This window comes from Taudactylus pleione, unplaced genomic scaffold (assembly GCF_031769625.1).
Source record: "Taudactylus pleione unplaced genomic scaffold, aTauple2 ptg000100l, whole genome shotgun sequence".
NCBI classification, from domain to species: Eukaryota; Metazoa; Chordata; class Amphibia; order Anura; family Myobatrachidae; genus Taudactylus; species Taudactylus pleione.
The window spans coordinates 6,802,963-6,947,141 of record NW_028284502.1 but is presented as its reverse complement, the minus strand read 5'-3'; the positions used below and the strand labels follow the sequence as shown (position 1 = coordinate 6,947,141).

At 44.5% G+C, this 144,179-nt stretch overlaps 1 protein-coding gene across 5 annotated transcripts; it reads left to right on the top strand.

The window, feature by feature from the left end:
* Positions 1-45,084: 45,084 nt before the first annotated feature.
* CCDC34 (coiled-coil domain containing 34) lies at positions 45,085-94,214 on the top strand. Of its 5 annotated transcripts, none has more exons than XM_088470468.1 (7): positions 45,085-45,154; positions 52,195-52,454; positions 58,389-58,521; positions 61,242-61,349; positions 86,248-86,406; positions 88,106-88,247; positions 93,360-94,214. In XM_088470468.1, the coding sequence occupies exons 1-7, from the start codon at positions 45,137-45,139 to the stop codon at positions 93,575-93,577; spliced, it is 1,038 nt and encodes a 345-aa protein (XP_088326594.1). In that variant the 5' UTR covers positions 45,085-45,136; the 3' UTR covers positions 93,578-94,214. The 5 variants fall into 5 exon arrangements, with proteins under 5 accessions (XP_088326594.1, XP_088326596.1, XP_088326595.1 ...); XM_088470470.1 differs by lacking the exon at positions 45,085-45,154 and adding an exon at positions 45,482-45,566 and having other exon boundaries at positions 93,360-94,213; XM_088470469.1 differs by lacking the exon at positions 45,085-45,154 and adding an exon at positions 46,325-46,566 and having other exon boundaries at positions 93,360-94,213.
* The last annotated feature ends 49,965 nt before the right edge of the window (positions 94,215-144,179 follow it).

The window sequence follows — 144,179 nt, the reverse complement described above, 5'->3', positions numbered from 1 at the left end:
TTGCCAACGATCCGAGTGATAAATCAGCAATATCGTTCCATGTGTATGCACGATATTGTGCACTCCCGTAGGATGTTCAAAAGATCCAACGAATAGACTGATGATCCCATGCAGCGCTATGGGACGTATTCAAATAGAGTGTACAAAGATTTTTTAAGGGAATTCCTCACAGAAGTTGATACATATATAAGTGTGTAATCTCAAAGACCAACATATAAACCATTCCGTCCACTTATTGTGGTCTAACTAACTCAAGTTGGTGGTGATCCCTAGAGTCAAAAATAAACATGAATAAAAGAAAGATTCTTTTTCTGGGGCACTCTTATCATGTATTATTATGAGTATTTCAAATATATAGTATTATATATTATAGTATATATAATATATAGTATAGTCAAACTCCTTTGTATGGGTATTTGCAAATTACTGCATTTGAATACCTCCATAACATCCCAGAAGCATATTATGATACTAAAAAGGCGAAAATATTCTTTGGGGAAGTGTTATAAAACCTATTAGTGTGATGCAATAGATACACAGTGGTTATAATCACAATACAGTAGGCATACTAAAGATGAATCAATCCTGGTCATATAATAATATCCATATAAATAAGGAACAACAGCAAACGAGCTGTCCATATTAGGGAGGGTACTACCTATACAACTTGTATTATATCCGACTTACTAGAAATTAATGAGTCTTGGACTAAGGCCCTCATTCAGAGCCGTACGCTCTGAGCAGAGCGCACGCTCTGAATGAGGGCCGGGCTCCATGAAAATGGAGCGTCCTCCTGGACGCTCGTATAGCTGTGGGTCACCACCCACAGGCTATACGAGCGTGCATTGTGATGGCAGCGATGGTCGTGACCATCGCGACCATCGAAATTGCGAGCCGGAGCCTGCGGTTGAGGTTTTCAACCGCAAGCTCCGGAGTGATTTTGGCTCTATCAGAGCCAAAATCACTCCCACTGACATCACTAGTGATGTCAGTGGGCCGGCTTTTGACGGGAGGCGTTCCCGTGGGAACGCCCCCGTCAGGGAGGCACGCCCCCGGCACACCCACCAAAGGGGGCGTGCTGTCAATCAACATTGACAGCACGCCCCCTTTGATCGGACACAACGAGCGAAGGACTTTCCTTCGCTCGTCGCGTCTGGCGCATGCGCACGACGGAGCTCCCTCCGTCGTGCGCATGCTCAGTCCATAACATCGACCCACTTGTGGGTCTGAATCAGGCCCTAAGTTCGATTTGGTATTTGATTTTATGAATCGATAAAATTGACTGAAATTGAATTTAAATCGAACTGCAAAATCCCTTAACAAATCCCTAATTTACTAATATTGGATTTTGCATTCGATTTTGGTCGCTTTTAAGAAAGGATTTGTGTTCAGTTTATGAAATCCCTTCCAAAATTTAACCTCAAATCCCCATTAAAATCGAATGCAAAATCGAAAGCAAAATCAAACTCAACTTCCTCATTTCTTCCTATTGGGCCAAATGTATCACATGCACACTAAGGGGCCTATTCATAATTACATAATTATCACTTATCATCAGGCCTCGTTGAGAAAAGTATCACCTCCGAAATGCTGCTATTTTTCCGAAGTCAGCTTTTGGTAAGAATGATCCTTTTCCTCTGCAGCTGAGGTGTCTATAAGGATTAGGCTGACCACACACTTGCAGTACAATGAATTGTGTATTTAAAATACATATATTATATAAGAACATATATATGTACACTTTAAATACACATTTCATTACACAGCTAGTGTCCCGTTATGAGGCTATGCTAAGCGACACGAGTGGGCGGCACAAACACGTGGCCCATCTAGGAGTGACACTGCAGTGGCAGACAGGATGGCAGTTTGAAAAACTAGGCCCCAGGGAACAGTACATACTGCAAAGAAAAAAAAGAGGTGCAAGATGGAATTGTCCTTGGGCCCTCCCACCCACCCTTATGTTGTATAAATAGGACATGCACACTTTAACAAACCAATCATTTCAGCGCCAGGGTCTGCCACATGACTGTGGCTGAAATGATTGGTTCGTTTGGGCCCCCACAAAACAAGCTGGCAATTAATGTGTCCCTGCACAAACTGGCTCTACGGAGGCAAGATGTCGTCCTCATCCTCCTCATCCACCGATTCCTTGGATAAAACAGGAAAAAGGGATTTAGGTGTCCCTGGACTGCTTACAGTCTTACCCAAAGTTTCTGAGCTTGACAGTAACTTTTTATGAATGCGCTGCAGGTGACGTATAAGGGAGGATGTTCCTAGGTGGTTAACATCCCTACCCCTACTTATTTCACCTTTACATATGGTACATATGGCAAGACATTTGTTGTTCGGATTTGGATAGAAATATTGCCAGACCAAAGAGGTGGAATGTTTGGTCTTCTGCCCAGGCATGACCGTGATGGGCTTTTTCATCCAACGGACAACAACTGTCTCCCCCGAAGCCTGATTTAAACAAACCACATCACCATCAGAATCCTCCTCGCCAACTTCCTCCTCTTCACGTCCAGTGCTGGGAAGGTCAGGCATCGCAACCGCCACCACACTTGGACTCTCCTTGGGGATTTGTGATATCTTCTTAGAACACACAGTTCTTCGCTGTGCTTTTGCCAGCTTAACTCGTTTGATTTTTTTAGCGGGAGGAGGGCTTCCATCGTCATGTGAAGCTGAACCACTAGTCATGAACATAGGGAAAGAGCTTAGCCGTTCCTTCCCACTCCGTGTCGTAAATGGCATATTGGCAAGTTTACATTTCTCTTCAGATGATTTAAATGTTTTAAGGTCATTTTCCTGAACTTTGTCATTTGGGATTGTATGTGCCCTCTACTATGACATTGGGCATCAGCCTTGGCAGACGACGTTGATGGCATGTTATCGTCTATGTCATGACTAGTGGCAGCAGCTTCAGCACTAGGAGGAAGTGGTTCTTGATCTTCCCCTATTTTATTTTTATCGGAGAAAGTTTGGTCCTCCATTTATGTTATATTGATATATACGTGCGGCTAAGGCGCGCACAAACACATAAAATAATTTTTTATTTTTGTTGGAGACTAGTGCACTTTGTGAGTTACACCACCCTTTAAGAAATGAGCCAGCCGGCTCTTTACTTATGGGACACAGGCGCACGCTTGGCGCTGCTCCTTTGTTGATGCACGTGCAGCCACAGTGCACACAATTCACAAACACAGAAAATATTTTTTTATTTTGTTTGGAGTGCACTTTGGGGGTTACAGTACCCTTTAACGGTTAAGCCAGCCGGCCCTTTACTTATGACACAGGCGCACGCTTGGCACTACTTTGTTGATGCATGTGCGGCTACTGCACACACAATTCACAAACACAGGAAAAATATTATTTTTTTTGCACTTGGGGGGAGCACCCCTGATGGACAGAGCACCCCCTGGACAACACTACAGCACCCCTTTAGGACTGGGACACTGCACAGGACTTTGGAGTGGACACAGCCCTTATGGACAACTGACTGCACAACACAGTCCAGCCAGCCCCTATGGACTTTGGAAGAGTGGACACAGCCCCTATGGACAACAGCAGCACAGCACAACACAGACAGCCCCTATGGACTTTGGAGGAGTGGACACAGCCCCTATGGACAACAGTAGCACAGCGCAGCACAACACTACACTGCACTACACTACACTACACTACACTACACTACACAGCCCAGCCAGCACTAACTCCCACCCTCCCTCTTCACTGTCCACAGCCGAGTGAGAAAATGGCGCCGACGCGGGTACCTTATATAGGATCAAAAACCCGCGAGACCCGTAAGGCGGGATGATGACGTTTTGCCTCGATTTCAGATCCGAGTCAGGCGGAAAAAGTCGAGCCTGACTCGGATCGGCCTCGGATCGGGGGGGGCGCGGGGGGGTTCGGATTTCAGAAATCCGAACCCGCTCACCCCTATTATGAATATTTAAATATAACTTTATAACTTTTATTGTGTAATTTTAAAATATATCTCTTTGACAAAGAAAAATCTTTATAAAACAAGTATAGTCAAACTCCTTTGTATGGGTACTATAAGTGTATTTGCAAATGACTGCATTAGAATTTCTCCATAACATCCCAGGAGCTTATTATGATACTAAAACGGCAAAAATATTCTTTGGGGCAGTGTTATAAAACCTATTAGTGTGATGCAATAGATACACAGTGGTTATAAACAATCCTCGTCGTATAGTAATATCCATATAAATAAGGAACAACTGCAAATGAGCTGTCCATATAAGGGTACTACCTATACAACATGTATCATATCCAACTTACTAGAAATGGGGTAAATTTACTAAAGTTCGATTTAGTATTCGATTTTATGAATCGATGAAATCGACTGAAATCAAATTTAAATCGAACTGCAAACTCCCTTAACAAATCCCTTATTTACTAATTTTCGATTTTCCATTTGATTTTCAAATCGAATTCGACTTTGGTCGCTTTTAAGAAAGGATTTTGTGTTCAGTTAATGAAATCCCTTCCAAAATCGAACCTCAAATCCCCATTAAAATCGAATGCAAAATAGAATGCAAAATCAAACTCAATTTCCTCATTACTTCCTATTGGGCCAAATGTATCACATGCACACTAAGGGGCCTATTCATCATTACATAATTATCACTTATCATCAGGCCTCTTTGAGAAAAGTATCACTTCTGAAGTCAGATTTTGGTAAGAATGATCCTTTCCCTCTGCAGCTGAGGTGTCTATAAGGATTACCTCACACTGTGCATGCGCTGATTAGGCTGACCACACACTTGCAATACAGTGAATTGTATATTTAAAATATATACTGTATATTATATAAGAACATATATATACACTTTAAATACACATTTCCTTACACAGCAAGTGTCCCGTTATGAGGCCAGAGTGTGTGCTGTGCTGTTCAAGTGGCCATAGTATGTGTTGGGGAGCTAAGAGGGGAGGATGGACCAAGGTAACGATGGTAATCCACTGAGGAGAGGAACCGCTGCGGACGCCAGACAGAAGCAGCGGAGGTGAGCTTGTTAGTTCCCTCCTGCCAGTGTCCCCACAGTCCCATCACTGTACCCCTCTGCCAGTGTCCCCGCAGCCTAATCCTCCTAGCCTGCCAGTGTTTCATTCAACATGCAGGCTGCAGGTACCAAGGACGCACAGGAAGAAGGGACTGAGGTGGAGCTGGAGAGCTGAAGACAGCGGGGAAGGATGATAATAGCCAGCGGGGTCCGAGCTCCTATCTACGGCTGCTGCTTGGTGTGTGCCGGCTGGAGGCAATGTCCTGCAGGGTCTTCGTCCAAGTGAGATGCTGTGTGCAGTGGGGGATGAAGGCTGTGGGCAGGAGGTAGGGTGGGCACAGGTGAGCAACAGACTCTGGGCACTCAGTGCACCCTTGGACCGCTTGACTACCTGCCCAGTTGCACTTTGCTGGGCAGCAGGGAGGGGGGCGCAGCGGCGGCAGCCAGTGGAGTGTGCGCTGAGCTGGAGGCAGTGGGGACACAGTGGGGAGAGATCTGAAAAGATCTCTCTGCTGCATAAGATGAATTGTAAATGGCTATTTGTGAAGAGATTCGGGGGCTGTATGCCATCTCAGGGTGGCGTACAGCTTCACTGTCAAATTCCAAAAAAAAGCATTTTCGGAACCTGATGAATTACATAATTTCTACATCACCATGCTATAGTATGGGGACTGTGGAAATTATCGGAGCAGATTTGTAACCACGAGATATGAGTGATATCTCCTGCGTTACAGCAATGATGAATGGCCCTGACACTTAATTTATACAAAAGTAGGTGAAAATGTTAATTTTCACCAGATTTTGTTTAAATTAAGTGATGATAAATAGGCCCCTGAATCATAAAGCAAAGTTATCTGAAGATGGAAACCCCTATTTAAGCACCTTGAGAACTATTGAAGAACAGTGCTATATAAATAAAATTATAATTATTATTATTTTTACATTATTTTATACTGTGAATTTCCCAAGACAATGACATTGTTAATAATAATAATTGAACTTGCTAATTAAGGAAAAGGGGGACATAAAACTGTCGGGGAGATGTATCAAGCCTTGGAGAGAGATAAATTAATTACGTTGTCCAAAGCCACCAATCAGCTTTAACTGTCATATTGTGCTAGATAAATGACAGAAGCTGATTGGTTGCTTTGGACGACTTCTCCACTTTATCTCTCTTCAAGGGGATTATTTGCAAACTTTACAATCTGACATTTCTGTTCCTGTTTATGCCCAATAATTAAAAGGGCACTGATCTATTAAATTTCGGGTATAAGTACGAACAGAGGTGTAGGTACAACTATACACTTATTAAATAAACCCCCAAGGCTGCTAAATATAGAATATAAATGTGTCTAGCTGTTATATAGCTGCTCAGGAGCACCAGCAGCACAGTAGAGTAACAATTATATTAGTAGTAATTTGTGAACTCTGTGAAAGTAGTATTCAGTAAAGAATAGATACTCTAACAATAAATACATAAAACATTTTTTATTATTTGTAAACTATAAAAACAATTTATTATGTGGCATGATGCAGAAGTGTGAACTAGAGAGACGCAGGGAGCTAAGCTAAGGGGGGTGAGCTGGAGAGACGCAGGGGCGTGAGCTGGAGAGACGCAGGGGTGTGAGCTGGGGAAACGCAGGGGTGTGAGCCAGAGAGATGCAGCGGTGTGAGCTGGAGAGACGCAGGGGTGTGAGCCGGAGAGACGCAGGGGTGTGAGCTGGAGAGACGCAGGGGTGTGAGCTGGAGAGACACAGAAGTGTACGCTGGAAAATCGTGCCAGCCCTAGCTAGTCTCGCAGCACCCAGAGTGGCCGCACCCTGCCTGGGACGCGCCGGCCCTAGCTAGTTTCGCAGCACCCAGAGTGGCTGCACCCTGCCTGGGATGCGCAGGCCTTGGCTACTCTCGTAGCACCCAGTGTGGCTGCACCTTGCCTGGGACGCGCCGGCCCTAGCTAGTCCTGCAGCACCCACAAGGGTCGCACCCTGCCTGGGACACCCAGGGACATGAACTAAAGAAATGCAAGGGTGTGAGCTAAAGAGATGCAGGGGGGTGAGCTGGAGAGACGCAGGGGGGTGAGCTGGAGAGACGCAGGGGTGTGAGCTGGAGAGACGCAGAAGTGTACGCTGGAAAATCGTGCCGGCCCTAGCTAGTCTCGCAGCACCCAGAGTGGCCGCACCCTGCCTGGGACGCGCCGGCCCTAGCTAGTTTTGCAGCACCCAGAGTGGCTGCACCCTGCCTGGGATGCGCTGGCCTTGGCTACTCTCGTAGCACCCAGTGTGGCTGCACCTTGCCTGGGACGCGCCGGCCCTATCTTGTCCTGCAGCACCCAGAAGGGTCGCACCCTGCCTGGGACACCCAGGGACATGAACTAAAGAAATGCACGGGTGTGAGCTAAAGAGATGCAGGGGGGTGAGCTGGAGAGACGCAGGGGGGTGAGCTGGAGAGCGGAAAGACGCAGGGGTGTGAGCTGGTGAGATGCAGGGATGTGAGCCAGAGAGACGCAGAGGTGTGAGCCGGAAAGACGCAGGGGTGTGAGCCGGGAGATGCAGGGATGTGAGCTGGGGAGACAGGAGAATGATGGTGATCATAATGGCAATAACAGCCACATACTTGGGCAACCTCTAGACTCACGAAGAGTCATCCTTCAGCACTCAGGAGAGGAAAAACCCCCTGTGGGGGAAACCTCTGGGGAACCATGGCTTCAGGATCGCCCTTCCCTCTGGGCAATAAGAGGTGTATTAATAGATAAAGGGATAGGTTCAATACTTTCCAATACTTACCATAGATCAGCAGTTGGGGAAAAAAGAGAGGAGAAGACATTGTTAGTATAAGAACAAGCAGAGTGACAAACTGTAAACGTTGATGTGGTTCTGGAGATGAAAAATCTCTCTAAAGATATCAAGAGCGAACAGTGATAAACAGTGATAATTTTATATAGATTGTTAATAGCGAGTGCTAACAGGGTTATGTATGATAAATGGAGCCTTCAAAATTTGCATTGTCAAAGATACAATCACTTGTTAGAGCTCTATTTCACAATATTAGTCTATACTATTTTGTCCCATTTCATCCTTTGGATACTTTGTACGATTATATAAAGGTCAGGCCTTTCACTATCTCCAGATCAATGGCTTAGGGGGAGTGAACAGAGAAAAATAGTCTCCCCAGGTCCAGGTGCTTCTCATGTAAGGCCCATCAGATACCCCACATGCTCCTGATCTGTATGTCCTGCTGTATGCACCCATAGTGTGCCCCCCCCCGATCTGTGTATCCTGTATTGTGCTTCCCTGTTTAATTCCCCCACATCTGTATGTGCTGGCCCCCATCTACATGTTTTATATTATCCACTCTCCCCCACCGAGTCTCTATGTTTTGTACTGTTCTCTCATCACACCCCCACACCCCACCGCTACAAATACATTTATCTGCCCATCTCTCACCCCATCACCCTGTCCCTCCTCACAGCCCATTGTATTACTAATGATCCCTCTGCCAGCCCTCCTCACTCTGCACCGTCCTCTGTTACAGTCACACGTGGATAGTTCTGCTGTGTTTTCCTCGTCCATGATATAAGTCCCTGTTCTTCCAGCTACTTTATGTGTCCTCTTGATTTCTCTAATACTACATTATGAATTTTTGTTCCTAAATGTGTTATTCCTTCCTGTACTTCTCCTAATTATGTGTCCTTGTACATATATTCCCTGTTCTATATTGTCCTGTCTATCACCCTAATACACTGCACCCTGCTTTCCTTACCCACCTCCATCATACCCTGCTATGTAGGACTTACCTTCCTTCTTTTTGGCCAGTAACTGTAAGTGTAGCAACTGTAGATAGAATGTTACAGGATGAGGCATTGTGATGTCACAGGATAGGTGTATGATGTCACAGAAGCCATAGCAATGCTGCTGAGTTACAGCTGTCATACATATACATCAATTATATCTGGATTTACATGAACTTTCAATAAAAAAGAGAATAATGTAGGAAAAGAACTATAAGGCAATGTTGTACAGAGTGCCGCAATATATAAGTGAAGGGAAAATCTAAGTTATAGTAAAATCTAGACTATATCACCATTTATATTTTAGAAGCAAACAAGATTTATGGTACCTACCAGTTAAATCTCTTTATCTGACTTCATCTGGGAGACACTTCATTACACCTGGGGTTAGTGTGGGATAGATATGTCAGCACTTAGGGGACTATTCGTGATGTTAATTATCAGGGTCCGAATGGACCCCAATAATTAACAATCTAACTCACCATGGATTCCGGAGCAAATCATTATTGCTCTGGTGTGGTGACAGCTGATGTGAAATCATCTGCTCCCGCGAGAAACTTCACTGCTCCTTTTGTCATTGCTCCTACAGGTCACGCTTGCACACAAGAGCCCGACGTCTGATGGAAGTTGTCGGACAGGGGAGGAGGAGTCCGAAAGGATCCCTCTTCATAACCTGGGATTCCTTCCCATAGAGAAGGAGCGGGTATCGGGAGCAATTGCCATCTGACGATGGTGAATGCTACTGCAGTCAAGCTCTGAAAATATTGTATTTTCAGAGCTTGATGAATTCTGTCCCCATACTAGTGTATGGGGACAGCGGGCCATTCCGCCAGAGGAATGTGATGTCTCCTGCTTTATCTTCTTAATGAATAACTTCATTTTTACAATTGCAGGTGAAAATGTTCATCATCACCTGCTTTTGTAAAATGAAGTGATGATGAATAGGCCCCTAAATAATGGGGGGAAAAAATTGGAAACAATTGTGCACATATATATATACACTTTGGTAAATGTGTTCTCCCACCGGGGATGAAGAGCACTGCACGGCACTGCCGGTCTTTGAAAAAAGAAGTTTTAATGTCACAACGTTTCGAGGTCCGTAACCTCGTCTTCAGGTGAATATACAAACAATAAAAGACAAAATATTCCTACCTTATATCCCCTTCCACCATAAGTGATTACTCCAATTCACCGACCAGGTTCCGGACTCCAGCATGCTTCCTATAGGCGGCATCTGCTGATGACGCCACCCATCCTCCAACCTAGTGTTGCCAAGCAACCACAGTGCTCGATACCGGAACCCAGCGGCTGTGGGATAAAAATACAAAACAAGTTTAAAAACAATAGATTCCCCATAGTGAAGCCCTGACTGAGTGTCCAATAATCAACACTAACATAATCTCATATAAAGTCACATTTAAATAATTAGCCAGATCAATGTAGGTTCTAAATGGGCTAAACAGGGAATGCCTGAAAAATATCTTGTGTTTTATTGTTTGTATATTCACCTGAAGACGAGGTTACGGACCTCGAAACGTTGTGGCATTAAAACTTCTTTTTTCAAAGACCGGTAGTGCCGTGCAGTACTCTTCATCCCCGGTGGGAGAACACGTTTACCAAAGTATTCAATTTTCAGCAAAAGGCACACAGACAACATGATACGGACATTGGAGTGCCGGTCCAGCTTTTCCCTATATATATATATATATATATATATATTAACGATACTGCCTTTGAACCTTATGAATACCCCTGCCTATACCTTCTAATATCCTTCCTATAAGCCTCTAAGGTTGACGCTATTTTGCGTACGCAGTCATACAGTAAATAAAGACTCCAGACCTAGAACCTGTGGTTCCAAAGCACAAAGTATTATTCAAGTAAAAGTACAGCAGTTGCACGCTATGATCCTCATATAATCTTAGTGCAAAGAAATTATACAGACCCAAATACAGTTAAACATACGCAGCGCTCTCTAGTCCAGATGTAGGCATCAGCAAGAAACCCCTCGTCAATCAGCATTCAGCACGAAGACTAGGAACCCAGGGTCAGAGCTCACATATTTATACCCCCCAGAAATAAACAACACAATAGAGAAGTTTGTTGCTAATACCATTGGTCCTAATGGAGAGGGCATATGTTACAAGGCATTTAACAGGTTGGTTCAAATAGACACAATCCAGCCTCTAACAACTGGTGGTCTCTGGTTTCCTGCCTCATGCAAATTCTAACAGTTGTTCATATAATGTACATTTTGTTGCTTGAAGTCTCTGCGGTCCATAAGTTGAGAATGCATGTTGCGATCTCTCCATCGATATTACCGGAATACTGTTGAGAGAGTACGTATCAGTACAATACCAAACATGGCTTACTTATCACATATAAAACCTTAGTTACAAAATAATCTTTCTTTCCTAACAATTATAATAAATGTGCATACTTGAATCTTATACCTTAAAGCTTATGGAACCTTGTATGTGAATATGTAATGTGTGAGTATGTGGGGTTTGATGTAAAGACGCTAGTTAACTTGGGGCAGATGCGTGTGCATGAAGCTAATATTTTGCGTTTTCATACAGAATCTTATGCATTCGCTAATATGCTACTAGTTAACAGCGCTATTGTGCATATTAATGTGTGTATGAGAAATGGTGTAAGATGCAATCGCATGATGCTAATAGTAATATCGCCACATGTACTAAAGTGTGAGTTTATCTAAAATAGCGCTTAGGTGGCCATTTGCAAAATGGCATCTTGCGATCTCATTTCCAAGATGGCGTTTTGGGGCCAGTCGCAAGATGGCGTCGCTGCGATCCAATTTTAAACTGATCATGTCTCGACAATATATATATATAAAAAAATATATATACATATATATATATATATTCACATTTACATGGCTATATATACTGTATACATGTGTATATACACATAATTGTTTTTTGTTCTTCTGGCTATGTCTGCTGAACCCCACCATGGGGGAAGGGGCCTGTATGCACCTTTGCTATGGGGCCCCCAAATAGCTAGTTACACCACTGATACCGCAGGTAGGTGCACAGCATAGCATAGCCTTGAGCAGCCATTATTCATCCAGCCAGACTGCCCCACATGCTTTTGGGAACTTTTAAAGGCATCACAATCAATTTTCAGCCAATAGGATGGTGTTTAGAGGCTCAAATCCACTGTCTTTCATTCTATTCATTTGGGGATTTACATTCGATTTGCAAATCGAATGTTAGTAAATGAAGGGATCCAGAAAATGAGTTTTCTGTTTAATTTGACATTCGATTTTGGCTTTAGTAAATCTCCAATATCAAAATCGAATGGAAATCGAACCACAATCGAATGGCAAATCAAACAGAATCCAAAATCGAACATTAGTAAATACACCCCCAAGAGTGATTCATCGGAATGGGTATGAAGTCCCGGCGGCTGAACAGCCGCTGGTTCATATCTCGACGTCGACAGCCCAAAGGGAGAAAATCCCAACAGGACAGGTAAGTACTCTATCCCTACCTCTCTCCCCCCCTAAACTTTCCTTAGTGGTGCCTAACCCTAACCTCCCCCCTAGTGCCTACCCCTAACCTCCCCCCTAGTGCCTACCCCTAACCTCCCCCCGAGGCTGCCTAACCCTAACCTCCCCCCTAGTGCCTACCCCTAACCTCCCCCCGAAGCTGCCTAACCCCCCTTACCGCACCCTAACCCTAAACTATACTTGTTTTTAAAAATATTTTTTTGTCAAAGAGATATATTTAAATTTACACAACAAAAGTTAGATTTTAAATATTCATAATCAGGGGCAGGGTGCAGAATGTGCAGGGCACACGGGACCCTGGGTCCAGGAGGGCCCACACCGCACTTCCTGCACCCATAGTCTTATAATTACTGCTCTGTAGTGCTACTTTGCAGTGCCGAACCGGCGCTGCAGAGCAGCAAAGATCACTGGGAAAATGGTGGCAGCATTTGTCCCCGAGAAAACAGCACAGGCATCATTTTCCTGGAGACCCGTGCATGCGCACTAGATTCTGGGACTAAAGCTGGCCACACACTAGACCAACTTTCATCCAACCAGCCAACTAGTTGATTGGTTGGAATGAAAATCTGGTAAGGCATGAAAGCAAATGACAATCAGCAATTTGCTCACAAATGCTGGAAAATGGACAAAAACTGTTGTTTGAACAAATTGTTTAGATCAAACATTTAACAAACTTGTCTGAACGACCATTTTCATCTGTTTTCTGGCATTTAGGAGCAAATTGCTGATCATCAGCTTCTCCCATACGTTACCAGATTTTCATTCCAACCAATCAACTAGTTGGCTGGTGGGACAGATAATCTTTAGATGTGTGGCCAGCTTAAAGCTGGCCACACACTAGACCAACTTTCATCCAACCATCCAACTGTCTGGTTGTTTGTTAAATTTTTGTTAAATTTAAGTTTGTTAAATGTTTGATCTAAACAATTTGTTCAAACCACAGTTTTGGTCCATTTTCTGGCATTTGGGAGCAAATTGCTGATTGTCATTTACTTCATACCTTACCAGATTTTCATGGCTGGTTGGATGTAAGTTGGTCTAGTGTGTGGCCAGCTTTAGCCAGAATCTACATTGCACTGCGGGACTGCCGGAGAGGAGGAGACCCACACTGAGTATGCAGGTGGGCCCCCTCCTCTTTTAAAACACCCATTCATAATAATATGTGATAAGTGCCCCAGTCTTTATTTTTTTTTCTCTCTTCCAATATTCGTATTCAAATAGAGGTCAGAAAATACTGCATTATTCTCATTATCATTTTGAACAGCCCATTGGAGAGGTTCCACTTTTATTTAAAAAATATATGTATGTTCAACAACTTACAATAACATGTTTTATACCGATACAATGATAGAAAATGGAACAATTTATGTATTAGGTGGGTTTCATCAGTTATTACCACCCACCAAGGAGTAATGAGCAAAACTGTAGCCATGGCAGGGTATTCAAGTGATCTGAGGGCCTGATTCAGCAGTGATCGCAGATTCCTGATTATCTGTGAGTGTGCAGAATGGGTCCTGCTAAGACGCACGCAAGCCCCTGAATGCCTCTGCCTGATTGGCATTTAAGGGGCGGTGCGGGGGTGGCCAGCGTTTTCCAGGAGCGCCCAGCCCAGGGACAATGTGGACTTACACAGTCTGCTGGGCTCGCAAGCTGGCCAGCGTGAGTAAGCTGACCATCATCCACCGAAGGTTGCGATCGTGATCCCAGCCTGCGACCTCCATCACAGTGCTGGGATCGCAAATGCAGCAGGGGGTGTCATACACCTCCTGCTGCATTTGCATTATTGCAAGGATCGCAACTGCAAAGCTGCCTGCGTGCATACATCATATCTATAGCCTGCGTGCATACATCATATCTATAGCCTGCGTGCAGTTTTGCAATTGCGATCCTTGCTGAATAAAGCCCTAAGTCTCTCCGGTTTGATTCATACTTGCCAACTCTTCCTGTGTACAGGCGGGATTCGTCATGGCAGCATACTGACAGGCTCTTCTAGTGGCAGATTTTCTATACTACACACCGGCTCCCTGGAGGTGAGCGCTCAGGTACTTTTCATACTACACTTTCTTTAGCGCACTGAGTGGCTTTATTTAACAGAAACACGTTTGTGACCCTGCAATACCTTTAGGGCAACAGAGCTCCACTTTTCCTGTACTAGCCATAGTGCAGCTACACTCATACTCTTTCTTCCTATCACTGCATATGCGATCTGGGTTTCCCACCACTCACCAGTACCTTTGGTATATGACTGGCAGCAGCACAGATCGCAAACCTATGCTGTGTTATTTCATTATGATAACTATTGTCTCTATGAGTACTCTCATTGGGGTGCGCCTATTAGAGGTTCCTGCAATGTTTACACCAGGACCTTCTTTTTAACGCAGTCCAACAGCAGATACTCATTGTACTTATTCCCTACCCTGGGAGTACCTTTATAGTACGCTCACATGCCATTCAATGGCTATACAATGGCATGCAGCAGCTGCTATTTTGTAAACTCCACATAAAGGAGTAGCTTTACTTTTTCCTATAACCTTACTGTCTACAAGTACCTGGGTGGCATCACAGGCGACCTACGTGTGATCTGCCTCTCATTACAACCTGTGATTTACTTATATTCATTTTGATATTTGCAGGGTCAGCTATTATTTCATCTGACCCCCTTATCATTGTATTTCTCTGATTACTGTTCAGTGTTATTGTGCTGTGATATCTCACGTAACCTGTATTGAATATTGTATGGTTATTATCACATTCTTTTCTAGAAGATTTCCTTGTATGCTTCTGCCGTAATTCTGATTAGCCATTGTGCTATGACGACATTATGAGGTCATTGAACTAGTATATGTTTTATATAGGTCTCAATATTGTATGAGACAGAGAATTATAGACCTATTTGTAATATTTCACTTAGCTTCACATAATTGTGATAAGTATTGTATTATATGTTGTCTTATGTTCTATGTATGTTCGTGTTCTGCTTGTGATAATTTATAACTGTTATTCCAACAGTAATGCCAATAAGTAACAGGCTCAGACTTGTTTTTGGTATTTTAAAATATATCTAATAAAAGTTATTTTTTATATATTATTCTTATTATAACCTTTACATTCGAGTGCCCCCAACAAGAGAGTTTTCTTCTTCTCCCCCATACTACGTTTATCTATACTCTCATGGGGAGCACCTCCACACTTTACAATATTTTTGCTTGACACCTATACTAGGGTTTGATATTTATAATTGTGGATTTTCATTATTCTTTTGACTAATTATATCCAATATATTATATCCTGTGCTCAAACTATATCCCCCTATTCCCCCCTTCCCTGGTCATTTATGTTTCAACTCTTCCTGATTGTCAGGGAGTCTCCCTGAAATACAGTAGTAGCAATCTCCCTGACTCCTTGAAGAGTCTAGCAAGCTCCCTGATTGCACCTTAACCCCATTATGTAACTGTTATATATATTAAAAATTAAATAGAGCTATATACATTCAAATGGGATCAAATTATGTATAGTTTCCCTGCATTGGTAATAAGGCACAATGATCCCTATGGCTACATGCATTTTCTGAAAAGTATCAGTGTGTTTTCATCAACAAATAGATCTTACTGACTGCTTTGGGGCCTGTTTACATTTGGATGTAAATCCATTTTATGACACACCTCTCAGATGTAGCAGTAAATGTCAACATTACCGCCATGCTCATATGACAATCTCCCTGAAATGCTTTTTAACCACTTGCCTGGCACGGTCGCATCAGATATGACCATACCAGACTGAGCTTTCCCTGACATGGTCGTATCTGATACGACCAGTCAGAAAAGCTCTGTGGGCAGCTGCTGGAAGATGATCTTCTAGCAGCTGCCTATCTCAGAGCGAGGTCCCTCCGCACTCTTTAATCATCCCCGTGTGCCTCCTCACCCTCCCCCAGCCCTGCTAGAGCCTGGCGCCCGTGGCTCCCACACCCGGCGGCTGCAGAGAGGGAGGAGCAGACGCCGGGAATATACAAACCAACAGCGCACGGTCAGCACTGTTATTGTCTCTCTCCCCCTATCCTCCAAGCGGTAACTCATTGGCACTTGCATCCTATTTCCACTGACCATCCTTGAGATGTTCCTACAGCTTAATTGGAGTCCACCTGTAGTAAATTCAGTTGATTGGACATGATTTTGAAAGGCATACACCTGTCTATATTAGGGGTGTGCACCGGCCCCTTTTCGTGTTTTGTGTTTTGGTTTTGGATCTGGATCTTTCTTCGTGTTTTGGATCTGGATTGGTTTTGCCAAAACCACCCTTCCGTGTTTTGGGTTCTGGGTTTTGTGTTTTGGATCTGTATTTTTTTTTTAAAAAGCATAAAAACAGCTAAAATCACAGAATGTGTTGGTTTTTCTGCTCCTATGCTATTATTAACCTTAATTTCCACTCATTTCCAGTCTATTCTGAACACCTCACAATAGTGTTTTTATATCCAAAAGGTTGCACCGAGGTAGCTGGATGACTATGCTAAGAGATACGAGTGGGCGGCATAAACACGTGACCCATCTATGAGTGACACTGCAGTGGCAGACAGGATGGCAGTTTGAAAAACTAGGCCCCAAACTGTACATAATGCAAAGAAAAAAAAGAGGTGCAAGATGGAATTGTCCTTGGGCCCTCCCACCAACCTTATGTTGTATAAACAGGACATGCACACTTTAACAAAGCAATCATCTCAGCGCCAGGGTCTTCCACACGACTGTGGCTGAAATTATTGGTTCGTTTGGGCCCCCACAAAACAAGCTGGCAATTAATCTGTCCCTGCACAAACTGGCTCTACGGAGGCAAGATGTCGTCCTCATCCTCCTCATCCACCGATTCCTCACCCTCTTCAGTGTTGTGTACATCCTCATCCTCACAGAGTATTAACTCGTCCCCACTGGAATCCACCACCACAGGTCCCTCTGTACGTTCTGGAGGCTGGTCTCCCTGGAAGAGTTGATAATTCATTTTGATGAACATCATCTTCTCCACATTTTGTGGAAGCAACCTCCTACGCCTTTTGCTGACAAGGTTCCCGGCTGCACTAAACACTCTTTCGGAGTACACACTGGAGGGGGGGCAACTCAGGTAAAATAGAGCCAGTTTGTACAGGGGCCGCCAAATTGCCTCTTTTTCCTGCCAGTACAGGTATGGACTGTCTGACATGCCTACTTGGATGCTGTCACCGATGTAATCCTCCACAATTCTGTCAATGGTGACAGTATCATATGTAGTGACAGTAGACATGTCAGAAATTGTTGCCAGGTCCTTCAGTCCGGACCAGATGTCCAAACTTGGTCCTGCCTGCCCTGCATCACCGCCAGCAGGTTGCTTAGGATAGCTAAGTTTTTTCCTGGCAGCCCCAGTTGCGGGAGAAAATGAAGAAGGAGCTGTTGACGTGTCACGTTCCACTTCAGCTGACAGTGTGTTCACCAGCAAGTCTTTGCACCTCTGCAGGCTTGTGTCGGCCGGAAAGAGAGACACCACATATGCTTTAAACCTAGGATCGAGCACGGTGGCCAAAATGTAGTGGTCTGATTTCAACAGATTGACCACCCTGGAATCCTGGCAAAGCGAATGAAGGGCTTCATCCACAAGTCCCACATGCCGAGCAGAATCGCTCCGTCTTAGCTCCTCCTTCACTTTATCCAGCTGCTTCTGCAAAATCCTGATGAGGGGAATGACCTGACTCAAGCTGGCAGTGTCTGAACTGACTTCACAAGTGGCAAGTTCGAAGGGCTGGAGAACCTTGCACAACACGGAAATCATTCTCCACTGCGCTTGAGTCAGGTGCATACCCCCTCCTTTGCCTATGTCATAGGTGGATGTATAGGCTTGTATGGCCTTTTGCTGCTCCTCCATCCTCTGAAGCATATATAGGGTTGAGTTCCGCCGCGTCACAACCTCTTGCTTCAGGTGATGGCGGGGCAGGTTCAAGAGTGTTTGCTGGCGCTCCAGTCTTTGGCATGCAGTCGCTGAATGGCGAAAGTGGCCAGAAATTTTTCGGGCCACCCAAAGCGTCTCCTGCACGCCCCTGTCGCTTTTCAGAAAATTCTGCACCACCAAGTTTATTGTGTGAGCAAAACATGGGACGTGCTGGAATTTGCCCAGATGTAATGCCCGCACAATATTGGTGGCGTTGTCAGATATCACAAATCCCCAGGAGAGTCTAAGTAGGGTAAGCCACTGGACGATGATTTCCCTCAGTTTCTCTAAGAGGTTGTCGGCGGTGTGCCTCTTACTGAAACCGGTGATACACAGCGTAGCCTGCCTTGGAACGAGCTGCGTTTCTGAGATACTGCTACTGGTGACGGTGCTGCTGTTGCTGCGTAAGGTGATACATCTACCCAGTGGGCTATCACAGTCATATAGTTCTTAGTCTGCCCTGTTCCACTTGTCCACATATCCATGGTTAAGTGGACATTGGGTACAATGGCATTTTTCAGGACACTGAGGACACTATTTCTGACGTTTCTGTACAGTCTCGGTATCGCCTGCCTAGTGAAGTGGAATCTAGACGGGATTTGGAACCGGGGACACACTACCTCCATCAATTGTCTAAATCCCACTGCACTAATGGTGGATACCGGACGCACGTCTAACACCAACATAGCAGTCAAGGCCTCAGTTATACGTTTTGCTTCAGGATGACTGCTGTCGTACTTCATCCTCCTCGCTAAGGACTGTTGGAGGGTCAATTGTTTAGTAAAAGTAGTGGTGTTCCTACTTCCTCTCTGGGATGATGAACGACTCCCAGCAGCAGCAACAGTAGCAGTGGCAGCAGGAGGCGTAGCAATGCAGGATCCTCCGGAGGAATCCCGGATAGGAGAGTCAGTCATGCCAGTGACATGGCCTGCAGGACTACTTCCGATCCTGACTAAGGAGGAAATTGACGAGGAGGGAGTTGACGGTGTGGTTTGCAGGCGCTTGGATACAACAGGACAATGGGATTTACGTGTCCCTGGACTGCTTATGGTCTTAGCCAAAGTTTCTGAGCTTGACAGTAACTTTTTATGAACGCGCTGCAGGTGCCGTATAAGGGAGGATGTTCCTAGGTGGTTAACGTCCCTACCCCTACTTATTTCACCTTTACATATGGTACATATGGCAAGACAGTTGTTGTCCGGATTTGGGTAGAAATATTGCCAGACCAAAGAGGTGGAATGTTTGGTCTTCTGCCCAGGCATGACCGTGATGGGCTTTTTCATCCCACGGACAACAACTGTCTCCCCCGGAGCCTGATTTAAACAAACCACATCACCATCAGAATCCTCCTCGCCAACTTCCTCCTCAGCGCCAGCTACACCAGTATCCTCATTCTGTTGTACTTCAACAGTGACATCTTCAATTTGCATATCAGCAAGTGGACTGTGGGTGCTCCTTTCAGCACTTGCAGGGGGCGTGCAAATGGTGGAAAGAGCCAACTCTTCCCGTCCAGTGCTGGGAAGGTCAGGCATCGCAACCACCACCACACTTGGACTCTCCTTGGGAATTTGTGATATCTTCTTAGAACGCACAGTTCTTCACTGTGCTTTTGCCAGCTTAACTCTTTTGATTTTTTTAGTGGGAGGAGGGCTTCCATCGTCATGTGAAGCTGAACCACTAGTCATGAACATAGGGAAAGACCTTAGCCATTCCTTGCCACTCCGTGTCGTAAATGGCATATTGGCAAGTTTACGTTTCTCTTCAGATGATTTAAATGTTTTTTTCAAGGTCATTTTCCTGAACTTTGCCATTTGGGATTGTATGTGCCCTCTACTATGACATTGGGCATCGGCCTTGGCAGACGACGTTGATGGCATGTTATCATCTATGTCATGACTAGTGGCAGCAGCTTCAGCACTAGGAGGAAGTGGTTCTTGATCTTTCTCTATTTTATTTTTATCGGAGAAAGTTTGGTCCTCCATTTATGTTATATCGATTTGATATATACGTGCGGCTAAGGCGCACACAAACACAGAAAATATTTTTTTTTGTTTTTGCTGGAGAGTAGTGCACTTTGTGGGTTACACCACCCTTTAAGAAATGAGCCAGCCGGCCCTTTACTTATGACACAGGTGCACGCTTGGCACTACTTTGTTGATGCACGTGCGGCTACTGCGCACACAATTCACAAACACAGAAAATATTTTTTTATTTGGTTTGGAGTGTACTTTGGGGGTTACGGCACCCTTTAACGGTCAAGCCAGCCAGCCCTTTACTTATGACACAGGCGCACGCTTGGCACTACTTTGTTGATGCACGTGCGGCTACTGCGCACACAATTCACAAACACAGAAAATATTTTTTTATTTGGTTTGGCGTGTACTTTGGGGGTTACAGCACCCTTTAGTGGTCAAGCCAGCCGGCCTTTACTTATGACACAGGCGCACGCTTGGCACTACTTTGTTGATGCACGTGCGGCTACTGCGCACACAATTCACAAACACAGAAAATATTTTTTTATTTGGTTTGGAGTGTACTTTGGGGGTTACAGCACCCTTTAACGATCAAGCCAGCCGGCCCTTTACTTATGACACAGGCGCACGCTTGGCACTACTTTGTTGATGCACGTGCGGCTACTGCGCACACAATTCACAAACACAGAAAATATTTTTTTTGCTTAGTTTGGACTGGAGTGTACTTTGGGGGTTACAGCACTCTTTAACGGTCAAGCCAGCTGGCCCTTTACTTATGACACAGGCGCACGCTTGGCACTACTTTGTTGATGCACGTGCGGCTACTGCGCACACAATTCACAAACATAGAAAATATTTTTTTATTTGGTTTGGACTGGAGTGTACTTTGGGGGTTACAGCACCCTTTAACGGTCAAGCCAGCCGGCCCTTTACTTATGACACAGGCGCACGCTTGGCACTACTTTGTTGATGCACGTGCGGCTACTGCGCACACAATTCACAAACTCAGAAAATATTTTTTTATTTGGTTTGGAGTGTACTTTGGGAGTTACAGCACCCTTTAACGGTCAAGCCAGCCGGCCCTTTACTTATGACACAGGCGTACGCTTGGCACTACTTTGTTGATGCACGTGCGGCTACTGCGCACACAATTCACAAACTCAGAAAATATTTTTTTATTTGGTTTGGAGTGTACTTTGGGGGTTACAGCACCCTTTAACGGTCAAGCCAGCCGGCCCTTTACTTATGACACAGGCGCACGCTTGGCACTACTTTGTTGTTGCACGTGCGGCTACTGCGCACACAATTCACAAACTCAGAAAATATTTTTTTATTTGGTTTGGAGTGTACTTTGGGAGTGTACTTTTTTTTTTTTAGCACTTGGGGGGAGCACCCCTGATGGACAGAGCACCCCCTGGACAACACTACAGCACCCCTTTAGGACTGGGACTCTGCACAGGACTTTGGAGTGGACACAGACCCTATGGACAACTGACTGCACAACACAGTCCAGCTAGCCCCTATGGACTTTGAAGTTGTGGACACAGCCCCTATTAACAACAGCAGCACAGCACAACACAGCCAGCCCCTATGGACTTTGAAGTAGTGGACACAGCCCCTATTAACAACAGCAGCACAGCACAACACAGCCAGCCCCTATGGACTTTGAAATAGTGGACACAGCCCCTATGGACAACAGCAGCACAGCGCAGCACAACACTACTCTGCACTACACTACACTACACAGCCTAGCCAGCCCTAACTCCCACCCTCCCTCTTCACTGTCCACAGCCGAGTGAGAAAATGGCGCCGACGCGGGTACCTTATATAGGATCCAAAACCCGCGAGACCCGGAAGGCGGGATGATGACGTTTTGCCTCGATTTCAGATCCGAGTCAGGCGGGAAAGTCGAGCCTGACTCGGATCGGCCTCGGATCGGGGGGGCTCGGGGGGTTCGGATTTCAGAAATCCGAACCCGCTCACCCCTAGTCTATATAAGGTCCCACACTTGACAGTGCATGTCAGAGCACAAACCAAGCATGAAATCTAAGGAATTGTCTGGAGACTTCCGAGACAGGATTGTCTCGAGGCACAAATCTGGGGAAGGGTACAGAAAAATATCTGCTGCTAGGAAGGTCCTAATGAGCACAGTGGCCTCCATCATCCGTAAATGGAAGAAGTTCGGAACCACCAGGACTCTTCCTAGAGTTGGCCGGCCGTCTAAACTGAGCGACCAGGGGAGAGGTGCCTTGATCAGGGAGGTGACCAAGAACCCGATGTTCACTCTGTCAGCGCTACAGCATTCCCCTGTGGAGAGAGGAGAACCTTCCAGAAGGACAACCATCTCTGCAGCAATCCACCAATCAGGCCTGTATGGTAAAGGGGCCAGACGGAAGCCACTCCTTAGTAAAAAGCACATGACAGTCCGCCTGGAGTTTGCTAAATGCACCTGAAGGACTCTCAGACCATGATAAGACAAAGATTGAGCTCTTTGGTGTGAATGCCAGGCATTATGTTTGGAGGAAACCAGGCAACGCTCATCACCAGGCCAATACCATCCCTACAGTGAAGCATGGTGATGGCAACATCATGCTATGGGGATGTTTTTCAGCTGCAGGAACTGGGAGACTAGTCAGGATAGAGGGAAAGATGAATGCAGCAATTTACAGAGACATCCTGGATGAAAACCTGCTGCAGAGCGCTCTTGACCTCAGACTGGGGCGATGGTTCATCTTTCAGCAGGACAACGACCCTAAGCACACAGCCAAGATATCAAAGGAGTGGCTTCAGGACAACTCTGTGAATGTCCTTGAGTGGCCAAGCCAGAGCCCACACTTGAATCCAATTGAACACATCTGGAGAGATCTGAAAATGGCTGTGCACAGACGCTTCCCGTCCAACCTGATGGAGCTTGAGAGGTGCTGCAAAGAGGAATGGACGAAACTGCCCAAAGATAGATGGCCAAGCTTGTGGCATCATATTCAAAAAGACTTGAGGCTGTAATTGCTGCCAAAGGTGCATCAACAAAGTATTGAGCAAAGGTTGTGAATACTTATGTACATGTGATTTCTTAGTTTTTTTTTTATTGCATTTGGAAAAATCGCAAAAAATCTTTTTACACCTTGTCATTATGGGGTATGGTGTGTAGAAATTTGAGTACAAAAATTATTTTATTCCATTTTGGAATAAAGCTGTAACAACAAAATGTGGAAAAAGTGAAGCGTTGTGAATACTTTCCGGATGCACTGTATGTATGTATATATATAATATACACAAACATATACACACATGCACACATTTTGAGCTTCATGGCAAAAGCAGTGAATACTTATGTACATGTGATTTCTCAGTGTTTTTTTTATTATTAAATTTGCAACAATCTACAAAAAACTTTTTACACGTTGTCATTATGGGGTATTGTGTGTAGAATTTTGAGGACAGAAATGAATTTATTCCATTTTGGAATAAAGCTGTAACATAACAAAATATGGAAAAAGTGAAGCGTTGTGAATACTTTCCGGATGCACTGTATATATACACACACATGTATATACATGTATATATGCGTATATAGATGGCAGCCCCCAACCCGTTGTTATAGAAACATCGGTAGCTGTGGTCTCAAACAATCGATGGTTATATTGATAGTTGGGCCATTGATGGTACAGTCAATGGTCATCACTACTATATACCATAAAATTGGTATTTTTATGGTATACAGCATTCAAAAAAATTGTTGTTTACAAAATCGAGTTGGATAAGTTTTAAAAATATGTCCTTGACCTAATTGAATCTTAAAAAAACCCTGACAATTTCGGAGCAGTTTTTGGAAAAAAAAAAGATCCCCATGGCTACATGCATTTCCTGAAAAGTATCAGTGTGTTTTCATCAACAAATAGATCTTACTGACTGCTTTGGGGCTTGTTTACATTTGGATGTAAATCCATTGTATGACACGCCTCTCAAATGTAGCAGTAAACGCCCACATTACCGCCGTGTTCATACGACAATCTGCCTGAAATGCTTTTTAAAAAGTAGGCAAGTATGGTTTGATTGCATTTTGTTTTCAATATACTCCAGGTAAAATGAACACAGATGCAGAGTTAGGACCAAATCAAAAAATAAGCCATTTGCTTCCGGAACAAACCATGTTGCAATGCAATATTCTGGTCTTGAATGTAGCAAATAAATACTAATTGTTTTTATATTGAAATTTACAATTAAGCTACGATAATCTCCTACCAAACTTCTAAATCACTCTGCACATTTTAAATCTGTCCCACCTGCAGTGCTGCATGGATTTGACTAGGTACAAATCTCTCCAATTTTTTTGGCTCTGTTTTTTTCTTTTTGTATATGCTCATAACTGTGAATCAGGCCTACATTCCGCTAAATCACAGGTTCTCAAACTCGGTCCTCAGGACTCCACACAGTGCATGTTTTCCAGGTCTCCTCAAAAAATCACAAGTGAAATTATTAGCTCCACCTCTGGATCTTTTAAAATGTGTCAGTGAGTAATGAATACACCTGTGCACCTGTGTGGGGTCCTGAGGACCAAGTTTGAGAAACACTGAGCTAAATAGATCTTTGTAGTGTGTGGCTGCACAATACATAATGTAGATATGCTTAGCTGTAATGATTTAAACTAACAAGTGCAACCAGCTTCACATATTTAGAATTACTAGTCTTCCTAAGCAGGAGCAAAATAGCTCAAGTGTTAAGTGTCTGACTGCAGTACATGAGGTTGGGTGTTCAAATCCCCTGCTTAAGCTGATAAGATATGTGTGTTTTAAATACAGGAGGATATAATTAAAGATATTATTGACAAGATGAACACCAATTGCAGTATTACTGATAGCTCGTAAGTTAAGTGCACGAATATGGTATAGGAGGTTTGGTGTTTAAATTTCTTACTTGGATTGTAGTTAAGTATCTAATTTACTTCAAACCTCAGAAACCATAGGTGATCTTCTGTTTTATGACCAATGTTAAAAACATTGGTTCTACCAATGTCTACTTTCAATGTCCCATTCCTATTCGTGGGTGTCTGGGGATTGTGTAATTTTGACTGAGCCCGCTTCCTATACACATATACAGAAACCCACCTTGCAAATTTTGTGTTTCCCCCTTACATTGTTTTTGAATAATATTAAAAATAAACTTTATGTTTCCAAAGCCACAGATTTTGAGCGGCTTTGCCCACTGCATTTAAAATGGCAGCAATAATGATTACAAAACACTCCTGGGTAAATCTAGTGGTGTGCACCAGCCACTTTTCGTGTTTTGTGTTTTGGCTTTGGATCTAGATCTATCTTCGTGTTTTGGATCTGGATTGGTTTTGCCAAAACACCCTTCCAGGTTTTGGTTTTGGATCTGTATTTTTTTTTTGGAAAAAAAGCATAAAAACAGCTAAAATCACAGAATTTTTTTTTTTTGTTCCTACGCTATTATTAACCTCAATAACAATAATTTCCACTCATTCCAGTCTATTCTGAACACCTCACAATATTGTTTTTAGGCCAAAAGGTTGCACCGAGGTAGCTGGATGACTATGCTAAGCGACACAAGTGGGCGGCACAAACACGTGGCCCATCTAGAAGTGGCACTGCAGTGGCAGACAGGATGGCAGTTTGAAAAACTAGGCCGCAAAAAGTGCATAATGCAAAGAAAAAAAATGAGGTGCAAGATGGAATTGTTCTTGGATCCTCCCACCCACCCTTATGTTGTATAAACAGGACATGTACACTTTAACAAACCAATCATTTCAGCCGTAGAGTCTGCCACATGACTGTGGCTGAAATGATTGGTTTGTTTGGGTTCCCACAAAACAAGCTGGCAAATAATCTGTCCCTGCACAAACTGGCTCTACAGAGGCAAGATGTCGTCCTCATCCTCATCCACCGATTCCTCACCCTCTTCAGTGTTGTGTACATCCTCATCCTCATAGAGTATTAATTCGTCCCCGCTGAAATCCACCACCACAGGTCCCTCTGTACTTTCTGGAGGCTGGTCTTCCTGGAAGAATTGATAATTTATATTGATGAACATCATCTTCTCCACATTTTGTGGAAGCAACCTCCTATGTCTTTCGCTGCCATTGTTCCCGGCTGCACTATGAACTCTTTCGGAGTACACACTGGAGGTGGGGCAACTTAGGTAAAATAGAGCCAGTTTGTACAGGGCCTCCAAATTGCTTCTTTTTCCTTCCAGTACAGGTACGGACTGTCTAGCATGCCTACTTGGATGCTGTCACCGATGTAATCCTCCACAATTCTTTCAATGGTGACAGCATCATATGCAGTGACAGTAGATATGTCAGAAATTTTTGCCAGGTCCTTCAGTCCGGACCAGATGTCCAAACTTGGTCCTGCCTGCCCTGCATCACCGCCAGCGGATTGGTTAGGATATCTAAGTTGTTTCCTGGCAGCCCCACTTGTGGGAGAAAATGAAGAAAGAGCTGTTGCTGTGTCACGTTCCACTTCAGCTGACAGTGTTTTCACCAGCAAGTCTTTGCACCTCTGCAGGCTTGTGTCCACCGGAAAGAGAGACACCACATAGGCTTTAAACCTAGGATCGAGCACGGTGGCCAAAATGTAGTGGTCTGATTGCAACAGATTGACCACCCTCGAATCCTGGCAAAGCGAATGAAGGGCTTCATCCACAAGTTCCACATACCAGGTGGAATCACTCCATCTTAGCTCCTCCTTCACTTTCTCTAGCTGCTTCTGCAAAAGTCTGATGAGGGGAATGACCTGACTCAAGCTGGCAGTGTCTGAGCTGACTTCACAAGTGGCAAGTTCGAAGGGCTGGAGAACCTTGCACAACACTGAAATCATTCTCCACTTGAGTTAGGTGCATAACTCCTCCTTTGCCTATGTCATAGGTGGATGTATAGGCTTGAATTGCCTTTTGCTGCTCCTCCATCATCTGAAGCATATAGAGGTTTGAGTTCCAATGCGTTACAACCTCTTGCTTCAGGTGATGGCAGGGCAGGTTCAAGAGTGTTTCTGGCGCTCCAGTCTTTGGCATGCAGTCGCTGAATGGCAAAAGTGGGCCAAAATTTTTCGGGCCACACAAAGCATCTCCTGCATGCCCCTGTTGTTTTTCAAAAAATTCTGCACCACCAAATTTATTGTGCAAGCAAAACATGAAACGTGCTGGAATATGTAATGCCCGCACAATATTGGTAGCGTTGGCAGATATGACAAATCTCCAGGAGAGTCTAACTGGGGTAAGCCATTGGGCGATGATTTCCCTCAGTTTCTCTAAGGGGTTGTCGGCGGTGTGCCTCTTACTGAAACCAGTGATACACAGTGTAGCCTGCCTTGGAATGAGCTGGCATTTCTGAGATGCTGCTGTTGTTGCTGTGTAAGGTGATACATCTACCCAGTGGGCTGTCACAGTCATATAGTCCTTAGTCTGCCCTGTTCCACTTGTCCACATGTCCGTGGTTAAGTGGACATTGGGTACAACCACATTTTTTAGGACACTGAGGACACTTCTTCTGACGTCTCTGTACATTCTCGGTATTGCCTGCCTAGTGAAGTGGAATCTAGATGGGATTTGGTACCGAAGATACACTACCTCCATCAATTGTCTAAATCCCACTGCATTAATGGCAGATACCGGATGCATATCTAACACCAACATAGCTATCAAGGCCTCACTTATCCGCTTTGCAACAGGATGACTACTGTCATACTTCATCCTCCTCGCAAAGAACTGTTGGACGGTCAATTGCTTAGTAAAAGAAGTAGTGGTGTTCCAACTTCCTCTCTGGGATGATGAACGACTCCCAACAGCAGCAGCAACAGCAGTAGGCATAGCAATGCAGGATCCTTCGGAGGAATCCTGGATAGGAGAGGAGTCAGTCATACCAGTGACATTGCCTGCATTGAGGAGGAAATTGAAAAGGAGGGAGTTACTGGTGTGGTTTGCAGGTGTTTGGATACAATAGGACAAAGGGATTTAGGTGTCCCTGGACTGCTTATGGTCTTAGCCACAGTTTCTGAACTTGACAGTAACTTTTTATGAATGCACTGCAGGTGATGTATAAGGGAGGATGTTCCAAGTGGTTAACATCCTTACCCTACTTATTACACCTTTACATAAGATAGATATGGCAAGACAGTTGTAGTCTGGATTTGGATAGAAATATTTCCAGACCGAAGAGGTGGATTTTTTAGTATTCTGCCCAGGCATGACGATGGGCTTTTTCATCCCATGGACAACAACTGTCTCCCCCTTTGCCTGATTTAAACAAACCACATCACCATCAGATTCCTCCTTGCCAACTTCCTCCTCAGCGCCAGCTACACCAATATCCTCATCCTGTTGTACTTCAACAGTGACATCTTCAATTTGAATCAGCAAGTGGACTGTGGGTGCTCCTTCCAGCACTTGCAGAGGGCGTGCAAATGGTGGAAGGAGCCACCTCCTCCCATCCAGTGTTGGGAAGGTCAAGCATCGCAACCGCTGACACACTTGGAATCTCCTTGGGGATTTGTGATATATTCTTAGAATGCACAGTTCTTTGCTGTGCTTTTGCCAGCTTAACGCTTTACATTTTTCTAGCAGAAGAAGGAGGGCTTCCATCATCATGTGAAGCTAAACCACTAGTCATGAACATAGGCCAGGACCTTAGCCGTTCCTTGACACTCCGTGTCGTAAATGGCATATTGGCAAGTTTACGTTTCTCCTCAGATGATTTAAATTTATTTTGTTTGGGTAATCTTACTGAACTTTGGCTTTTTGGATTTTACATGCCCTCTACTATGACATTGGGCATCGGCCTTGGCAGACGACGTTGATGGCATTTCATCATCTTTATCATGACTAGTGGCAGCAGCTTCAGCACTAGGAGGAAGTGGTTCTTGATCTTTCCCTATTTTATCCTCCAAATTTTTGTCCTCCATTATTTGGATGAATGGCAGCTTACACCACACAGGGCAGCCCCTGTAAAAAAAATTTGTATGAAGGGCAGCTTACACCACACAGGGCAGCTCCTGTAAAAAATATTTGGATGAAGGGCAGCTTACACCACACAGGGCAGCCCCTGTAAAAATTATTTCGATGAAGGGCAGCATACCCCTACACCTCACAGGGCAGCCCTATAAAAATTATTTGGACTGAATATACAGCACAGGACAGCACCACTGGACTGGACTGATACAGCAGAGCAGGTCACCCCCAGACTGATACAGCAGCACAGCACCACTAGACTGATACAGCAGAGCAGGTCACCCCCAGACTGATACAGCAGCACAGCACCACTGGACTGGACTGATACAGCAAAGCAGGTCACCCCCAGCCCAGACTAATACAGCAGCACAGCATCACTGGACTGGACTGATACAGCAGCACAGCACCACTGGACTGGACTGATACAGCAGAGCAGGTTGATACAGCAGAGCCACTTTTCCATAGACACTATACTACATGTCCTCTCACTACAGTCTCCAGTACTGGAGTGAAGATGGAGGACGGGAGGCACGAAATGTGCAAAGTCCAGGACTCAAGAGAATCCGACACCAGGATGATGATGTTTTGCCTCGTTCCAGGAAAATATTTGGATGAAGGGCAGCTTACACCACACACGGCAGCCCCTGTAAAAATGATTTGGATGAAGGGCAGCTTACAACACACAGGGCAGCCCCTATAAAAATTATTTGGATGAAAGGCAGCTTACACCACACACAGAAGCCCCTGTAAAAATGATTTGGATGAAGGGCAGCTTACAACACACAGGGCAGCCCCTGTAAAAAATATTTGGACTGAATATACAGCACAGGACAGCACTAGACTGGACTGATAGAGCAGAGCAGGTCACCCCCAGACTGATACAGCAGCACAGCACCACTGGACTGATACAGCAGCACAGCACCACTGGACTGATACAGCAGCACAGCACCACTGGACTGGACTGATACAGCAGAGCAGGTTGATACAGCAGAGCCACTTTCCCACAGACACTACACTACACGTCCTCTCACTACAGTCTCCAGGACTGGAGTGAAAATGGCGGGTGGTGAGGCGCGAAATGTGTAAAGTCCGGGTCTCACAAGAATCCGACACCAGGATGATGACGTTTTGCCTCGAACCGAGTCAGGCGGGAAAACCCAAGCTGGACTCGGTTCCCAGCTCGTATGGGGAGGCTTGGGGGGGTTTGGATTTCAAAAATCCGGACCCGCTCATCCCTAGTTAAATCCCAAGGGTAAATCCACCAAAAATTGTTGGCTTTGAAGACCCGGCTCTAAGTAAAGGCAGTACACCAACTCCATTTATTGCCAGCCAATTACAGTTGTAAGTTAAAGTTCTGTTCTACAGTGGGGAACACTTGTGATTGTCTGAGTCGTTAAGGGGAGCCACGATCGTTTCTCCTGATGAAGAAGTTCATGTTACATATTGGGGACTGGGAAGAACCATAACATTTAGTATGGAGCATTTAGTCTTTAGGGCAGAGGTTCCCCATTGCGGTCGTCAAGGTACCACAACAGTTCATGTTTTTAGAGATATCCCTGGTTGAGCACAGGTGCCTAAATCTAATTGACTGAAGTACTAATTAAGTCACCTTTGGTCAAGCATGAATATCCTTAAAACCTAGACTGTTATCCTTAAAACCTGGATATTCTTAAAACCAGGGTGCCTTCAGGACCAAGTTTGGGAACCTCTGCTTTAGGGTCTTTTCTCTACCCCACCTCTACCCTACCACTGGATTTTTACTATAACAGGGAGGACCTTTGCTGCAGGTCTCCCTGTTACTAGCGGGAACTATTGTTCTCCATTTTTATGGGAACAAGCCCAGGCTGTAAATTGCTGCCCATTTTTATTTCTTTAATTATCTTACATGGAAGCATCTACCATTTAAAACAATAATGATTCTATAATGTATATAGCGCTTACACTGGAAACCTCATTATAATGAATTGATAAAACTCAATACTGCTTGCATTCTGGACACACGCAATTATGAATCTGTTCAGCCGCAGATATGCCACATGCATGCACTAACAAGTATACAGTGCATCCGGAAAGTATTCACAATGCTTCACTTTTTCCATATTTTGTTATGTTACAACCTTGTTCCAAAATGGAATAAATTCATTTTTGTCCTCAAAATTCTACACACAATACCCCATAATGAAACGTGTAAAAAGTTTTTATGAGATTTTTGCAAATTTAATTAAAAAGAACAAAAAACATTAAGAAATCACATGTACATAAGTATTTACAGCCTTTGCCATGAAGCTCAAAATTGAGCTCAGGTGCATCCTGTTTCCACTGATCATCCTTGATATGTTCCTACATCTTAATTGGAGTCCAGCTGTGGTAAATTCAGTTGATTGGACATGATTTTGAAAGGCATACACCTGTCTATATAAGGTCCCACACTTGACAGTGCATGTCAGAGCACGAACCAAGCATGAAGTCCAAGGAATTGTCTTTAGACCTCCGAGACAGGATTTTCTCGAGACACAAATCTGGGGAAGGGTACAGAAAAATATCTGCTGCTTTGAAGGTCCCAATCATCACAGTGGCCTCCATCATCCATAAATGGAAGAAGTTCGGAACCACCAGGACTCTTCCTAGAGTTAGCTGGCTGTCTAAACTGAGTGATCGGGGGAGAAGGGCCCTAGTCAGGGAGGTGACCAAGAACCCAATAGTCACTCTGTCAGAGCTACAGCATTCCTCTGTGGAGAGAGGAGAACCTTCCAGAAGGACAACCATCTCTGCAGCAATCCACCAATCAGGCCTGAGTGGCCAGATGGAAGCCACTCCTTAGTAAAAAGCACATGGCAGCTAACCTGGAGTTTGCCAAAATGCACCTGTATGACTCTCAGACCATGAGAGACAAAGATTGAACTCTTTGGCAGGGGCGTATCTACCCATTGGCCAGGATGGCACTCGAAAGGGGCGCCGGCCAAGGTGGGGGTGCCATCTGGGTAGTGCCACCAGCAGCCAATGGGTGGACTACTACACAGTATCAAACACACACAGCTGCCAGCGGCGGCTGTGTGTGTTTGTTATAGCAGCCAGCCAATGAGAGTCAGACAGACTCTCATTGGCTGCTGCGTTCACAGAGGCAGCCAGCTGGAGCTCACTCATGAGCTTCGCCTTCCGGTTCCTCCGAAGCAGTTAATGGGAGAGACATCATGACATCTCTCCCATCCCGTAGTGCAGAGCGAGAACGGGCCCGGAAGAGTGGACTGCAACAGACGTCAGCAGGAACGGGGATCAGGTAAGTTGCTATTTTTCTTGGTTTCTGTGTGTGTTTTTTTTTTCTGGCACAGCCCATGGGGTGGGCAGTATGGCTACTAGGGGGCACTGTATAGGGGATGGCCGCTACTGGGGGCACTTTATGAGGGGGAGTGGCTTCTACTGGAGGCACTGTATAGAGGGGGCTGCTACTGGGGGCACGTAATGGGGGGTGGGCGCTACTGGGGGCACTGTATAGGGGGGATGGTCGCTACTGGGGGCACTGTATAGGGAGGACTACTACTTGGGGCAATGCATAAGAGGGACTACTACTGGGGGCACTGCATATAATGGACTACTACTGGGGGCACTGCATAGAGGGGACTACTACTGGGGGCAATGCATAAGAGGGACTACTACTGGGGGCAATGCATAAGGGGGAGTACTACTGGGGGCAATGCATAAGAGGGACTACTACTGGGGGCACTGCATAGAGGGGACTACTACTGGGGGAACTGCACAGAGGACACTACCAATGGGGGCACTGCATAGAGGGGACTACTACTGGGGGCACTTCCTGAAATTATGGGAGGGCACCAGTCCATTACCTTTCCAGGGGCAGTCGCATCCCTAGGTACACCCCTGCTCTTTGGCATGAATGCCAGGCATTATGTTTGGAGGAAACTAAGCAACGCTCATCACCAGGCCAATACCATCCCTACAGTGAAGCATGGTGGTGGCAGCATGCTGTTTTTCAGCGGCAGAAACTAGGAGACTAGTCAGGATAGAGGGAAAGATGAATGCAGCAATGTACAGAGATATCCTGGATGAAAACCTGCTCCAGAGCGCTCTTGACCTCAGACTGGGGCGATGGTTCATCTTTCAGCAGGACAACGACCCTAAGCCAGGCTTGCCGACATTTAGCGCCCTCATTCCGGGAGGGAGCTGTTGGGCTTACAGGGCTGGGAGCATGACGCGGCCAAAGGGGGCGGGGCTCGGCACATGATGCTGCGTTGGGGGCGGAGCATGGGGCTCTTTACAATGCCATGATTAATGGCATTGTGCAGCCGGGAGCGGAGCCACGATGACGCGATTCAGCACGAATCGCGTCACCGGCCCTCCTGCTGCCGGGGTTTTTACTTAAAAGAGTGGGGGGGTGCAAACACATCGCCGGGGCTGGGAGGATTGCCTGCCTTCCCGGGAGGTTCGGGAGCAGCACCCGATTTTCGGGAGGCTCCTGACCAAATCGGGAGGGTAGGCAAGTATGCACACAGCGAAGATATCAAAGGAGTGGCTTCAGGAAATCTCTGTGAATGTCCTTGAGTGGCCCAGCCAGAGCCCAGACTTAAATCCAATTGAACATCTCTGGAGAGATCTGCAAATGGCTGTACACCGACGCTTACCATCCAACCTGATGGAGCTTGAGAGGTGCTGCAAAGAAGAATGGGCAAAACTGGACACAGATAGGTGTGCCAAGCTTGTGGCATCATATTCAAAAAGACTTGAGGTTGTAATTGCTGCCAAAGGTGCATCAACAAAGTATTGAGAAAAGGTTGTGAAAACTTTTTACACGTTGTTATTATGGGGTATTGTGTGTAGAATTTTGAGGACTAAAATGAATTTATTCCATTTTGGAATAAGGCTGTAACATAACAAAATGTGGAAAAAGTGAAGCGTTGTGAATACTTTCCGGATGCACTGTATGATTTGCACGAGGTTTGTATTTGGGTTTTCTGATGCAAGTCAATGTCAGTGGGTAAGAACCCTAGAGAGCAGAAAAAAACAAAATCCAACTTATTTTCAGGCCCTTTTTGATAATCAGGAAAGCCCTGAAAAATATATTCCATATCAGTGGCAAACGTAGGATTTCTAGAGGGGAGTTTCCAAATGCTTGATTTTAGAGTGAGTGTGGCCTGTCCATGAAGAGGGTATAATTAGCACTTATCCAGCTATAATATGTTACATTCAAAGTATATTGTGTTGCATAATTACAGCATATACAGGACCAGCGATCACAGTATGCCATTATATGTGGCAGTAGGTCCATCCTGTCTGAGCAGAATGTTTTTCTTCAGATGTGGGCACCATTCCTGAGTATTGGAGCAGGGGTGTATCTAGGGGTCTGAGCGCCCCTGGCAAAGTAAAGGACTGGCGCCCCCACCATATTTGAAATAGGTAAGGCGCATGTGCCGAAACCCCATATCTATATTTATAATAACTCTACCTGCCCATTAATAACAGCACAGAAAAACCCTGTCACCTCGCAGCCCCCCTCTGCACAGCCCTCATCACAGCCCCTCATACCATAGCCCCTCACTGCATAGCATTCCTCAGCACAGCCATCCTCACTACACAGCCCATACATTTATATACACACATGAGCACACTTACTCACAGCACACATACACACACGAGCACTTACTCACAGCACACATACACACTCACAGCACACATACACAAACATGAGCACACTTACTCACAGCACACCACACATACACACACATGAGCACACTTACTCACAGCACACATACACACACATGAGCACACTTACTCACAGCACACATACTCACACATGAGCACACTTACTCACAGCACACATACACACTCACAGCACACATACACACACATGAGCACACTTACTCACAGCACACATACACACACATGAGCACACTTACTCACAGCACACATACACACACATGAGCACACTTACTCACAGCACACATACACACACATGAGCACACTTACTCACAGCACACATACTCACACATGAGCACACTTACTCACAGCACACATACACACTCACAGCACACTTACACACACATGAGCACACTTACTCACACATGAGCACACTTACTCACAGCACACATACACACTCACAGCACACATACACACACATGAGCACACTTACTCACACATGAGCACACTTACTCACAGCACACATACACACTCACAGCACACATACACACACATGAGCACACTTACTCACAGCACACATACACACACATGAGCACACTTACTCACAGCACACATACACACACATGAGCACACTTACTCACACATGAGCACACTTACTCACACATGAGCACACTTACTCACAGCACACATACACACTCACAGCACACATACACACACATGAGCACACTTACTCACAGCATACAAACATACATACATACATACATATACACAAATAAACACAAACATGATTACACATAGCATATATACACACACACACGAAAGCAAGCTTACTTACAAAACCGAGGGCTGAGGAAGGAGGAGGAGGATCGCTGCCAGGGTCCAGCGGAGCTGCTGCTGCTACTCAGGAAGCGTAGCTGCTCCCGCCTTGGCCAAATCCTCTGCTGAGAGCTCTGAAAATCAGAGCTCTCTATCTGAGGGGGGGGGGGGGGGTTGCGTGTGCATATGCAGCCTCCTCACCTCTCCCCGCCAGCCACAGTAAACTTACCTGCCGTCTCCTGCACAGCGGGGGACTGGCTTCTGCAGCAGTGTGTTGGTGGCGGCAGCATCGCCATCATTGAGGACTCACTGGAGCTGATGGGCTGGCCGGTACTGTTGCCCGCCCAAACATCGCAGCCATCCTAACGGCTCCTCAGCGCAGGGCAATATGGGAATGGACTGGGAGACGTCATGACGTCTCCCAGTCCCAAGAGACCCTACAGGAGGTGGGGGAAAGACTCCATGTGACTGGGCACTAATTGAGTTCGCTACCCTCTGGCCGTGGGTGGCACTGCCGGGAGGCGCCCCCCCGTTGGCCGGCGCCCCTGGCAAGTGCCATCCTGGCCATAGGGTAGATACGCCCCTGCATTGGAGCAAGTCTGGGAGTCTGGAGGAGCAGCAGAAGAACCTAGCACTGCCCTGGACATATATGTACATATTGGTCTTATGTACTGGATAGTGTATTATTATACACTATTAATAATTAACGCTATTGATGGTCAATAGCAGTGCACCCCTAACAGTACATGTTTTCCACATGTCCTAGTTGGTGCACAGGTATATTTATTACTAGCTGACACATTTTAAAAGATCCACAGTTGGTGCTGATCATTTCATTTGTGATACTGAGAAGAACATGCAGCACTAGTAACATTGTATTATATTACTATTTCTATTGTGGTCATGGTGTGTGCTGGAGAGGGGGGTTTCCAGGCAGACGGAACCCCCCCCCCCCGCGTCTGCCTATGCATATATCACTGGTAGTTTAACAGGCAGCTGTAGCTATAGCACACTGCCTGTATATATCAGATTTCATATTGATATTAAGCTTTCTATGTGAGCACAATACCCCTACAAAGCTGCCAGTTACAGTTCACCAAGAGGTGCTAATAAAGCTGCTGTCAGCAGCCACTGTATACAGCTCAGGGCAGCAAATCACCAGCTACTACAGCTGCCACCGGTTGCTATGGAGCTGCAGACCTGGAGCGTCATGCGTTGCTAGGGACACAGCGCACGACGGTTTCTATCTCTATTGGCGACGCTACGAGTAGCTTCAGCAATGTAGGAAAGCGTCAGTGCTCATTGGCCAGCTCTCGCAGTGGCCAATGGGAATGGTTACCAGGCCCCGCCATTTTGAATGCTGGCTGCTGCTACCTGTTGTGCGGCGTAACTGTGATCTGCTGGTGATGTTCTCCAGTGAAAGCACCGAGTTGTCCATGGGATTCCTGGCACCGGGAAGAGACAGTCTGTGTAGAGGGGTGTACTGTATGAGCCTTTTTCCCTGGTAAGCTCAATGAGTTACTGTAAAGAGGAATAAGCTCATATCCTTTCCTTAATGAATTGCCTATGGCACATACAAATACTAATTCCTTAATAGTAAGTCCAGGAGACAGTGAATATAATATATCCTAGTTATACCACCTAAATGTCCCTCTTAAACCTAAAGAAAACCAATCAGCTCCTAAATGTCATGTTACAGGCTGTGTTTGAAAAATGGCAGGAGCTGATTGGTTGATATTTTCTTTTTTCAAGCTTTGCTCAATCTCCCCCAGTGACTTCCCATCGCTGTGGGCCTCTACATGAACACTTGGACACTGAAATACAAGTGCAAAAAAAATTGAACTTCGCCCCATGCTTATAAGTGAGCGATTAACCACTTAACTGACATTGTTTTTCGTCAAAACCGCACAAAAGTTCGTTTTAGTTTTAAACAATAATTACGTTTAAAATAAATCTCTTCCCAGAGCCCTCTCTCCCATACCCCCCTGCCAATGTCCCCACAGTCCCATCACTGTAGGCCCCTGCCAGTGCGGGTACCAAGGACGCAGGGAAGAAGGGACTGAAGTGGTGCTGGGGAACCGAAGACAGCGGGGAAGGATGATAATAGCCAGCAGGGTCCGGGCTCCTGTCTGCGGCTGCTGCTTGGTGTGTGCTGGCTGGAGGGAGTGTCCTGCAGGGTCTTCGTCCAGGTGAGATGCTGTGTGCAGTGGCGGATGAAGGCTGTGGGCAGGAGGTAGGGTGGGCACAGGGGAGCAGCAGACTCTGGGCACCCAGTGCATCCTTGGACTGCTTGACTACCTGCCTGGCCACACTTTGCTGGGCAGCAGGGAGGGGGGGCCACAGCGGCAGCCAGTGGAGAGTGCACTGACCCGGCGGCAGTGGGGACAAAGTGGGGAGGGATCTGAAAAGATCTCTCTGCTGCATAAGTTGCTGTGTAAACAGAAACTTGTGAAGAGATTCGGGGGCTGTACGCCATCTCAGGATGGCGTACAGCTTCACTGTCAAATTCTGAAAAAAAGCATTTTCGGAACCTGATGAATTACATAATTTCTACATCCCCATACTATAGTATGGGGACTGTGGAAATTATCGGGGCAGATTTGTAACCACGAGATATGAGTGATATCTTCTGTGTTACAGCAATGATGAAAGGCCCTGACACTTAATTTATACAAAAGTAGGTGAAAATGTTAATTTTCTCCAGATTTTGTTTAAATTTAGTGATGGTGAATATGCCCCTGAATCATAAAGCAAAGTTATCTGAAGATGGAAACCCCTATTTAAGCACCTTGAGACGTATTGAAGAACAGCGCTATATAAATAAAATGATTATTATTATTATTATTATTTTTACATTATTTTATACTGTGAATTTACCAAGACAATGACATTGTTAATAATAATAATAACTGAACTTGCTAATTAAGTGAAAGGGGGACATAAAACTGTCGGGGAGATGTATCAAGCCTTGGAGAGAGATAAAATGGTTTAATTGTCCAAAACAACCAATCAGCTTTAACTGTCATTTTAAATATTGTGCTAGATAAATGACAGAAGCTGATTGGTTGCTTTAGACGACTTCTCCACTTTATCTCTCTTCAAGGGGATTATTTGCGAAGTTTACAATCTGACACTTCTGTTCCTGTTTATGCCCGATAATTAAAAGGGCACTGATCTATTAAATATCAGGTATAAGCACGAACAGAAGTGTAGGTACAACCTCACAGTTATTAAATAAACCCCCAAGGCTGCTAAATATAGAATATAAATGTGTCTAGCTGTTATATAGCTGCTCAGGAGCACCAGCAGCACAGTAGAGTAACAATCATATCAGTAGTAATATGTGAACTCTGTGAAAGTAGCATTCAGTAAATAATAGAGACTCTGTCAATAAATACATAAAACATTTTTTATTATTTGTTAAACTATAAAAACAATTTATTATGCAGAAGTGTGAACTAGAGAGACGCAGGGAGCTAAGCTGGAGAGATGCAGGGAGTGAGTTAGAGAGATGCAGGGGCGTGAGCCGGAGAAACGCAGGGGTGTGAGCTGGAGAGACGCAGGGGTGTGAGATGGAGAGATGCAGGGGTGTGAGATGGAGAGATGCAGGCGTGTGAGCTGGAGAGATGCAGGGGTGTGAGCTGGAGAGATGCAGGGGTGTGAGCCGGAGAGACACAGGGGTGTGAGCTGGAGAGACGCAGGGGTGTGAGCTGAAGAAACACAAAAGTGTACGCTGGAAATACGCACCGGCCCTAGCTAGTCTCACAGCACCCAGAGTGGCCGCACCCTGCCTGGGACACGCCAGCCCTAGCTAGTTTCGCAGCACCCAGAGTGGCCGCACCCTGTCTGGGACGCACAGGCCTTAGCTACTCTCGTAGCACCCAGCGTGGCTGCACCTTGCCTGGGACGCGCCGGCCCTAGCTAGTCTCGCAGCACCCAGAAGGGTCGCACCCTGCCTGGGACGCCCAGGGACGTGAACTAAAGAAACACAAGGGTGTGAGCTAAAGAGACGCAGGGGTGTGAGCTGAGGAGACACAGGGGTGTGATATGGAGATATGCAGGGGTGTGAGCCGGAGAGCGGAGAGATGCAGGGGTGTGAGCCAGAGAGATGCAGGGGTGTGAGCCAGAGAGACGTGGAGGTGTGAGCTGGGGAGACGCAGGGGTGTGATATAGAGATATGCAGGGGTGTGAGCTGGGGAGACAGGAGAAGGATGGTGATTATAATGGCAATAACAGCCACATACTTGGGCAACCTCTAGACTCACGAAGAGTCATCCTTCAGCACTCAGGAGAGGAAAAACCCCCTGTGGAGGAAACCTCTGGGGAACCATGGCTTCAGGATCGCCCTTCCCTCTGGGCATTAAGAGGTGTATTAATAGATAAAGGGAGAGGTTCAATACTTTCCAATACTTACCAAAGATCAGCAGTTGGGGAAAGAGAGGAGAAGACATTGTTAGTATAAGAACAAGCAGAGTGACAGACTGTAAACGTTGATGTGGTTGTGAAGAGGAAAAATCTCTCTATGTAAATAGTCTGCGCGTGCGTCATCTAAAGATGTCAGGAAGAGTGAACAGTGATAATTTTGTTAAATAGCGAGTGCTAAAAGGGTTATGTATGATAAATGGAGCCCTTAATATTTACATTGTCAAAGATACAATCACTTGTTACAGCTCTATTTCCCAATTTAATCTATACTATTTTGCCCCATTTCATCATTTGGATACTTAGTGAAATGCCTGACCATTTTATAATTGTATAATCTCCAGATCAATGGCTTAGGGGGAGTGAACAGAGAAAAATAGTCTCCCCAGGTCCAGGTGCTTCTCATGTGGCCCTTATAAGGCCCATCAGATGCCCCACATGCTCCCGATCTGTATGTCCTGCTGTATGCACCCCTATCCTGTATGTCCAATATTGTGCCCCCCCCTGATTTGTGTATCCTGTATTGTGCTTCCCTGTTTAATTCCCCCACATCTATATGTGCTGGCCCCCATCTACATGTTTTACATTGTCCACTCTCCCCCACCGAGTCTCTATGTTTTGTACTGTGCTCTCATCACACCCCCACACCTCACCGCTACAAATACATTTATCTGCCCGTCTCTCACTCCATCACCCTGTCGCTCCTTACAGCCCATTGTATTACTAATGATCCCTCTGCCAGCCTTCCTCACTCTGCACCGTCCTCTGTTACTGTCACACGTGGATAGTTCTCCTGTGTTTTCCTTGTCCATGATATAAGTCCCTGTTCTTCCAGCTACTTTATGAGCCCTCTTGATTTCTCTAATACTACATTATGAATTGTTCCTAAATGTGTTATTCCTTCCTGTACTTCTCCTAATTATGTGTCCTTGTACATATATTCCCTGTTCTATATTGTCCTATCACCCTCATACACTGCACTCTGCTTTCCTTACCCACCTCCATCATACCCTGCTATGTAGGACTTATCTTCCTTCTTCCTGGCCAGTAACTGTAAGAGTAGCAACTGTAGACAGAATGTTACAGGATGAGGCACTGTGATGTCACAGGATAGGTGTATGATGTCACAGAAGCCATAGCAATGCTGCTAAGTTACAGCTATCATACATATACATCAATTATTTCTGCATTTACATGAACTTTCAATAAATAAAAAGAATAAAATAGAAAAAGAACTATAAGGCAATGTTGTACAGAGTGCCCCAATATATCAGTGAAGGGAAAATCTAAGTTATACTAAAATCTAGATTATATCACCATTTATATATTAGAAGCAAACAAGATTTATGGTACCTACCAGTTAAATCTCTTTATCTGACTTCATCTGGGAGCAGGGGCGTCTCAAGAGAGGAGGGGGCCCATGTGCACTCCCCGTGCGGGGCCCCCTCCTCTCTGCCCGGTGGCCTGCAGCCGACTGACGCGGCTAGCCAGATTTAGTAGACTCCGGGCACTAGAGTGTTCCCGAAGTCTACTGCTCATGCACAGAACACCGGGAAAATGGCCGCAACAGCCATTTTCCGGTATTCTCAGCAGCCCAGACACCCGCCGTGGGACCACAGACAGGTAAGTTTTAAATAATATGGGTGCAGTGTGTGCGGTGCGGTGTCCCCCTGGACCCGGGGGCCCGTGTACCCCGCACACATTACACCCATTATAGATATGCCACTGTCTGGGGGACACTTCATTACACCTGGGGTTAGTGTGGGATAGAGATGTCAGCACTTAGGGGACTATTCATGATGTTAATTATCTGGGTCCGAACAGGCCCAGATAATTAACATTATAACTTGCCGTGGATTCCGGAGCAATTCATCATTGCACCGGCGCGGTGACAACTGATGTGAAATCATCTGTCCCCGCGAGAAGCTTCACTGCAGCTTCACTCTGCACATTTTAAATCTATCCCACCTGCACTACTGCATGGATTTGACTAGGTACAAATTACTCCAATTTTTTGGGGTCCTTTTTTTTTTTCTTTTTGTATATGCTCATAACTGCGAATCAGGCCTACATTCCGCTACATTACAGGTTCTCAAACTCGGTCCTCAGGACCCCAAACAGTGCATGTTTTCCAGTTCTCCTCTCTTTTTTAGTTCTACCTGTTGATCTTTTAAAATGTGTCAGTAAGTAATGAATAATGATCTTTGAGTGTGTGGCTGCACAATACATAATGTAGATCTGTTTAGCTGCAATGATTTAAACTAACAAGTACAACCAGCTTCATATATTTAGAATTACTAGTCTTCCTAAGCAGGAGCAAAATAGCTCATGTGTTAAGTGTCTGACTGCAGTACATGAGGTTGGGTGTTCAAATTCTCTGCCTACACTGATAAGATATTTGTGTTTTAAAGACAGGAGGATATAATTAAAGATATTATTGACAAGATGAACACCAATTGCAGTATTACTGATAGCTCGTAAGTGTACGAAAAAATGGTATAGGAGGTTTGGTTTTTAAATTTCTTACTTGGATTGTAGTTAAGTATCTAGTTTACTTCAAACATCTAGAAACATCAGAAACCATAGGGGTTCTTCTATTTTATGACCAATGTTAAAAACATTGGTTCTACCAATGTCTACAATGTATCTCATGTGTTAAGTGTCTGACTGCAGTACATGAGGTTGGTTGGTGTTCAAATCCCCTGCTTACTCTGATAAGATATGTGTGTTTTAAATACTTAAAGATATTATTGACAAGATGAACACCAATTGTAGTATTACTGATAGCTCATAAGTTAAGTGCACGATTATGGTATAGGAGGTTTGGTGTTTAAATTTCTTACTTGGATTGTAGTTAGGTATCTAGTTTACTTCAAACCTCAGAAACCATAGGTGATCTTCTGTTTTATGACCAATGTTAAAAACTTTGGTACTACCAATATCTACTTTCAATGTCCCAACCGTATTCGCGGGTGTCTTGGGGTTGTGTAATTTTGACTGAGCCCCCTTCCTACACACATATGCAGAAACCCACCTTGCAAATTGAGTGCTTCCCCCTTACATTGTTTTAGATTAATATTAAAAATAAGCCTTATATTTCCAAAGCCACAGATTTTGAGTGGCTTTGCCCACTGCATTTAAAATGGCAGCAATAATGATTGCAAAACACTACTGGTTAAATCCAAAGGGTAAAGCCACCAAATATTGTTGGTCCTGAAGACCCGGCACTTATGCTGGGCATACATTATAGTGCAGAGGTTCCCAATCACGGTCCTCAAGGCTCCCCAACAGTTCAGGTTTTAAGCTGGCCACACACTAGACCAACTTTCATCCAACCACCCAACTAGTTGATTGGTTGGAATAAAGATCTGGTAAGGTATGAAAGTAAATGACAATCAGGAATTTGCTCCGAAATGCCAGAAAATGGACAAAAACTGTTGTTTGAACAAACTGTTTAAATCAAACATTTAACAAACTTGTCTGAACGACCATTTTCATCTGTTTTCTGTCATTTAGGAGCAAATTGCTGATCATCATTTACTTTTATACATTACCAGATTTTCCTTCCAACCAGCCAACTAGTTGGATGGTTGGATGAAAGTTGGTCTAGTGTCAGCTTTAGAGATATCCATGGTTGAGCACAGGTGTTTAATTAGTACCTCAGTCACTTTGATTTAACCACCTGTGCTTAACCATGGATATCTCTGAATCCTGAACTGTTGGGGAGCCTTGAGGACCGCGTTTGGGAACCTGTGCACTATACAATTATCTGTCAGATATCTGTCCAATCTTGCTGGTTGGAATGAAAACCTGGTAATGTATGGGAGCAAATGACAGTCGATCATATGGTCTTAAACACTGGAAAACACAAAAAAACAATTGTTCAAATTGATTAAATTCATGTGTTTTAACCAATTTGTCTGAACGACCATTTTTGGCTGTTTTCCAGTGTTTGTGAGCAAATGGTTGATTGTCATTTGCTCCCATACATTATTTCATTCCAATCAGCCAGATTGGACAGATATCTGACAGATAATTGTATAGTGTATGCCCAGCGTTAGTAAAGGCAGTACAGCAACTTCCTTCATTGCCAGCCAATTAGCTGGGCATCCACTATACAATTATCTGTCAGATATCTGTCCAATCGGGCTGGTTGGGATGAAAACCTGGTAATGTATGGGAGCAAATGACAATCGTCCATTTACTCACAAACACTGGAAAATAGCCAAAAATGGTCGTTCAGACAAATTAGTTAAACTTAAAACACACGAATTTAACCAATTTTTTTTTATCCTTTTTTCAGTGTTTAAAACCAAATAATCGACTGTCATTTGCTCCCATACATTACCAGGTTTTCATTCCAATCAGCCAGATTGGACAGTTATCTGACAGAAAATTGTATAGTGCACAGGTTCTCAAACTCGGTCCTCAAGACCCCACACAGTGCATGTTTTCCAGGTCTATTCACAGCAGGCTTGCCGACTTTCTGGCTGCCCCTTCCAGGAGGGAGCAGGCAGATCGGCATTACAGGGGGGCGTGGCCATCGTGAGGAGGCGGGGCTGGCCTGGTGATGCACGTTTGTGGGCGGGGCCACACAATCGCATCATTTTGGCCCCGCCCCCACTACACAATGCCGATATTACAGGCATTGTGAAGTAGGGGGCGGAGCCAAAATGACACGATTCGGCATGAATTTTGTCACAGCCCCCCTCGCTGCGGTAGTTCCTCAGGTAAGTGCAGGGGGGGGGTTAAGAGGGGTGGGCGGCAGCCGGCAGGGTTACCTGCCTTCCCGGGAGGTCGGGAGCGCCACCCGATTTTCGGGAGGCTCCCGATCAAATCGGGAGGGTAGGCAAGTATGATTCACAGAATCAAAAGTGAAATAACTATAACCACCTGTGGATCTTTTAAAATGTGTGAAATGAGTAATGATTAATGAATACACCTGTGCACCTGCTGGGTGACCTGGAAAACGTGACCTGTGTGGGGTCCTGAGGACCGAGTTTGGGAACCTCTGGTATAGTGGATGCCCAGCTTAACAGTTGTAAGTTAAAGTTCTGTTCTACAGTGGGGAACACTTGTGATTGTCTGAGTTGTTAAGGGAAGCCACGATCGTTTCAGTTGAGTCACCACATGACAGACTCTCCTGATGAAGAAGTTCATGTTACATATTGGGGACTGGGAAGAGCCATAACATTTAGTGTGGAGCATTTAGTCTTTAGGGCAGAGGTTCCCCATTGCGGTCATCAAGGCACCCCAACAGTTCAGGTTATAGAAATATCCCTGGTTGAGCACAGGTGGCTAAATCAAATTGACTGAGGTACTAATTAAGTCACCTGTGGTCAAGCATGGATATTCTTAAAACTTGGACTGTTAGGGTGCCTTCAGGACCAAGTTTGGGAACCTCTGCTTTAGGGTCTTTTCTCTACCCTACCACTGGATTTTTACTATAACAGGTAGGTCCTTTGCTGCAGGTCTCCCTGTTACTAGCAGGAACTATTGTTCTCCCTTTTTATGGGAACAAGCCCAGGCTGTAAACTGCTGCCCATTTTTATTTCTTTAATTATCTTACATGGAAACATCTACCATTTAAAACAATACTGATTCTATAATGTATAAAGCGCTTAAACTGGAAACCTCATTATAATGAATTAGTAAAACTTCATACTGCTTGCATTCTGGACACACGCAATTATGAATCTGTCTAGCCGCAGATATGCCACATGCATGCACTAACAAATATATGGTTTCCACCTGAGGTTTGTATTTGGGTTTTCTGATGCAAGTCACTGTCAGTGAGTAAGAATCCTATAGAGCAGAAGAAACCAAAATCCAACTTATTTTCAGGCCCTTTTCGGTAATGAGGAAAGCTCTGAAAAATATATTCCATATATATCACTGGTAGTTTATGAGGTAGCTGTAGCTATAGCACACTGCCTGTATATATCAGATTTCATATTGATTTTAGGCTTTCTGTGAGCACAATAACCCTACAAAGCTGCCAGTTATAGTTCACCAAGAGGTGCTAATAAAGCTGCTGTCAGCAGCCACTGTATACAGCTCAGGGCAGCAAATCATCAGCTACTACAGCTGCCACCGGTTGCTATGGAGCTGCAGACCTGGAGCGTCACGCGTTGCTAGGGACACAGTGCACGACGGTTTTTATCTCTATTGGCGACGCTACGAGTAGCTTCAGCAACGTAGGAAAGCGTCAGTGCTCATTGGCCAGATCTCGCAGTGGCCGATGGGAATGGTTGACAGGCCCCGCCATTTTGAATACTGGCTGCTGGAACCTGTTGTGCGGCGTAACTCTGATCTGTTGTTGATGTTCCTCCGGTGAAAGCACCGAGCTGTCCATGGGATTCCGGTGATGAGAGACTTCGTATGAGCTGCGTTCCTGGCACCGGGAAGAGACAGTCTGTGTAGAGGGGTGTACTGTATGAGCCTTTCCCCCTGGTAAGCTCAATGAGTTACTGTAAAGAGGAATAAGCTTATATCAATTGCTTAATGAATTGCCTATGGGCACATACAAATAGATACAGTGAATATAACAGATCTTATTTATACCTCCTAATTCACCTGTCCTTTTTGCTCCTCTCTGATGAGTACTATGGGGGAGATGTATCAAAGCTTCGAGCGAGATAACCAATCTGCTCCTGTCATGTTACAGGCTGTGTTTGAAAAATGACAGGAGCTGATTGGTTGGTACTTTTTTTTCCAAGCTTTGCGCAGTCTCCCCCTATGAGTCCCCATCTGTGTGGCCCCCTACATGAATACTTGGACACTGAAATACAAGTGCAAAAAAGATCTTGCCCATTGCTTATAACAGCGTTTAACCACTTAACTGACAATTTTTTTTCGTCAAAACTGTGCATAAATTGTCATTTTTCAATTTAATTACGATTAAAATAAATATTTTATTTTAAAAATATATACCTATGGGATGTTTTACACCCCCCCAGCTCCCCTGTCCATAGGCAACCATTGTAATTTAATGTCCCACCACTAATTAAAAATATCCCCCCCGTGTCAAAATATCCCCAGCAATAAACCCCCCTAGGGGTACCTGTGGAACAGCCCCCACCCTCACCCCCATTTTAGGGTTCCCCATGTGTCACTATATATGTGTCTAGATAACCCCACCCTGGCTTGTACTGGCCTGCATAACCCCCCCCCCCCAAGGGCCAAAAGCTGCCACTACCCCCGCCCCCATTTACAGTGCACCCCTGCTGCAGCTATCTGCATACGCAAAGATCGGGAGACTGGTTTTCACACTTTTACTGCATGTGCCCCAGAGTGCTGTTTGCACAGCATTCTGGGTCGTGTTTCTGGCATTGATGTCTGTATCACTGCAGGGGAGACACAGGAGATCCGTTCTGCACTTGTGCAAAATGGATCTCTTCTGCTAAAGCCAGGGGACAGAGCGAGCTGTGTGACAACACCAGAGGAAGCACTTCTGGCTCCAGTCGCATTGCATGCAACCACGCCAGTTAAGTGGTTAAAAAAACTATATATACACACACACGAGGGGTGTCACTGGATGCTCGATCACTGTGGCCAGCGGTGATCGGGACATAAAGAAGAGGAAGCTGAGTGTGTAGAGGGACCAGCAGGTTCCTCTGACATAGGTGGCTGCGGGAAGATTAGCTTCCCGAAGCTGCCTAGTGGGATTTTTGGACTGGTCGCATCAGAAGCCCAGTCTGGTGTGGTCGCATCTGATACGACCATGCCTGGCAGGTGGTTAAAGCCTTGTCCCCAATCTTCCCTGCAGCGTAATATGTTATGTAATTAATAAATGCTCCCATATAAATCTATAATATAATCTGGCATGGCTGTCCTGTCACTTCCATGTTCAGTTTCACCAAAGACTCCCGCTGCTATGAGTTGTTTATGTTAATTAACTGATAAGTAGCAATAAAGGCTTTTTCTTATGTATTTCATCTCGGGTAACTACAGTTGCAAATAAACTAGTGCAGTTTTAAATTCAGTGGTCAAAGTGCTTTGAAAACCCCCACTGTTCAGCAAATAAATCCCCTAAATTTACACTTACCACTTCACTTTTGTTTCCTTCCTCCATCCCACAAATTTAAGGATGGTTCAGAGGTATGCAGTCGGGATGCCGACCGTCGGCATCCCGACTGTCTAATCCCGGCAAGGGTCTAATGACAGGCGTCGAAATTCTGACGCCTGTCACTTTACCTACGCCAAGATCCCGGCATTCCCAATCGAAGGTGAGCTGGGCTCGGACAGCTGCGGAGGGGAAAGGTTGGGTTAGGGGCTCCCGGGGGGGACTTGGGGTTAGGCACCCCCGGGGGAGGTTAGGGTTAGGCCCCCCCCCCTGGGAGACTTAGGGTTAGGCTGTGGGGAAGGGGGGGGTTAGGTTTAGGCACTTGGGAGGGGGGGGGGGGGTTAGGGTTAGGCACCCCTGAGGGAGGGTTAGGGTTAGTAAGGTTAGCGGTACTTATCTTAATTTACGATCGGGATTTGCACCCTTGCTGGGCTATCGCTGTTGGGATTTGAACCTATGCAGCTGGCAGTAAATCATACTGATTTTGGTTGAGATAACCTGTGGGCCGGATTCAGATAGCCGCAAAAAGCAGAGATTTGCGAAAGTGAGATGTTTTCACCTCATTTGCGTGTTTTGAGGCGAAGTTTTTGCGTGCTTACTCAATGTGCGCACCCGCTTTTTGCTGTATTCAATTGTAAAACAGGCAAAAACGCATATGGGCGAATAGCGGAACTGGCGAAAAGGTCAGTTTTTTTGGGGGTAATCAGTCTGTACCCCCCAATAAAGCCTAACTCACCCGGGGAATCAATATAGAAGTGTATTAGCCATAATTAAAGTAATTAGGGTTCTTATTTTGAGTCAAAGAGAAATATCTTGCGAATGGGACCCCAATATACACACAGAATGCATATATGTGTTATATGCATCTTATACACATAGCCTGCAGCTCATTTTATACAATATTTTCAATAATTTTGTGGCTCAAGCAAAGTTTGTGTACATACATGAAATAAATTTATGTTTCATTTACACCCTATACACACAGCCTGAAGGTAATTTTAGAGAATATTTTTAATAATTTGTGCCTTAGACAAAGTTTGTGTACATTGAACCATCAAAAATCAAAGGTTTTATTATCTCAGTCATGCCAAAATTATTCCGTAATTCGGAATATTCCGTATTTCGGAATATTTGGATATGGGAGACTCAACCTGTATCTGCATAAGTGTGGAAAAATTATGTTAAGCAATGTGTTTTATGAAAAATAATTGCTGTAGTTAAATTGGGGGTACATGTAAATGGATCCTAGGATATTTTGGGGTTTATAAAGTGCAGAATAAAATTTTTTAAAAAATACACCTGCTGCAGCCTCCTGCAATCCTAAAAACACGTGGCCCAACCATAGAGCACCCCAACATACCTGTCCCAGTACTTTAGCCCCATTTTCCAACATTTTATTAAATTTTCGCCCCAAAAATGACATGTCTTTTTTGGGGTGAATTAAGATAATTTTTTTTGCCTAATTAATCATTAGGGGGGTGCCCAAAGCGTTCTGAACAAAGTCCCCACTTTTTTACTCAAAAATAGGAATTTTCACTTCTTTTCTCCTGCCATTTGGTGGAAAAACTTTTTTGCCTGTGGAGTTTTCGCCTAGGCGAAAACGTCCTGGAATTGAATAGGGCGATACTTCGGAAACAGGCGAAAACTTTTCACCGATCGCGGCTTTTCGCCTCTAATTGAATACTGGCTTATGTCTGAATATATTCTTGTAATGTTCAAGACAAAACTCTAAATGGGAGATGTATCAAGTCTTGGAGAGAGAGCTAAAGTACCAACAAATCAGCTTCTAACTATTTGTTTTACAGGCTCTGCTAGAAAAATGACAGAAGATGATTGGTTAGTACTCTTTAGGCCATATTCAATTAGAGGCGAAAAGTCCATTGCCGGACTTTTCACCGTCATCGGAGCTTTTGTTGGGGATAAAGTATCGGCGAAAATGGGAGCCGCTGGAAAGGTAAGTAGCGAAAAGTCCTGTCACTTTTGGGGAAATCAGCCTGTCACCCCCCGAAAGATGCAGTAACATGGGAACACTATGGGTACCCCCGAAAAGCCCTGCTAAAGGTATTTAGGGTTTTTAAACTGTCTCTACAGGTGCTTTAATGCGCCTTTTAAAAAGTGGTGAAGAATAGCATTTAGCAACATTTTTGTTTGAAAAATAACTAGTCCCGTTAAATTTGGGGCACATGAAAATGGGTGCAAGCATATTTTTAACTCCCTAAAGTGAACTTTTAAAAATCCACCTGCCGCAACCAACCACATTCTAAAAAACACATGCCACATACTTGCCACCGCCCCCTGAGTCTATTTCGCTAGTTTCTAAGTTTCTCCCCAACTTTTTTTTTTCTCCCCCATAACAAAAGTAAGTTTTTTTGGGGTATCCTGTTGAACTTTCTAATTTTTTTTTGACACAGAATACCTTTAGGGGACATTGCAAAGGGTGCAGGGTACTTTTGTTTACTTTTTAACCCAAATCCCCAATTCTGCACTTTTTATCGCCACTTATTCTATGGTGAAAAGTTATCCCCAGTTTTTGAAATTGAATATGGGGAAAAGTGAAGACGGCGAAAATGACGTCATCGCCGATAACGGCTTTTCGCAGCCTAATTGAATATGGCCCTATATCTCTCTTTAATGCTTGATACATCTAACACCCATACCTACCACCACCCCGCTACATGAGGAAATCAGGGCCTGATTCAGAGCCGGACGCTATTTGCGATCGCTCGTTCAGAAAAAGGGGCAGGCTATTTAAATTGAGCGCTCGCTCTTTGCGGTCTGTTGACGCCTCTATGTCTGAGCGAGCGAACAAAACATGCGCTCGCTATTTTGTAGAGACGCCCCCTGGCCGCTCGCATCCTACGTCATCTCCGCTATTTATTTGATTAATCGAGTACATCGAAAGGCGTCTGAACTGCTCGCAGTGCTTGTGGTTGGATTTTCCTACCGTAATCTTGCGAACAGTTCAGGCTACGAAACAACCAAGTGACGTGGCCGATGACGCTGCTTTGTTAATTATGTACACCCTTAAAACGCCCGTTTTGACCGTTTGGCACGCCTGTGTTCGGATCTCCACTCCCTGTTTTCAAGCACCTTCCCCTGTTACCACCCACAAATGCCTCATCCTGTCACTCAAATTAGCAGGCACTCGCTATTTTGTGAACGCTCGATTTCCGACCGCAATGACTGGTTGGCGCATCCGCATTACGACCCATACGCATGCGCAGTTGTGCGAACATCGCTCAGAGCGAATGAGCGGCCGCTTACGAGCGGCTCTGAATCAGGCCCTCAGTCTGTAAATCTTGCTCCATACTGCTGCTACCTACATAATTGCCAGTTTGAACCATGGGTCAGTTAATACAAATGGAAACTGCATGCATGAACCTCTGGTTCTGTGTAGCTACAGGGATGAACGACCATTGATCCCCCTGACTGCATTACTTTTGGATATGGAATGCACCGTGAGCTTTTGCGGCCAAGGTCTCGGCTGAATAAACTCTAACACATGGCTGAAATCTCTGGTTGGGGAGTTCTGACCGAAGACAAAATCCATTCATAATTCTGTAATGTTTGTTGGTGTATCTACAATGTATGGAAAAACAGATTTACATAAAAAATAAATAAAAATGTTTTTCTTTTTAATAATATCTGACCCTATGAAATATTGGTAGGTATACTGGAAAAATGGTGTTATATTAAATATATTTGTGTACAGTAAAACCATTTTATTGTAAATGTATCTGACCAATTCATATTTTATGTTTATGTGAATACCTGTTCATATATGTATTAATAATGTAAAATAAATATAAAATGTATTCCCTACTGTACAAATGCCAAGACACTTTACATAGGATTCCCAATATGGCAGTAACTCCCATTAAGCCTATAGACCCTTCCCAGGTCATCTAATATCATTTGTATTTATAGGAATGTGTAAATGATGCTCATACTTTTAGCATAAGAAGGAACACCGCTCTTTTAGTCCTTTTCTAGTCATTTTCCATATTTCTCTTAAGGTACCTGGGAATTTGGCTATGTCTTCCTCTACCACTAATGCACGATCTACCGAGGGGAGGCTTTCTCATTCCACTCCCCAAAAGGCTATCAAAGCAGAGGCAGCAATGGGGCACTCAGAGAGCTGTGATGTTAGCAGCACGAAAGGCTCCACCTATTCTTCGTTATCACCAATAGGTCATGATGGCTATAGAAGTGACTTTGAAGATCAGGTTCTCCATTCACGTGCATTGGTGGATGAAACCGAAACAAGGAAAGATTGGTAATTTTTTTTTTTTTTTCAAATTCAATTTAACACTTTAGGCAAATAATTGTCTATTCTGAATACATTTTGCAGATTCTTATTGATCAACTCATAAAACTACAGTGAATAATAATTTATTATATAGACTTATTTTGTAAACAGTTAACCCCTGTCTGTAATACACATTTGATTAGTCGCGCTCAACAAAGTATGTGTACATTGTTTGAAAATACCAGATTAGCACCCTGTGTTCATTCTAGCGCCCTGTGTTCATTCTAGCGCCCTGCACCTGTTTGTTCGATGCAACAAACTGCAAAGATACAGACCAGAGTGTCCTAGTAGCACCAGAGAAGAGAGCGACACCCCTGGCAGGAAAGAGGAAGTGCATGGGATGTGACAGGTGCAGGGTGCTAGAATTAACACTACATATTTTTACTCGCCTAAAACAAGATTTTGCTATCCATGCAATATGGGAGTGGAAATGAAGCATTTGTGAGATGCAATTTTAGGCACTTACATCTATGGACTGCGAGGGAAAACTTGCGATGCCGGCAGCGTGTGATGTGCTGTTCTGAAATGGCGCATCACGTCTATTTTGGGAATTTAATTCCCACCTAAGAGTTCAGAATAACAAGATGCCCTTAAATATGTTGTACCAGGCTTACCATACCTTGACCTAATTTGGACACAGGTTTCTGAGATTGCCTAAGTCTGCTTTGGAAACTGTGTTGAGTGTTCAGAGAGGCACTTTTTTATATTTGTAATGAAACTTTCCAGAGCGCATATCATTACATGTCAGAGTTCAGCCAACTTTCAAGCAGGTCATCAAAAGCATATTCATTCCATTAAATGGGGTGTATACATTAATAGGTAACATCCTGACACAGCTGTTCTAACACTCTAGTGTTTACTACAGTAATTTATAGGATAATTTATATGACCTATTGATATCATTAGATGCTATCTAGGATTCTATAATGTAGCATATTAAGGGCCTTATTCAGGTCTGGACACTATTATGGGAACTCGCACAGTTTTCCGAATGTGCAGGACCCGTTTCATGCAGGTTGGGTATGATATGCCGGTGCATGAGATGCCGGCGGTTGAAATACCGATGCCGGAATCCCGATCATGCAGAATCCCCACAGGGTCCGGTAAATACCCTAACCCTCTCCCGCCCCCCCCCCACCCATAACCCTCCTTTGATGGTGCCTAACCCTTACCTCCCCCTGCTGGTGCCTAACCCTAACTTCCCCCCGATAATCCCTAGCCCCCCCTTCCTGCACCCTAAACCTAACCCTCCCCTCTCCGGTAGTGCCTAACCTTAACTCACCCTTCCCGGTGCCTAACTCACCTGGGGGGTCCCTAAACCTAGTCCCCCCCTATCCCCGCGCTAAGTGTAATACTTTCCCGCATCTCGCGTTCGGGATGCCGGCGGTTGGTATGCTGGACCTCGGTATCCTGATGTTTTCGGCATGGTGGCGTTGGCATTTTTCCGGGCGTCGGGATTCTGGCGCCGATATATCGACGTTCATGATCCCGTCTGCCGGCATCTTAATCTTATCTGGTTTTGCACATGTGCATAAAGGGTTCTGCAATTTCGCTCTCTGATCATCCCCCCCCTCCCATGCAGCACCATGATTAACATTCAGTGTTAGGGGGACAGAACTGAGGTGTGCCCAGCCAACATTCCTGGAACCGAAGGCATGTTGGCCCCGTTTTCCGGTAGTGCCGAGGCCATGGTCTGCGTTGGTGTACACAGATTTCCTGGCCTCGATGGTCGTGATGATGATCTGAGGCAGCGTCTATGGACGCTGCACTCAGATCACTATTGCTGTCTGGGGTATTCTACCTATAGACGCCTCCTGCAGTATTTTAATATTTGCTGGACGGCATTCCTTGCAGCTGTGCAATATCGTCCAGACCTGAATGAGGCCCCAAGTCATTATCCTAGAAATCCGGGAGAGAAAAAAAAGGAAATGGAGCCAGTATTTTGTGCGATATTGGTTAGCTGTTTGTCTTGAACCGTTTTTGCTATATAATCACCCAGAAGGCTGACTTATCAAATCTACCTGAATGGAAACGGCAATTGACAGGAGCATGCACTTGTACAATACAGACTGTTGAATTGTATGCATATTTACTATTGTCTTTCCTATTGACAATTCTCTGTTTCATTACAAGATTATTTCTGGCAGCCTGTAGATGCTGAATTTATTTTATTAAATAGATATAGTAATTCGGTAGTCATAACATCGTTCACCTATCCTTTATACATTGCAATGAAAGTTTAATTAAAAAAATAAATAAATTAAAGAAGAATAAAAGTGAAACATCTTTAACATTACAGGCTTCTGAATATTATCCCCTATTGCCCTTTAGCTGGTTGTTTCGAATCAGGCAGATGGTGTACAAGCAACAGGCAATGCTATAAGCAGTAAAGGGCCTGAATTCAGAGTTAGGAGCAACTTGCACCTTGGTAAAACCCATGTTGCATTGTATTTGGGGCAAATTTAAAATGTGCAGGTATTTTAAATAGGGAAGGTGTGTCCTAGATTAGTTTAAATTTCAGTGTAAATGACAAAGGCCCTCATTCAGAGCCGTACGCTCTGAGCAGAGCGCACGCTCTGAATGAGGGCCGGGCTCCATTTTCATGGAGCGTCCTCCTGGACGCTCGTATAGCCTGTGGGTCACCACCCACAGGCTATACGAGCGTGCATTTTGATGGCCGCGATGGTCGTGACCATCGCGACCATCGAAACTGCGAGCCGGAGCCTGCGGTTGAGGTTTTCAACCGCAAGCTCCGGAGTGATTTTGGCTCTATCAGAGCCAAAATCACTCCCACTGACATCACTAGTGATGTCAGTGGGCCGGCTTTTGACGGGAGGCGTTCCCGTGGGAACGCCCCCGTCAGGGAGGCACGCCCCCGGCACGCCTACCAAAGGGGGCGTGCTGTCAATCAACATTGACAGCACGCCCTCCTTGATCGGACACAACGAGCGAAGGACTTTCCTTCGCTCGTCGCGTCTGGCGCATGCGCACGACGGAGCTCCCTCCGTCGTGCGCATGCTCAGTCCAGAACATCGACCCACTTGCGAGCGGACAGCCGCTCGCGAGTGGGTCTGAATCAGGCCCAAAGTCATTTAATACAAGCAAACAGCATTTGCCCTGCATGCAAAATCTAAATGCATTTGCAAATGTTGTTTTGTCCCAGGAGCAAATTGCTCCTTATTTGCTCTACTTTTTATTTGCACTTGCTCTAAACCAGGCCATTAAAGTACATATAATTTAAAGGAGGTTAATTGGCAATAAAATATAAAACCTATTAGGATTTTTACTAAAAAATAAAATGGAATAAAAGGCTACATCCCGGTAGAATGTTGTTTTTTTCCAGCTGACAAATCTCCTTTCATCAATGAGTAGTATTTGGCGATATTATTGTAGAACTCGCCCCTACTCGCACTCCAAAGCTGTTTCTCAACAACTAGACTGGGAGGTGGCCTGTATGGGAGGAAGGACAGTCACAGCTTCTGTTACACAAACCGTTTGCTTTTCATTTAAACTGTTCCTGGTTGAACTGTTGAAAAATCATTGGGGTTGAGTTCTCCCAAATTGGTGTATATGAGATATCCATTCTGCTGATTGTGGGAAGTAGAAACACCCTCTTACTCTCCATTTTTATTTGGAATTACCCTTTTAAAGAATAAACCTGTCCAATATGAACCATGAAGATAAAATACCTGGTGTTCATCTGACATTCCACTGTACGATTGTCAGTAATTGTAAAGCATCATTTCCTCATTCCATTACACAGCGCTGAAGACCCTCACATGTCCTTAGGGCAGTGTCTGTTGCAGGTCAAAATGTTCAGTAATACACAGGGCGGGATGCATCAAGGGGAAAAAAGCGGCCAAACACCGAAAATGTGGGTTTGACCGCATTTCTCAGATGCACTCCAGGACTTGGTTGCGATGGGTAACGCCATCTTCCTGATGGCGTTACCCAGAGAAGCCTATGGGCTTCTCTTCGCTGAGTGCAGTTAGAGGGATCCAATCTGATCCCTCCCAGCACCCCCCGAGGCGCGTACGCAGAAGGATGCCGGAGTAGCTTCTGGGTCATAGACCTGGAAGTCCCTCTATTGTAAAGGGCCACTCTTACCGACAGAGCGGTCCTTTGCGGTGATCGTCATGCATACAGGCGTTACTAACACCGGCATGCATGCGATGACCGGCAGAATGCATCTCATCGCGAGTGCGGTGCATCGTGCATCTCGACCACAATGTTTAATTTGTGGTAATGTCAAATTCTTGCTGCTAACCAGGGAGAAGTCGCTGTCCTAGGGTGATGTAGTCGCTCGGGATGCCGACGCTCAGAATACCAGCACCGGAATCCCGACAGTAGCCAGAATCCTTACCGCCGGCATTCCGGTGGTAAGTATTAGGGTTAGGGCGAAGGTTAGGGTTAGGCTGTGGGAGGGGAGGGTTAGGGTTAGGCTGCAGGAAAGGTGGGGTAGGGGGAGAGTTAGGCTTAGGTTACTTACCTTCAGGTGTTGGGATTCTGGCTGTCGGGATGCCGCTGTCGGTATTCTGACTGCTGCATCCCGACAATCAGGATCCGTGCCCAACCCGTTCCAGGTGCCGTATCTTTTTGTATAGCCACTTTTTTTGTTTTCTCTATATTAGTGTTCCCTGTACACTTGATAATACAGAAAGTCAAATAAAATCTGTTGTTGATCAGTGTGCTCTCTCCGGAGGGATTTCGGTTATCACAGTGTCAGTTTTTCCTTCCCACTTCTTTGTGTTGTGAAGGAAGGAATGACATGTTAGTGGCCGCGAGTTGCTAGGAAAATGGTCAAATTTCCTGGAAATTCGCAGGAATGAAATTGCCCGTACACATGTGTCCTCATACATCTAGCCTCAATATTCCACATGGTCCGTGTGAGCCGTAAGGTCCTGTGCGCCTTGCGCATATTTTTTGCGATGCAATGTAGTACGATATACCTGGAGACTGTGCTGATTATTTTGAGATGCAACACTTGTATTTCTGTGTGCGACTGAGTCTGGGGGTCATTCAGACCCGCTCGCGAGCGCAGGACGCTCGCAAGCGGGTCGATGTTGCCCCACTGCGCATGCGCACGACAGAGGGAGCTCCGTCGTGCGCATGCGGGAGATCCGGATAGCGACGGGCTCTCCGTCGCTCCGGGTCTCGCACCAAAGGGGGCGTGCTGTCGATGTTGATTGACAGCACGCCCCCTTTTGTGGCTGTGCCGGGGGCGTGGCTGCCAGACGGAGGCGTTCCCATGGGAACGCCTACCGTCTGAAGCCGGCCCCACTGATATCACTAGTGATGTCAGTGGGAGTGATTTTGGCTCTGATAGAGCCAAAATCACTCCAGGGCTTGCGGCAGGGAGACCCTACCGCAGGGTCTCCGTCGCAAGCCCGATGGTCGCGATGGTCTTGACCATCGCGACCATCATCATGGACGCATGCATAAGCTGTGGGTGGTCACCCTCAGCTATGCGAGCGTCCAGGAGGACGCTCCATTTTCATGGAGGAGGGCCCTGATTCAGAGCGAGCGCTCTGGTCAGAGCGTTCGGCTCTGAATCAGGCCCTCTGTGTACAAAGCACAACTGACCTTAGCATGGAAAAAAGCCACGGCTGCTGCATCGTAGCATTTATTAGACCTATTCAGAGTATGTCACATACAGATATACAAGTGTCACATATCAAATTCATCAGCACAGTCTCCTGGTGTGTCCTAGTACATCGCATTGCAACTAAGTCACATCTTTGGCAAAAAAAAGACACCCGGCGCTAGCAGAGTAGCAGGGGACCTGGTGCTCCAAGAGGGACTGTCTAATGGGACTGCAGCATGGGACACATCTGTATACATAGAGTGCGCCCTGTATAGACCTTGTAATATACATTGTGTGACCATCACGTTTCTTTGCAGTGGTCAGATGAAAGGACAGCACAGCATGCCGATTGAACAGTCTCTAGCAAATTTAAATCTCTCTCCCTGGGAAATGTGGCTTCTTACCAAAGAAAGACAAGGTCGCATTGAGCTGCAAAAGAAAATATCTGAGGTAAGTGTGGCTGTATTATTCATTTTTGATGAATATCATATCATTGCTGTCTTTACATCTTGTATTGCTTTGTAGTCATAAGTGTCAGACTCTGGAGGATTCTTAACCAAAGGACTCTAGTGAGATTGTTTGTTATATTTGTATAAACATTTGATGCAACTGTAGAATACACAACTCTGTTAATGTTAATTAAATGTCCACAGCCTTCTTTTATTTATTTATTTTTGAAATAACAAATATTGTTTCAAAGGTAATTCATGCAAGAACATGTCCACGATGTACGTCTGTAAACAGAATACTATAGTAAGAAAATTGTATATATTATGAATTTGTATAACTATTATTCAGTCTTGATTTGAGGACATATTAAAATTGTAATAGTGAGAGTAGGGGGGCAGGTGGAAAACTCAACACTTAAGTTATCCTTCCCAATGTTATTATTTTTTAGTGTACAGTGGGCCTGATTCAGAGCCGGACGCTATTTGCGGACGGTCGTTCCAAAAAAGGGTCCGGCTATTTAAATTGAGCGCTCACTCTTTGCGGTTTGTTGACGCCTCTGTCTGAGCGAGCAAACGAAAAATGCGCTCGCTATTTTGTAAAGACGCCCCTTTGCCGTTGGCAACACACGTCATCTCCGGTATTTATTAGATTAATCGGGTACATCGAAAGGCATCTGTACTGCTCGCAGTACTTGTGGTAGGTTTTTCTTACTGCGAGCAGTTCAGGCTAAAAGACAACCAAGTGACGTGGTCGATGACGCTCCTTTACTAATTATGCACTCCCATTAAACGCCCTTTTGACCGTTAGGCACGCCTGCGTTCGGATCTCCACTCCCCCGTTTTCAAGCACCTTCCCCTGTTACCACCCACAAACGATACATTCTGTCAATCACATTAGCAGCCCCTCACTGTTCTGCGAGCGCACGATTTCCGACCGCAATGACTGGTTTGCGCATGCCCATTATGACCCATACGCATTTGCAGTTGTGCGAACATCGCTCAGAGCGAACGAGCGGCCGCTTACGAGCGGCTCTGAATCAGGCCCAGTGTACCAAGGATGTAGTCAGGAAATGTGCTAGGTCTTAGTTATTTTCTCAGCGCTAGTTCTGACCGCGTATGAACGTTTTCCCATACTCCCAAGTTATCTTATAACTGTGGAAAAAAAGTGAGACTTTTTTAGATCATAGTGAAGAGACGGAGTACCATACATGCCGGGGCTTGCCCAGCTTCTGGACCTGCATCTTGAACTTTCTGGTACGGAGTCACTACATCCTAAACTTCTTTGTATGGTGCGGGCTGTTGCAAAAAGGATCCGGTCTAAAGATCTGCAGTAAAAAGGTAGACAATGTCTAGATAGACACCAGATGTTAGACAGGCAAAAGGTCGACACACTAACGGTTGACATGTACAAATGGGCGACAGTGTCGAATGGTCAACACAAAAATGGCCGACACATATATATATATTTTTTCTTTTAGGGCTAGACACGTACCGGAGTGTTAGGTACTTACCCCAACTGTTAAGGTTAGGCACCAGGAGGGAGGGTTAGGCACTTACCGGATGGTTAGGCACCTACCCTGATGGTTAGGGTTAGACACCACGAGGGATGGTTTGACACCAAGGGGAGGGTTAGGGGGGAGAATAGGGTTAGGAAAAAAAAAACATGTCGACCATTTTTGTGTTGACCTATAGACCTTGTCGACCATTTGCACCTGTAAACCTTTTAGTGTGTCGACATTTTGTCCCTGTCGACCTATTGATTGTCTAACATCTGGTGTCTATCTAGACATTGTCTACCTTTTTACTGTAGATCTTTCAATCCACATCCGATGCAAAAGCCCTTTGGGACCCCCCTTATAGTTATCGCTGACCTGACATCAGGGATGGACTGGGGCTGTCGATCAGCCCTGGCAGTCCCCCCTCCCCTGCATGCGCTAAAAATGAGCATGGTTAAGTTTCACGGGGGCCTGCCGCGAGTCATGGGGGCCTGGCCTCTCGGTACGTTAGTATCCCGGCCGAGGAGAACGCTGGGAGGTGGTGCTTCTCGGCAAGGTTTTAAGACTGGACCTGACCGGACCATCATTTGCGCTGTGTGTTGCACTGCCGAAACACCCCTTGCCTCCCCCTGAGCTCATACCATTAACTCCAGCTGGGGGGTTGGATGGTGGAGCCACCTCTGGAGTCGGGCAGATGATTTCCATCCTGTGCAGTGGCAGTGGTCTCAGAAATGTTTTGGCTGTTCCTTGTCGATGACTAGAAGGTGACTATTCAGATCCACGGAGAAGCACTTTCAAATGGGAGTGTGATGCGCGTGTCGCATAAGTGGTTACAACCTCAAAAGGTTAATCTCTTACATTGAAGGCCATACGCTGATGGAGATTCTGCTCCTAGCCTATTGCAGGTGCAAGTTTCGATGGTTGTGTCTAAGGATGCTCCAAGTGGGATTGTTGTCTAATGATGCTCAGAGTGGGCGTCTCAGTACTTGTACCCCAGGGGAAGGGCTTTTACTAGCGTAAGGTCTCAGACACCACTACGGCAACATGTTTTTCACCATTATTGGATGTGAATAGATAGGAAAATGATGGCCTACATGTAGTGGAACAATTCCTAAATAATTTGCTACTTTTTATTTTCTATAGATATCAGTATCTGTAATACATACTTTTACTGTATAACTGAGATCTTGCGCTCAACCCTCCTTATTCTGCTTTAATTGCACAGGAACTAAAAGAAGAAGAAGAGAGACAAAAACAGCAGCAGAAAAAAGAACAGAAAAAACGTCTCGCTGAAGAACAGCACAAAGATTGGGTCCGGAAAAAGCAAGAGCAGGTAACGCATTGATCTATGTATCTCTGTTACCTGCATTAAAGTGTACTCTTCCCAATGAACATTATCTGCTTAATTCCTATATACATACACCTATCAGCCTTAACCTTTAAAACCACTTAAAATGACACCTGTCAAGAGGTGGGATAGATTAGTCAGCATGTGAACAGTCAGTTCTTGAAGTTGATGTGTTGGAAGCAGGAAAAATGGGCAAGCGTAGGGATCTGAGAGACTTTTCCAAGGCCCAACTTGTGATGGCTAGACGACTGGGTCAGATCATCTCCAAAATGACAGGTCTTGTGGGGTGTTCCCGGTGTGCAGTGGTTAGTACCTACAGAAAGTGGTCCAGGTAGCGACAACCAGTGAACCAGCGGTACTCCGGCACTCACATGACTATAATCCAAGAAAACTTGCTCAGGTGCCTACCTTTATAGGGAACAGCGTCCCCACAATACCAATCCAAATAAGGCAGCACTCAGAGTCCATGTACTAATGTAAATAGGTGGTGTTTATTCACACATTCATCGACGTTTCGGGGCCATCTGCCCCTTCTTCCGGATGACAAAAAGAATGTGACATACAGATCGAGTTAAATAACTTGCCCCACCGGACATGTAACACCTCCTCCGCGTCGTTCTGGATCCCGGAACTCCAGTGCTCCCACGTGATGGAAACCACACGTGACTGGTGCTGCCGTGACGCAGTCCGGCGCATCGGATGATGTCCTTAGCACGTATGCACGTATTGTAGTACACAGATTGGCCGCTACTTTGAGTGACAGTACCGTTTGTCGGTGGTAACAGGGGAAGGTGCTTGTGAATGGGGGAGTGGAGCTGTGGACGCAGGCGTTTCTGGCCATCAAAACGGAGTTTTGTGGGTGTGCATAATTAGCAAAGAAGCGTCAGAGTATACGTCACTTGGTTGTTTTTTTTTACACTGAACTGGTCGCAGTGCTTGCGGGTGGGTAGAGTCTACCACACGGATTTGGAGAGCAGACTATTGGTCTGATGAATCATGTTTTCTTTTACATCATGTGGATGGCCGGGTGTGTGTGTTGTTTAGTAACCGAAGAGGGGGCTACAGATGCACTATGGGAATAAGACAAGCCGGCAATCGCAATCTGATGCTCTGGGCAATGTTCTGCTGGGAAACCTTGGGTCCTGGCAGTCATGTGGATGGTACTTTGACACATACCACCTACCTAATTGTTGCAGACCAAGTACACCCCTTATGGCAACGGTATTCCCTGATGGCAGTGGCCTCTCTCAGCAGGCTAATGCTTCCTGCTACACTGCAAAAAGTGTACAGGAATGGTTTCAGGAATGTGACAAAGTTCAAGGGGTTGACTTGGCCTCCAAATTCTCCAGATCTCAGTCTGATCGAGCATCTGCGGGTTGAAGCTGTTACGAGCAGGACCTCTACCGTCTTGTGGTTCTCCTTACTTTACTTTCACCTAATTGTTACCCCCCACCACGGCACCTAACACTTTGTTGCTTACGCTCTGTTGCATATCTAGGTGTTATGGTGGGAGGCAATCGGGAAGCCGACTGCCTAAATACCGGCAGCCGGCTTCCCGACTGTCTTATCCCGGCAAGGGTGAAATGCCGGGCGTCTGGATGTAGCCGCCCGCATTTCACCGATGCCGGGAGACCGGCGCCCGGCATCACGATCATAGTGATGCCGGGCGCCGCGAGCGGACAGCCGTGGGGGGGGAGGGTTAGGTTTAGGGCTCCCGGGGGATACTTAGGATTAGGCACCCCCCCCCGGGAGGGTTAGGGTTAGGCACCCCCGGGGGACGACTTAGGGTTAGGCACCCCCCCCGGGGGACTTAGGTTTAGGCAGCGGGGAAGGGGGTGGTTAGGGTTAGGCACTTGGGGGGGAAGTTAGGGTTAGGCATCCCTAAGGAGGGTTAGGGTTAGAGGGGTTAGGTTAGTGGATACTTGCCTATCCACGATCGGGATTTCCAGCGCTGTCGGGCTTCCGCTGCGTCGTACTCTTCTGTCGGGCTGCCGCTGACGGGAATCGAACCGCCGGCCATGCGGCCGATGGTATTTCATACCAATTCCATTATGGTCACTAATATAGCAATGTATATTATCCATGTCCTATCTTGTACTGTAAGTCAGTTGTAAAATTATTTGTTTATGTACTTTGTAAGGCGCTGCGGAACACTTGTTGCGCCATATAAATAAAGGATGATGATGATGATGATAATTAATAATAATGTGCTGGAAAAACAAGTCCGAGGCATGGAGGCCCCACCTCACAACTTACTGCTGCTAATGTCTTGGTGCAAGCTACCACAGGACACCTTCAAAGGTCTGGAGATCAGATCTGTTTTGGCGGCACCTACACAATATTAGGCAGGTGCTTTTAATGTTATGGCTGATCGGTGTATATATCTATTTATACTATGGTTTTTTTTTTTGCAAAAATGCTTCTATTTCTCTTTCCTGCTGATGGTTCCTTACAGATGCCAGTAATATGTACATAAGAAAGACACCATTACCACTGCGGCAATTAATTCTGCGCAGTGGCTGTCTTTTTCATTCTGGGATGGCATATCTGAACCACCAACATATGTGATTTAGCCTTGTACCCCATAAAGGTGTGCAGGAAAATCGGCAGAGTTGGTCTGCCATGACTTGCGCTAACGTGCACATCATGCAGAACTGAACCGGCCACTGGTAGTGTCAGTAGAAGAATTACCACCGTGTACTGAACAGAAGATATCACTGCAATTTACAGTGGTGTTTTTCTGCCATAAAGTCATATAGACAGTACTTTTAAATGATTGAATAAAGGTTTGTCTCTTTGTACGCAGTGGGCTGTCAAGCTGCATATGCAATCACAGTGTCTATTTGATGCACGCCCAAGCAACGGTGTTCAAACGGACAGGCACGCCTGCGTTTTTCTGACCACTCCCCCGTCACCACCCCCAAACGCTCGCAGCCTGTCACTCACTCCGCTATGGATTCCTCTGTGCATGTGTAATCATAGTGTGATCGCAGTTTACGCGCAGTACAGCTTATACACATGCGCAGTGGCTAACAATCGCTCATACGTAGCTGTATTTGCGATCGCTGATGAATCAGTCCCACTGTGCAATAACCGGACCTACCAGCCAAGTTTGGGCTGATTTGGACCGTGTATTACAGGAGGTGTACTTGGCTTTATTCTCTGTGACCTTTTTTGGGTACTGCCAATGGCTATAATAGACAAATCCTATAGTAGTCTATTAGTGTACAATGCAGGTCATTACATCTATCTGAATACCCACAGGTTATTTGCCTAACCCAGCTGGCAAAGAGTGCGACTCAGAGCCAACGGGGACTTTCTGGGCTTCCTTACAGCCAACCTCCCGTCTCTATGTTATGGACTTGAAAACATTTTTTTTTTTTTACATCCAGGCAAATATCTGAATAAAGAATATTTATTTTATTTAACAGTATTAATTATAGAAATGGATAAAATGTAAACACACTACTATATAAACAAATCACTGGGGCATCCCTTCTCGGACATGATCCCGTGACTTCAGGCAAGGCAGCCACATCATTCCCAGGATTCACAGATTCAGTCAGGAATAAAATATTTACTCGTTTGCAGTCCCTCTTCTCATCTTTGGAGCTTTAGCAGTTTATCTGGAACTTGAAGCCTAATATCCCTCACCTGGCTCTAAGGTGTTTAGTCTTCACAACCTGCACTCTTCCTTATCTACCTTTTGCACTCCTGGAAGTTGCAGCAGTTTGCCTAGTTCTGGCAACCAAGTGTTCCAGAGGTCACGTGACTCAGATCTTTGGGAATTTACTCTTCTAGCCCCCAAACTGGTAGCTCTTATCTCATGGTGGCTGCTTGAAGACCAAGCTTCTGTCCACCTTTTATGGACTCCTACTGGTGGAGACTCAGCAAAGACTGGAGCTAATGGGCTTCCATGATGGATATCAAAGTAGGATCTTAATCACTGCCAATAGAGTTTGATGTCTCACTTGTTAGTGCTTTCTTTGGCACGGTGTTAGAATTCACAGAAGTCCCACCTGACTGGTCCTCTGGATGCATAATCCTGTAGTAATTTTATCAACAAGGAAAACTGTCCATAACAACCATCCCCACTACTTAAATATTGCTTTGCCTAGACGCACTGCGAGGGAGAGCTTTCTTATCAATTGAAAATAGAAACTAATTTGAGAACTTCTAAGCTTTGAACAAGTCCATGGGCCACTGCTATAAAGTTCTAGGACTCATCACTGCAGCCATAGAGATTGGTCTTTGGCCATAGTAAAAAACCATAGTAAAAAAATCAGGTGCAGGTCACGAATGGATTGTCTTAATTACAGACACAATCTTGTTGTTTCATATCTCAAAGATTGTGGGAAGAAATCTTAGCCAGGCTGCCAGCAAATGTCTGAGCAGTGTTGGCAATGTTCTGAGCATAATTCCAGCTCTGGGAAAATAATTCAGAATTCATTCAGTCAATCGGGCAGTCGTGATCGGGCAATCAAGGGAGAACCAGGAGCCACACAAAAATTATGGCGATCAAACCATTGTTGAAGTGGCTAGAAGATATCCTATGAGATTTATTAGCTGTTCACAAAGACAGAGAAGAGTGTATCAGAACAGCGTGGGGTCTATGTACTAAGCCTTAGAGAGATAAAGTACCAACCAATCAGCTCACTGTCATTTGTCAAAGACAGCCTGTAAAGTGACAGGAGCTGATTGGTTGGTCTTTCATCTCCATCCACTTTATCTCTCTCTTACGCTTCGTACTTAGGGCCATGATTCTTTCTTTATTTTTGCCCACGAGGCCGTGGTTTGCTGGAGTGATCATGTAAACATTATCTCAGTACATGGTACAGATGTGTCCTCATACATCTAGCCTCAATACGCCACACTGCGCAACTTGCCTGGTGTGAGTGAGCCGCCAGGTCCCGTGCTACTCTGCTAGCGTCTGGCATCTTTTTTTTTTTTTTGCAGAAAATGTGTCTAAGTTGCAATGTGATGCAACTAATATCAACTTAATTAGCACAGTCTGCTGGCGCGTCCTAGTCGCACCACATTGCAACTAAGGGCCGTAGTCAATTAGCAGCTAAAACGCCCGTTTGTTTCACCAAAAAAAGGCGAAAATGGCAAACTGGCAAAAAGTTTTCTCCATCACAGACTAGGAGAAAAAAAAATGCTAAATTCCTATTTTTGGCTAAAAATGTGGGGATTTCTTTCAGAACCCTTTGGACACCCCCCCCAATGATAAATTACCCAAACATTTTTTAGTAAATTGCGCACTTTTGTAAAATTAGTTGAAAATGGTTTTAACGTATTGGGTCTGATTGTTTGATTTTTTGGGGGGGCGGTATGGATGCGTCAAGTATTTTAAACATCGCACGCGGTTGCAGCAGGCGTTTTATTTAACTGTTTTTAATATTGCATTTTTACGACGCGAAAATATACTTGCACCCATTTTAATGTACCCCCAATTTACGTGGAACAGTAATTTCCTGGGAAAAAAAATTACTTTCTATCATTTTCAACGATTTTTTAATTTTTTTTTCGCCCAAGATTTGCGCGGTCGTTTTTCACCAAAGTACGCAACTTACGAAAAAATGTTGGGGTAATTTATCATTAGGGGGGGGGGGGTGTCCAAAGGTTCTGAAAGAAGTCCCCACATTTTTAGCTAAAAATAGAATTTTTTTATTTTTTTTCGTCTGGGATGGATAAAACTTTTCTCCACTTTCGCCTGTTTCGCCGCTAATTGAATATGGCCCTACGATGCATCTTCGGCGAAAAAACACGCATGAAGCTAGCAGAGTCTCACGGGAACTGGCGCACTGGCTTTTTAGCTCGACTGCAGTAACGATGTATAAGGACACATCCCATATCTACTGCATCAGGGACAACTTATGCCATCCACATACATAGTTCTTACAACTGGCGATGAGGCTAATGATCCGAAGACTTCTGAGACCAGGGTTCTTAAAAGCTTGGAACCTAACTGTTAATAAATAAACCGTTCACAGTTAAGGTGTTCTACACCGTGCGGACAATTTTCTGCAACTGGTGTACTTTAAGGAAGTCTGCAGTAAGTAATTCCTTCATCCATCACATTCAGCAGTTTCTGTAAGAAAGTCTTGGCAGGGAATACACTGAAAGTACAGATTTCTGCCTTAGGCATTACTACACGAGAAATTAGCAGAAGATTAATTTGTCATAAGATTCATGCAGGTGACAAAAATAATAAGGCTGCTATTTCTTCATCCTCTGGCACCGTGGGATCTGAACCCACAGAGACTCCATTGGATCCTTTACAGGAAATATGCCATTACGGTGATTCTTCTAGAAGTCATTTCAGGATACTGTAATACTAAGGACAAGTCCTACTCTTTTGCCCAAGGTGTATAAGAATGTTATATCAATCAAGAAATTGCTCTCCCTTGTACAAAGCCCAAGTATTCGAAGAAGAATAAATGTCATTTCCTGGTCCTAGCAAAGTGCTTTTACTGGTTTAGGACTGAAGAGCTCAGAAAGACACAGCTATTATTTCTTTGGACTTGGCGCATGGAAAATGGGCAGGCAGCCGCTTGGCCGTTATTGGCAGATGGTTATATCTTGGGGGAAAAAATACCTGTAGATCTATCCCAAACAGATCTAAGATATCTATAAAGCAAATGATGGTTGGTGCTGAAGATGGCGCTAAAGTTTGACAGAAAAAACGTGTGAAATTAGGAATGATGTATACTTATCCTAAAAATTAGTTCACTGGATGGTTTCTCTTCTCTTTTGTGGTTCTCCAGAAGAATGTAGATAGTTTGCATAAGTATGTGGAGACAAAGCTAGATAGAAACAATGGGTGGTATCATAAACTCCAAGATGGTAATGAGATAAAATAGTACAAGATATCTCTCATACAAATATCAAATGGAGGTTAAAACCAAAGGACTTCTCTATGATGTGACTATGAGGCTGTAATTCGTACCTCACTTACATCCAAACAATATAAGGTAACATAGGTAAGGGTATCTTTATATCTTCAACTTAAATATATTTCTTCTTTATATATGATGATGCATACCTTACTTACATAAGTAAAGTATATTATAAACATTTCATGGTATCTTTAAAGCTGTGTATGCATACCGAATACTAACAGCCAATGTGGTGTGTTGACTCCATTCAAGGTTTCTTTTGAAATCAATCCATCCTCCGGTCAACGCGTTTCGAGAGTTATCCTCTTTTTCAAGGCAGCCTTGATAGAGAGGATACCTCTCGAAACGCGTCAGCCGGAGAAATGCTTTGAAGAGTGGTTTTAGTCTTCCTGCTACCTGGAGGAAGGTACGATCCCCATTTTTAATACTTTTTTTTTGGCCGTGTAGATAACGGGCCTGCTAGGTCAGAAATTTGTCATTGAGATCGGCACCTTGTCTCTGAGTGGAGGACTGGTCCCCACTCTGCAACGCTTTATACAACTTTTTTAATTTTTATGTCATTTTTAATAAAGCATTTTTTACCATTTTCTATCGATTTGGATGGATTGATTTCAAAAGAAACCTTGAAGGGAGTCAACACACCACATTGGCTGTGAGTATTCGGTTTATTGTGTATATCATTAGTGAATTAATTGGATATATAATCAGAATTATCCAGGATAATAATATATTTATTTTGTCTCCATATTAAGACATAACAATATGACAAACAAGATACATATTGAGGTATATATCTTTATTTTTCAGTATAGGAAAAAATTGCATATCATTTCAGCAGTTTAAATGAGATTTTAGGGATTGGATAGTTCAACAAACTATATAACCACTGTGCCACTACACTGACTAAAATAACTTGAAATTCATATGTATTCAAGACACAGTGCTAATACAGTATATTGCAACATTGTTTAATTGTTGAACAGTGGTTTGAAACAATTGCCAAACACAATATAAAAGATTCAGACTGGAATATAAATATTTATAAAAAAAGAGGAAAACTGAATCCATATCTATATATACTGGCATATGAAACCAATTAATCCTTGTTCTAACGAATACAGTCTTCGACACAGAGTTTATTAAAAATAAATATATCACCATTCCTTTTAGAATCATCAGGTTTTTATACGTAATAAATAAAAGCTATATTTTAATGTTCTATAACATTTATATGATTTGTGCACCTCTTCACTGTACTTTTTTTTTGTTTACTTTTTATTCCCAATGGCAGCCTAGTCGCCATCCCTGTGTAATTTTTTTATTATAGTTTTTTTTTTTTTTATTATGTTGCACCTTGGTAAAACCATGCTGCACTGCACGTGGGGCTGTTGTAAAATGTGCAGAGAGATTTAGATTTGGGAGGGGTGTTTCCAAACCCCAATCTAAATTGCAATGTAACAATAAAGCTGTCCAGCATTTGTGGGCTACATGCAAAAGCAGCCAGTAAATACCCTGCATGCAAAATAGTAAATGCATTTGCTCCCCTTGCATTATTACATGGTTTGTTACAGGTGCAAAGCTATTTTTTATTTTTTTCTTTGCTCTTAATTTAGAGTCAGCCCCTAAATACGAGGTTGTATAACAACCTGTAATTAGAGTGTTAGAATGCTAAGATCTTCACAGTGTCACACATCAGCGTGTGTGACATCTGTGTCCCCACTTGTCATCTGCGGCATCTCTGAGAAGGAATGGGATTGATACACCGACGGCTGTTTTAGCCGCTGGTTCAAATCCCGACTACAGTAGCCCGACAGTAGGACATCCCGACTCCGGCTGGTAAGTACCCTAACCCTAAATCCCCTCGGGGGTGCCTAGCCCTAACCTCTTCCTGGTGGCACCTAACCCTATCCCCACTTCCCCTAGCCTAATCTTCCCTGGGGGAGTGCCTAACCCTAAGCCCCACGGGGGTCCCTATACTAACCACCCCCACCCCCGGGCTAAGTAGTATACTTACCAGGCTCTTGACGATCGGGATGGTGGTGGTCGGGCTTCCAGCGTCGGGATTTAGATAGGCGACGGTATTTCGACGCCTATTTTAAGTCCCGTTTCGGGCATGTATAGTCGGGATTTTAGACCGGCAGCATCGCGTCCGCCGGTCTATTAACTACATCCCCTCTGGTCATTCATCTGTATGTGCAGTTTCTGCTGTTCTGCATCATGGGCGCCACCATCTTGGACATTATCACATGATCCACTATGACAAACCAGTCCCCAGCAACTCCGGTCACATGACTCATCCAGCCTATGGGGGGAAATCTAAGCAGCCACAGGGCTTACCCACCGCTTATTACCTGTGCCAGGTGATTCAATTTAGTGTGGTTTAGCTTCTGTGTTGAGACCCAGAAGTGGACTTTCCCTCACAGCTTCAGGAGCTGCAAGGAAGTCAGTGAGAAAATGCACTGGGGTTTAATGTGTGGTTAAAACCCAGTTCTAGTTCTTCAGTCTCCTTCTTAACATTCTACTGCAGCCGCAGGTAATCCCGCTAGCCTGCATCTGTTCTCAATACCATTCTCCAGCATCAGTCTTCTGCTAGTATACTTGGATGAAGAACAGCATTATTAAACCACCCAGATTCATACACACTCCAGCTCATACAGCTAGCCCATAGGTTCCTGTGCCAGCCAAAATCAACAAACCTCTAGTGCTGTGACACACAGAGTATTTCAGCTCTGACATCTAAGAAGAAAAGTTTGAAGTAGGAAAAGAATGGAAAGTCTGGCTGAGCATTAGACACCATCAATCCAACAAAATGGCAATGTTAGTTTTCCATCTGGCGTGATGTCAAGCACAGGCTTAAGCTGGGTACACACTGTACAATGTGCGTAACCAGTGACTGTGCGATATAACAATACGTTGCGTGCCGTACACGCTGAACAATCCGTTACACGCTGCATGTAACACCTCTGCTTCGTTCATTGCAGTTTACATTTGCATTCACACTATATGATGTGTACGATATAGCGTTCCGATCTGCGTCCGAACGATGTATCCTATAGTGTGTACCCAGCTTTATATGAAATGGAGATCACATACAATTTATGCCTTCTGATTCCAACAGCTGTCACACACTGTGAGGTTAGCGTTGTATAGAAATGGTAAAATTTACCGGAAATCTAATTTAATGCTTATACAGGACATCTGTGTGCATAGACAAGCAAGTGTCCTCCATGTACTGTACTAAAGACCTTGAGTGTCTTTCTGACCAGGGCCTATTTTCAATTAGGAGCGAAAAGTCAGTTGCTGGACTTTTCGCCGTCATCACTGGTTTTGGGTGCGAAAAAGTATCGCGCTTATCCCCGTATTCAATTCCAAATCGGCGAAAACGGGACTCGGCGAATGTGAAATCAGCAAAAAGTTCTGTCGGTTTTGGGGAAATCAGCCTGACACCCCCCAAAAGATGTACATTTTAGATACAGTATAAACCTTGAAGTTCAGGCTTGGAGGCCCATTTGTTAATTATCCATTTTATCACTGCTATTTGTAGCAATAAGAAATCATGTTTTGCTGGGATGTATAAAGAAACGCCTACGGAGACCCGTCCCTGCCATGTGTAAAGTGATGGTCAGACAGTGCCTACGCGAGTGGTTGTTACCATTAAGGGATCCTACGGAACCTTGTCCTGTAAATTTGCGCTATGTAACCTGCAGGCTACAATGACTAAAGATAGCTGCTGGTGCCAAGCTCCGGAAACCTATGCTTTTATAACACAAAGAAAATGATTTATTATTGATTTTATTTATTTGTTACCAGTTATTTATACAGCCAGCACTTATTCTGCAGCGCTTTCGATTATTTATCATGTCAACAGTAAATGGCTGAATATTATTATATATGTAATTTGTGCTGGTAACTGATCATCATCATTAAATCATTACATCATTTATTTGGATTTATAAATCATACAGCCAGTTGCTCTGTAATAGGTGTCTGTACTTGCTGTAACGTGTGATTGTTTGTTCCTATTATGGAAATGCACCCAGACTCCGCGAGGTCATGGTGCCTCACTGTCACTATTGTTCCTGCTGGGGCCTCTAAAACACCACTTGAGTCCTCTGGAGATGTTTGAATGGTAAAATCTGTCAGGCATCAGCTTATACAGCGCTGTGAGAATATCATTAATTTACCATGCTTAGAGCTGTACCGTGCGTGTTTAAACAGAGCATTGGTATGTGAAGGTGTGACCGCTGTTCTAAGTCAGGCCCAACCTATCATTGGCTTGTGGAAACAATAGTATTGATGTCTGTGCCAGATGTAGGCTGAGCATAGTAATGAAGTTATGCATTAAATCGAGCTGTCGTTAATATGTGCTAGTAAGTTATTGGAATGACTCGTGTTATAAAAAGTTGGGTAACGCCAGAAATCTTTCTAATCTTCCATGATAATTATACGTCGAAAATAAGACTCATTTTATTAAGAACAATTAGATTTTTTTGTTTATTGCATATACATTTTTTTGTATTTCATGCTACAAAGTATGAAACTTGGGGTGAGAACAATTGTTCCACTGGCTTTTTGGATTTTGTAATGTGAGGGTGACGCACTCTAGACCTGGCTTTCTGCTGCAGCTAAGTTGAAATTGCCCTTAGATAATGGCTAAAAAAAATATTTCTCAGAAAGTTCACTTGGGAATGTAAGAACACCATAACGGGCTGAACTTGTGTTTGAATACACCACTCAGCGTTAATGTTAACTAGGAGACTGCAAGTCTGTCCTTGCGACCTATAATGACCACTACTGCAGTGCCCCACCATATTAAACCGTTGTTTTATGGCAACTCTCTGTAGTTGGATGTAAGATTATGCACATCGGTTTATTTTTTTCATTAGGCAAAAACTATGATGATAGCTGTTTTGAAGACAAAATAAATCGTGTGTGTATGTATGTAACGTATATACTCGAGTATAAGTCGACCCGAGTATAAGCCGAGGTACCTACTTTTACCTCGGGAAAACTGGGAAAACTTATTGACTCGAGTATAAGCCTAGGGTGGGAAATGCAGCAACTGGTAGTGCCCCCAGTAGTAATTCCCCCTGGTTGTGCCCCCAGTAGTAATCCTCCCTGGTTGTGCCCCCACTGGTAATCCCCCCCCCCGGTTGTTCCTCCCAGTGGTAATTCCCCCCCCCCCCCCGGTAGTGCCCCCTGTAGTAATCGCCCCCTGAAGTAATCGCCCCCTGTAGTAATCGCCCCCTGGTAGCGCCCCCAGTAGTCCCTTCCCCCCCAGTAGAGAGACGTAATAAAAATAAAAAAAATAAACACTTACCTGAAACCCCCGCTCCTGGTCCCGCCACTGACAGCTCCTCCGGCCACTTTGCATGGGAGAGACGTCATTACTCATGACGTCTCTCCCATTACCCACTGCGGGAGCCGGAAGATGGCTCCCGCAGTGGGAGCAGCAGCAGCCGCTGGGAGTCTGACAGACTCTCAGCGGCTGCTGATTACAACAAACACACAGCTGCCGGCTCCGAACTCCGTCCGGTCAGCGCTACACACTTCACTCGAGTATAAGCCGAGGGGGTACTTTTTCAGCACAAAAAATGTGCTGAAAAACTCGGCTTATACTCGAGTTTTTCATGTTTTGTTGCCTCACAACCTGGAATTAAAATGGATTGTTTGAAGGTGTGCATCATTTCATTCACAGAACATGCCTACAACTGTGAAGTTGTGTTTATTTTATATTGTGAATCAGACAACATTTAGGACAACGTAACAGAAAACTTCAGCGGTCATAACTATTCACCCCCTTAAAGTCAGTACTTTGTCGAGCTACCTTTTGCGGCAATTACAGCTGCAAGTCGCTTTGGATAAGTCTCTATGAGCTTGCCACATCTTGCCCCTGGGATTTTTGGGCATTCCTCAAGGCAAAACTGCTCCAGCTCCTTCATGTTGGATGGTTTCCGCTTGTGAACAGCAATCTTCAAGTCTGACCACAGATTCTCAATTGGATTGAGATCTGGGCTTTGACTAGGCCATTCCAACACATTTAAATGTTTCCCCTTAAACCACTCGAGTGTTGCTTTAGCAGTATGCTTGGGTCATTGTCCTGCTGGAAGGTGAACCACCGTCCCAGTCTCAAATCACAGACAGACTCCATCTTTCCTTCGACTTGAATCAGTTTCCCAGTCCCTGCTGCTGAAAAACATCCCCAAAGCATGATGCTGCCACCTTCATGTTTCACTGTGGGGATGGTGTTCTTGGGGTGATGGGATGTGTTGGGTTTGCGCCAGACATATCGTTTTCCTTGGTGGCCGAAAAGTTCAATTTTAGTCTCATCTGATCAGAGCACCTTCCTCCATACATTTCGGGAGTCACCCACATGCCTTTTGGCAAACTCAAATCGTGTCTCCTTATTGTTATCACTAAGTAATGTTTTTTTTTCTGCCCACTCTTTCATAATGCCCAGCTCTATGGAGTGTACGGCTTATTGTGGTCACATGCACAGATACACCAGTCTCTGCTGTGGAACTCTGCAGCTCCTTCAGGGTTACCTTTTGGTCTCTGTGCTGCCTCTCTGATTAGTGCCCTCCTTGCCCGGTCTGTGAGTTTTGGTGGGCGGCCCTCTCTTGGCAGGTTTGTTGTGGTACCATGTTCTTTCCATTTGATGGAGTTGATTGTGCTCCGGGGGATCATCAAAGATTTGGATATTTTTTTTATAACCCAACCCAGAATTGTACTTCTCAACAGCTTTGTCCCTGACTTGTTTGGAGAGCTCCTTGGTCTTCATGGTGTGAGGCCTCTTGCTTAGTGGTGTTGCAGCCTCTGGGGCCTTTCAGAAAAGGTGTGTTTATACTGACAGATCATGTGACACTTAGACTTCACACAGGTGGACTTCATTTGACTAATTATTTGACTTCTGAAGGTAATTGGTTGCACCAAAACTTTTGAGGGGCTTCATAGCAAAGGGGGTGATTACATATGCACATGCCAATTTTCAGAATTTTATTTATAAAGATTCTTTTGTTATATATATTTTTCTCATTTCACTTCACCAAATAAGACTATTTTTGTGCAGATCCATCACATAAAATTCAGATAAAAAAATTAAAAAATTAGAGGTTGTAATGTAACAAAAAAGGTAAAAAGCCAAGGGGGTGAATACTTTTGCAAGGCAGTGTGTGTATGTATGTGTATATATATATATATCGTGATAGGATCACTGGTAAAGTGGTCTGTGACAGGGACATTTATCCCAGATTCCTGTCTTATGTGTTTTAAATCCCCAGGAGAAAGTCTGCAGTGTAGCAGGCTTGAGTTTCGGCTTTTTGAAAAGACGGTTTGGGACCTGGGGGTTGTGGGTGAGAGGAGAGGGAGGGCTCCACCCACGGCCACTCCAGGTTTTGGTTCTCGCAGCCTGGTAACAGGCTTTTTAGGGTTTCCACCTGAGAGTGGCCAATATAAGCCTAGTGTGTTGAGGGCTGATTGTCTCACCTGGGAGAGCAGGCAGGGAGTTTGCTCAGAGACACTTGAAAACCTATCTGTAAGTGTTGTGCTGTGCCTTGGTTGCTGGTGAGGGCATTAGGCCCTGCCAGGTTCTGGTAGTGAGGGAACCACCTGTGAAGTTAGTGCACCGACAGGGCTAGGATTTATGTTTATGTTTTCTTTATGTTATTTCTGACATTGTACAATAAAGACTGGCGCCGACCAGCTTGTACTCGCTTCCAGACTGGTGTGCTGCTTCCCTGCTGCTGTGGGTGTGTGTAAGAAAGGAGTCCTCTACCCAGGAGAGGGAACCCCTAATCTGACTGTTTCACAATATATATATATATATATATATATACATTAATCTGTGTGTGTATAATATATATATTATACACACACAGATTAGTGTGTGTGTGTGCGTGCGTGTGTGTGTGTGTATGTATGTATATATATATATATATATATATATATATATATATATATATATATAAATATGTATGTATAATATAAAAATCTGTGTGTATGTATATATGTGTATATATAATATAGGTATATATATATCTATATATATATATATATCTCAGAAGAATGTATAGGTAATAAATATATATATTATATATTTTTATGGTGTTGTTTTCTGCTTCCTCCCAGGGTTGAAACCCCTCCCCGGAAATTTTTTTTTTTTTCCCAACCCTGTTAGGAAGCATGAAAACATGGTTGATCAAGGTTTCTAATACATAGCAATGTTTCACACTATTAGAATAACATGCAGGATTCCTTTTTTCTTTTCATTTAAACATTAATGCAAATTCCTAAATTCTACATGATCAAATACTTTGCTTATTATTGTTTTTAAAATTGTGCTTGACTGATTACTTCTTCAGTCAGTCCTTCATATAACAGTAAACAAGTCTTTGTTCATTGAGGTGTAATGCTGGGTACACACCTGAGCGGCCGGCCGTCACAGACGAGCAACCGACTTGGTAATCATGCACACTTACCAATCAGCTGCTCGAGAGCGTTTAAGTTTGCATGCCCAGTTGTGATGTCCGTGTTGGCGGTTCTTGCGGCCGGTGTAACAGGTTGGTCGGTGGGTTGTCCGTACACACTAGCAGACACGCCTGATATATCTGCAAGATATATCCTATCTGCCATGCTGCATGGCCGACGCAACATATCTGTGAACAATGTCATTCATAGATATATCGTGTAGACACATGAGCCAGCGGTGGCCCCTACCTCTCCGGGAAGTCTGCTCTGCCAGTCTAAAATGTGTGGCTGGTGTACATGCACGGGATGGCGAACCTGCCATGTGCACACATTTACAGTCAGTGCAGGCTTCTAGGAACTGCATTGACTGCGGCCCCTTAAAGCCAGATATTGATGACATTCTAGCATGGGCGTGTCTTCCCATTGGCAGTGCTCTCTCTGCTATTTGCAGTCTGGAATGGGCAGTCCTGGGGGAGAAAACACCTTCTTCCGGGACTGCCTGTCTGTTTGTGATTAGCAGGGAGCACTTCCAATGCCACTGCCAGGCAGACTGTCACCGGGGTGTTGGATTTTACAGGGGTAGTGCAGCAGCTAGGTAAAATCCACCCTTGATGTGTACGTATACATGTGTGTATGTATTATCGATCTATCTTATCTATGCAGTAAATGGATCCATTATCTACCTGGTCATCTCAGCCGCTCCCACAGTATATTTATTTATTTATTTATTAACAGTTTCTTATATAGCGCAGCATATTCCGTTGCGCTTTACAATTGGAAACATTGATAGAACAAAACAGGGTAATAACAGACAGACATAGAGGTAAGAGGGCCCTGCTTGCAAGCTTTATTCCCTGTTTCTGGTCCTCCTCTCTGGCTTTGTCAGGTCACACAGGGGGGAGCCCCAGCTCCCACTGCGCACGTTGTGAATGCTAGGTCAGGCTTGCCTACCCTCCCGATTTGGTCGGGAGCCTCCCGAATTTCGGGTGCCGCTCCCGACCCCCCGGAAAGGCAGGCAAGCCTCCCGGCTGCCGCCTACCCCCCTGAACTACTGCTAAAAAACCCCGCAGCGGGGGGGCCCGATGACGCGATTCGCTCTGAATCGCGTCATCGTGGCTCCGCCCCCTGCTTCACAATGCCTTTTCCCCGGCATTGTGAAGAGGGGGCGGGGCCACGATGACGCGATCGTGCGGTCACACCCTGGCCCCGCCCCCAAAACGGCATCATAGCCCGGCCACGCCCCCCGCAGAATGCAGGCATTCAGCTCCCTCCCGGAAGGAGGGAGCTGAATGTCGGCAAGTACGTGCTAGGTTGTGTGTGTGTGTGTGTGTGTGTGTGTGTGTGTGTATATAATATGACACACACATACACACACACAGCTCTCCAAGAGAGATACTCTTCACAGTTGCTACGAGGCATACGATGTGACTTTGGTATATGAAATTAATTGCCGACCAATATTCAGGAGGTGTAGATGGGTCAGTCGAAACATCCAAAAGTCTGTGTAAATTCTCCTTAGGGTAATATTTGTTTTAGAACATCTTGGAAGCCATCAAATGGAAGAATTGTGAACCACGGACTAATCCGGCCAGTTCCTGCAAGTACACACTCGCACCAGAAGAAAACACCCAAACAATGGGCAAATGGCCGACCGTTATACAATATTTTTAAAAAGGTGTATTTCCACATTAAAACCGACATAGCATAATAACAATGTGCTTACATGGAATGTATTTAATAAGGTGCTATTTTTGTATGCTAAACCACTGGAGGATGGCACCGAAAATCCTCTACCTCACCTCCGGTATCAAGGTGCAGCCATCTGATTGTGTATAGTTTTGTCATTGTGTGAGCGCAGGATAAGGCGTTTTTTTTTTTTTTGCATATATATATATATATATATATATATATATATATATATATAATATTCTAGAGAGAGAGAGAACAGCAGCCAGGTGGGAGAAGTGGCACGTCGTCTGTATGCGCTGAAGCCATGCCAGGAGGGGTTGTGTCTTCATGGCACATTCAGCACTTACGGTGATACTGGACTGCCGCCAATGCTCTCCCATCACTGTGAATAGATACCGTGATGCGCACGGCATCTATTAACCTGACAGCGTTACGGAAACCGCAACTGTGGGTGGGGACGGATGAGGGCAGGCTGTTTCAGCAGGGCGCTGCCATAAGGGCAGGGCGCAATTTGTCATTTTAAAATTGGGCAGGACGCAGTGCCCCGCTGGAGCAGCCTAGCGGAAACACTACTATCTATATAGATAGATCTATCTAATTTTTTTTTTTTTATAATACTTCAAATTAAGAGCAGCATGCAAGAACTTGGCTTGTGGTTCAAGAATTGTCAGAAGAAATTAAAAGGCCAGTGTTCAATCCCCGTAATGTACACAGTTCGACTCCTACAAGTATGTATACACCATAGGAGAACAATGAGCAATCACATACAACAAACAGCACAAGCAAACACTGAGCCGTCTATGTTTTACAAATGACCTGTCTGAAAGGAATTTCTGTCTGTTTTTTCCATGATTCAACCATGCAGCTATTGAATTAAGCTTGTAAATATCTGGCTATTGCTCGACAAGATTTATGTGCTGTCATTTTCTCATGTTAGTGCTGCTATTTCTGTTGACTGTTACACACCGTTGATTTGCTGTAAATGACCACTGGGGCAGTCTGCATTATGTACCTACAGGAGCTTTCTATAGACACATTACCCTTCCGCAACAAATATGGAAATAAAGCAAATTTAGTCTTCCTTTCAGGCTGTCACAATATTTGTTGAGGGCTTGTAAGTAAATATTGGAGAAAGGTGAACTGGAGGGACTTCAGCAACTTTCAGGCGTGTCTTGCGGAATCTGAAATACACCTTGATCGCTTTCCTGATATGAATGCTCTCCATACGCACCAGGTTCTCAATCATTTCCCACCTGAGTAGCCCCTTGCAGCCCATTTGCATTGTACACCTAACATTTGCTATGCAAAAAATCTGTAATGAATATAATTGCTATGTGATAAAATGTTTAGACGTTACTGTATATAAAAGTAATCATTGTGCTATAAACAAGATTTAAAAAAAATGCAACAATATAATAAATAGATATTTCTCGCCTTATTACAATTAAAAATAGTGTAAGATTGGCATTAAAACTATGGCCCTGATTCAGAGCCAGACACTCTGAAAGAGCACTCGCTCTGAATCAGGGCGTTTTTTTTTTTTGGAGCGGTCTCCTGGCCGCTCGCATAGCTGTGGGTGACCACCCACAGCTATAGCGAGCGGCCAGGATGATGGTCGCGATGGTCAAGACCATCGGACTTGCGACGAGACCCTTGTGGTAGGGTCTTGTGACCGCAAGCCCCAGAGAGCTTCTGGCTCTAATAGAGCCGGAAGCTCTCCCACTGACATCACTGGTGATATCAGTGGGGCCGCCCACAAACGGCAGGCGTTCGCATGGGAACGCCTCCGTTTGTGAAGCCACCCCCACGCCACGCCTCCAAAACGGTGCGAGCTGTCGATCAAAATCGACAGCCGCCCCCTTTTGGTGCGAGACCCGAGGCGACGGAGCGCCCGTCGCTAGCCGGGTCTTGCGCATACGCACGTCTGAGCCGCCCCCGGCGTGCGCATGCGCAGTGGCCTAACATCGACCCGCTGGCGAACGCGTCTGAATCAGGCCCTATATTCCACATGTTTTCTTAGTATTTTTCTTAAATATTTTAACAATTACAGGAATATACTTTTTCATGTTCAACTAATATTTCTTCACTTTATTATGTTGAATTTATTATTATTATTATTATTATTATTATTATTATTAATAAACTTTATTTATAGAGTGCCACAAGTGGTTCACACTGCCATACAGAGGGCAAAAGAATAAGACGGTACAGGGTACACAAGTAACAAATAACACTACAACCATTGGGAACTGGTAAAACATATATTATCATAGATTGTTGTCATAGTCCCAAGTAATGACATCAGGGGTGCTATGTCAGAAATTATCTGGATCTCAGTTAATCCAGATAATCTCGTTTATAATATAATTCCACTGTGATTCACAGGGATAGAGATCATTAGGACACTGCTTCCCCCCCCCCTCCGCCATTACATAATATTTTTCGCATGCCCCTGAAAGTCTCATTAAGTACCTCAGGTTGAGAAGTGCTGCACTAGAACGTTCTTTTAAAAATGGAGTTCAGAATTCTAGTTTTTATTTTGCACTATATAAATGAGTTGGGTTTAATGCTGGGCATACACTGTCTGATAAAATGTCCATCAGACTGACAGACATTTTTTCTGACAGCCTGAAACCCAGCAGATATTGTGACCATACATTGTGAGCTATTTCAGTGTATGGCCACAATACATGTTTCTCCCTTGGAGAGGAAACATTTCCCTGTTCCTCCCCTGCGAAGGAACGGGAAATGTTGGGCGGTCTGCTGCAGCAGTGAATACAGTGTCACATGCAGTTGTACAATCATCGGCCCAGTCCGTCGATAATCAGTAGATCGGGACAATAATTGCATTTTGTTTGTCCGGCATAAGGAATATGTTATCCCCAATACAAAGGAGATCGGTATGGAGTACCATCGCACAGTGAAGATCCCGACAGGTAAGTATATTGACTATTACTTACCTATCCCCCCCCTGTAAGTGCCCATACCTGACCCCCCTTCCCCGCAGCCTAAACTTAAGTCTCCCTAGGGGTTGCCTAACCTCCCCCCGGGGGTGTCTAACGCTAACCCCCCCTTCCCCTAGCCTAAACCTTCCTCTCCCGGTGGAGTGCCTAACCCTAAGTCGTCCCCCCCAGGAGCCCCTCCCCTCGCCGCGGCTGTCCACGCCCGCCTTACCTTCGTTCGGTATGCCGGGCATCAGGCTCCCAGCGTAGGTAAAATTATAGGCGTCGGGATTTCGGCGCCTGTCATTAGACCCCTGCCGGGATTAGACAGTCAGGAAGCCGGCTCTTGGCATTTCAAAGTGTTATTCCAATGTCCTCTCAACTAAAATTGCCACTTTTTTCCCTCATAGCTGATTATCTTTAGCCTTTGGGACCATCCATAGTGTGATCTTGGTCTTGTTACTCTTTTTGTTTGCTATATGCATGGGGCAATAAAGGTCCTCCGCCGAAAATCTTTAGTCCCCGTAATGATTGTTGTGACAAGTCATTATTTAAATGGCCAATTGGAATTAGTCAACTGAAACATAATGGATTACCATTGTTTGAGCTGTATAGTATAACATAGCGTCCATCTCTGATGGCTCTAGTTCTTTGTCCGTGTACAGCGTTCGCAGAGCCCAGAGTTTTAGTGCGTGGGATCATTTACCAGAACTGACTATGAGTAATTGTTGGGCATTGTTTTAAAACCCTGTGATTAAAGGATTATGGCGATTTAATCTAGGAACCAACCTTAAAAACCACGTTGCCTATAAATTTTTATGAAGTATGTGAAAGATTGTTTTATATGTATTCAGATCGCATATAAAACATACCAGGTGTTTCCACATAGAGAGAGCCGAGGTATGAGGCTTGGGAGACTCTCGGTGCTGTGTGTGACAATACAAAAAAAAGATGCAATTATCTCCCCTGGCAAGCAGCCAGTCTGCTATTGCAGCTATTAGTTCATGCGGCTCCAAGAAACTGGTGGGGCCATTTGCAAAGGGTATAATTAGCAAATCAGAAGCTTCAGTCAATGTCATGAAATTGTTCTGGCTCTGCTGAATATAAAGCAGCAGAAAAAAAAATAAAATGGGAAGCAAGGGATTACGCAGAGCCATGCAATAGCTGGGCTCACATTTAGCATAAATAACTAAAATTGAATGAGACGGAATGAATTGCTGTGTTTTTTTTTATGTGTGTATATTTCTTTAGATTTTCCATCTGGAGACAGAGAGAGAGAGTGTAACATAGCGTGCAGGACATCCAAAGACTATTTAAATATGCCCTCTGAAACATGGATTGCACAAAGGAAAACCTAATTTCCTCTTGCTGTGTTTTAAAACAAATTCCTCTTTTTTAGTGTTTAAGGTGAAACATTTGCCATGTATAACAGTTGTTTTTTTTTTTTGTTAATTTGTTTTCAGTATTATTAGTTGTGTAGTATAGTATTTGATACGCGGTACCCTTTGGGGATTGGGGTGTTGCCCTTTAGTATATGACTGTACTCCTCTGAATTGTACACTTAATCTGAACAATAACTAAAGGTAGATCACCCTCGTAGTAAGAGACTAAAACATTTAAACTTTTCTCCAAATTAGCGTTGTCGGCAAATCTGGGGGGTCCACAGGGATGCCATGGGGAAATGTGATTGGCGTAATCCAGGCACTAAACAGTTAAGCATTCAGCTCCCAGGATGCCTCGGGTCCTCCCCCACATAAACCCAGCCTCAGGCATTCTGTTTTTAGTTTGGTGTGGCAGGATTCAGGCGCGCCTTTATAACAGGTGGTCTGCTCAAGCAGTCCCAAGCTTTTATTTTATGTTTTATTTTGTTTATTTTTTACTACAGAGCAAGCAGCGCTAGGCTTCCTAAAGGACGCCTGTGCTGCTGCTCCATCTACCCCCGCTGGCACCGCAACACCAATAACCAGACTGGTGATTTCAGTGGACACCAGCGGAGCTTGGCTAGCGGCAATGCTGGGGCCCGGGACCGCAGCCGGACGCACGGGGACGCAGATAAGGTGGTACTCCACTCGTGGGGAACCACGTAGCAGTCCGTACCTCCGGCGGTTGGAGACTTGCTGGAGGTTTTTCAACTCCCAGTGAACAAATGGGGCCTACCAGATGAAGACCTCAAGGCCTCATGTCACAACCACAAAGTCCCCAGGTACGGGTCCAGGACCAGAGATCCCTCAGCCGCCTTCGTGGACACGCTGGCGGTGAGGTGGGACTTCAAGCTGGCGTACCGCTTTCCTCCTATTTCCCTCCTCCCAAGGGTCCTCAAGAAATGCAAGCAGGAAGGCGGCACAGTAGTACTGATAGCTCCTCCTTGGCCAAGGCGCCATTGGTTCACCGACATATGGAATCTATCCATAGCCACTTTGTTTCCTCTTCCTCTATGGGTGGATCTGTTAGTGCAGGGTCCCTGCTTGAATCCGGACCTAGCTTGTCTGTCTTTGACGGCGTGGCTCTTGCATCTTCCATCTTAAGAGCCAAAGGTTTCTCCAGCTCTGTGATTCAGACGATGCATAGGGCACGAAAGACTTCCTCTGCCCACATCTATTACAGAATTAGGACCCTAAGGTTTTTAGGGTTTCACAGGTACTTGCTTTTCTCCAGGCTGGGTTAGACCTTGGTCCTCCGCCTGGCCATCCCTAGAGTACAGGTTTCTGCGCTGTCAGTTTGGTTCCAGCGAAGGATCGCTTGTCTACCGGGTGTTAGAACTTTTTTTTAGGGTGTTCTCAGAGTTCAGCCAACCATTGTCCCACTGGTGGCACTGAGGGATTTATCTTTGGTTCTAAAGGGGCTACAGGCTCCCCCATTTGAACCTCTGGACCCAGTAGATTTGTAGTGTTTGACAGCGAAGACACTTTTTTTTTCTTTTCTCCTCGCTATCTCCTCAGCCCGCAGAGTCTTTGATTTGGCAGTGCTCTCTTGTCGCTCCCTCTTTTTGAATTTTCACCAGGATACAGCTGTCCTACATACACGGGCGGGTTACCTTCCTAAGGTAGTATCCCGTTTTCATGTGAATGAGGAGATTGTGGTTCTCTCCTTCCAGTTTTCAGACCTTTCTGTAGGTGAAGCCTCCCTGGATGTGGTTTGTGCTCTCTGTATCTATGTGGATCGTACAAACGCTTAGAAAATCAGACTCTCGTTTTGTGTTGTATGGTTTTCACAAACGAGGCTGGCCAGCTAACAAACAAACTCTGGCTCGATGGCTGCGCATGACTATCTCTCAGGTTTACACGCAAGCTGATCTCCCTGTTCCAAACACAGCGACAGCGCATTCTACTTGGTCTGTGGGACCATCGTGGGTGTTTCGACATGGTGCCTCTGCTGAACAATTGTGCAAGGCAGCGACGTGGCCATCTGTCCACACCTTTCTTAGGTTCCACGCCTTTGACACGTTTGCCTCTCAGGATGCTTCCTTTGGGCGGTGGATTCTCCTTTCTGCTGAGGAGCGTCCCCACCCTTAGGAGAACTGCTTTAGGACATCCCCATGGTATCCCCGTGGATCCCCTGTGGACCCTGTAGAAGAAAATAAGAGTTATGGTAGACTTGCCTTTGTTAACTTTTTCTTTGATGTCCATAGGGTCCACAGGGGACCCACCCTGACGCACTTGGCTGCATTGGGTAATTTTTCTCTCTGTCATGGATTCCCTCATCTTCTGAGAGAGTGTTTCTGGTGTATATTGTCCTTCCTTCTCCTCTTTCCTTCTCCTGCTTTGGGCTTCTTTACAAAACTGTATGCCTGTGGCTAGGGGCGGGGATATATGTGGAGGAGGACCCAAGGCATCCTGGGATCTGAGAGCTTAACTGTTTGGTGCCTGGATCACTCCAAAAATTTTCCCCTTGGTATCCCTGTGGACCCTACGGACCTCAAAGAGAAAGAGTTAACAAAGGTAAGTCTACCATAACTCTTATTTTTCTGTGTAAAAAAAACAAAATGTCCTCAAAAGTCACTGTTAAATTTGAACACTTAGGATGAAGTTTGGAGGCACACTTTTACCAGATTAAAGTTCATGTCCTTTTCAAAGGTATTCCATTTTCTTGTTACACTGCTAACTAGTGTAATGTCTGTGACACAGATATGCTTTAGATCATGGACTGCAATCGGATGTTTGCTTGTAATTTCCACTAGGCAGGTAGAAACTGATATGATTGCTGTGGGTTAAAACCCATTCATTCTCACAACTGGTTTAATTTATTAATTGAAAGTTTGGGTTTCTAGTAGTGTTAGTTTTTGGCAACTATGTACGATGTTTAATATGCTAATATTTAAATTATCCCCTGGCACCATCTCTCCTCTGTTACCACTCGCACTCCTCTCTGTTATAACCCTTGGCAAGTAATGGGTATGTTGATCTAGAGGAGGGTGACTGACCCTGGAGAGACATACCCACCACCTGACTTGGATGCTAAAAAGTTACATTGGAAGAGGTCTTCTAGGTGGGTGGCATGGCACAGATTTCCATCCTTGATCCTCTAATTTTCTTGTGGTGTTTATTGTCCCCTAGGGCAACACACTTTTATATGAACCTGTAGGCATTACAGGCTTTTGTCTTGATCCTTCTGTAGGACCATGGAAGAAAGACACCAGTTGGTTTGTTGTGTGCAGGACAGGACATCAAGTTTACCAGGCCACTGTGTTCCATCTTATATAAATGTGTCCAGTTCTGTATTCATGATGAGGCTTTCACATACATAGCCCACATATAGTATTTGGCTATAGTATTTATGTAAATGCTTTATAACACAGAGTTGATTTTACACCAGCCTTGTGTTTGGCGTGGAAAGTTGTGATCTCTCTAACAACAAACAGCTTAGCATGTTTCTGCCCCTTCAATGTAGGAAAGAAAGGAGAAGGAACAGAAACTTCTGCTGGAGCTCCAGGAAAAAGAACTGGAAGAACAGAGGAAATGTTCCTTACAAGAGAGGAGCAAAGAGAAATATCAAGAGTGGATAAGTAAAAAGAAAGAGGAGGAGCTGGAGAAGAAGAGAAAAGAAAAGGTCTGTATTATAAGAGTTCACAAATGCTCATTAATGTCTTATAAAATGTATTTATAATCCATATTTTATTGCAAATGCAGTGAGGTCCACAACCAATACATCTGAAGGTGCACCTGTGGAACACACAGTGGAGGAAGCAACATTCATTAGAATGCAGCCATCCGTTTCCTAGAACCTATGACCCCACTGAGACATTTGGTTAGATTATTGAGCTCAGGGGTGTAGCTAGAAAATAATGGGCTGCATAGGGAAATATTGATGAGACCCCCACCCTTCCCACCACAACAACCACATGGAGAAATGTACTCATTAAAAGCAGTTTCCTGTAAACAGAAAGTTCGCTGATGTAATATTGAATTGCCCAGCTGTCAACTTGCTTCTGTTCCCTTAATTGGCGGGGGAACCAGGGATTACTCCAGGCTTGTCAGAGATTGTTCTGTGTAAAGGAGGTGGTAGATGACTGCAGCGATTTGACAGCTGGATAGAATGGGCAGCAAAACAATACAACAGGCGTACAATAAACTTCCTATTTGTCATTGTAGTGAGTATGGAGGAGAAGACCACAGCAAGACCCCGTAGGCACCTCTTCCCTATTGCTATGCCTAATCTTTGTATACTGATTAGGTTGCAAGCTCATAATTATTGGTTCAGATCAAAAATAGCTCTATCCATTGTATTCCATTATATTAAACTGGTCAGCTGCTTACAATAGATCTCAAATCCTCATAAATGCAATTTAGTATGTTTTAAATACCCCTATACATATACACAGATGTATTTATTTACTGAATGTATTGTATTAAACATATAACTTCGTACATTACATTTTCTTTTCTGGCTTGAAAGCTACAATAGAAGTATTATTATTATTGTTGTTAGTAGTATTTTTTTATTATTATTATTATCATTCAGATTTTTTGTAATGGTTTTGATACCTTTTTACCAGCAAAATAGATGATACTAAAACCAGCATTTTCTGTAGTAATATAATTTCATTACCAAGTCGGTATAACTTACAGAGATAATTAACATATTTAGAATCAGATTATAGAGTGTCTCGCTATACAATTACTAAAAACACAAGTCAAAAAGAACTTCTTACTGAACAGAGAGCAATTCCATGAAGTAAAACCCTTGAGCACGAGCTAAAAATTTAATTTTCTTTCTGGTAATTGAGCTAGCCCTTCCGGAGACCCATGCCTTTTTATTTAACCATTTTGTGGGTGCAGCACATTCCTGTAACCTTGAATTACAATCCCTCCGGGAAACCTGGAGGATATTAATAAGTTCCATGAATTTATTTATTGAACGTTTGTAAAAACGCAAATAACAAACTTTGATGAGGTATAAGGCCTGAGAGAGATTGCAGAGCAGCCGATATATATAATTTTTATTTTTTTTTGTTTGTTTTAATGAACTGCAGTGTGATCGGAAACAGACCTGTCTTTGCAGTCGGTAGAGAGAGCACATCGTGCTCTGGGAAGCATCTATTGCGCGTATCACATGGCACGTCGGACTGGCATCTGTGTTCTAGATGAAAGCAATCTAGAACATTCAGCATATTTGATTTTATACTAGCAACTTATGAAGTAGGTGTTTAGACTCCTGATATGAGGTTTGAAGGGTTTTTGTTTTGCAGAGGGGACAGGAGGGCAGAGGTAATGAGCAGGTAATTGGGATCTGATGTGTTTCTGTGCAGGAAGAAGAGGAGAAACGTGAAGCCGAGCAAAGAGAGAAGAAGGAGAAGGCCGATCAGATGTTCAAGGAGTGGCTAGAACAGGCCAAAAATAGGCCACGTCCAACGTCAAACAGCTATGGCTATGTCAATGGAAAACTAATAGGTATATGTTAGCTGAAAACTAGGCCATAGACACCCAATTTTTTTATTGAGATTTTTTTTTTTTTTTTTCAACATTTTACTTGCATTTTTTATTTGTGAAGCATGCACATTTTCCAGGAAATATATATTTAATTATCATTGTTCATTCCCTGGGCCTAATTTATCAATGAGTTTTATCACTCACGAGTGATAAAACTCATTGCGTATGGTAAATAATGCTCTAGCCAATCAGCTCCCAGCTGTCATTTTTCAAACAGATGACCGTTGACAGCTGATTGGCTGGAGCACCATTTATCATACGCAACGAGTTTTATCACTCGTTGTGAGTGATGAAACTTGTTGATTAAATGAGAGCTATTCTCTGCAGCAATAATTCTTTTTTTAAATTTTATATTTATTTTTAAATCCATATTCTTCCCGCTGTCTATAGAGAGACTCAAACGCCTCAAAAAGTTCTGAAACCCTGATAAGAGGTGAAAAATCCCCAAACGCATGTGTTTAGCTGATAATTTACCAGGGTGCAGACTGACTTCTACAGTTATACTTGAAAGAAAACGATACTCGAAGTATAATTGTTACTATGATGTATAAAAAAATTTAAATAACAGAAGTTTGCAATTTATTTAATAAGATAAAACTATTATTCTATTTAGTAATTTGTTATATAGTTCCTACTCGTAAGCCTTGCTTGTAGTCCTCTTCATTATATATATATATATATATATATATATATATATATATAAATATATTGCCATTATTGCTGCAGTCAGCAAATCTGTTTAGTCTGAAAGCAACATATGATGAGGCAGAGGACAAAATCTAAGTATCGTATTTGTTAATTGTTAATATTAAGTAAATTGTGATGTACAACTGTATTCGACTCTACTTTTAACAAATGTATTTTTATTTTTTTTTTATTTACAAGCGTACAAACAAAAGTACAATGATTTTTCCATTTAAAGTTTTACAAGTTATACAATAGTAGCGTTTTAACATGGTAAATACATTTACTGCCTTTGTGGAGTGGAGACAGGCCGGGCATGCTTTTCATACCTTTGTTGGAAGCTCATAAAGTGCTGACAGTTTCCATTGCCGTCTCAAAATGCCCTCCCCAGTACAGAACATATGCCAGAGTTTGCATTCTAGTCTGCACTGAGCTGTTTTGTGCACAGGTCTTATGGGTGATACATACTGACATTGTGAGCTTCACACATTCCTCCTGTCAACCAGTGTCTGGGCATCTGTATTCCAGAACGTTGCTAGTCAATCACGGGTCACTCCAGCTCAATTTTCTTGGAGAGTCAGAGCTAGGTTCTTTGTCACACTTGTACACATGGTTGGTAGATAACCTTCATGTTTCATTGAAATGCATAGAGACATGGTATAAATAATAATTCACTTAAAAGACAAAGCAAAAATGGGGCCCTCTACCTAATATACAGCTGCAGTGCTTTTAAAGTGATGGAGAATTCAACTAGCCCATTGTTTTGGTATAGCTGTCAAGTTTGTAGATTACGGGTAGTGACTTGTGGGCAACCAGCTGAAGTTCATGACTGTACTTGTCATGCGATGTGTGTCAGCCTTTCCTATCTTCCATTAATGTGTCATTCTCCACTGCCTTGCTTTAATGTATAGCCGAGTCTTTTTCTTTCTCGTTCAGACTCTCGGGACTCCCCTAGTGTCAACAATGATAAATTGAGTGCAACCTTGATCTAACGGTAGCTGACATGCGAGCAACTGCTAGATCTGGGTTACACTGGGTCTATGAGTGCTGACAGAAGGGGAGATCTAGGATAGATATTCCCCAGTAGCTGCTGCACATGTAACTCCAGGAAATACTTGATAATGTTACAACTCTTATTTCACAAGATTTTATTTGATTTGTACACCGAATTCCCTGTGAATGTTGTGTACAACGTTCAAGGGTCCTCGTTTGAGGCCATTAAAGCTCACCAACATTAGATTATATGGAAGTATAGTAGGTAGGAAGGGGATTACAAAGAAATGTCAGTATACAAAAAAAAAAGAGGGCTGCAGATTTTTGGTTCCTCCTTTTTCTGAAAATCAGGAACTAAACTTACTTAAATATATGGAGACGTTATGATCTCTTCACTCTAACTGCCCTGCTGACTGCCTGCAAAGTCTCTGTAACGAGGAAGAGCTATGGAAGGGGGGATGTTAATGCCTAGACTCCTCAGCGGGGTACTATTCCAGGGCAGTGGATAGAGCATGCTAACTTTTGTGTTTGGGAAACTTACTAATAATATAATAAATTTACTTCCATAAATCCGCTTCAAATATATTGGAAATGTAATTTCAAATCCCCTTATTAATTCTGAGAGTTTACACTTAAATAAACTTTCAAACTTCTTAAATTGCGTCTTTTGCAATTCGTAGTTGGCTGAGTCTATGTGACCACATCGCCCCCTCAGTGTTCTTTCTAGGTCCGGCATTTGCCTGAAAAGGGGTGTGGCCACAAGAAAAGGGTATGTAACCTTAAGACATGCCCCCTTTTCATCACTCTTGTGGCTGTGCCCAGTACTTATGGACATGCTGGTCTGCCCAAAGCTCTTACCGATGGTGAGCGCTGCACCACAATTTTTCCCCTCTGCGAGACACTGCAGCCCATGGGTGGGGACAGCACCCGGCCCCCCTGGCAGGCTGTTTCTGCAGGGCACTGCCATAAAGGCAGGGCGCATTTTGAAGTTTCGAAATCTGGCAGGGAACGGTGCCCTGCTAAAATAGCCTAGCGGGAGCGCTAGACCCCATGAATCTTAATCATGATCAGTGGCGTCACGCGGGGGATGCGGGCCGCACCCACCCGGCGGTCACCCGCCGAGGGGTGACACCAAGGTGCAGGCTTTCTCTCAGTGACAGGAGCCGGGTGCTGCACTGTAGCATTAAGTGTCGGCTCCTGTCACAGTGATGGAGCCGACACTGCCAGCACCTCTGGTACCCCCCACCACCCCATTGATAACCACGGGCCGCTGTTCTGGCCGCAAGGCCATGCCCCTTCCCTGAGACCATGCCCCCTTTTTGGCTGCTGCGCGGCGAGCATGGCTTCTCTCCCCCCACCAGGTGTCTCCGCGGGGAGTGACGCCACTGATCACGATCAGTGTGGACTAGTACCAGCTCTATCCTTAGTACAAGAGATACGTTGAAAATCAGTTATATCTCTGCATACGCACAATTCTGAATTACCCAAAATTCAGCCTATGCACCCACAGCACGCTTCACCTAACTGTAAACCCCCAGTTACACCTACTAAGCCGCAAGTGGAGATGTGCCTAAAATTCAAATGACTCTGAAATCCCCGTAGCTGCTAAAAGATTTATATGCAGGCTCCGTCGCATGCGCAGTGCCTAAAAATATCAAGGTTCATCGGCAGAGTGGACTTGCATGTAACTCTGAATCAGGCCTGTAGTGCGTTAGATGCCGTGTTCATTAATAGTTATACACATCACTTTCAGGTGTTCTGCATATCTGTATGAGGAATAAAATGATAATAAAATAATCAGCACAAACTACGAAAAGGGAAGTGGCCAGACATCGGAACTTGTTAGGTTGCTGAGGGTAATAGACATGATTATGCAAGAAAAAGAAATTACAGGTGCACACATTAAGCCAGAGGTTCCCAAATGCGGTCCTCCAAGGACCCCAACAGTTAAGATATCCATGGTTGAGCTCAGGTGGTTAAATTAAATTGACTGAGGTACTAATTAAGTCACCTGTGGTCAAGCATGGATATCCTTAAAACCTGGCCTGTTTGGGTGCCTTGAGGAGCGATTTTGGGATCATCTGCTCTAAGCACTAAGAATTCAGTTAGTCAGAATACAAGAGTGGTTGAAAAAGTAGATAACATTCTCACGTGTGTAGTGTTCTCTATTTCATTCTAATTTTTCACCAGGCCAAAGCAGGTAGATCACTGCTTCCCCTCACGGCCATTAGACTGAACGTCATATCAGTCATACTGTCCCAACATCAGTTGTAACATGGTGGGGCTGGCGGAAACATGGTCAGATATTGAAGTGTCATCAGATTTTTGCATCTAAAGGGCATATCAGCAGCTGAAGTTCATTGTCAACTTGTCAAGGTATACTGTGATAACGTCATGGTTTCGATTTGTTGTACTGACTTTGATAACTGCAGTACAGATGTTCAAGATGAGCGGTGATCCAGCTAGCTACCATTGGGAGGTACTGGACCATCCTCCCTACAGCCCTGACCTGGCACCTTTATGGTTTCCATCTCTTTGGACCATTGAAGAAGCACCTGGGTGGAAGGCGATTCACAACCAACGGTGAAGTTCAGCAAGCTGTCAAATACTGGCTTTAAGCACTTGACGCTGGTTTCTTCTTTGCCGGGAGATGGTGCCTTGGTGTACCTTTTGGAACAAATACTTAAACAAGTATGGGTGCTATGTGGAAAAAAAACTGTACCAAGGCCATACTATTGATTATACATAGATGTACGATTTGAATAAATGTTACCTTATTTATTGAACCACCCTTATATTTATGGTAAACTCTACAATTGGAGTATAGTGAGTTTCTTGGCACATGTTTGGCCATCCACCACGGCAAGGTGAACCCCATCAGATGGGGCCCTAATACTAACACATTATATCAATGTATCAAGGACAGACCATATAAGTGTCCGTTGTAATATGTAGACAGCAATGCAGGAACCTGTGTATTGTGACTTTATTCTAGCTGTTTGACGTGCTGTTGAGGCACAATATATAAGCCTAAATTAACAGTCTTAATAAACTTTATATAAAAATAAATAAATAACCACCTGGAGAGTTAAGATAACAGTTTATACCAGGTGTTTCCCAAACACGGTCCTCAAGGCACCCCAACAGTTCAAGTTTTAGAGATATCCATGGTGTAGCATAGGGGGTAAAATCAAATTGACTGAGGTAGTAATTAAGTCACCTGTGGTCAATCATGGATATCCTTTAAACCTGGACTGTTAGGGTTCCTTGAGGACAGAGTTTGGGAACCTCTGGTATATGTATTCCTAATAGGACAGATGTGCTGTCTGCACCTCCTTCCCCCTCTCTTTACTCATTCATCTACCCACAAGTCTCATTCTTATTTGTTTATTTTAGGATACTATGATGGAACCTCCTATCCTGCCCCAGATTTCTATAATCCCATCCCATGGAAACCTATTCATGTACCACCACCGCCAAAGGAAGCTGTGAGAAACCAGTCTGGGAAGAAGAAGAAAAGAGCAGTTTCCAGCCAGCCATATAGATCTAGCATAGCATCACTGTACAAACCAAAGGACAATCTTCAAGTTGGGGGAGGAAAGTTCAAAAGATAATGTTCACCAAATAGGATAATACATGCCCATGATCTTCCAGCTAGTTATTAAGGGGAACTGCAGGTAATTATTGGTCATTAAGAAAAATTAAACTCAAGACCATCAGCCCTAGTTTCAAAATGTGTGTGTGATACATGATTGTTGTATGGCAGTAAGAGTCAATATGTGATTCCTCGAGCACACATCGTGAATTTAAACTACCTGAAATATCTGTGGTCGGCTACAGCAAAGTAGTAACTCCTTTTTGGGGAGTTTGTTTATGTTGAAGCACGATTAGAATCAACGGACGTCACCCGCACGCTCCTTGCTCCTGCCCAATTTTTTTTTTTTTTTTACACAATTGGACCCTGGTGACAAATTCTTTAAAATTACATCTGTGATTATCTCTATTCATTGCGTATTTATATTTATGTTCTGAACACAAAACAGAACTAAAAGTCGCTTAGGTTACAGCTAATTTATATGAACTGTATTTGCCTTTTCAGTTTACATTTATTAAAGTGCTGCGAGTGAACTCTGTAGAAACTATTTTTGTATTTTTAGATCTAAAAGCTAATCCCAAAATGTGATATTTGCCCTTTTGATATTTTTTCTAATAAAGCAACACAAACTTTTATATTTTTTGATGATTTGTTTTAAATCCTGTTTTAGGGCTTCAATGCTTTTTAACAAAACTGCTAAATTGCTACAAATAAAGTTCTAAACAACTAATTGCATGTTGATTGTATTTTTCTCTTTGTTTTTTTTAATATGTAATAATGTTAAAATAATACGCATTGTAATTTGCAGTTATATGATATATTGTGAACATCTAAATATCTATGGTGAAAAAAAAATATTTACTAATATTCCTTTACGTGCGGTTGTACAGCACATATTTATGTGACTGTATATTTGTTTAAGCAGAAGACAGAGGAAATGATTTGTACGCCTAAGGCATCAGACTGAAATTTGTATATGCAGCAGGGACAAGTTAAATATTTAAATGGCTTGGTAATGTGAATTTAACTAGCACCAGCTTCCTGTCCCAAGCATGAAAATAAAGCCCCTATTAATACCTTAATATCAATCTTGATAATAAAGTAGACAAATTAAGACATGTGACTTAAGAACGAGTTTTCAAATGGCATTTGTTAATTAATGTGTGAAATGTTCCAGCAAATCGGGCTGTGACATTTCTTTCAAGCAGAGTTTGCTTCCATTGTGCTTAGTAATCCCTTCTAATGAATATACTATCATTTAAGGAAATGTCTCCTGTAAAATGCATGGTATTGAATAACCAGAGTAAAAATGTGGAGGTAAAACTGTTGATTGTGCAAACTTTGCTTGTAAAAGAATGCTTTTAGTTTGTCTGTGTGACTGACGGGTCTTTATAGCTGATCACATAAGTAATCACCTTCATTGTCACAGCGCATATAGTGTCGTCTGTGATCACTGGATGACAATTTTTCCCCCCCGGGCATTGTTTTGCACTGAGTGTTGTTTCTACAAAGCTTGGTATGGACTTGTAATGCTTGAAATACAGGGTTGAATTTATTTTTTATTTTTTTTATTATCTTACACTATTTTTCATATTTGCTTTTTTCATTAGTAACCTTCAAATATTTTTCTGTTTTCGAAAGAAATGTTTTAATTTTCATTTTTCTTCCCCTTCCCAGGACTGATGGGGTTTTAGTCTAGTACTGCTTTCAGAGAACCAAAAAATAAAATGCCGTAAAAATTCTTACTGTCACATAACGAACAAAATGTTATGTAGCTAGTAACAATAATGAAACTTATATGTTTTGAATAATAAAAAAAAAATATATAATATATGTTTTACCTTTTTTTTTTCTAATAGGTAGCTCTGACGATTGTAGCTGATAAATAAGTTTGTATATGTGTGGGTAGATGTGGGATTTGCTGTAGCTCACTGCCACTCTTTATCATGGTCCCTGACGATGAGTATGAGCATAAAGAAATGGTGTACTGCTCATGTATTTTCTCCATATGATATGTGCTGCTTAGAAGCTTAACCACTTCATGAAAGTGGAATCTTATATCTCTGTAGCGGTCCTTATTTCACAATTGTCTGTGTGTTGATCAAACCAGGCACACATATATATATATATATAACTATATATAACTTTGTGTTGCCCAAGTAAATTTGCGAGTTTTTGGTTGTTTTATTGCAGAACCCATGGGGATTTATTCTGGTAGTGAAATGAATAACTTGCATTGTATGTAATATGCATTATACAGTAGGAAAGTGGAAATAACAAATGTTCTGTTTTTTCCATTAGTACTGCTTAAATTAGAACCTTAAATATTACTTTAAAAATATTTTTAACAAGCTTCTGGACTTTATATGAATAGCACATTTCAGTACCATGTGCAAGATTTGATGGTTTATAGGCCTATATTTCAGTGGTTCTCAAATGAAGGTGCAGATTACTGAACTCATTAAACTTTTTTTTATTTATTTTAATAAAGGGATAATGGGAAATCTTTTTGGTTTCAGCATAAATTGGATCAGACAGAAACCTGAGAGAATTTTGTGTTGTGGCTACCTTTTATACTTCTTTCAGCTGAGGAAATCCCTCATGACAACGCAACTATAGAATAACGGCATTCCCATTTTAACAAATCAGATATGCGTTTATTTAGAATTCTACGTACAGACAGCGGTGGGCAAGTTTTCACAATGGCGTTTCTTTTCCAGCATACTAAAGGGAATGATACACAAGTAGGTCATCTATCCATCGTAGTGCAAGAACTTAACTACCCAATGGCTAGGGGTACGAAAGCGCTCCAGTGTGACTCTCCATTGATCTGGACTCTCTAGCTACAGGCGTCTGGACTTTTGTTTCAACCCATCCAAGGCAACTGGCCCCTGTGCGAAGTAGCGTTGGTCTTTTAGGCAATTGAAGGGAGGTGCTTTTTTGTTAACTTTAATTAGGTTTTCCATGTTCTGATAGGCAAGATAGCTTAAACAGAATGCTCTTTGAACTGCCTTGCCTATCAGGGCCATGTTTCAAAAACCCTATAGTTTTTTATTGGTGGTTTGATGTGTGTACTTAATCTGAATAATTTGTATTTTGCCACCATCCCGATTTTTGAGTTGATTTTTTTTCCCATAAAGGTATCTAATTGTGCAGTCTTAAACATGTTATCTTGTGTGGTTTGACCCATAATAAGGGGCCCCATACACGCTGTGATATGCACCTTGTGATGCGACGGCCGATTCGTCGTCTGACATATCGGACGGTCCCCTACAAGGAACGATCCGGTGGCCAACTGCCCGATATGCCGGCATCCCCCTTGCCCACCCGCATAGCGCTTCGTGGGACCGTTCGTCGATTCCACCAGATCAATTGAACATGCAGAAAGATCTGGAGGAGCGATGGACGACCCCTGGGAGTGTGCAGCGGGCGATATTATGCCCACATACGGAACGATATAGCGGTGATATCGTTCAAAACCGTCAGAACGTCTGCTATAACGCTCAGTGTGTTGGGGGCCTTTAGTCTGCTTCTAATTGGCAGCACACAAGTGAATAAGCAGGGGAAGAAGGAAAGGTCAGGTAAGACTTGTATGGATAGGAGGGATCAAGAGGAACGGAACACACAGAAGGGAGGTAGGTAAAATGAATAGGGAAAATTTAATAAATTTACTAAGAGGTTGTTAATAAGTAAGAAAATAGCCAGAACAAGGTTACCTGGGGAGGGTATGTAGATTAGCAAGGTCCCTCGTCATTCCTGAGCAAACTCCGGCTAGGATCACCCAGGGGCAGGAAGCACTGATTTCCAGCAGGATTTTCGGTCCCCACCCCCGCACCAGAGAGGCTATATGGTGATGAGGTACAGGAGCCACCGAAGTACACCCCTCTTCAGCATCCACACCGATCTCCAGCCAAAGGGATCTCACAGTCAGGAGAGCCAGTAAAGCAGACCACACTGGACATTCAAAGGCAGGGACCCAGCTTCCTGCAGCATCCACAGCAGCGGAAATGGTTGTTCACCAGCTGTATTAGGGAAGCAGGCCAGAGGTCCACTGTCAGCGCACCCAGACCATGTGGAAGGGACCACCGCAGAGTGTCAAAGAGGCCAAAATGGTGGCTCCCCGCATCTGGCGGAGACAGGTGCATCCGCCGTCAGGGGCTCAGAGAAGGTTGCAGGGGAGTCCACCGGGACAGAAGGCTCCAAGGGCAATTCTGCCAAGCCACCCGGTGGTGGTGACTGAGCAGCCGCATCTTGGGCACCCCGGACTGGAGGCCGGGGCTTTTCTGCGGGAAGCAGGCCGCGATCAAACCAGGGGGAGGAAGGCACTCTAGAGGTTGGGCGACAACACAGGAGCTCAGCAGAAGCTCAGGAGGGCACCGGGTATGTAGAGTAGCCAGGTCACTCGTCGGCGTGCGGCGGTGATGACGTCCCGAACTCAAGGCCGTGGCTTCTTCGCGGGAAACAGGCCGCGATCATGCCAGGGGCAGAAAGGCACTCCGGAGGTCGGACGGCAGCACAGGAGCACAGCAGAACCCCAGGAGGGCACCAAGTATGCAGGATAACCCGCAATGGAGTGTCAAAAGGGCCCCTTTTGTTGTAAAGAGCAGAAGCTCAGCTTCAGCACGTCTGCTTAGGTTACCAGCCAGGCCATGCCCCCCTTTAGTCTGCTTCTAAATCGCACATAAGATCACTAAATATGTTTGGTTTTCCATAATGCGTGCAAATGCACCTCTTAGTGCTGTCTGACGGCAATTACTCAGTATTGAATTCACCCCTAAGAGTACTAGTGCAGCAGTCACTGTGCATATGTCTCTACTTGGGTTTCAGAACACTGGGCCTGATTCACAACCCGCTCGCGAGCGGGTCGATGGTGGCCCAGCGCATGCGCGAGACCCGGATAGCGACGGGCAAACCGTCGCTCCGGATCTCGTACCAAAGGGGGTGTGCTGTCGATATTGAGTGACAGCACGCCCCCTTTGGTGGGCGGGCCGAGGGCATGGCTGTCCAGACGGAGGCGTTCCTTTGGGAACGCCTACCGTCTTGGGCCGGCTCCACTGACATCACAAGTGGTCAGTGGGAGTGCTTTCGGCTGTTAGAGCCGAAAGCACTCTAGGGCTTGCGGCAATGAGACCCTACCACAAGTGTCTCGTCGCAAGCCGGATGGTCGCGATGGCCTCTGTTCTTCTGCGTGATACAACGTGACATCTGTTAATGCTCGTGTGAAACCAGCCTTATTAGACCTCATCATCCTGAGAAATACTGAATCTAAGGACTGTGGGATCTTTGCTTGGAAAGTGCTTAAACAGGGCATCGGTTAAGTAGTTGGCATAACATATAAAAGTTAGTGATGTCTTTGTGCTGCCTAATTTCAGTGCATGAAATGTTAAGAGGCTGCAGGTATTAATGTGATTTATGGTCATGCTGCATTATTAATTGTCAGTGTTGAATTAGCCTGGAAGCTGATTACTGTACAGCATATTAGTAGCTGTTTGCAAATGTTGGATTTCTTTTAAATTTTTTGTTTATTAAAATGTGTTACATATTATATTTCTGTCAGTTCTATGGCCAAAATCGACGAAGACTTTTTAAAAACTTGCACCGTTCCCCCATGAGCTGAAGTATATAGCTGGGTACACACACTTGACATTCTGTGTACCCAGCGACGACGGCAGGATATATCGAGTGGGCCGTACACACTGCATCCTCTGGTGTACAATATATCATACACACTGCATCCTCTGGCCGATATATCGTTTCCCCGCTGCATCCAGAAGCATGGTGTCGTCTGGTGGATCTTCCAGATTGGCCTGCACTGCAGGCATATCTGAAGATACGACGCACGGGAGCGCGCAATAGTACGTACACACTGGAAGATTTGACGCTCCAATTCGCCTCTAGACGACAAATCGTCCAATATATCGTCTAGTGTGTACCCAGCTTATGATCACCTAAATCTACACAGCATCGATGTCACATTCTAGTGATCCATATACAATGCAAGGAACCTTTTAATTACGATATACATTACAGAGGGCATATTTAAGACGGATATAAAATAGTGTTTTCTAGCCACCACTTCTAATAATAGCTACTATAATGTGCTGTATAATGCAGACCTCAAAATCTCTAGTGACATTTTACATTGCAGTTCCCTGATCTTTGCTGGTGACCCTATTAATGTATTTACTGCTCCTGTGGTCTTTAAAGTGATGGGAAGCCATTCACCAGTCATAGCATAGCAGGGTTGTACTCTCTGCTCCCATTGGTTGGCCTGTATGGTCCATCAATCTGGAGACAGTGAATGAGAGGGACAAATGTCTCCTAAATTAATCTGGGAGATCCCTCTGCTGGCTGATATGCGGTAAGTGCCTATAGACTACAGCGGCTAATGCTATCTTCAGATGGCATTAGCTGCTGGGGCCAATATCGGGAATGCTTCGCATTCCGGATATTGGTACATTTGGCAGCATTGCATCCCCCATTGAAAGCTATGGAGGAGGCGGCTGCCAGCGGCAATTGAGGGATCGCAGCAGGTATCTCCGATACCTGCTGCGGTCCCTCCTTCATACGTCCTGGGGATACTTAGTATTTGAGGTAAACCCCTGAAAACGTGTGTTTTCGGGGATTTTACCTCAAATATTGAATGATAAATGGGCCCCATAGGAACAAAACAGTTATTTCCTGTCCCTTCCAATTCTGTCTATTCCACATACCTTCCAACTGTCCTCTCCTGGCTGAACAGGGCCGATGCAAAGGGACTATCCTGCAGTCTGTATAGTGAGGATTATGGCTGGGGGTATATCCTGGTACTGTTGTACCAGGCAGGGGCGTAATTAGGTATTTGAAGGACCCAAAGTACCACCCAGTGGTAAAAAATGTATGTAACACATGTACCTTTTGACAAGGAAGATGGGCCCCCCTCAGCTCCTGGCCCCATAGCAGCTGCACCCCTTGCATATATGGTAGTTACGCCGAAGGTACTAGGTACTGTGTGCACCTGTTGCTGGTACATGTGGAATTTCTGGAGTTTTCTGTGGAGGGCAGAGGTTGGGGGTGGCCTAAAGCTATAGACACGTCACCACATGATGCAGCCACACCCCTTTTTGGTGGTGCATCCATTTTGTCCCATCAGGACAAAACGAAATGTTGAGCGGTACGGGTTCATGGCTGGCTGAGTCTTAGCAGCAGTCCAGCACTACGCACAAAATATACAAGACCTGTTTGTGTTGATGTCTCTCCCCTAAAACTTAACTTTTGCAAGTGTAAAGGAAAAGGCTTCATTTAGTGGTACAGCGCATACACAGTAGAATGGAGTACGTCTCCCACATGCAGTCTGATGTCTCTCCCAGTTGCTGACTCTGCGCTTAGTGAGACCGGATGGCAAAAGCAGGTGGACATAGCCCAAGCAGAGTTGAGGAAGTTGCAGTTTCGACTTGCCTCTCCCTGGCGCACAATCTGTGCTGAGGATTATGATCATTAGCAAGGCTCTTGCATTACCTCTAAAGATAAATAAAGAAAAAATGGCATGCCCTTTTCCCTATATGTACTACCAGCACTAGTGCTGCTAGCGGCAAAATCGGGTGGACAAAAAGTGTGGTGTCACCCCCTAAAAATAGTATTGCCTGAGCTCTGCTTTGCCAGTTCGTTTCTTTCACATTTGGACCAATCAGAGCAAAGCCACACTTTTTGTTTTATACAGAACTTTATTTTCAGGTCAACATACAAGTACCAATGGGCCACGGATATCAGGGCATGCTGATAATTGTTCCACATCTTCCAGCATGACCTGGCAGTCATAAACTTTATTTAAGTCTTGCTGGGACATGTAGTTTGCGAGTTCAAAAGGAAAATGAAACAAAATTTTTTTTTCCTATTTTGTAACAATTTTATTGGTATGTAGTTTTTGGCAAGTGTGAAATGGCAAGTGTGAAATACTACTTGCAGCATTTTGCGCGTGCTGGCAGTACAACTATAAAGCTGGGCACACATTAGACGACGTGTACCCAGCACGACATCGCAGGCGACGGGACCCGGCAAGCGCATACACACTTGCTGATGCTGGGTCCGACAGGGGGCAGACACACACACACACACACGTGTCATGCTGTGTGTTTCCCTTTTATAGTGTCTCTAGCCCTAGCTACTAGTAGCATTTAGGAAGGACATCGCACTTTTTTGTCCCCCGTCCAGAATTTTCCACTAGCAGCAGAGCTAGTTTTATTTTTTTGGTTTAGGGCGACTGATGCTGTTTATTATTTAATTACAAAATCTGCTGCATGGAACTGAGGGTTCTGTGAAGCTCTTAGATGTACACAAGATGCAATTAATTGCAACTGTTAAATGCAGCCCTAATGGGGATGCGGTCATAATCCCGGCTTGCGGGATGCCGGTGCCGGAATCCCAACCAGCATCGCGACGGTAAGTAGTGGGGTTAGGGGAGTGGTTAGAAGTTAGGGCTAGGCAATAAGGGGAGGCTTAGATTTAGGATGCGGGGGGAGGGAAAGGGGTATGGTTAGATACTGACCGACAGGTGTAGAAATACTAACCCTATCGGGATGCCGCATCCTGTACCCAACCCCGCTAAGATAATGCATTTTGCTATCTATGCAGAGCATCTCTCCATAAGTAGCAAAATGTGTTGTGTTTTTGGGATGCATTTTACATTTTCAATTACACACAACATGCTTCAAACTCTGCATGAGGCCCTATATATACTTGAGCAATGCAGAAATCACCTATTAGTGTCAGCCAACCAAAGGCTGGGTAGCAACTGCTGGTGTCTAACATTATTAAGCATGTGCTGTTGCCCCTGACCACCTACCTGTCTCTCCAAATACAGCAGGGCATTTTTGAAGGCACTTACAGAAAGAGAGCCTAAGCGGATGTAAAATACAATTGATGTCTTCTATAGAATCAGGCGCAACATCAGTGCTGCAGGTTCACTGGTATTGCCGTATCAACAGTGCAGGCATGTGTAAAATATCTGTGAAATGAGGGTGCACAACACCTGGAGCCAGAAAAAGAGTATCACCACACTCAAAATGCAATATGGAACAAAAAATAAACTGAATACAAGATGGCGTTGGATATAAAATATAAAGGTAATATCAAAAGAAAGAATGAATATTAGACAAACATCAGATGTCTTAAGCTTCTTATGGTTCAGTCTTAAATTTCTTTCTTCATTGGTATTAGAATTCCTCTAGAATCCTCCATATATTGTATTTCCCCCCCCCCCCCCCCAAAAAAAAAAAAAAGGGAGAAAGGCACAAAGTCTTTTTTAGGTATGGTCCTTAAAGGAATAGTTCCAAATATCATAAAGACCATCTTTTATCCATATAGAAAACGTACCCCAACTCACATCTAAGTAAGTGGGAAAATTCCAATCTAGGTATCTTTAGCCTGGTCACCTTCCCCTATGTACTTGAAAACAACAGTTTAGAAATAATAGGGAACAGATGGGTGCGTACCCTACTTACAGGCTGGAACAAATACTGAAGCTCATCAGGGTTTCTTTAATGGATCCTCCAGAAATTTTCTTATATGTGGATAAGCCACTTGTTCCTTCTCTCATATGGCCCCAAAGTAATGAAAAAAACGGGGGTCTTCGAAAATTACATTAAATTTGACAGGTTTAATGTCACCAACAAGGAAAAAACAAACAAAACAAAGATAAAAACATAAAAGTCTAAAAAAGCAGTGATCACGGCCTAATAAACATGTGAGGGAAGAGGAGTCTGGAAATCCAAAACTTCCCCCGTAGTAAATAAAAGGTCAAATAATATGCATAAAACCATCCAAAACGTCAACGGCTAGTGGATGTATGGTTCTAAAAAAGTCCCATGTGTCAACGCGTTTCGATCCATTCTCCTGGGGATCTTTATCAGTTTACTACGGGGGATGTTTTGGATTTCCGGACTCCTCTTCCCTCACATGTTTATTAGGGTGTGATCACTGCTTTTTTAGATTTTCATGTTTTTATCTTTGTTTTGTTTGTTTTTTCCTTGTTGGTGAGCACCTAAAATCAAGAATTGAGGGACTTAAATGCAATCTAAAACACGCAAGATCCATTTTTTAAATCTGAGTTCTGGATTGCGAGAAGACCCGAGTCAAGACTCTGTTCTACTTAGAAACCCAAAGTGATTTCGAACTGGGACTCTGTTCGACTCTGAACCCCTAAATTCGGGTGTATTCGGTTTTCTCAAAAACCAAGCCGATGACGTACAAGGTCTGAAAAGTATGTGCATTTTTGTTTTATATTTAGACGTGCTTCATTACATGTTAGATGATGTGTATTAAAAACAAATTTGAATTGCCAAAGAGAGGAGGTGATGGCACGTTGTTTTTGCTCCGTTTTATTACTACATAGATAAGTTAAGTTTCTGGTTACCTAAAGGTCTTATTAAGGATTTTAAAATTTATCTTGTTTTGTGTAATAGTGAAGCTATCATTTGTTACTAATAGTAGTCTAATGTAATAGATTTGGTATACAATAAACAATGCATTATACACTTTACATTGTGATTCATTCGCTATAATATGTAATTGCTTGGGCTATTATCTATTTATGGGTGGTTAGTGCTCTTTGTTCTTATGTAAGCAATGTTTTATGACATAAATTTGAGAGCTCGAAATATATTTGAAAACGTTTCCTTTTGTGTATATTTTTGTTTTAACTGACTGTATATGTATTTCTTTTATACTTCTGTATGAATTTAATTCATTCTGTTTTTAAATGTTTCCAGTTATATGACTCAATGACTTCAAAGGCTTATATGTTTTGAGAGAGGGTTAATCTGATAAGTAACAAAGTAACATGGTGATGTAAGGAGGGTATTGGGTTTTCTGCACCTGAGGAAGGAGGTTTCTTAGAAATGTTGTGCACGTCTGGTGTCTTAAGCTATGTCCTAAGCTGCTGTAAGCGAATAAATGTGACGTTATTTAGTCTTTGCTGACCTGCCAGAGCCCTGGTTCTTTCTTTGCTATTTTGAAAGCACGTAATTGACTACAGTGTCGTTTAAATTGGTCCCAGCAGTCTCCCCCATGAAAGCTGGAACTGTTCCATATGTGTTACCTCCCTCCCCCCCAAAAAAATATGAAACAAAAAATTGACATTGAACTTGGGAGTCTTAATGAACAAGGTGTTTTTGAACCCTTCACACAAACTAGACGGGCTACACCAGTTGTACCCGTGATCATTTAGATGAAGATTTTAGAATCTGGGGTGATCACTAATGTAAGAAGGCTTTTACACAGTGTGGCCACACGTACTTAAAATGGCTGCCAAGGCATTGAGGGGATTAACCCTCATGCCGTTGCGCCATTTTTAAAAGGACAAAAGGCGCCAGGCGCCCATTGTAAATGGGCACTCTGCGCTAGGTGCTGAGTGTTAATAAGTGTGCTTTTAATATTCTACATGCTGCGGCCTGGACCCGCTGCACTGGAGGAGTGTAGGTAGAGTGTGTGATGGCTGCTGCGGGGCAGCCAGCTCCCACTGCGACCAGCGCTGAATCAGTTAAAGTGGACACAGTCTAAAAGCACACTGCATATGGTTCATAGTAAACTGTATTAATATACACATATCTGCAATGCATTGGTATATAAAGTATAGTCTATGACATATTTGAAGATATTTTTGTATGTAATATGGGTTTAAATGCAAAATGTCTTGACCTTTGGAGACAAACTACTCGTTAGAAATCCTCACCTAGGGATGGATATGGTAATTACCCTAGCCTGGCAGTGGAGGGTTGGGTGTTGACTGAAGAAGCCTTTCCTTTGAAATGCGGGTTAGGGAGACACCTGTGTGTCTATGTACAATAGGGAAGAAAAAAAATAAGAAAAATACTGCACTAGTTAGTAAAAATAGTGTATCATAGTTAGTAAGGCCCCTTGTTATTGAAATAGTTAAAAGGTACAAATGATGATATTATATTTATGTAGGGGGTGCAGTCTGATGACAATAAGAAATACATCAAATACACCAAAGAAAAAGAATGTCTGTAACAGGCACCTGTTACAGACATTCTTTTTCTTTGGTGTATTTGATGTCTATGTACAATACCAAGCAAATTTGTAAAAGACAAGTTGTTTGTGTTTAGGAAGCTTTTATGTTGTGTAAGAGCTTAGAAGGTGTTAAGACTTAGAAAGCCCAAACTGGTTTAGTCATAGACATGTGAAAAGACGAATGCAATAGGAATTTGCATTATATTTACCTTTTCAGAAACAGTATATGCTAACTCAGTTTGTGCTTAGGAAACCAAATGTTTTTGGGTGTTCTCAAGGAAATTGATTAAATTTCTGTGAAATGTAAGACGTATTTATTTATGTTTTGTGAGATAGCCTGATTTGCTAAGAGGAACCCAGGGCGGACTTACCTGTGCTAATGTGTATTGGAGTGGCATAAAAGAAGGCTTCATGCCTGGTAAAATTGTACATCTTTGACAATCCTTTGTGGAGAAGAACTGCTGTTTAGATTCCTGTAACATCTTGTACTGTTTGCTGATTATTCCCCTTCAATCCGAAGGGATGGGTCTTTCTAAAGACCATTGAGCAATAAATATCTTGCCTTTACTTCGACTACATCTGTACCCTGCGACCAACAGAATTGCGCCAAAACGCTATTCCGTTCTCCTGCTGTTCTGGGTAAGAGCTCAGCGTCTCCAAGTTCAAGCCCTCTGCCAAGCTACCGTGCAGACCTGGTCCATTGCGAGGGATCAGGTGGAAACAGCCGACACCAAACAGGAGGTGTGTCCGCAGTTAGTCGATGCATATGCAGCAGAGCGGTTCCTGGCGCCGGCGGTAGGAGCCTGAGTGTACCTAATAAGCCAAACACCAATGGTAGAGTTTGGTGGTGGCAGCTTCAGTAAATGCCCACGGCGCAGTGGGCGGAGTCAGTCACAAGCGGTCACTGATGGTAAGTGGGAGTCCAAAAGCTCTAACCTGTGACCAGGGCCAGCCTAGACGAAAGACGTCCGGTCACACACAGTATCTATTCTATGTACCTGCAATACATTCATTAATTGCTTCTCTGGCTGGAGGTAACCTTTTTGCTAAACGTTATATTTTTCAAGCAGATTGGCAGCTGCTCAGCATTTTGAGTTAAGTACCTTCAGTTTGGCACATTTGTTGCGTCTGGAATACAGCTGCATATCCCTGAGTCCGGTTCCTCTGGCAGAGTGTAAAATATGCTCAGCTGCAATGTTACATAATGATAATACATACTGTACATGCCACTTGTGATCCACAATCATCATCTGAGCCCAGAGCTTGGACCAAAATGTAGGACTGGGGTCATTTGTGCAGCGTCTCCCACCCTTGACCTGCACCCCTGGCGAGTGCCATCCTGGCCAACCGGTAGTTGCAGTTGTGTTGGATTCTTCCAATATTTCATGGAGACCCTGCTTTCTGCAATTCTTGGGGTGACACCATACTTTATTATGTGCTCATCGTGGAACCTTCTGAGAGTTTTTTTTTTGCTTAGCATCTTGAAACAGCTTGGGTAAGGTATCAGGCACAATATTGTGCGAGAGGTGAGGAGGGGAGACCTTTCAGAAGGGAGAGATTGCTTTGCTAAAGATGGTGAAAATATGTCTGAATGTGATTAATCTATACATAGTATAAAATAAAGTCCCTGGTAGGCGTCTGTCTGCCTGTTCGGGCTAAGGGCCTGATTCAGACCCGGTCGCAAGCGCTGAGTGCTTGCAACTGGGTCAATGGTGGCCCACAGCGCATGCGCACAACGGAGCCGCCTCCGTCGTGTGCATACGCAAGACCCGGCTAGCGACGGGCAATCCGTCGCTCCGGGTCTTGCACTAAAGGGGGCGAGCTGTCGATGTTGAGTGATAGCTCGCCCCCTTTGGTGGGCGGGCCGGGGGGGTGGCTGCCCAAACCGAGGCGTTCCCATGAGAATGCCTGCCATTTGGGGGCGGCCCCACTGACATCACAAGTGATGTCAGTGGTGAGCATCCGGCTCTATTAGAGCCGAAAGTTCTCTGGGGCTTGCGATGGGCGAGACCCTACCACAAGGGTCTCGTCACAAGCCCGATGGTCGCGATGGTCTTGACCATCGCGACCATCATCCTGGCCGCTCTCTATAGCTGTAGGTGGTCACCCACAGCTATGCGAGCGGCCAAGAGGCCGCTCCAAAAAAAACAAAAGCGAGCAGCTCTGAATCAAGCCCTAAGTTCAAGAATCACTGGACGGATTTTGTTGCAGTTTTCACTATTCTAAAGAGCATTTGTTGAGGAAGGTTTAGGTGTATGAAACGAAGTCAATGAAAAAACGGACGTCTGAGCGCTTTCTTGGCTTACGGTGCCTAAACCGTTAAAGATAAATAATAACAATGGACTTTATTTTATACCATGTAGAGATTGATACATATTATCTGGTTTCTCCAGAAAAATTTATGTAAGCCCCTGTTTACTGATACAACATTTTTAGTTTTTCCCTTTTTTTTACCATTCCTATTTCATATACAGTATGTGAATAACGATTCTTTAATTTCAAACGAGTCCAATTCCCGGTAAGAGTCTGCTTTGGCATGACAATAAATAAAGCACTGGGACAGACAGTTAACGTGGTTGGAGTTGACCTAAGTGGAGACTGTTTTACTCATGGACAACTTTATGTGGACCCTTTGCGTGTCATATCACAACTAAATCTTTTTGTGTTGACGTTGGGAGTTAAAATCACCAATGTCATCTACAAGGCAATCTTCTAAGACGTCGGTTAACAAAGACTCACTGTAAACTCAAAATTGCTCCCGTGTGAAGCCGAGGTGGGTCGCTAGTGGATAATAAAATGGTAAATTAAACTGTTTTTCAGGGTAGATGACAACTCGTTATGAAAAATACTGTTAATGTTATAACAGCTTTCAAATTAAATGATCAGATTCTATAAGTAAACAAATAAATGATGTTTCCTTCATACTGTTTGGTATAAAAACACATCTTTTTTTGTACTCGATCCTCCCATCAGGTTAGGTATGAAATACCAGCAGTTGGGATGCCTACTCAAAATGCTGACAGCGGTATCCCAATACTTGGTATCCTGATGGGTCGGGTAAGTATACTAACCCTCCCCCCTTTTCCCACTAACCCTAACGCTCCTTTCTTGCACCCTAACCCTCACCATTAGTGTCTAAACCTAACCGTCCCCCCTTAGTGCCTAACCCCCCCAGTGTTGCCTAACCCGCCCAATGGTCCCTAACCTCCCACCCTCAAAGGCTAACCCTAACCCTCCCTCCCCTGCGGCTAATGGCTAAGACAACCCGGTGTACCTTCGATCAGGGTGGCTGCTGTCGAGATTCCTGCGTTCGGGATTTCGACGGCCAGCATACTTGCTACATCCCCCTCCCATCTATGCATCATCTTCTAGTCTGTCCAAGGAGAATACAATAATCAGTATGCAGTCACAATGTCAACATAATCTGAATGTTGACAATGCAGATTGTCGAATTTCAGCATGTCAGCAGTCACAATGTCCACACTGACATAATTAATTTAGGGGGATGTCATCAGGATCCTGGTGGCCAAGATCCCGACAGTCGTAATACCAACTCCGGAATCCTGACGGTCATCAGAATACCTGCATATTACATGAGTATTAGGGTTGGCGTTAGGGATTAGACACGAAGGTTAGGATTAGGCATTGTCACCATCGGAATTCTGACCACCGGGATCCTGAACTCAACCCGAATTAAAGGTTAGGTTGTAATCAAGGTTAGGGTGAGTGTTAGGTTTAGGGTAAAATTGCATTGTCGAATTTTGACTGTTGACATGTTGTCTCAATATTCTGAACATGTCTACATTATGGTGTTGACGTAATGAACATCGAAATTCTGAACAAGAATATCGATTTCTGTTATACTACACCCCAATAATCCCATGGGTTTGCTTCAAATGGACTTTATTGAGGGATATCTTTAGTAAATTGCTTACTAACTACTTCTTGGCACTTGCTTACTCTACTTAATCAATCTGATATGTAACATGTCTTATGTGGGTTATAGTAATCACTATGTACACTGCTGTACACTTTTGTTCTTGTTTTCTGTTGTTTTCTGCCTTGGTCCTCCGCTGCCTCCTGCCATGTACAAACAAAAGGCGGCTTTCACTTGTGTATGACAGCTTCTGGGTTCCTCTTGATATGTGTTTTTGAACAACTTCAATAGATTTGAAAGGGAAAAAATTAAAATCAGGTCAGGTTAGGAACTTAATTATAGTTATTACATAACAATAGAGTTCAATCTGGCGTAAAACAGTGATAAAATTACAGTAAAGCAGTCATATAACAAGATAATTGGAGAAACTTGAGCTTCAGTAAGAATTTCTTAGTATTGCATACAATAATACTTATGAAGACATGGATAAATTCACTACGATTGTCCCGTTTTTCAACTCTGATAAGGTAGATCAAAAACTGAAATTTTTTTCACTTTAAATATTGGGAATTTACCAAGCTCCCGGTTTAGACAGGATCATTTTGATTTGGTCGATCCTGTCTGTTTTGCAGCCCTGATTTCCCTGCCCGAATTTCTCTCCCGAACAAGCAGGCTGCACATACAGTATCAGTGAAATATGTGCAGACTGCTTGTTTGTTTTAAATATTTTAAGGGTTAATTTGAAAAAAAAAAAAATAGGGGGAAAAATTGCGTAGGGGTCCCCCTATATTTAAAACCTGCACCGGACCCAAACCGACCAGGGTGTAATGCCACAGCCAGGAGACCGTGTTACCGAGTCTCCAGGGCCAAAGCATTCTCACCCCAAGCCGGGGATCTCAGGGGAGGTGGGGACCCCCAACAAAAGGGGTATCCCCTCTCCCAAACTCCAGGCTTGGTCTAAAGCCTGGGGCTCTTCCCCACACCCCTGGAGCAGTGGGTACAGGGGTAATAAAGTGTTAATTAGTATTAAACTATTGTACTTTGCAGTGGAACTACAGGGGCCAGCATGCCTGCCCTTTGGCACTTGTGGAACTAAAAGTGCCAGCAGGCAGCTGGCATCCATACTCCCCACTGTAAAATAAATAGTTAAATAAAAACAGTACACACACATCGTATATAATACAAGTTTATTACATACACCTATCTCATTCACACATACTTACTTTCTACCAGATGTTTCTGTCCCCTAGTCCCCGTAGAATCCAATGGGAATACCTGCAACAAAGATGCTATAATCCTTGTGCTGGTCTCAGTAGGATCCAGGGGGGGTCTTTGCACAACAAGAAAACGAATACCCGAAACCAAACAGACAAGTATTGTATGTGTCTTGTCACACATACCAATACTATGCGAATGCCAGCTGACGGGAGGTCACAGGATTTCACATATAGCGGCCTCTCATTGGCTGTGGTACACGTGGGTTCCAGCCATGCTGGCACCTGTAGTTCCACTGTAAAGTATAATAGTTTAATACTAATTAACACTTTATTACTCCCCATACCCACCGCTTCAGGGGTGCGGGGAAGAGCCCCAGGCTTCAGACCAAGCCTGGTGTCCGGGAGAGGGGGGAACCCTTTTTTGAGGGGTCCCCACCTCCCCTGAGATCCCCGGCTTGGCCTGATTGACTTGGGGTGAGAAAGCTTTGGCCCTGGAGATCCAGTAATAGGATCTCCGGGCTGTGGCATTACACCGCGGTTGGTTTGGGTCTGCTGCTGGTATTAAATATAGGGGGACCCCTACGCAATTTTTGTCCCCATATAATGAAAAAACGCCAGAATTTGCAGCATTAAATCACCCGATTTCAACACCAAAAGATGAACAAATCACCCGACTTTAATGATAGTAAATTCCCGATTTGCCAAAAAGTTATTTTTTCACCCAAGATAGCAATCTCGGATCAACACGAATCTTAGTAACTTTACCCCAGAGCCTGATTTAGAGTTGTACACTATGCCAATATTTACGTAGTTGGCTGATATACTTATTCCAGCACATGCATTTAAGTCGCACGGTGTATGCGTCCCGGTGCCTCTGCAGTGTTGCTCATAGAGAGGATTTTAGATGCAGATTGACTGACTGTTATGGGTGACTTTTTACGCAGGCGCTTGGATTTGCAAAGCTGCAGGTGGGCGTCTCAATACATCTCCTGGTGGCTGGGAAATTTGCATATTTTTGCGTAGGAGTTGTGTAAAAAGTTGCAGTCACGATGGGAATAGCGTACAACTCTAAATCGGGCCCAAAGATCATAAAAATTGGCGCAAGATGGGGCAGGCTCCAGTGTTTATTTGGGCCAGCTGATTGATTGGCATCTAGTATACAGTAGTATAATTAAAGGCAAAATATTATTGTATATCACATGTAAATTAAATATGTACAACTAGCTGGGATACTCGGCGTTGCCCGAGTTGGAAAATGGACCTTGATGTACATCTGCAGTCTTAATTTTTTACATTGTCCTTGCCTATAACCCCATTCCATTGATCCTAAAGGACCTCACGTTTTTCTAACATGGTTTTAGCCCTGAAAAAGACCTATCTATCCATTTATAAGTGCTTGGAGGAAATAAGTAACTGTCAGTGCAGGTGCAGTGTGACAGTTAATCCTCGGACTCACGGCTCTTCAGTTGGAGCTGTGCCTTGCCCCCATTAGTACATATCAGCCTGTGTCTTCAGATCAGTGCAGGTTTTATGTACTGGAAGACATCCTGAGTGAACTTGCTTTTCAATCAGAGACTCCACTGCCTACTTGGTTTGCACCATGTAGACCTCCATAGTCCTTACGAACTTCAAACATAGCCAAAAACCTAACTTCACCACCATGCCAAATTTGGTGGAGCTAGGTACAAAAGTCTGGCCGTGCATAAAGGACAGAAAGACAGACAGACAGACACTTTGTCGCTTATTATTTAGATTTTTAAGAGAATAAACATAATCATATATTATTCAAAAAGATTTTAAAATAATGTGCATCAGAGATAAAATAATAAAAAAAATAGTAAAAAAGATGGACATAATGATGGACATAATGGATCTAAATTGAAAGTAAAGTAGACATAAAATTAAAGTAGGAAAATGTGAGTACTGGTACATGCGCCCATTGGATAATGGTTCACTCTAATGTTGAATGTCAACTGAAGACTTGAATAAATATGATAATAATGACATATGAAAAGATAATTAGCCTATGAAGGATAGTGAGAACACACTAAAGTTTCACTACGCCCATGGAGGAAATTAAAATCACATTTTGCTCCTGGACAGGGTTATGTGTGGGTCAGTCACATTGTAGACCATAGAATGAAGAGATGTGTCAGATATTCCTGAAAATAATAATTTATTAGATTCAACCGTATACAACAATTTATTATACTGCAATTATAACTGGTACATCCCTTCATTCTTCACTACGGTCTTTTATGCCTCTGGATCTAGTAACTGCAAGGATCTATGGGACAGGCCCACAGTGGGTTATTGCTACAATGAGTGTGTTATTGGGTAGATATCAATGATGGGCAAGATTGGCACCAGCACATTGATCAGTTGGAACATCGTTATGCTCAAGATGACAGGCTGGTAGGTGAATAATCAGAGAGCCCAATGAAACTGGGCTCAGAATTACCTCTTGCAGCTGATAGGAAGTGTTTGAACCATCCTTACAGATGATTGCACTGCTGCATCTTAGAGGACATTTTGGGAATATTTCATCCATGGAATTTATGCAATTGCCATTATTGTTATTAGTTTAAAAAAAAAGTGTGGTTTGAGAAATGTTTGGGTGTATTGGAGGCATGCTTTTGAAAATATTTGGATATATTTGGGTGTAATGGAAGCATGGTTTTCGAACGTTTTGCACCTATTTGCGTATAATTGAGTCGTGATTAGGACATTTGTGAACATGTATGGGTGTGATGGTGGAGTGATTTTTTAAATCTGGACATGTTTTTGTGTATTGGAGGTATGGTCTGGAATATTTTTTTTTAATAATTTAACTTTTTATAAAAATACTATTTCTATTTATTTTTATATATCTGGTACTATAATACCTGGGTAAAGGATGTGTTGAAGTCCTCTACACATGGTGAAGGCTGCTATTTTGTGGGCAGAGCCAATATTTTCGAGAGAGGTAGAAGGCAATTGATTCATTGAAGGCGAGATTCAGGACTTGATCCGGAGGTGCACGCAAAGCAGATGTTTGGAGATCTGAGTTAGATTACCAATGGCAGTCGCAGACAGGACTTGGACGCAGTGTGATTGATAATCAGGGAGTGTTTCTGGGAGATTACGGGGGTGACGAGGCAAACACATGTATTGAGACCGTTTAGGGGCTGTGTCTTAGCCTGCAAATGCAAATTCGTATTCAGTGGTAAGGGGTATGGCGGCTTACTTGCAACTGACATTCTGAGCGACTGTAGGGTTGCTCAGAAGGTTGACGGTGCAACTGATGGTGCACCTCTGTACGCAAACGGCGGATTTAAGACATTTCATTGGGTGCCTCAGTAATAATTTGTGACGGGATTTGTGTGCACCTCTGAATCAGGCCCTCAGCAGTAAGTTGCCCGTATTAGCCCAATTTAAAAATAGGCTTATCTCTGCTCGTACTTCCATAAGCTGCGAGCAGAATCAGTCTCTGTGACATTTACTGCCAAGCCGCCAGAAGCCGATCCGGCGGTGCTTGCGGCTAATTGAATTTGTCCCTAGATGTAAAATAGTTTTTTTTTGTTGCTTCAGTAACTGTTAAGGCCGGTACACACTATCTAGTGTGTACCAACTTTGTTAGCGACGGGATACGTTTGGGTTCCGGCATTGGCAAGTGTGTACACACCTACCGATAGCAACGGCAGGGGCCATGCTGCATTCGCCATCATGGCTCTCGCTAACGATGTCGCCCATCGGACCTTCATGCAGGTCCGAAGGGAGATGTCGCTGACGACTTGCCGGAGCATGCATCGTGAGCGACATAACGGGTACACACTAGCCGATGTGCCTGATATCTCGTCTTACCTGGCTGGATCGGACGACATGTCGCTTAGACTTTTTTTAGCATAAATTCATTACACAAAATGTGGCTTCCGCTAATGTCTTAGTGAAAAACAAAAACATTAAGGACTCACTTGGTAGTATAAGACAAAAAAAAAGATTACAAAAGGTTAAAACAAGTGATGAATATCATGACAGGCATCACCAGAAGTAATCCAAAATGAGAAAAGGGTGCCGCACTATAAAACTTTCAGTCTGTACATCCGTCACATGTCAGTTTTATAGGAACACCCTGGGGGCTCGAGGATATTTTTTTAAAGTATTATAATTCAGGTTAAGTTTAGAGGAAGCATTTTGACATGGCTTATGCCTTTGTTTTACAATAGTGAATACTGTGTGTAACACAGTAAACTACAAAATGCATTGTTCATATTCGAGCAATTGCTTTGTGACAGGGTTGAGATTTTAAGAGGCAATAAAGAGGACACCTGCCCTGGACCAACACTATAAAGTTGAGTTTATTACGCTTAAGGGGCCTATCCATTAGCAGATAAATTTGAACGATAAATGAATTATCGTTCAGTCGTTCAATTTATCTGCTAATGGATAGGCTCTGAACAATGAAAATGCAAACTCCCGCGGCCGGCAAATTTTGTCTTTCGTCTCTCCAACATGATGGTCAATTATCGCTTATCGCTGACAGATATTAGAAATATCTGTCAGTTTATAAGCGGTAAACGACGAACGATATTTTTAATGAAAATTAATAGAAACATTAAAAAAATCCACTCCCTGAATGATGTCATGCAATATCGTTCGTTCTTCGTCGTTTGCAAAAATCTGTCATGTACATTACAGATATCTGTCACCGGAGCCCCAGGAGTTTTCAAGGGATAAATCTTTTGTCTTTCATCGTAGAGAAAGATCTGCTAATGGATAGGCCCCTTTATATTGTACTATAATACTATTAATCATTAAGATGCGCTGTTGCGCAGAAGCCGAGATTGAAGTTGGTAATCTGTGGCTCCAGCTGAGAACTGTAGTCCACAATGGCAGGATTGCCACCACTAGTTTCTTAACCATGCCGCATTGATTCTACAAATGTCAGGATGCTGATACTTGTAGTTCCACAATAGCAGGACAGTCACAGGTCACCTAACTATTCTATGATAATATAATGTATTGGCAGGTCACTGGGTCTTTATTCTTCAGGTTTTTTAGATGTTCTTGAATTTTGGATTAGTGGCATGGTTGCAGGGATATATTTATGTAGCAGGGCCCCCCTCCGACTAGATAAATGGCCCTCTGCTCGTTGACGGCCAAAGGCCCAGGGCTTCCAGAAGTGCGCAGCCACAGCCCCCAGTATTGGGCACTGACAGGTTTTCTGATGGCCCTGTCCATAGCTTTTAGAGTGTGAGCTCATTAGAGTAGAGTTGCTTTCTGTTTTCGGTCATTGTACTGTATGTCATTTGTGTGTGTCCTAACCACCTCAATGTGTGGAGAGTGCCAATGGTTTAAACATCCATGACACTGTTATTTACTAAATTAAAATGTTTGTCAGGGGTATGAATGCCTTTTTTTATTTTGTGTAGGTATAATGGAAAAGGCAGGGCGCTATAAGCAGTCTTAGGGTCCCCTAGAACGTGTTAATTGGGCCTGTACCTGCCCCATACCTTGTTGTGGTGATTACAATTCAAAACCTCCTTTGATGGCTAGTTTTCAAAGCAGAACCCCATCTGTAAATATATATAGAGCCCTGCGAATCTGGAGTGTAATTTATGTAAGTATAATTCCTGCTGCTGTCTGCCTGCCTATAGCGCCAGGAATGATCAGGCAAGCATACTTTTCAGGGCCGGATTGAGGGCCACATGGGCCTGGAGCTGAAAATGATTAAGGGCCTATTTTGAAAAGTGTGACCAGTGCTGTACTGTGTGGCCAGAGCCACATGGGCATATACACCCGCTATAATCTCAACACCAATGTCTCCATAAATATGTAAAAGAAAAAAAATCTATTTTGTGAGGTAACTATAAATACAATTTTACTACTTATGATTTATGGCTGACCATGTGGACAGCAGATGGTCAGTCAACATCATGCTGTCATGATGATGGGCCTATTTTTATTTGGAGGCCTGGAGCTGTAGCTCCATCCGCCCCATTGTTAATCTGGCCCTGATACTCTTGGGGCCCTACTGTACATTTCCTTGCAGCCACAGCCACCTAGACTGATGTGTGAGACATGGATCTATACCACTGCAGAGAAACCTACTTGGTCTCTTCAGCCTGGGATACTAGGAAGGTGAGCTCCACAAAGCTTCAGGCCAAGCTACGGCTGACAGCAACTTGGGAATTATTCAACAAAGACTGGAGGCCTAAAGCAAAGAGCCCAGAGCAGAGGAGTTGTACCATCCACTTACAGTCAATATTGTTGAGCATTACAGTATACTCTAATAAGACTGCATTATTTGGCTAACGCCAAGGGTGATACGAATATGTTGCTACTACTGTTGTTTTCTGTCTAAAGAACTGTTAGTGGCTGAAGATGGGTTTATCTTGGCTACCAGCCTGAAGAAGGTGTATTATTTTATTATGTTTGCAGTAACATGTGCAGTCATTACAGTGATATACTATAAACTGTGTATCTAGAAGAAGCTAGAGATAATTGCATACATTTGTATAAGATGGTGTTTTATTATCACTAACTGTTGGTCTAATAGCTAGATTGAGATTAGTTCTACAGTATATTGCAATATTGTTGCTATATGTTTATTTGCTAGTTGTACCACCTTCTTTTCCTATTCTTATCCCACCTTTCCAACCTAATACCGACGTAAACGCATCACTTTGCTTTCTTCCCCCTTCCATGCTGCTTTTGTTGATTAAAGTTGGGTTTCCTTGGATGGACCCCTGGCTGGTCAAGGATGCTTCTGCTCCATGTAGTCAGCCTATCCAAGATTGATTTGGGTGAAGATACCTACTCTAAATGGCATTATGGTCAACCCATTACATCCTGGGTACTACCTGCTGGGGATTAAAATAGTAGACCTTCAAACCCTTGCACACCAACACAACTTTGCTTCTGAAGTCCCCTATGAAGCTCCCACCTTATGGAGTTCTAGTCTATTATGCAAGGACCATTCTGGGGGTCCCATTCCTTCATTAGCCTGACCAGAGTCTTGTAGCACCCCAGTGCTTTTCAGAAGTGGATTGATAACCTGTATGTGTTTAAAAAATGCTGCACCCATCTCTAAAAATTCCACCAGGCCCAGAGCTCTGCTTTCCATGCTTCACAGGGCTGCATGTAATAAGATGTGAGCCACAGCTAACCAATCAACTATCACCCCCTTGGCCTGGAATACTACCTAAATTCCAAAAGTCAATTACAGCATTCGGTTTAATATCAGAAGCTAGTCCATCCCCTTTAAGGTTAAATTAATCCTGTGCACAGGAAAATGAGCATCTAGAGCAATGGTAGGCAAACTAAGGCACTCTAGCTGCTGTGGAACTAAACTTCCCAGTATGCCCTGCCACAGTTTTGCCATTAGGGAATGCTGTAACTGGCATAGCATGATGGGATGTGTAGTTACAAATCATCTGGAGTACTACAGGTTGCTTACCTCTGATCTAGTGTATGAGCCAGGGCTGGACTTGCCATCTGGCAGTTCTAGCAAATGCCAGAAGGGCCAATGCCAAGATGGGCCGGTCCGGCTACTGAGATGCCCGGCGAGCATGTCTTCACACCAGACAAAAATCCCTCCCAAAATGGCCACAGAGGCGGAGCTATTGCTGGAGGTGGAGCTATTCCCTCGGTGCTGCACATCACTGGTGCACCCCCCCACGGTCACAAGAGCGCCAACTCCCCCCACGATCACAACACCCCCAGCCGTGGGTACACCCCCCGCGATCACAACAGCAGACCACCCCTGCCCGTGCCCCGGCTCCGCTACGAAAACACCCTCCCTAGCAGGTACCCCCCTTACGATTGCAACAGCCCTTGCGTGTTCACCCCCTCTCGTGATTACAACAGCCCCCCCTTGATCACAACAGCCCCCCTCCACAATCATAAGAGCGCCTCCCCACAAGATCACAGGAGCACCCTGTCCGATGATCACAGCTGCACCGACCTGCAGGTAGGTGCTGATGCTAGAACCCCAGTGCAGTGCTTAATTGATTGAATATGTATATTTACGTATATACAGGTGTGTGTGTGTGTGTATATATATATATATATACTATACAGTATATAATGTGTATAAATATATGTATATATGTCTGTGTATATATATATATGTGGATATATATGTGGATATATGTATTTATGTATGTTATATATGTGTATGTATATATATATATGTGTGTTTGTATATATATGTATATAAATATATATCCGTGTATATATGTATGAATGTGTGTATATATATATATGTATAAATGTGTGCATAATATATGTATATATGTGTTTTTGTATGTATATGTATATAATATATACATATGTATATGTTTGTATATCGAGTATATGATCCCAGCACTGGAACAACAGCAGCATTGTACTGTATGGAGATGTGTCCCGCTGGGGACACATCTCTGATCTGTGCTGAGAAGGAGCATCGTGTTCCCGGTGCCGGCCAGGGTTAAATGCGACATCCCCCCCTTGCCTCCGCCGTGGGCTTCTTCGGAGCTGAACAAAGTCTCTGGACATCGCACTGAACAATGTGGAGAGCTGCTGGTGGGAGGAGCATAAGACAGAGCATGGCCAGAAGGAGAACACGTTTTTTGGTCAGGTTACTGTCAGCCTGTGGAGCCAGGGCTGGAGCACCCGGGCCTGAATGTCAAGCAGGGCCGGCTCCAGGTATGTTTGAGGCTATGCGGTCGCACCGGGGCGCCAGTGTCCAGCAGTAGGATAGCCCCGCCCTCTTCCCTGACGGTAGTATTGCAAAATGTAAGCACAGGGGGAAGGGGGGGGGGGGGGACGGGATGGCGCAGCGGGCCGAGACACCTAGCGCCAGATCTGATGTCAAGTTCATGGGGCATATTGGTGAGATGGGGTCGGCCAACTACTTACTGCGGGATGGAGGAGGGGACACTTCAGAGAATGGCTTCTCAGCAGTGAGCAGTGGTAGTCCCAGCAAGCATGGTATACTCTACAAGGCCCAGCAAGCAGGACGCCTTGTGGCATAGGATGCACTACAAGTGCCAGCAAGCATGACATAACTTGTGATACCCTACAAGTCCCAGAGATTGGCCATTTGCTCTAAACACACGTACTAGTTCACATGGGGTGTGATAATTAGTGTGTGTGTGTCCACCCAGACGTTAGTGTGTGTCTCATTGTAATTTGCTAATCTGGCTAGGACATTGGGCAGGCGGGCTTGGGTTTCTGCAGTAGTACAGGGTTATACTGTAGCTTACAGAGGTGCATGTAGCCTATTGGTAAGTGCCGTTGGCTCGTGTACCGGCAGTCAACCAGAAGCAGCAGCAGTGGCAGCTTCTCATTGGCTAATGGTCCATTTGCGGCTGGCACCTAATTCAAAAGACCGCCTGTCTAAAGTTTAAACTGTAGTGCCGCTGAATTCTGCACTGGCCGACACAAGGACCCAATGCTTCTTCCCAGCGCAGATCAGAGTTGTATCCCCAGTGGGACACATCTCCAAGCAATGTCATAGCTGTGGGTGAGAGAGGGAATCAGGGAGTGGCAAGGGGTGAGAGAGGGTGTCAGGGAGTGGCAGGGGGTGAGAGAGGGAATTGGAGTGGCAGGGGGTGAGAGAGGGTGTCAGGGAGTGAGAGGTGGAGGGGGTAATAGAGAATCATTGAGAGCGGCAGGGAGTGAGAGGGGCAGTGGATGAGAGAGGGAATCAGTGAAATGGGCAGAGGGTGAGAGAGGGAATCAGTGAGAGGGGCAGAGGGATGGTAGTTAGTGGTGCAGGGGGTGAGAGGGGCAGTGGGTGAGGGAATCAGTGAGGGGCTTGGGGCGAGAGATGATGTCAGGGATTTAGCGGTGCAAGGGGTGAGAGGGAATAATTGAGAGGGGCAGTGGATTATAGAGGGAATCAGTGAGATGGGCAGGGGGTGAGAGAGGGGATCAGTGAGAGGAGCAGTGGGATGGTAGTTAGTGGTGCAGGGGGTGAGAGAGGGGATCAGTGAGAGGGGCAGAGGGATGGTAGTTAGTGGTGCAGGGGGTGAGGGGATCAGTGAGAGGGGCAGTGGGATGGTAGTTAGTGGTGCAGGGGGTGAGAGAGGGGATCAGTGAGAGGGGCAGTGTGATGGTAGTTAGTGGTGCAGGGGGTGAGAGAGGGGATCAGTGAGAGGGGCAGTGGGATGGTAGTGGTGCAGGGGGTGAGAGATGGAATCAGTGAGAGGGACAGGGGTGAGAGATGGGGTCAGGCAGTGAGAGGTACAAGAGGTGAGAGAGGGAATCATTGAGAGTGGCAGGGGGTGAGAGGGGCAGTTGATGGGAGATGGAATCAGTGAAATGGGCAGGGGGTGAGAGGGTGTCAGGGACTGAGAAGTGCAAGGGATGAGATAGAAGCAGGGGCTGAAAGAGTAGCATGTAGTGAGAGGTGCAGGGGGTAAGTATGGTGAGAGAGATGCAGGTGATCAGACACAGGAAACAAATAAGCATCTGGAATCAAACTCATCAAAATCCCTAAAGTTTCGGGGGGAGGGGGAATTCAATTTCCATACCCCCACTTCAAAATTCCTACTTCGAGCACTGAGCGAGACTACATCCTGTTTTTTTTTTCTGGCGCTCTCTTCCCCTCCTTTAGGTGTGGGGGTGGGCACCAATGCTCTTTATGTACACAAAGCACCAAAATATGTACTTTCAGCTCTGCTTTGGTGGCAGAGATGTGTCCTCCTCCGTGTTCAGCTCCCCTGGCCTAAAAAAATTCCTACTGTGAATCCTCTGCATGAAGAGCTGTGTTGTATGTATTTTAATACAGAGAATGATGTATACTTGTATATTGTTAATCATTAATGATGTTATATTTATAAAAGCATAGACTAAGAAGTAGGAGGAGTCAGAAATAGTGAGGGGAGGAGTCTATGCCTGGGGCCAAATGAGATGCCAAGGTGGGCCTGTGTGTTCTTTAAATGCCAGAGTCTATTTTAAGTCCCAGTCCGGCCCTGGTATGAGCCAATATTCTAGTGCCGATTCCAACGACAGCAATAATATATAATTTGGATTATTTTCTTTTATTTTCTTTAAACATTGCAGTCCTGGCAAATGTAGTTTCTTCCCTATTAAGATGATCGATAAAAAGCACGGGCCAACCTTTGCTGTTGTTACTAGTACTTGTATACTCTGCCAAACTGAGGGGTCTATTTACTAAGCCTTGGATGGAGATAAAGTACCAGCCAATCAGCTCCTAACTGCCATGTCGCAGGCTGTGTTTTGAAAAATGACAGTAGCTGGTTGGCTGGTACTTTGGGGTATATTTACTAAGCTTTGGATGGAGATAAAGTGGACAGAGAAAGTACCAGCCAACCAGCGCCTAACTGTCATGTTTTAAACACAGCCTGTGACATGGCAGTTAGGAGCTGATTGGCTGGTACTTTATCTCCGTCCATCTAAGGCTTAGTAAACAGACCCCCTAAGTTTCTAAATCTGAACCAACCTTCGTTTTTTTTCTTAATTACAGAAATTTCCCCCGTGTTAAACAATGAATGTTCCATGAAAGGTCTATGGGCTTGATTCAGAGGCGCTCGCTATTTGCGTGCACTCGCTCTGAATCAGGGCGGATTTTTTTTTTTTTAAATCCGCCTCCAGGCTGCTCGCATAGCTGTGGGTGACCATCCACAGCTTTTGCGAGCGGCCTGGCGATGGTCGCGATTATTGTGACCATCAGGCTTGTGACGAGACCCTTGCGGTAGGGTCTTGGTTCCCCCAAGCCTGAGTGTAATAGAGAAGGAAGTTCACTACTGACATCACGAATGATGTCAGTAGGGCCGCCCACAAACGGCAGGCGTTCCTTTCTTGAACGCCTCCATTTGTTCAGCCATCCCCCCTCCCCGCCTACAAAATGGGGAGAGCTGTCGATCAACATCGATAGCCGCCCCGTTTTGTAGCGAGCCCCGGAGCTCACGCATGCCGCATGTGCGTACTGGCCGACCATAGACCCGCTTGCGAGCACTGTGCGCTCGCGAGCGGGTCTGAATCAGGCCCAATCTTTTTGCTTGCATATTAAATATTCACTGCAGCATGTGAAAAGATCTGTGACTTTTTTTCAAAAGACCCGTTTTTGACAATCATTCTAAATATATAACAAGTAACACTTGCGGATCATTTTTCCATAATTAAACCATCTAATATGTACTATTCCGGGCACTAAGAGAAACATGTTGGTGATTTAGAGAATTCCATTTTCCAAAGTGGTCAAAATAAGTTGTTTTGAAGTGATTCCTAGTTTCTGTAGAATTAAGGTCTTCTCTTCTTTCATAGCCATCCAAAGTAAATAAATCTACCTTAAGATCCATTCTCTGCTGTTATTTCAGGTGCCTGGGTGTGTTTCCCTCTTATATAACACTGGTATACCTCCTTCAAGACTGCTTCAAAGAGTGAGCGTCTCGGGATTAAAATATTTAAACAGATTAAGAGACCCATCATCTGTTTCCCTTGGTGCATATCAGTGATGAGTCTTATTTTCCTGCCTTCTGTTCCGCATTTCTTTCCATAGATCTTTCAAAGGAGCAGGATAGTAACTAGGTGTGTGTAATCATATTAGCTGCTGTCTATCAAGGAAGATTGATAAGTGTAGGTATGTATTTATCATATTACCTAGGTTTTAATCTTTTCATTTATGTATGGTCTGGTGAACACTCTAATCTATAATACAACCTTGTATCGCTTAATAAAGAGCTGTCTGATTTTTGTATCTTTGTGTTCAGCTGCCTTTGCTGAATTGCAGGGATACCTAAACCTGCTGTTGGTGCAAAATGGCAGTTAGGAGTTGATTGGCTGATACCTTGTCACCGTTCACTTTATCAGCCAATCAGCTCCTAACTGCCATTTTTCAAACACAGCCTGTGACATGGCAGTTAGGAGCTGATTGGCTGGTACCTTATCACCATTCACTTTATCTCCTAACACAGCTTAGTAAATATACCCCATAGTCATCACTGCACCATGTCCCACCCACTTCACAGGGAGGCCCGGGGGTGAGCAGAGGGTGTGGGAATGTGCCCCAGCTGTCCCCCACCCCAAAATCACGAGTCTCCTGGCAGTTCTGGGAGAGTGTGTATATGCTCCACAGCAATGCGTAAAACTCTTCATACGGTCATATTTGCAAGTCCGGTTCTGTGCACACAATACGCATACTGATTTGCGGTCAGCTCTGCCCTACCGGTCTAATTTTCCGTGCTTTGAATTCAAGATTAATGCATTAAAATCACATGAGAAGAGGATGATTACATCCCCGTTTTGTGAATACTGCGGAAGCACCTCTATAAAATGCATTGTTAAAGATGAAGGGAAGATAAGACTGGAGTAAAGAACATATCTTCAGTGTACACATTTATCAAGCACTGCTGCACTTTCAGATGGCAATCCCAGTTAATCTTAACAGCAAACAGCAGAATGACAGGAGATTGCAAATATAGTAAATTTACCCCTTAATCCCAGCCTTTGTAGTGGTGAAAGGTTAAATAAACAGTGTAGGAGAGAATCATCACAAATTAATACCATGGTATTTCCCATGTATAAACAGTACAGGACAGCTTTTTCCTGCATTTGGCTGGAAAAGAAGAGTGAACCTTTCTTTAAATTCCCCTATAAACATATGTAACTATATGGAAATATAGGGAATGCTGCCTGTGCATTCATATGTGCTGTGAAACTTAGGGGGTCATTCAGACCCGCTCGCGAGCAAAGGATGCTCGCAAGCGGATCAATGTTGCCCCACTGCGCATGCGCACGACGGAGGGAGCTCCGTCGTGCGCGCGCGAGACCCGGATAGCGACGGGCTCTCCGTTGCTCCGGGTCTCGCACCAAAGGGGGCGTGCTGTCGATGTTGATTGACAGCACGCCCCCTTTGGTGAGCGTGCCGGGGGCGTGGCTGCCAGACGGAGGCGTTCCCATGGGAACGCCTACCGCCTGAAGCCAGCCCCACTGACATCACTAGTGATGTCAGTGGGAGTGATTTTGGCTCTGATAGAGCCAAAATCACTCCTGGGCTTGCGGCAGCGAGACCCTACCGCAGGTCTCGTCGCAAGCCCGAGGGTCGCGATGGTCAAAGACCATCGCGACCATCTTTTTGGCCGCTCGCATATGCTGTGGGTGGTCACCCACAGCTATGCGAGCGGCCAGGAGGCCGCTCCATTTTCAGGTAGGAGGGCACTGATTCAGAGCGAGCGCTCTGGTCAGAGCGTTCAGCTCTGAATCAGGCCCTTAGTGTAAATAAGTTAACCCCTTCACTGCAAATTACAAATAGGACTTGTTGTCCACATATACACTAAAACTGCGGACGACAAGTCCCACTTGTCCTCTGCAGTGAAGAGCCCTAATTAATAAAAAAAACCTCTTCTCCTCACTGGTAACCCCACAGAAGTTATTGTCTGATGAACAGTGGGGCATCTGTAATGGATGCAGGGTGTGTGGTAAACACGGGCCTCTGGGTCCAGGGGGCCCCACACCACATACCCTGCACCCATTTAGTATAATTACCTTTCCAGAGTCCTGCCACGGTAAAGCGCAAATCACCAGTAAAATGGCATGGCCTCCATTTTCTCAAAGATTTGCACATGCGCAGTTCAGAAATCACTGGGAACATGGCACAGGTGCCATGTTCCCTAAGACCCGTGCATGTGCAGTAGACTCTTGCACAGTACCAGAGTCTACTTGAGCCTGCGCTGCAGAGAACGGAAGGGACCCACATGGTGGCTGCACCTCGGGCCCCTCCTCTCTTAATTCACCCTTGCCAGACAATAAATCTTACACTGCAGAAAAATTATAGGGTCCAGGCTAGGGATAAAGGAAGATGTCCCCCAACCCTGGCTCCCGTTAATTCAGGGTCACCCATATATTAAATAGGAGAGCTCCGCATGGTGTGGCCCCTTAGTAGCCTGTGACATAAAACAGTACACACACAAAAAATAATAATTCACAGATCTCCCTCATCTAGTGTCAAACTAAAATGTGGTTCCCTTCATTTACTGCAGTATGTTTTCTAGTTTTTAAACATGGTATTCCTTGTTGTGCTGCCAGGTGATTCCTAAACTTTGTAAACCTTTTCATTAAGGGAACTTCTATAGCTATATAGAGTCAGGATTATCATCATAGTTGATGATACAATGCATCCGGAAAGTATTCACAACGCTTCACTTTTTCCACATTTTGTTATGTTACAGCCTTATTCCAACATGAAATAAATTCATTTGTGTCCTCAATATTCTACACACAATATCCCATAATAACAAGGTGTAAAAAGTTTTTTTGAGATTTTTGCAAATTTAATAAAAAAATAACACTAAAGCTGCATACACACACAACGATTTTTTGAACGATCATCGTTCAACGATATCGTTCAACGATAATCGTTTGAAAAACTTGTTCACTTTCTGAGTCAAACGATGAACGATAATCGATCATGCGCATTCACGTTTGTAGTTTGCAGTTCAGTCAGACTTGTAAACTCAATGATTTTCATTAAGGGAATATGCAAAAATCGTTTGTAGTTCAAAAAAATCGTTCATTACACTTTAAAAATTCTGAGAGATAATCTGACAGATAATCTGACAGAAAATCGTTCATAAAATTGTTGGTAACAAAATCCTTGTGTGTGTATGCAGCTTTTGAAATCACATGTACATATTCACAGCCTTTGCCATGAAGCTCAAAATTGAGCTCAGGTGCATCCTGTTTCCACTGATCATCCTTGAGATGTTCCTACAGCTTAATTGGAGTCCATCTGTGGTAAATTCAGTTGATTGGACATGATTTTGAAAGGCTTACACCTGTCTATATGAGGTCCCACACTTGACAGTGCATGTCAGAGCACAAACAAAGCATGAAGTCCAAAGATTTGTCTGTAGACCTCCGAGACAGGATTATCTCGAGGCAAAAATCTGGGGAAGGGTACAGATGAAGCAGAAAAAGCCATGGTGACTCACATCTGAACCATTCAGACTCAGTCGCACACAGATAAACATATCTTACACACCAAATTGATCAGTGAACGCTAGCAATGTATTTTACCAGTTGTATTATTTATGCGAATAAAAAGTGGTGCAACTGAAGCAACAGTAAGAAAGGAAACACACACACATATGCACTAGAGTTAATTTTTTTTGCCTGAAGCCAAATAACTTACTAGTATGATTTTGCATTGTAGGAGAAAACCAGAGCACCCAGAGGAAAACCATGCAAACATGGGAGAACATACAAACTCCACACAGAGAGTAAAACCCACACTTCATTCCATGGTTCCATGCAGTACTCCAGAAATTAAACAGTATACTACATTTAGTGCAGTGCACACAACAACTGTTACAGATTGTGTATTAAACATTAAGGGGCTGATTTAGGGCTGGGAGCAAAAAAAAAAACTGAATCAAATTTCCACCTTGACAAATTTTGTTTGAATGCACGGTATATACTGGCTGCTTTTACATGTAGCCAACAAATACTGGACAGCTTAGTTTTACGCTGCAATAAGGGTTCAACTGGTATTTGCCCTTGCCAACGCTACATCTTGCTATACTGGGAACATTACCTACTGTAGTTGCAAATTTGCTCCTCTTTTTTGCTTTGCTCCTTTCTCTGAATCAGCGCCCGAATCTGCTCACAATAATGAATGTAGTTGCTCATTTTTTAAGAAGGGACATATTCACACACAGTGCTGCAAAAACAAATATGGAAAAATGTGTTTTGGAAGCTATCCCGGATGTGCCTGCCAAGTGCTAAGCTACTGAGCTCATCTGCTCCTTATGTTGTGCAGTCTCCTTGAAAAGTACAGATTAACTGTTTTATACAGTAGCTTAGCCAAGCAGAAATGTGGAGGACTGTAAAAATAATAAACAAGACTAGAGCACCTCTTTTTCAATAACCTGACACAAAAATTTGGCCTTCGATGCATTAACAAGGCTAATTTAAAATCCAGGTTTACTGATCAGAAGAGGTGACTATGACTTGTATGTCTTTAAATGCTCCATGTTACACTGTAAGCAAAAATAAGATTAAGAATGGGCCAAAGTTATATCTCTGTGGAGTACAACACGGATATAGTCAAAACCAAATAGGTACAGTATTTGCAGAAGTATGTACATATTGAAAAGTGTTCTAGCAAACATGAGTTTTAATTAGAGATGTGTGCAGACCCCCGTGTTTTGGTTCTAAATCATCGAAATGTTTTGGTTTTCTTTAAAAACTGATTCAAAACAGCTTTAATCATGTAACATGGACCGGTTTTTGCTTCTATAGTATTATTAACATTCATTTCCTATATTTTTCAGTCAATTTTGTCCACCTTACTGCACCTGAAATCATGAGGGAAAGATTTAAATGCAATCCAAAATACGCAAGATCTGTTTTTTAAATAAAAGTTCTGAACTTGCGAGGAGACTCGAATCGGGACTTGGGGCCTGATTCAGAGTTGGGAATAGAGAGAGAGAGATAGCACTTAACTGTGAACCTGGACAAACCATATTGCAAAGCTAGGGGTGTAAATACATAATTTTTTTTTGCATGTGGGGTAAATACTGGTTGCTTTTGCATGCAGTCCACAAATACTGCACAGCTTTATTATTACTCTACAATTTAGATGTCAGTTTGGACACACTCCTTCCAAATCTAACTCTCTCTGCACACTGTACATCTGCCCCACCTGCAGTGCAGAATGGTTTCACCAAGAAGATCATTTGAGAGAGAGACCTCACTCTATTCCCAAGTCTGAATCAGGTCCTTGGTTCTAAATTGAACCCCAAAGTGATCGGAACTGGGACTCTGGGCCTGATTCCGAGCCGCCCGCAAGCGGCCGCTCGTTCGCTCCGAGCGATGTTCGCACATCTGCGCATGCGTATGGGTCGTAATGCGCATGCGCCAACCAGTCAGTGCGGTCGGAAAACGTGTGTTCCCAAAATTGTGAGTTCCTGCTAATTTGAGTAACGGGATGAGGTGTTTGTGGGTGGTAACAGGGGAAGGTGCTTGAAAACGGGGAGTGGAGATCCGAACGCAGGCGTGCCAAACAGTCAAAACGGGCGTTTTAAGGGTGTGCATAATTAACAAAGCAGCGTCATTGACCACGTCACTTGGTTGTTTCTTAGCCTGAACTGTTCGCATGATTGTGATAGGAAAATCCAACCACAAGCACTGCGAGCAGTTCAGACGCCTTTCGATGTACTCGATTAATCTAATAAATAGCGGAGATGACGTATGATGCGAGCGGCCAGGGGGCCTCTTTACAAAATAGCGAGCGCATGTTTCGTTCACACGCTCAGACATAGAGGCGTCAACAGACCGCAAAGAGCGAGCGCTCAATTTAAATAACCGGCCCCTTTTTCTGAACGAGCGAGCACAAATAGCGTCCAGCTCTGAATCAGGCCCTCAGTTTGACTCAGTGTCCAGAATTTGTTTGTGTTTGGTTTTCAGCAAAACTGACTTCTCATCTCTAGTTTTAATATTAAATAATAATTAAAAAAAACATACATATATCATACTTAGGGGGAGATGTATCAATCTTTTTAAAGAGTGGAGAATTGGACGAGTGGCGAAGTTGAACATAGCAACCAATTAGCTTCTGCCTATCATTTTATGTACTTGTTACATTTTATATAGAAGCTGATCGGTTGCTATGGCCAATTTATCCACTCTTCAGATGGCCTGATACATTTCCCCTGAAGACACCAAAAGAGATCCTTCAGGTTTAACAGACAATAATAACAGAGTCACAGTCCAGCAAATGGGATGCAACTATGTCACAACTAATTTTGTATTTCAAGTAGCAGTTTACAAAATAAGATAACATTCCCATCAATCCTACGGGGTAAATGTAATCACCTGTGACTTGCAGGCATCAGCGAGACCTTGATGAGTCTTGCCAATGTTTGAAAGTAGCAATTATTTAAAAGGCAAAACCAACCTGGTTTTACCTTTTAAATGATTGCCACTTTAAAACATCGGAACGGCACCCTGCAGCCAGAATCGTCGCTGTAGTGTCGCCCGGAGCATCCTTTGGACCCTGCAGTCTTAAGAGCTGATTGGAGCATCATCTGGATGCTCCAAGTCAGTGTTGCACTTACAGCTGCTGGTGGCCCCGCCCCTTCTACTCGATGTCATGACATCATGCGCTCAGGGGGCAGGGCCGACACAGGGCGTAGTTTTTCTTTTTATTGTGCAGTTTTTCCCTTATCTCCCCAACAGCACATGCCGTCAAAATAATATCAATCTTGGGTACGTCGATCTTAATTGATTTAATTGTATCACATACAGTCAAGCCAGTACTATATATACAGTATCAGCTCCAAATCTAATTCTCTCTGCACATTTTACATTTGCACTGCAGCATGGTGTTATCCAGCTGTACAGTTGCTCTTTTTGCTTTGCTCCCAACTAAAAACAGCCCCCTAGACTAAAGCCTACCTCAAAACCTTATGAAGGGGAAGAGCGTCATAAGAAATGTGAATAGCAAAGACTGATCATAAAAAAAAAAAAAAAATCTTGGATGGACAAAATAGTGTAAGATATTTTAATCTTAATTTCCACCAGATGTTACTCACTAGAAGTAGTTTTCTTGGTGCATTGGCAACCGGACTCCTGGGATATGTTCAGCAGTGCATTAGATATGCGTAAAGTATATTCTACCATACATTGCTTGGAAATGAGTAGGAACATATGAGCATGTCATCAATACAAAATGTTGCTTCTATGAAAAGCTTTATCATTTCTATAAATACAAAATAGCTCCAATTCGAGATGTGCGGTTCGGTTCTCCAGAAATCCTAATCCACCCGAATTTCATGAATCCGGACAGATCAGAGACACAGTTCTAATATCCTGATGAGATCCGGACAGATTTGAGTCGCAGTTCTGATATTCCTGTGGTTCCGAATTCGGTTTTTAAATCCAAATTTCAGGTTTTGGAATTCAAAAATGACATGATTTTAGCTGTTTTTAAAAACTTTTTATCATTTTTTTTTTAAACAAAACCAGATCCCAAACTAAAACCAAACCCCCTGAGGGTGCTTTTGCCAAACCAAAACTAAAACACAAAGATGAATCCAGATTCAAAACCAAAACACAGGGGTCAGCGCACATCATCATATCACCGAATAGTGTCAGCATAAAATGGTCAGCCATTGGATGCCTAGTGGAAAGCCTCTTCCGTTATTTAGAACAAGAAAGCCTGGATAGCAAAATAAAACACTCCACCAGAGGCAATCTACAAAGGACTCCATACTACTCTACATGTTGACATGTGGGTCTTGCCTGACCGGAAATATATTATGCAATGATCTAATGTTTTTACAGTATGTTGTAGCCGCTTACTTCAGCTATTCATTCTTGCATACCCAGTTTGAATGCAATAAACCCTCTGATCCTAGTGATAGTCACCTACAAAAACAGATAGGATTGGATATGATCTTCAGAATTAGTAACTTTGTTTTGATAGAGGCTGATAGGAAGGGTGGATTGACGCAGCCTTAAGGCATCAAGAATACAGTGGTGGCAGGCTACCTCATACCTCATTGAGCTATCATATCTTCTTTTTCTTATGGCTGAAAACCAGCCTTAAAAATCAATGTCCATTTTAAATACTGAAAACAGAATATTTCTACTTCAGGGTCCATAGGGTATCCACAGGATACCTTGGGGTATAGGTGTGACGTCAGTCGCAGGGCACCAAAGAGTTAAGCTTTCAGCCTCCCAGGATGCACTAGGTCCCCCTCCTATACCCCGCCCCCGGGCCAAGGCACCTCAGTTTAGTTTGGTGCCCGGCCGGAGTCGGGTGCACCTGTTAGAGTGGGGGCTAGAAGAGCCCCTGAAGCTTTTTCTTCATGCAGCTGTGGCTGCACATCTGGATGAACAGCATGGACAGTCAGTCCTGACGTCCATGCTGTCTTCCCTACACCCCGCCGGTACCAGAACGCCGGTACTGATCCGGGGATGCTGGTGGGCGTCTGGGGTCACAGCTAGCGGTGACCCCAGATGCTCCGGACCATGGCCGGATTCAAGGGGGACAGAGGTAAGCAGCGGGGTCCCGCGGTGGGTCCCCGCTGATCACATGGTCCTAAGTCCCCAGGCAGGGGGCTCCCTGGGGACTGGCTGCAGCGTGGAGCCAGGCGACCAACCTGCGCTTCCACTACCCCCTGGGACAGCGGACCGCAGCAGAGCGGTAGCGCTGCGGCATCCCAGGGGTTAAATGCATGCCAGGGGAGCGCACCTTCCCTGTCTCACAGCCGGCGCCTCCCCCGCTGCACACAGCCCTCTCTGCATGCTGCCGACTGGTCCTGTGGCAGCGCTCCTCCCCCAGGCCAGCCTCCTCTCTGCTCCTCGGCGGCCATCTTCTCCAGAACGCATGGTGAACGCTGCTGGAAGCGCTGGACGGAAGCATCGTGGTCTGGGTCCCCCCGCATACCTCTCCTCCGCTGTGGCTCAGGTCTGTGTATGCAGCGCTGTGTCCTACCAGGCCCTGTGTCTGTGTAGTTGAGTAATCAGCGCTGTTAGTGCAGGAATTGTTATTTCTCTGCATTGTATGTGACTGTGCTAGCGCTGCCTGTAACTTTTCTTCTCTAAACTGTCAGCTTTATTACTGTCCCTGTTCTTCTGCTAAAGCCCTTGCGGTGCGGTGCTGCAGGGTGGTCTCTCGCCTATTTAATACTTAATTGGTGAGAGAGGTCACATACGTGGTGCCATCATGTCTGAAAGTGATTTTCCCCTCCGGCTACAGTGTACCACGTGCAAAGTACCGTTAGCGGAGGGGGAGGGTAGCGCGGAGGGCCTTTGCCGGCAGTGTTTGTCCATGGCGCGGCCTATTACGGTTACAGCACCGGTACAGGAGCCGCCCTGGGCTTGTTTCGCTCAGGCGTTAACAGCTTTAGTGGGCCAGTTAGCTCCGCAGCCCGCGTTTACTCCGATGGGTTTGTCCCAGCAGTCTGTGGTGTCGTCACCCATGCAGGGGTTCCCACGACAATTGGTGGTACCCCACAGTCTCCCTATTTCCCCGCTCCCGGGTTCTCAGGAGCCAGCGTGGGTTAACTCCCTGACGAGTTCTGTACAGCACTTGTCGGATGTGTTGCAAGGGGAGTCTGTGATGCGGCCTCATAAAAGGCCGGTGGCGTCTCTGTCCGCTCCTTATGAGGATGACGAAGGGACGTCTGATGATGGGGAGATTCTGGATCCTTACGATCAGGAACCTCTCCATACTAAGGACGCTGATGCTAAGTCCAAAGTATATATTCCTGGACTTATTCGGGCGGTCCGCACAGCCTTGGTGATTGAGGACGAAGTTCCCCCAGCGGCTAAATCTAAGTATGCCTTTTTCAAAGATGTGAAGGGCGATGCCACAGTCTTTCCTCTTTCGCGTCAGTTGGTGGACCATTTAGAGGAGACGTGGAAACAACCTGGCAAAAGATACCAGCCGCAGAGACGCCTGGCGGTGGCTTATCCGTTCGCGGATAATTATTTTGCTAAGTGGGAATCCCCTCCACAGGTGGATTCTCACGTGACCCGTCTTGTTCGTAGTGCCACATTGCTGATGCCATCCATGTCCTCCCTTAAGGATGCTACGGACCGCAAGGTAGAAATCTGCCTGAAGTCCGCTTATTCCCTTGCAGGGGGGGCAGCACGGCCGGCTATGGCCATTTGCTGGGTTGCCAGAGCGATGGAGCGCTGGGCGGATTCATTAGAGGCTTCTTTTGAATCCGACTGTCCGGCTGAACAGGCGGAGTTGATTGGCAATCTCCGTGATTCGGCCACCTACATCAACGAGGCGGCTCTAGACATTAGTACTCTGGTGTCTAGAATTTCTTCAGCAGCGGTAGCTGCTCATCGCACCTTGTGGCTGCGATCCTGGAAGGCTGACGCAGATTCCAAGAAAGGTCTGGAAGCGTTGCCGTTTACCGGAGAAGTTCTCTTCGGTCCGGATCTGGATAAGATTGTGGCCACGCTGGCGGCAGCCAAATCTGCTTGTCTCCCGTCGGCCGCTGCTCCTTCTGGTTCGGGACCATCGTCCTTTCGGTCATCTAGGGCCCAGGGCAGGCCCAAACCACAGTCGTTTCCTCGACAGGCTGGCCCTAAGAAATCGGTCAAGCCCCGGAAGCAGGCATGGAGTACCAGACGTCCGGCCCCCAAGCCAGATGACAAGCCTGCGGCCTGACGGTCCGGGCCTCCCTTTGGGGGATCCCAGGGTGGGAGGCCGCCTGCTACAGTTCACCCAGTGTTGGTCGACCACTACGACAGACACTTGGGTTCTGGAGGTGGTTTCCCACGGATACGCCCTCTCCTTCCGGCACAGACCCCCGGCTCGCTTCTTCACCACGGGTCTCCCATCAGACCGGAACAAGGCTACGGAGCTGCGGAAGGTATTGCACACTATGCTGCAGGCTGGAGTTATAGTGCCTGTTCCATTCTCCCAGAGGGGCCAGGGTTTCTATTCAAATCTATTTTTGGTACAGAAACCCAATGGGTCATATCGTCCGATTCTCAACCTCAAAGCACTCAACAAGTCTTTGCGGGTCCCGAAGTTTCGGATGGAGACCCTACGGTCCATCATTCTGGCGCTGGAACCTGGGGACTACTTGGTGTCATTGGACATACAGGACGCTTACCTGCATGTCCCTATTCTTTTGCGCCATCAACAGTTCCTCAGGTTTGCAATCCGCAGCGACCACTTCCAGTTTCGGGCGTTACCTTTTGGCCTGGCAACAGCACCACGTGTTTTCACCAAGGTGATGGCGGTCATGGCGGCTTCTCTGCGGCTGCAGGGAGTCCGCATGTTACCGTATTTGGATGACCTGTTATTGGTGGCAGGATCTCCAGAGCTCCTGTTATGCCACTTGGACCTGACCATTGCACTGCTGCAACGGCACGGCTGGCTAATCAACTGGCAGAAGTCCACTCTAATCCCGTCTCGGAGGATTCTGCATCTTGGAGCCTTATTGGACTCGGGACAGCAAAGGATCTTCGTGACGGAGGACAAGATCTCTGCTTTACAGTCAAGGGTGCGCAGTTGCCTGCACAGCCGCCGGGTGTCCTTACACTCGGCGATGAGGTTACTGGGCTCCATGGTGTCGGTGTTCGACATGGTGGAATACGCCCAGTTTCACTCCAGACCTCTGCAGCACCTGATCCTGTCCAAGTGGAACGGGCTGACTCAGTCTCTGAAGTCCCAGACGATTGTGCTCACCCAGGAGGTTCGCCTGTCCCTTACGTGGTGGTTACAGACGACCCACCTCAACAAGGGACGTCCGTTCTGGGTTCCAAATTGGGTCCTGTTGACAATGGACACCAGTCTTCGGGGTTGGGGAGCAGTTTCGGGTCCACACTTGTTCCAGGGCAGGTGGACGCCGACAGAAGCGGAGCTTCCAATAAATATCTTGGAACTCCGTGCGGTCTTCAATGCTCTCCAGCAGGCACAGCGGTTTCTCCAGGGTCGCCCGGTGCAGGTCCAGTCGGAAAATGCTACCACCGTGGCCTACATAAACAGGCAAGGAGGAACTCGCAGTCGGGCGGCTCTCGTAGAGGTCTCTCGGATCCTGGTTTGGGCGGAGCGCAATCTTCCGGCCATATCAGCGGTCTTCATCCCGGGAGTGCTCAATTGGGAGGCGGACTTTCTAAGTCGCCAGGACGTTCATCCGGGGGAATGGTCCCTGCACCCGGACGTTTTTCAACTACTGGTGGACAGGTGGGGTCTTCCAGAAATCGACCTCATGGCGTCCCGGCACAACAACAAGTCTCGCACAAGAGACGAAGGGGCGTCTCTGGTGGATGCTCTGTCCGTCCGGTGGACGTTCCGGTTCGCATACCTGTTCCCTCCGGTCTCCCTTCTTCCACGGGTAATCCGGAAATTCAAACAGGAAGGAGGGACGCTCCTGTTGATAGCTCCCGCGTGGCCCAGACGGCACTGGTTCTCAGACCTTCAGGGTCTGTCCGTGGACAGTCCTCTGCGGTTGCCGCTACGACCGGACCTTCTGTCTCAGGGTCCTTGCCTTCACCCGGACCTGACTCGGCTGTCTTTGACGGCGTGGCTGTTGAGACGGCCATGCTGAGGTCCCGGGGGTTTTCCAGCTCTGTGGTGCGTACCATGTTACGAGCTCGGAAACCGTCTTCCGCGAGGATATACCATCGCGTGTGGCATACGTTCTTCCAGTGGTGTCGACCGAGAGGTTATGCACCGCGGGAGTTTCGTCTGTCTCGGATTCTCGCCTTCCTGCAAGCGGGACTAGATCATGGGCTTCGCCTTGCTTCTTTGAAGGTACAGGTTTCGGCCCTATCTGTCTGGTTTCACCATAGGATTGCTACAATCCCGGATGTGCGCACCTTTATGCAGGGTGTTCTCCGCATTCAGCCGCCCTTTGTTCCACCTGTGGCGCCTTGGGATTTGGCTGTGGTCCTGAGGGCTCTCCAAGGACCGCCGTTTGAACCACTGGGCTCAGTGGATCTTAAATGGCTAACAGCTAAGACTGTTTTCCTTCTGGCCATTGCTTCGGCCAGACGTGTTTCTGAGTTAGGGGCTCTTTCTTGTAGACCCCCTTTCTTGGTTTTTTATGGGAACAGGGCAGTACTCCGCACTCGGCCCGAGTTTCTTCCCAAAGTTGTTTCCCAGTTTCATGTTAACGAGGAAATAGTTGTTCCGGCCTTTAACTCACCGGGTCTTTCCGTGGGTGAGGCCTCTTTGGATGTTGTGCGGGCCTTAAGGACTTATGTTGACCGCACTTCTTCGTTTAGGAAGTCGGACGCTTTGTTTGTCCTCTATGGCTTCCGTAAAAAGGGTTGGCCTGCTTCAAAGCAAACTTTGGCAGCCTGGATCCGTATGGCTATTTCTGAAGCTTATCTTCATGAAGGCCTACCGGTCCCTCCTTCTCTGAAGGCTCATTCCACTAGGTCTGTGGGTCCTTCGTGGGCAGCTCGACGTGGTGCCTCGGCAGTTCAGATCTGCAAGGCTGCTACGTGGTCTTCTGTCCATACCTTCGTGAGGTACTACAGGTTTGACACCTTCGCCTCTCAGGATGCTTCCTTCGGGCGGCGGATTCTCCTTTCTGCACAGGAGCGTCCCCACCCTTAAAGGATACTGCTTTGGGACATCCCCAAGGTATCCTGTGGACACCCTATGGACCCTGAAGTAGAAAATATGAGATATGGTAAGAACTTACCCTTGTTATCTCTATTTCTACGAAGTCCATAGGGTTCCACAGGACTCCCGCCCTGTCGCACCTGTGCTGCAGATGGGCTTTGCTCTGGTCACCGGTTTTCCGTCTCCCTCTGGTGAGAATGTGATTCTTGTATGTGTCCAGATCTTTGTTCTCTCTCTTCCTTCTCCTCCTCCGGCCTATGGCTTGGTAACTAACTGAGGTGCCTTGGCCCGGGGGCGGGGTATAGGAGGGGGACCTAGTGCATCCTGGGAGGCTGAAAGCTTAACTCTTTGGTGCCCTGCGACTGACGTCACACCTATACCCCAAGGTATCCTGTGGAACCCTATGGACTTCGTAGAAATAGAGATAACAAGGGTAAGTTCTTACCATATCTCATATTATTTATTGAATACCCTTTCAAGTATGTCTTATTATAGAACTGATAAACTGGCCTATTGGGTGGGCAAAAAGTTTAAATCCGGGGCCTGCTGACAGGTAACGTATAAGTAAAATATATGAAATAACTTAATTTATAAAGCTCTCCAGGATGCACAACTGACTGGTCAGCATAAACTTTAATACTCAGCTATTAAAACATCTTACACAAGTGCCAAATAACATCAGATTCCCACTCGCTACATTTGTTTACTCAAAGTTTAGCTGTAAACACCCATCCTTGAATAAACTTCATCAGTTCCGCTGGTCCTTAGCTTGGCCACTGCCACAATCCAATTTTTGTGTAGACGTATGAATGGAGCAGATTGGTTCCAGGATTGCTGAGAGAAATCTAAGAAACCCGGGACTCCATTTACAGACTAGTCATTATAACCAGAGCTATTTCCTACACATACACTGACAGTCATGAATGGCCTAACAGATGGTAAGGAATATCCTGTTCAATTTGTTACAGAGCAAACAATATTTATTTACTGAAACATGTAGGAACCTTCACAAAGACGCAGTCATGCAACTCTGGGCAAAAGCAGACAGTGTGGAATGTTAAAGAGTGAATATATTGAAAAGGTAAAAAAAGAAAAATATACATTTTGGGGGAGATGCATCAAAGCTTGGGGAGAGCTAAAGTGAAGAGAGATAAAGTACCAACCAATCAGCTCCTAAATAGAGATGTGCAGGTCCGGTTCCCAGAGAACCAACAACCACTGAATTTAGGGGTTCCGAGTCGAACCAAGGACCTGATTCAGACCCGTTCGCAAGATGCGGCCGCTCGCTCCCAGCGTATGGAAATTCAGCCGCTCGCACGGCAAGGCATAAGCTCGCCCACTATGTTAGGGCGAGCAATCACTTTGTGTTTATAGACGCCCACCAGCCTGTCTTTAGCCACCTACTTGCGTACGTCATCTCCAGGAAGTATATACAACCATCGGTACATCGGGTTCCAGCGAATCTGACCGCAGCGCTTGTGGTTCACTGTACCCTACTGCGAGCACTTCAGTGTAAAAATCAACCAGGTGACGTGTACTATGACGCTGCCTGTTAATTATGCACACCCCAGAAACGTAGTGAAATCACACTGGCACACCTGCGTTCGCATCTCCACTCTCTCGTTACTACTACTACTGCCCGTTACCACCCACAAAAGGCCTCTCCTGTCACTCATTCCACAGGGTTGTCTTTGCAGGGCGAGTGAGAAAATTCCGATCGCTCGTACAGTTTGCGCACGCGCACTGCGAACTACATGCATGCGCACATTAGTGAACATTGGCTGCAACGAGCGGCCGCTTGCTAGCGAGCGGCTCTAAATGAGCTCCCAAGTCCGAGTTCGGAATCACTTTGGGGTTCCGAGTCGAACAGTTTTGGATTGCATGTAAACAGGTCCAAACATTTCCAAATGACATGATTTTAGCTGTTCATTTTAATTTTTTTTAAATACAGATCCAAAACCAAAACATGAAGATGAATATGGATCCAGAATACGGGGATCAGCGCATATCTCTACTCCTAACTGTTTTATATAAGGTTGTGTTTGAAAAACCATTGTTAGAAGCTGATTGGTTGGTACTTTATCTCTCTTCAAGCTTTCATACATCCCCCGCTTTAAATGACATATATCCTAAACCATTAGGCAGGAGCATTGATGCACGCTCTAAATCCTAGCTAAAAAAACAACTTGGTTCCATGCAAATTCCCGCAAATCACCATGTCTCGCTGTGTCCCTCCCTGATAGAAGAAATTGGATGCTAAGCTCAAATAGGCAGCACAATTGTGCTTGAAAATTTCTGTATGCAGCAATAGCTAAAATATTGTCATTGATACTGGTCAGAGAGTGAATTAAGACACATACTGGGCTTCTGTTTAGCAGCTTATTCTCATTTGCGCAGAAAAATAACATGTTGGTAGAAAGCTTGCCTTCCTGGCAGCTGGAGTGTGTCTACAGCTGACGGAATACCTGCTGGGATGGAATAGAGGAATACGTCCCGTTGCTATTTATGCAGGCTGCAATTGGGGGATTTTGCTGTCTTGGATCGACGCCAGGCAAAATCTCTCAACGGTTTCAAACAAGAGCCACTATACATCACTGCCTGCTCACCAAATCCAGGAGGATAAACACTAGCTAAAGAAAACCATTAAGACGCCTTGCCCTCTGGTAAATGTACTATAGCATCTCAGCCCATCAAATGATGACATTTTACAGAGACTGTTAAAAAGTTTACTTTTCAGGCAGAGATAACAGCAGCTGATTGAGAATTCATTTTCTCACGTAGAACATGCAGATCAGTTCACATGAATACCAGCAAGCCACATATTAATCATTTTTACTGCTTATTTATATTAATCATATTTAGAATTCAACGTCATTTGTATTGAAACATTGCAGCACATTAAAGGGATTTTGCAATTAAAATAAAACATACGTCTCTCTAAAAAGACATTTGTGACAGAAATATTTATAGTTTTCAGTTTTCAGCACAATAGTTATCGAGTTATACATCATAGGGCAGTATTCAATTTGAGGCATCATTTTCGCCTATTTCAATTATCCCCGTATTCACCAGCGAAAAGTCAATGTAAAAAAACGGGGATAATTTTTCGCCAGCCTTTAACTGGCGAAAAAAAAGTGCAGAATTGGGGTTTAGGGGTGCAGGCTTAAAAAAAAATAGCCTGCACCCTTGGGAATGACCCCTAAAAACAAGCTGTGTTAAAAAATGTAAGAAAAAAAATCGGAACACCCCCAAAAAAATTATTTCGTTTTGGGGTAAAAAAAAATAAAAAATGGGAACACATCCTACAGTACCAAAATAGATTCCAGAGGGGTTCGGAAGTATGCGGCAGGTGTTTTCTTCATTGCAGGGAGTAGCGGCAGGTGCATTTTTGAAGAATTATTAAAAACCTTTTTGGGACCTAAAAATATGCTTGCACCCATTTTCATGTACCCCAAATTTGATGGGCATAGTTATTTTTACCCCCCAAAATTGCTAAATGTTCTTCTGCATCACCTTCTTCCCAGCCGCATTTATGCATTTGCTGCGGCTATCTAAAAACCTGAATTTCCTTCTGCATGCAAAACGGGGGTACCCATAGTGATCCCACATGTCTAGACATCTTTATGGAGGACCCAGGATGATTTCCCAAAAATTCCCATTTTTTTTCGCCGATCCAAGTTTCGCCTGTTCCCGTTTTCGTGTCCTTTGAAATTGAATACAGGGAATATCGGGCACGCACGCGATACTTTTCTGCCTGAAAAACAGGCGAAGGAGGCAAAAAGTCCAGCAGGCGAAAAGTCTGGACTTTTCTGCCTCAAATTGAATACGGGCCATAATTAGAATTCCATGTGTGTTTGTTGGGGGTATTGACCTTTTTGACAAATGCCAATATATTACCTACTGTATATCGGCAGAAAGAAAACCCCAATACCTTACATGTGTTGTGTAAGTCTCTATCTGGGGACATCAATACTCTATGCTGCTGGAGACCTTGATTTAATTAGTCACCTACAGTATATAGAAAATCAGTTAGGCTGTAGTGGAGGGCCTTGTGAGCTCCAGTTATTGAACGTTATTGATGTTAGTAGTACTATAGGAACAAAAACAGGTCCAAGTTACATGATTTTAGCTGTTTTTATTACTTTTAAAGAAAACCAAACCAAAACACTTGAGTGTGCTTATGCCAAAACTAAAACATGATGATGATTTGAACCAAAACCAAAACACAGGAGTCTGCGCACATCTCTAGTAGTAAGTACAAAAGTCACTTTGAGTCTGTTTAAATTAGAGATGTACGGGTCCGGATCCTGAAATCTGAACACACCCGAATTTAGGAGTTCCGAACAGAACTGAGGCCTTCATTCAGAGGCGGCCGTACGGTCTACGACTGCACGGCCGCCTCGATGTTTGTCAAGTGCGCATGCGCACGAGGGAGCCGGCTGCTTCGTGCGCATGCGTGAGACCCGCTACGACCGACAGCGCTGGTCGTAGCGGGTCTCTTTCCAAAGGGGGCGAGCTGTCGATGTTGATTGACAGCTCGCCCCGTTTGGAAGGCGGGCCGGGGGGGGGGTGGCAGCCCAAACGGAGGCGTTCCCAAGGGAACACCTACCGTTTGGGGGAGGCCCCACTGACATCACTAGTGATGTCAGTGGAGAGCTTCCGGCTCTGACAGAGCCAGAAGCTCTCCGGGGCTTACGACAAGTGAGACCCTACCCTAGGGTCTCGTCGCAAGCCCCGATGGTCGCGATGGTCTCTGACCATCGCGACCATCACCCTAGCGGTCGTTAGAGCTGTGGGTGTAAACCCACAGCCTAATGACCAAAACAGGTGGGCGGTCAGGATGCAAGCGGCCGCCCAGTTTCTGAGCGACCGCTTGCATCCTCCGACCGCCTCTGAATGAGGCCCTGAGTCCTGGTTTGGATCTGTTGACTCGGGTTTTGGATTTGGACATTTTAGTTGTTTTTTTATCGATTTTTATCCAAAACCAAAACACTTGATTGTGGTTTTGCAAGACCAAGACAAGAAGGTGAATCCAGATCCACAACCAAAGCACAGGGAACTCTGAATGAGGTCCAGAATGCCTATTAATATTTAAATTGTAGATAAAGAGCAGGGACCTCTTACCCATGGCTGGCTCCAGGGCTAGCCGCTTCCTGTGCTGGTTCGGTGGAAAGCACCTCTAGTTGCGCAACTGTAAATGGGGGCATGTTCTAATTACCATAGGTCACACCCCTAAGTGATGTTATTTAGGGGCGTGCCCGCATGGCACGCCTCCGTGTAAGGTCAGGCTGGGGGAGAGCCCACCACTCCGTCACTAGCTGGGCTTCCCCCAGCCCTGTCCCGGCACTGAATGGATGCCGCACGCATGTGCGCAGCATCCATTCAGCTACTCTGGGGTCCAGCAACGCTGAGGCGGTGGAGTGCCCAACCTCCCGATTTGACCACCCGCGAGACACTTCGGCCCACGGGTGGAACCGCGGAAATTTGTTGTCCCGCTGAAACTGGGATGTTGGGAGGGGGTGTGCCCTCTATGGGGTGGTGCCCCTGTTCGACCACACTGGTCGAACACCCCAAGAGCCGACCCTGCTCTTACCTCTCTGTCTGGGGTAAATTTACTAAAGTGCAGGTTTAAAGTGCAGAAGTGGAGATGTTGCCCATAGCAACCAATCAGATACTAGATATTATCTTCTAGAAGGTGCTAGTTAAATGTTAAGTAGAATCTGATTGGTTGCTATAGGCAACATCTCCACTTCGAAAAACTCTCACTTTAGTAAATATACCCCTGTCTGTCTGTCTGTTATTACCCAGTTGTGTTATTCATTATGGTTTGTTCCCAAAGTAAACGGAATGTGCTAGCACTAAAGAAGTAATTGTTAATAAATAATAACTAAATAATGACCTATGTAATTTTTTATCTTTCTCCTGCTTTAATGAAGCAAAAATACCAGCTAACATGTTCTGTTATTGTACAAATGCAACTTGTTTTAGTTGGCACTATGCGATAGCCAGTTATGTTTAGTTATTTTTCCTCGCAATTGGATTCAAGCAAGAAAAAAATATTAATAAAATTCCATCCAGAGTAATAATTCATGTTAAATGCTGTTACGGAACCATATTTAGCTCTCACATTTTGGAAAAACAAGCAAACTATTTTAGAATTAGGAAAAATATATTTTAGTTTTTGAGCAAGGGACCAACTACCTATTCCTCTTCTTTGTAAAAATGTTCCTTCAGTTTTTTTTTTTTTTAAATCCTATGCCTCTATTTATATTTATTGCACATACTATTTATTTTTATTGCATGTGTTTGTGAATCTGACTCTTGTACACGCATGTGACTTCAGAGGTGGCCAGGGGTAAAAAGGGGTCTAACATAAGCCTGCTGCAGTAGAATGTGTTTGCCCTGTGAAAGTCATATCAAAGGCAGGTGCTAGATAGCAAATACAACTACACAATATTGATAATGATGACAATGATTACGCTGGTCGCCAGCTAGCTAACTGCTTCTGTTTGGCCAATTGTGGATTCAACTGTATTTTGGCGTGTATTTATAGCAAGGAGAGTTGTATTGTTGTTTTAGGGTGTTTTTTTTTTTTAACATTTGATTGAAACCTATCAATTTCGTGTTTCACTATAAAGTAGAGATGTGTGCCGTTCGGTTCTCCAGAAATCAGAATCCACTCATATTTTGTGAATCCAGACAGATCCGAGTTCTAATTTCCTGAGGAGATCCAGACAGATCCGAGTCGTGGTTGTGATCTTCATGGGTTTCAGAAATTCTAATTTTAAATCCGAATTTCGAGCTTTGGATTGCAAAAATTACATGATTTTAGCTATTTTTAAAAACTTTTTATCAACATAAAAAAACAAAAAAACAAATAAACAAAACCAAAACACGAAGATGAATCCTGATCCAAAACCGAAACCAGAATACGGGGGTCAGCGCACATCTCTACTATAAAGGCAAAAAATTGGGTATAAGTGTATATGACATAAACCTGGTGCCTACGGGTTAAGACCTGCATGCCTTAGGCTTTTTGCAACTATCCAAATGCACACAATAGCGGCTTTTAGTTTTCAGTGAACACATTTTATGCCTACTAATTTGCAATTGCATTGAGACTCACCATTAGCACCACAGTGTAGAGTTAATATGATGTTAATGTGACAAATATGCCACACTGGATGCTTTGCAAATTTTTTTTGTGGAGCAACATTTTCCCTACACACATAGGGGCATATTCAATTTGGCGCGAGGTTTAGCGAGGAGAAAACGCCTCGCACCCAATTTTGGATTAATGCGGGTATGCGCGCTCCAGATACCCGTGGTATCCAATTTAAAAAAAGTGGTTGCGGGGTTTTCAGCTCTGTAAACCCTGCGCTGTGTAAATAAATTAAATAAAATGATACATTTACCTGCCCGGGGGTCTCCACGGCTCCCGGTGGCCTCCCCTCTATCTTCTCACTGAAGAGGGGGCTGC

Excerpts from the sequence above, each read along its gene's own strand:
- CCDC34 (XM_088470468.1), top strand. Across the intron at positions 86,407-88,105 it reads AGAAGAAGAGAAAAGAAAAG|GAAGAAGAGGAGAAACGTGA; the intron begins GTCTGTATTATA and ends GTTTCTGTGCAG. Across the intron at positions 88,248-93,359 it reads TGTCAATGGAAAACTAATAG|GATACTATGATGGAACCTCC; the intron begins GTATATGTTAGC and ends TGTTTATTTTAG.